Genomic DNA, 115,542 nt, shown 5'->3' with positions numbered 1-115,542 from the left:
AAAAGTCCATAAGAGGTTTTCAGCAAGAGCAATAAGTGTTGATTTTATCTTTTCTCTAATCAAACAAATCAATTTGGGCATCTCAGCAAGTTCCGTCTTCAGCAATCATTCCTCCATAGGTATTCCCAAAACTTTCCACCTTTGTGCCTATTGCACAAAGTAATCGTGCTGAAGTTACAATATACAAAAATAAAGTTCCATGACTTTTTTAAAGAACTGTTTGCCCATCAGTCCCAAGAGGAACACTTCTGGTCTCAAAATACTTAATTAAATCTGCTGAAAGGGAAAAGGATTAAATTAGAGGAAATCTCAGCACCTGGATACTTTCAAGTTCTCTATGGCAGAGACTTCTTCATTCTCTTGCAAATGTTCCAAGGTAGTGGAGCTTTGTGCTGCACCACTCAACACTTCCTTTGAGCATGTTGTGAACTCTGTACTATACGTTCAACCAGTTTTGTATCCATATAAGCAGGGGTGGGATTCAAAATTTTTAACAACCGGTTCTGTGGTCATGGCTTAGGTGGTGGGCGTGGCTTGGTGGTTATGTGACTGGGTGGACATGGCTTGGTGGTCATGTTATTGGCTGGGCGTGGCCAACTCAATATCACTCACATCGAGGCACGCATCTCCTCACCTGGCCTCTAATGACTGTGGGGATGCTGCAATAGTCGTAAGTGTGAAAAATGGTCATGTCACTTTTTTCAGTGCCATTGTAACTTTGAATGGTCACTCCACACAAGCAAAGTACCAGCAAAGGAGGGGAAAAAAATTCCAGAGACATTCCTGAGACAGGAAGTCTAGTCCTGCCAAGAATGTAATAAGGGTTAATGGAGAGGCAGTTTCTGTAAGCAACACCAGAATGTTTCCTTCCTGCCTTCCTTACAGGATTAGGCCAGTAATTTCTTCTAACAACCGGTTCTCTGGACTGTTTAGAATGTTAACAACCGGTTCTAGCAAATAGGTGTGAACTGGTAGAATCCCACCCCTGTATATAAGGGAAAGCACTCTATCCTGTATTTTGCCATTTTCTTAGAATCTGATTGGAGACTTTGTCAAAAGTTTTGCTGAAGTCAAAATGTAGTATGTTCCATAGTCAACAAAACAGGTAGTTCTGTTAGAAAAGGACTATCATTCCTCTCCATGTGTCAGTCCTTTTGAGGTAGTCCACACAAGAAGCACCAACTACGAGTACTAACATGATTATTACTGTAAGATTTTAGTAACATCTGAAAGTACCTTTCCTATCTTCTATTTATACTTTTCTCAAACCTAGCAAGGGTCTAGATTTCATTGTCTAAAATTATTCCTGCATCAGAGGTGGGTATTCAGCAGGTTCTGACCAGCTCTGAAGACCCAACAGCAGAAATTTTGAGTAGTTCCGAGAACCGGCAAATACCACCTCTGACTGGAGATTTTACAGTATCTTCCCCTGCCACGCCCACCAAGCTACCCCCATAGAACCGGTAGTAACACTCACACTGTCATATCACAGGCTGTTTCCTGAAGAACCAGCCATCTTCTCTCTCTCTCCTGCTACTCCCCTTCCCCAACCCACCCATTGCCACCAAGAAACTGTAAGGATATGTCCTTGAAGTCATGGTTGCCTATAGGGAAACTTCATATTTTACAATGCAGTCATTTTATGGCCCCATTCAGAATACTCCCCACCCTCCCCATATTCCTGAAGTACTCATGGTGCCAAATGGTTCAAAACATCTAACTCAACTGATGGTGCCAATGACAACACTGTTGGAATCATCCAAGATCTTCTGGTTTGAAGGCCTCCTCTGTTTCAGTGGCTGTTGGGCTTTGTCAGCCCAACCAAAGAATCACCAAGGCCGCTCCCGCCAACACTGACAGGGCAAACCGCTAGTGAGTAGAATATAAAGTAAGAGAAAGCCCCACTCTTTAATGGCACTGTTGATGTTACCTAGTTTGGGTAATGAAATGTCTGCAAAAAAAAAAAAACCCAATGAAGTTCAGAGGGCACCTCGTTGTCAGAGACAATTGAAGGATTGAAGACTCAAAAGAGAGAATTACCTTCTTGCAACTGCTAAGCAGGTTTGATTGCAATGTTTGAACATTATTTCAAAAACCTGCCAATCTTTTTTTGATCCAAAATGAGAATAGAAGAAGTAAACATCTCTTAACTACTCCCCTCAGCATAATCTCTCCCACGCTGTGTTTCTTCTTTGTGCATTTTATAATTCGGCATTGTTACTTAGTCTTCATACAATGTTCGTTTCAAAAGGTGACTCAGCCAGAGGCATGAAAACTACCTTGACCTTTTAAGATATCACATCTACAGTTTATAGATCCATTCTTTATTTAAAAGAAAAACAGAAAAGAAAAGAAAAAGAAAGCCAAACAGGCAGTGTAATATCACTTCTAAGAGTCAGGGACTATTTGACTGTAAGCAATTATTACTGCCTTTCTGGTTAACATCTGGAAAAAGTCCTAAGTAAGAAAATAATAATAAAAAGTGGAGGGTGGGCATGTAAATGTTCTTTTTAGTTGCGGCTCCTGTGACAAGCTGTAATAATAAATGCTGTGCGCTGATATCCATGACATCTGGGCACCTCTGTTCATCTGGTGAGATTTTTTCCATCAAGGCAACAACAGGCCTACTGTGCTGCAAAATAAGCACACGTATGTCTGCTGCAGGAGGATGGCGTGGAGGGAGGGAGAGAGGGAGGGAGGGCAGAAGGGTGGGGGGAAAATCTTTCTCTCCTTTGCCTTGGGCTTTCCAGTCATGCTGCAACACTTCCAATTTTGTCTCCATCGCATTTCTCATTAGCGGCAGCTGGCCTGTCCATTCAAGTGGTCAGTGAATTTCCAGGGATTGTCAATTCAGCCTCTGACAGGGGGATAGGAGGGAGAGAAGGGGACAAATGCCAGGATTTGTAAGCTCCATAAACCTCCCCATTCCAGTTTTATCTCTGTGTCAAGCCAGTGAGGAGAGTAGCTTTTGGTCACCCAGGACCTATTAAATTAGCACCGGGCCCTGCATTCCACAGTATAAATATATGCCATTGTAATGCTCAGGAATGCAAGTGTGTTGGAGTCTAAAATTAAAGAGCCAGGAATAACGCTTCTCGAGTTACCAGAAACAAGGCTCCATTGTGTCCCCCTTGGGCTCTGCTGGCCTGGTACAGGAGCCCTGCCTGTTTGAGTTTAGAGACCCCTTCAGCTTAGAATCAGGATAGGCATCTTTAATTGAAACCCTCTTGAAGCCATGGTTGTGGCTGCTGCTGCTGCTGCTGCTGCAAGAACTGTGTTGCCATTTTGGGAAGCTTGCTCTCAAGCCTGCCATTTCTCAGGGTACATTCATGAACGGCCATGGAAAGGCTCGATCGATGGATGGATGCAGGGAGGGTTAAATAGATAAGGTACCAGTTGTGTTTGTTTTATCTCATGTATCTTATAAGAACCTCAGCCTTCCAGAAGTAGAATCAAGAAAGCTTCACATCCAAATGGTGAAGACTGCTTAGAGCCCGTGGCACGTTCTGAAAGTGATGGGCTAACCTGTTGTGTTTTGCTCTTTTTCTCCATCCTGATGATTATCTCTGGAAGAAGTGAGTGCTTTTCTTCAGTGTACAAAGCTAGCTCAGCTCCATGCTAATTCTGTATCTCATGTTGAAATGGGTCTCCTCCAGTGGCTGGTAGTGAGATGAAATTATGTGATCAGTGGCTACTGAGTAGCAATCATAGGAGACCAGCTCCAAGGATGACAAAGGCATCGGTCAATACCAGCTTCCTCCCTGGTCTATACTATGCAGGCGCTGCTGTCATCAATCTGTGCTAGCCAGAACAGCAGCCAAATGACTGGGTCAGTGGACGTGTAATTTTGCAGCTTCCTGCCTGAGACCATCCAGTGTCTGAAGGATGGTATGAAGATAAAAGAAATCCTTAATCCATAAATTCTGTTCCTTGACTCTTCCCATTTTCAACCTATTTGTATTTGTAGTTCAACCCCCTCATTGTAGCTTTATAAGGACAGTAATTCAGAGGATGGGGGTACTGACACAAGAGGTTACTGATTCTTCTGTTGCAAACGGTTGAAGATTAAATACCCACTTATAAACACCATGGCACTTGACCCTGCAAGCATCCTTAACTCTAAGTGTGTGTGGGGGGGTGTCCATGTGTGCACTATGTGGATCACTAATTGTTGAATCCACTCACTTAATAATTGCTTAGGTTAACGAATTAGCTTAAGCAGAATGCTTTTGTAGGGGTCAAGGACCATCTCCTTAATTAATACACTCTGCCCATTAATGAAGAAGGATTCTTTGCATGCTTCTCCATAATTCTCTCCCTTGGTTCAGTTTGGGCAAAGGCAGGCAGTGTGCGTTCCTAACTTTCCCTCACGTGGCCCATTCAGGGCCCACATAAATCCTTATTTAAATGCCCATGGGTGTTTCTGCAACTATCTGGAGAACCATCCTGGTTGTCTGGATGTTTGCTGCCCAGATTTGATAGTCCTAGCACTCTGTTAGAAAGAGCTCATCCGTAAAAGCTGCTGGGGATTCCAGTGCTCCATCCTGAACATTTACGGCATGCAGTCCCAGCACTTTGATAGTCCTAGCTTGTTTCTTCGCACCTGAAGATACCAGGGAATTTTGTTGCAGGTTTACTAATGGTGTAAATCAAATGCCGTTTGGCTGCAATCCCATGTAATTCAGTGGAAATGACTTCTAGACTTGACTCAGGCTGGACTGTTAATACAGGTTGTCCTCAACTTAGGACCACAATTGAGCCCAAAATTTTTGTCGCTACGTGAGAAATTTGTTAAGTGAGTTTTGCCCCATTTTGCAACTTTTCTTGCCACAGTTGTTAAGTGAATCACTGCAGTTGTTAAGTTAGTAACATGGTTGTGAAGTGAATCTGACTTCCCCATAGAGTTTGCTTGTGAGATGGTCGCAAAAGGGGATCACATCAACCTGGCACACTGCAACCGCCATAAATATGAGTCAGTTGACAGGCATCTGAATTTTGATCACGTGACTGTGGGAATCCTGCAACGGTTGTTAAGTATGAAAAACGGTCATAGGTCACTTTTTTGAGTGCCGTTGTAACTTTGGTCACTCAACAAGCGCTTGCAAGTTGAGGACTACCTGTAATGGCTCTTAGGGGGGTATGTGACAGACATACCATATATAGGTAAAGGTAAAGGTTCCCCTTCCACATACGTGCTAGTCGCTTCCGGCTCTAGGGGGCGGTGCTCACCTCCGTTACAAAGCCGAAGAGCCAGCGCTGTCCAAAGACAACTCTGTGGTCATGTGGCCGGCATGACTAAATGCTGTTACCTTCCCACCAAAGGTGATCCCTATTTTTCTACTTGCATTTTTAATTGCTTTTGAACTGCTAGATTGGCAGAAGCTGGACAATTAACGGGAGCTCACTCTGTTACGCGGTGCTAGGGATTCAAACTGCCAAACTGTTGACCTTTCTGATCGACAAGCTCAGCATCTTAGCCACTGAGCTACCACGTCTCTCCCAGAGGTGGTATTCAGCAGGTTCTGACCAGTTCTGGAGAACCGCGAGTGGAAATTTTGAGTAGTTTGAGAACCGGCAAATACCACCTCTGCCTGGAGATTTTACAGTATTCTTCCCCTGCCATGCCCACCAAGCCACGCCCACAGAACTGGTAGTAAAAAAAATTTTTGAATCCCACCAATGGTCCTTCCATACCATATATACCCACAGATATATGCATACACATTATAAATATATACTATACAATTAGCAAGCTCTGATTTTGATCCTTTCATGAATTCTTCAGATATTGGAGACAAATATGTAGATGAATCATTAGTAAATGAACCATTTGAAATACATGAAATCAGATCAGGCCAGCCTGCTTCTTTCTTCTGGCAGTTGTATTTTAAGATTAACACATAAGATTTTTATTCTTTTTTAAAAAAAACAAACCAAATTTTATTAATTTTGCAAAACAATATACAGACAAACAAAGCATAGGGTATAATAACATAAGAGATCTTTTTCTGAAAAAACCAATAAGACATCTTATTTAAAGACAGAATAATTCCAAATTATCACATTTCCACATGAACACAATTTAATATATATATTTACCTTATCTGTTCAACTTCATATCTTATCCCAACTTCTCTTTATTACTCCCTTTCCTTCTATTTATTCAAATTATATTTCTTTTACTTTAGATTGTATACATTTTTTATATCCGTCTTATTTACAATTTCATTATTCTCTTCCAACATTCTTCTTACATTCTTCTAAAATTTTATTAATTCAAACGTAGACGTACAAAACACAAAACATAAATACCTAAAACTTCTTTTGGAAAGCGGCTTACCCCGGGTTACTTCTTTTTATGCAGACATAAATCAAATTCATACTCACTTAATATACTGTTTCATATCTTAATTAACATTCTGTATTTTCCATATATTTTCTCTCCTCTATTCACTCTCATAATTCTATTATATTTATTTCAGATTTTTGTTCTTAAAGTCATTAAACACAAGTTGGTCATGTGCAATCTGGAAAAATTCTTGGGTTCTACCAACGTTGTGGTTTTTTTTTTTAATCGTTTGTCCATTTTCCAAAGCCTGCTACTTCTCGGGGATGCGTCTGTTCTTCCAGGGCCTCTGGCTTCAGCATACTGCTTTATCAGTGTACTGAGGGGTTTATTTCCCTCCTCTCCCCCCTCCCCTCCTTATCTGCAAGGCAGCGCATCCTCCTCCCCCATGAGCTACATGCATTTTAAACACAACCAGATGTGTGAGGTGAGGCCAATGAACCCCACCACTTTCTTGCCTGCTCTCTAAGGAGATTCTTATGGGAGAGTTACAGTCTCAAAATTCTTCTTCTTTTACTTTTTTTTTTCTGGGGAGGTGGAGGTGTTTAAAATCAGAAACTTTATTTATTCCAGAAGGCAATGAAGCCGGTGTATATATTGTCCTGACAGGAACAGAATTGGTTCAGGATGTTTTAAAAACGGCTGTGGGAAAAGGGATGGTTTTGGAAAATGCAATAGATACGTTTTTTAAACGAGTTGAAAAGCTCAAACCAAAATACATTTGTTTTACGTACATATTAGAATTTTTTCACCAGAGTGAAAGAAGACCAAACCAAACAAAAATCAAAATAGAAAGTAAGAAAAAGAAAAGAATGAAAAGAGAAGAAAACATATAGACATACCTTCTGCCCTTCTTTCTATCAAATAATTATTGTAGTCTTTTCCCCTATCATCTTTGGTTGTTTTAAATGCCTAAATCCGGACAGCATTAATTCAGAATACCATGCATTGGTAACCCAGGGGATTTGTTCACAACCCTTTGCTTTGCCTTCCTTATTTCAAACTCAACAGCATGTTTTTATTAATGGAAATTCCTTATAATGGGAGGACTACCGAATTATTGTTTAAAAAGAAATCCCCTTTGAAAGCTAGCATATATTAGTGGATTGAAATCACACTTATAAAACCACTCTGTATATAGGGTTATTTTTAATCACGATTACACATTTATCCCTTTTTTCATGTTTTACATTATTCCCTCATTGGATTTATACAACCATGGCAAGCACTGCAAAAATCCAGATGACCACTAACTGCTACCATCTAGTATTTGCCCAGAATTTTGCCACCCAGCATGACAGGTCTACACATTATACTCATTGGGTTTTGGCTAGCATGTGGTATAGACTTAGCTACTGTGATCCTATTTATTATCTCACAGATTATGGCTTATTTAACAAATCATGGTTAGAATAAATCCTGCTAAAGGTTGTATCAAGGTATGCAATGGGTGTTGTCTACTTCCTGCTTGATTGTTTGGGTTGTCCTCAAGAAGCCAAGTTAAGTAGCTCTATCTTCTGGTCTCTGGAGATTGTGAATATGTTCCTTCCATGCTTAATCAAAGAATGACTAAGTATTAATTTTAAAAAAAACACCCGTCACAACTTTCTCCGTTTCTGAAAATCAAAATGATATTTTGGGAGCTGTGTCTATGGAAGAAACTGAAATAACGATGTAGCTTTGTTGAGAATTAATAAAGAGTGGCACTGCATTGGGATAATTGTTAAAAATATGCAACTCTACTTTTGCCTAAGTCTAAAATCCACAGCAGCTTTGTTTATATGAGATCAGTAAGAAGAAACAGAAAGCTAGTTTGGTGTAGTATGGTTAAGGTACTAGGCTAGAAACCAGGAGACTGTGAGTTCTAGTCCTACCTTACGAACAAAAGCCAGCTGGGTGATCCTGGGCTAGTCCCTCTCTTTCAGCCCTAGGAAGGAGTCAATGGCAAGCCCCTTCTGAAAAAGCTTGCCAAGAAAACTGGCAGTCACTAAAAGCCAGCACACTGACTTGAAATTGTGTGTATCTACACACATACACACAAAACTTCAGTGTGTTGACTCCGGGTAACTGCCACACAAAAGAACAAGGGAGATTGTTTTCAGTCACCAATATACCTCAAAACAACTGTGCTCTTTAGTATGCTTCAGAAACCAGCTCTAATGTTTAATATTGGAATAAAGTAGGAAAATGTTTAATGTATCAATATTGTAGTAATATGATATTAGTATATTCCTTATAAAATACTAATTATATTTATAAATTATAATTATATAAAGGTAAAGGTTTCCTCTGTCCAGTCATGTCTGATTCTAGCGGGCAGTGCTCATCTCTGTTTCTTAGCAGCGGGGAGCCAGGGTTGTCTCAAGAAATGTCCATGGTCATGTGGCTGGCATGACTATACACCAAGGGGCACAGAACACTGTTATCTTCCCATTGAAGTGGTCCCTATTTATCTACTTTCATTTGCATGCTTTCAAACTGCTAGGTGGGCAGGAGCTGGGGCAAGTAATGGGAGCTCAGCCTGTCTCATGGTGCTCAGGTCTCGGACCCGGGCTGTCAGCTTTCCAACTGACAAGCTCAGCATCTTTAACTACTAAGCCATCATGCCCAACTTATAATTATACATCTATTTTCATATCAACCTCAGTATAATTAATTAGGATGTATTAATACAAATGTTTTGCTTCATTTTTCTAACCTAACCAGCATCATTTAACCATCCCCTAATCCAAGGGGAACTTCCCTCAAATCTTTCATGAAATGTAGCACCCTTTAAAGATTTGCACAGTTCTATCAGGTTTTTTTCCCCCATTCCCTGTATTATTTATGCCACTTCCATTCTAGGCTTTAAGCAGCCTACACATGCAACAATCGTGGGATAATAGCAATTACCTTCCTCTCGTTAGAATATGTTTCATCTTTAGAGGTTGTCCAAAATGTACAGGACAAAATATTTCCACTTCTAAAATCGGGGGCTGCATTTAGTAGTTAAAATTACTGCATTTAGAATGGTGGGCTTTGCACCTCATACATAACAGTGTCATTTATTTACCTTTGTCTTATGAAGTCCAGCTGCTTATGCTTAATTCAATAAAAGATGGTTAAATACTGCTGTGATGTGTAATTCAGCCCAAATGTGCTGTCCATGTCGTTTCACCCTCTGCAGTCAGACTGACCAGATATACAAGTATGGTATCCGCAGTTCACTGGTGGATATAGGAAACAGGCAGCCCATTGCAACCTCCACATTGAAATAACATTCCTCCCCCTCCACCCGGCTTCCAAAGGCAAATTATTTTTCTTGCAATTGTAATGTTGCATTTTACAGGGTGCACAATTGACGAACCTCCTTGCATCATTTAAGCATCTTCTGAAGTTTGGACATCATCCCAGCTTGGCTTTAATCAAGCACAAAAGCTGAGCTTGCTGTCAGTTTGCACTGGAATGACAGCTGAGTTTCATTTGATCTAGAGAGAGAGAGGTAATATGAACTTCTTTGCCTGTGAAATGTAGAAGAGTATTGAAATGTGCTTTAAAAAGGGTGAAGGGAAGAGCACATAGTTAGAACCAATACTTTAATTTCATACTCTTTGAAGCAGGAGCTCAGCTTCATTTAAAAAAAAAAATCAGGCCCATATGTTAACTTTTGCCACTGTTGTCAAAAACAAACAAATGCATCAAATCAAATTTGAATGGAGGCAAGATTAACTGGAGGAAGATTAACTACTAGACCTTACCCAACCAACCAAACTCTTCTTCCATTCTTTCCTTTTTAGAGTCCCATATGCTTGCTCCCACCTCCTTGCCTCTCTAGGTTTACTGCTAAATGATGTGGAAGGTATGGGAAGGAACGAGAAGCTGAGACTGAGGAAAATGGATTTGCTTTCATAACATGTTCCTGCAGGGATAATCCTTTGGCCCTTCAGGATTTATTCCTGTGCATTAAGCCCCAAGTGGCATTCCACAGCATCGTACCTACGGAGGCTGCCGTAGGGTCAACAGCAATATAATATAATCCCAGCTAGTACAGAAACAACTCCTTTTCATCTTTGCTTTCGGACAGAATTCCAGAATGAAAGACCAAGCCCTCTCGGAGATGCTGACTGGGTTTTTAAAATGGGAGTTTCCCTTTAAGGCCTTGTTGGGCTGACTAGTATGACAAAACAGGAATAAAACATGTGGTTTTTAATTTTCCTACTTCAGTTGTTTGTAAACTATTTTAACTCAGACCTCCTTTCCAAACCGTCATTTCTCCATCACACAGTACTCTATTGTGATTTTTGCATTAGTGCCCAAACTGATAGGCACTCTCTTTAGCATGTATTTGATGGTGCGATGTATCATCAAACTGGGCAGGTGCAGGTTGGTGGCCCTTCAAATGTTGGTGAACTATAGCTCCCAGCACCCATCATTACTGGCCATGCTGGCTTGAGCTACTGAAGGTTGTGGAGCCCTAATAGCTGGGCCTTAAGGGAGCTTCCTCTTCCCTGCCTTTCTTTTTCCTTTTGGAGCATTTAGGAAAGTTAGATATTTGCTGGAAACTATCTACATCTCTCCCACCACTGCCAAAGGTTTTTTTTTTTTAAAAAAAAATCCCATATAACTCTAAAGATAACCAATTCAGCCTGGACAGATCTATTTGTCTTTCAAGGAACATGAGCAAGTTATCACCTTTTGTTTGTTCCCTTAAAGTGACAGTTTGTAAACTAGATGTCTGACAGCTAATTTGATGTGAAAAGGTGAGGAAGTCTTGGCGAATTAACATAAAACCTACAAAGCTTGAAAAAGGTGATGTTGCTTTAAGGAATCTATTTGTCAAAGATGATCAAATTCTTAAAGCTGCAATCTCTCTTTTTTTTTTCAAGCTTGGGTATAAGCTGAGAAAAATCAAGCTGCTATAATGAACAGCAGAGAGGTGCTATATTTACATATAAATGACACCAAAAGGCATTTCTTATGAACAATTTTTTTTAAGTAGGCACAGCCTTACTAACCACCTATGTGACATACTGCTGCTGCTGCTACTACTGTATTACCACTACTATTAATAATAGTAAAGGCAGCCTGGGTGAACAATAGTTCTAAAACAGCAACCTTTCCTACAGGGAGGAGATGTTTCTTAGAGTTGGTACCTACAATTCCTTTCTTTTTTTTTGCAAATGCTTGTTAATGAAAACAAATGTTTCAAATCTGCTATCCATTATGTAGAGGTAGCTTGTAAGTTAACTAGGCGATTAAATCTGTTAATAGATCAAACTGAGCATTCCTGATGTACAGAAATGGAACAGCCTTGGATTCTTCCAAAGGACCTTGACAGTGGCATCTGTTACCAATCCCAAGGCTGCCCCCTTGAACTCCGATTCCCAGGATTCCATAACGGGCACATCTGAACTGCTTTGAGTTTCATCTTCTCATCTCACCTCACCCCCCCAAAACAACATCTAAATAAAAATCAACCTGCAGAAAAGTAATGGTGACAGGTTGGATTCTCACATCGTCATAACCCAAGGTAAATCTATGCATTTTGGGCTTGGTGGAAATATGCAAATGGTGTCGATTGTGTCTCATAAAATAAGGATGTAGTGTGATCTGTGAATCAAATTGCAAGGAATCCTAATCTAGTCTTCCAAATTGCAAGCATCTGGACAGTGGGGCATCTAACCTATGAAAATCAGTAGAAAGCTTTGGAAGGGCGAAGTGCCTTATGATTACCAAACATCACTCCTGTCTGTAGAACAGAGTAATGGGGAAAGGGTAGTAGCACAACACGCTGAATCGGAACTGGAAATGTCAAACAGGAACCTGATTGTGTGTTCTATGGATTTTATCTCTATCTCCCACCTTTATTATTTTTTATAAACAACTTAAGGTGTTGAACATATCTAATACTCCTACTTCCTTCTCTTTTCCCCATAACAACAACCTTGTGTGGTAAGTTGGGCTGAGAGAGAGGAGGGGGGACTGGCCCAAGGCCACCTGGCAGGCTTTCATGGCTAAGTCAGGATTAGAACTCAAACCTTCCCTGTTTCTAGCTGGCGCCTTAACCAATAGATCAAAATGGCACTCTATATATGAAGCCTGGTAGAATAGCAATGCTTTATGTCCAAAATAATTATATTTGGATGGATGAAATTAAGAACTACTGTCAGCTTCTGCTTAATTCTGCCAGCAGCGTTGTTGAAGCCCGATAACTACAATGGATAATCCTAAGAGTTTCTGGATCTTGAATTTTGTAAAAAAAAAATTTAATCAGAAATTAAGCTTGCTTTAGGATTTACAATGCAGTTTTGATCTGTTGCCTATCACAAAATATTAGGAAAATGTTAATACCATTTTTCAATAAGAATGAGTATAGACGGGGCTCTTGGGTCAGCAAAATAAGGGGGCTAGTTGGAGAAGCAGGCTACTCATATGCTTACTCAGGCTGTGAGGTGTCGATCAGCCCTCATTGAATCTCCATGAACAGAGAAGTCCAAGAGTGGAATGGACAGATTTGAGCATATCCAGTTCTTCTAACAAAGAATTCCTGATTTCTCTTAAAAGACTATGATGGAACACGATGGTGACCATGATCTCTTTGGCAGGATGCGGATTGTTTAAAACCTTCTGGGACAAACACTTTTGGTTTATTGGAATAATGAGCTCAATGGTTTTTTTTTTTTTTTGTAAACTATAAGCAGTGACTCAAGGCCTGTTCTCTGAATAGCTGCACGGCTATAAAGCAGGTCTTAATAGGCCCATCAATTAGAAGAAATGAGTGTTAAGTGTGACCGTTCTTTGACCAACATGTTAGGAACCTCCGGAGCTAAAAGCACTAATGTTTGCAGTTCGAACAGAGGAGTCAGAGGCTGTGAGAATCAAAATGATATGTCATCCTCTTTCAAGCCCTTGTTGTCACTGATTCGATGCCCTCTAGATGAAAAAAGGGACCCATACTTGTACATGATGCTGTACAAGCAAGGAAAAAGGGATTCTTGACAACTGAGGCCTCATTTTGCAGGGCAGCTTGGTGCTTTGTCATGTTTTTACACCCTAAGGAGCAAAGCTGCTCTTGTTATATACCCACTGCTTGCAGAAATGTAATTTAAGTTGTTGACTGGACAATCCCAGGTAAATCAACATGCAGAAAAAAGAACTGGTAGTGAGGGGAATTATTGTATGTTTTACTTTTTTTTCAAAAAGTAAAAAAAAAAGCCATATTTTTAAAACCCTGGGTCTAAGGTTGTCATAATTTTGGTGTTAAACCACTAATGAGTTTAGAGGAATGTCAGCTTCCCCCTGGGATTAACTGAGGGTACTCTAACAGGAAGGTGTCAGCCAGATTTCTGCTGATGGTGTCTATCCCTTATCCCAGTAGAGAGTAATTAACCAGGAGAGGTATTTTGACCATGGTGTTGCTTTTGAAGCAGATCAGGGAGAGGAGAGAGCTTTTGCAAATACAGAGACACTTCATCCCCTGTGCTATAAAGAATATTTAAGGGAATTGGCCTTAGTTTAGTCTTACATTGTTATATAGCTACTGACTGTTACCCTCATTTGCAACATTAAGAACAATATTCCATTCACATGTAACAATCAAAATGCTAATTTTTGAACCAGATCATATTTTAATGCTGTTTTACCATCTTTATGAAATGTTCTGTCCTGCTCTTTGCAAATGTCACTTTGCAGTCATTTAGGAGTCCAGGATGAGAAATCCATGGCCTTCCTGGGACTCCTGCTAAATTCAAGATCCCAGTATCCTCGACCATATTTACAATTAATGCATTCTTTTATTTCATCCACTCTTAAGTGGCCAACTATCCCATTTCCTGGGAGCTGAGACCAGCAACTGCCAAGGGCCAGTTAAAACATTTGATTCTTTTTATGGGAAGAAGCACCGAAGTTTTGATCCAATACATAATAGTCAAGCAATGATTCATGTTTTAATTGTTTGGGAGAGGATTTCAACAGATCATAAAAGTGACTATGCAAACCTCTGCTTCTTTATGAGTCCTTTCTGGGATATCCTGCTTTTGTACTTTGTCCTCTTGCCAGTAATTCCCCATCTTCCACTTCCAGACTATTTTAGACATGCTGTATGCTGTGTCTTTGTCAAACCTCTAGCCGAAGTTTACTAAGATGCAGATAAAATGGGGAAGATTTGGGCTGTGGGGTGAAGGGCTGGCACAAGGTAAGATGGGAGCCTGAAGATGGTGGGGTTGGCTACATCAGAGGAATCGTCTAGCTTGTGCTCTCCTGCATTTTGGTTGGCTTGGGATTTTTTTTTACTGTTCAGGTGGATGTCTAATAAAATAATAAAACAAAATAAAATACATAATTAAAAAAACTAAACTAAAAATCTTCATTTGCAGCTAGAGGTCAGAAATCTCCCGAATAGAAACAGTCCTTCAGGAAATCACTCCAATGGCTCTGTTCTATGGCTTCTTCACAACATGTAAAACTCCTGTACTTTCTGATCATTAACGGACATGCCACCCTTGGTCTTAATGTGCTCTCAGATTAGAAAGACCCTAACTTGATTAAGGGCCCCAATAACAACTCTTTGCGAATTGTTTGATACTGGTATAGTTCTTTTGCAACTGCTCATGAAACAAGCCCCCTTTTCCACCTTATCATCATCTGTGCCACTTCGTGGACATCTTCCTGTTTTGTCATATTTTGCTCCTTGCTGCTATTATGTAGTTATTCTGATGATTTCCCCCTTGCACTCTCCCCTGCCTCTCCTTCTGGGGATCCACTCCCGTTTCTATGGAGACAACCCATAAATATGAAGTCTTATCCTTCATTCATTGAGGCCAGAGGCAAAGCTGCTTCTAATTTTGACTGCAGCAGCATATTGCAATCTTTACTGGTATCCTTCCATGAATGTAAAGATGGTTTCCATAAAACACAACACTGATGATTTTCATGAGCATCATGTACAGTTCACAATAAACAGATGGATTCAAAGTGTTGTTTCAGTCTACATTCCTCCAATTTTTTAATTGCTCTTTTCTAGGATAGCACAGTAATAATATTTAGTCCCATTCCTCTTAAACCTATCTATTTTTAACATGATTGGTGAACATGCTAAATGAAACCAGTTTTGTTTTTTAAATCCCCCGAGGGATCAGTAGATATCCACTTCTTTTATTGCTGTGGAGGATGGTTAAAAGAGGGATTTGCTGTGTTTCAGAGGTTACTTTTTCAATCCTTATTCATTAGGCTTCTAAACATGCGGGATGTGTGTGCAGTGCAAGCTATAGCCAGCAATGGGGGAGGGGAACTGGAATTGGGGAAAGAGAAAGGAAATAGCACAAGCTTAAACAGGCATCAGTTAAATACTGTATGTTTAAGCAAGCCTAGTTAATATGTTACAGGATAATCAGCATTCTAATAAAATTTTTAAAATTAGGCAAATGCCATTGGGTTTTGTTGTTGTTTTTGTCTGGAATATTGCAGGTGGGTTTAAAGTTTGTTAGGGCATTGCGGCACCAAATATTGTCCACGTTCCTTGTAAAATCTCTGTTAAAGAAAAGGCAATTTATAAAATGAACATTTAAAACCAGGGGTTGGAACAAGGCTATCCCAACACTGGCTACCCTGGGAATTAGCAGAACAAAATGGAGCCAAAGGTAATACTGCAATTAATTTCAACCGCAAGTGAGGTATACTTTTATATCCCAGTGTTTTATTCCACCGGGGATACTTAATAGAGACCTTTTCATCTGCCTAGCAGATGCTCTGCTAAATGCCATCCATGGCAAGGAATTTTGTCTGATGCAAAGAAAGAAGACAGGACTCCATTCCTCCATCACCCTCAATTCCACTTGATCAGGTATTGTCTGTGATGATAGCTGGCCTGACTCCCTTCTGGAAGCACAACGGCTGGAATATTACTGAAGGGGGTACAGAAACCCTTTAACACTCACTAACTACCTGAGTAAATATGAAATCACCTTTAGCCCTGTGGCTTTGACCCCTCTTGAATAGCTTGGTTAGTCCATAGGAAGCTGTCTGGATCATGGACTGTCCTGAAGAGGAAGCTTAAAAAAAGTTAAATTATTTTTTTTTAAAAAGAGGAAAGGCATGGATGGTTGGATGGATGGACACAGGGAAAAATAAAAATAAAACATATTGCTGACAATATAGTTTTATTAATTATCAATGTTTCTCAGGGTAAGCCCTTTGATCTCCCAGAGGGCCATGCCATATTTCTAGGGGAACACGTAAAAACTTTCAAAGAAGGCTACCTACATTTAACTGCCAGGCATACGATCAATTTGCTGTAATCCTCACATCTCATTCTCTGTGCTAACTTCAGCAGCATAAAACATTGAAAATTACCTCAGTTCATAATAAATAACATTGCCTATGCCAGAGGTCTCCAAACTTGGCAATTGTAAGATTTGCGGCCTATAGCTGGCTGGAGAATTCTGGGAGTTGAAGTCCACAAGTCTTAAAGTTGCCTTAAAGTTTGGGGACCCCTGGCCTATGCTGAGGTCACAGAAAGTAATAAGGCTCAGAAGCGGGCCATGAGAAAAGAAACAGCAAAGACCCTGGTCTGTAGGGCAGAGCTACAAGATGCAAAAAGTAAAGCATCCTTGAATCTAGGGCTGTTTCTGCAATCAGAAGGAATCCATCATCCTGTGTGTTAACTCAGAATGTATTTATATTGAAACTGTCTTGTTTAAGAGGCAGATGAACAGTATGCACACCTTAAAAAAAGAGCATGCGCCAGGGCTGTGGTCACAGTATGTTTGTCAGTCTGCATCTCCAATCTGAAGGAGCGTGGTGGTTATTTCTTACTAACTGCTTAAGTTGTAAACTTAACTTCCCCCACAACCCCCCAAACTGGAAATGGGAATTTAAGAACAAGAGTGAATTCTTTCTTGGTTCCCAAATGGAGATGTAACAAAGCTGAAAGAATTAAAGGCAGCATCGTGCAAGGAAAGGCTCTTTTCGGTGGGTCACCCGTGCTCTCTCTGGTTTTAAAGCCTTGACTCAAAAATAGCCAGAAGTTTAGAAGGATTTTTTTTTTTTTTGCATCGCTTCTGCACACCCTGGAACAATCGCGGCGGTGGATTCAAACGCGCGCATTGTTTCCCACTCTCGGGGCTGCTCGGGAAAAACCAGCATTCCCCGAGGCGGCCATCCGGCCTTCGGAGGCTTGGACTCAGTTCCGCGCGGGATTGTGAATTTGTGCTTTCCCACTTCGGCCCGGCCAAGCCCCTTCAGCTTAGGAGGGACTGACTTTAACTCAGTTCCCCCTCGGCAGATGATTTCCAGAAGGCTTTCTTCTTCCCTAATGGACCTGGGACACATTTTGAGGGGAATTCCAGAACCCACCTCTTCGCCTGCAACTGCGATGAGATGAACCAGCGCCTCCAGGGAGCGGGGCCGGTGCAAAGGCTTAACTCGTAGAAGGCGGGGAAGGTCAGCGCGGCAGCACTGAGGACCCGAGAGCAGAGCCGGAGGGAAGGGGAGGGACGTGGGCAGGGCGCTGGAGACCGGGGGAGGATCTGGGGCGGGAGGGAAGGGGAGGCAGCGAGGGGCGGCGCGCAGCCTGGAACTGCTCGCTTGACTGGCCGAGGGAGCAGCAATCGCGGCGGCTCGGGCGCTGCGTTGTCCCAACCGGGTGGCAAAGAGGATGCGGAGTCCCGCGGCCGCCCACAGCGCCTCAGCGCCCGGCTCCGAAGCTGAAGCGCCCCGGCCACGCGGACCAGGTGGCTGCGCCGGGTTCCGCTAGGGACAGGCAGGGATGAGTAGGTGAGTGGCAGCGGGGGTCGCTGTCAGGGGCCCGCGGGGACGAGGAGCGGGGCTGGGTTGCGGACCGGACGCCAGCTCGGAGGCCGTGCGACGCGGGGATGAGCGATGGGATGAGGAGGCCCCTCCGTGGGACGGGACCTGAAGCCTTTGGGCATTTTCCTAGGGGAACGACGGTGCGGGGTTGGTTTTGACTTGGCAAAAATCAACGGGTGGGAGAGGATGGTTGCGATGTCTGGAGGCGGCTGCCCGAGACGCTGCTCCCGCGAGGACCCAACCCTCCCTACGGGCAGTTGGGAGGCTTCATTGAAGTGGAAAGGAGCCGGTTGCGGTGGAGGATCGGGCGCCGCGTGAGAAAGTGGGGATAGACACGCGCGGGAGGGGGAGGGAGAGGGAGGAAAGCGACGGTCCGGCTGCCAAAGGCCCACGGGACTGATGCCTTCGGGCTGGGGAGGGGCTGAGATCAGCGTTGAGGAATGCAAGGAGGGTAGAGAAACAAGAGCGGAGGTATTGTCTGTGTGTGTGGGGAAGGAAGCTCGTACGCGTCCGTAGCGCAGGGCCGGTGCGCGTCGAAAGCGGGCTGGGCAAACCTCACACTCGCCTCCCGCCCCCACAAACCCCCCGCAAGCACAACCGTTATTCGGTAGGATGGGTGCGTGTCTCAAAGCATCCCACCCCTCCGGAAGCCCACGGGATCCCCATTGTGCTCCGCGGAGCCTCAGTTTGTTTCCTCGGAGGCTTTTTCTTCGGCGCTGGCACGGGCGGGCCTGGAGGGAGGGGCCTGCCTGCCGCTGGGGCGTAAATCCTGCCCCCACGAGAGCAAAGGTCGCGATTCCCCTGCCTGCTGGTCCTTTGAAAGGCAGTGCGTGTATCTTCGGGGTGGGTTAGGTGCCTGCCGTGGGGTGGGGGGTGGGGAGGGGAAAGGAGGTGGAGTGGGAAGCCGATCCCACCCTCTGGAAAAAAAAAAAAGTTTCCCTTGCGGGGGGAGTTGCCCAAGGCAGGCAGAGGGGCTGCTTGGGCGCGCCAAGCGGCGAGAAAAGCTTGCAGCGTTGCGGCCCGCGCTTGAAGAGAGAAAGGGAGCTAAAGGCGGGTTCTACATCGGGGGGTAACCCGAAAGCGGTGCCCCTTTGTTTGATGCGGTGACCCCTGGGGGCTCGAGGAGCAGCGTCTCTTGCGGAATTTTGATCCGGCGTGGCTCTTGCCTTTTCTATGGCCTGCCCGGGGTCTCTATTTTGCAGGCACAGGGGAGGGAGGGGCGTTTAAAAGTGGTAGCGCCCTCTCTGCACATACGTTTCCTATTGATTGCCTCCCTCCCCCCAACCAAAAAGAAAGAAAGAAAATCCCCTCAGGTTGTCGGTTTAGTGAGCTGTCAATTAGCCAAACTTGCGGGCGGCAGGCAGAGCGGCTTCCAACCTTGTCAGTTTGAGGCAGCGTCTGCCTCATCATCCGTGACGTTTATTTTGCACGCTCCAGAAATGCAACTCCCGGGGCAAGGGACGGGTGGAAGGAAGATCCTTGCTGGACTCTCTGCCCAGGAATGGGGCTCCTTTGCCCATTACTCCTCCCATGCATAAAACCCATTGCTCCTCCCATGCATAAGTTGATCCTCGCGCGTTTGTAGCCTTCGAGATCAGACTACCAAAGCACACGAGAGGAAGCTCAAAACTTCAGGGCTTGCAAGAAGAATCCTCTCCCCAAAACTTGGCTTGTTTCAGTGCCTGTAATAGCTTGGCAGGGTGTCCTGGCGTTAAGCAAAAATCTCCTAACTTGGCTGTGAACGGAAGGACAGCCAGTTCCTCAAATTCTTATCCTCTTTTAACTGCAGACTAACATTACTGGCGTTTCTAAGCACACCTGTATTCCTCTTAGCAATTTTTGTCTGACACCCCCTGGGTGCCTTGAAGTACTAGGACTTCTCCCCTCATCTTTTAGTGACAGGATGGCTAGAGAGGCGGAGTTGTTGCAGTGCAGCTCAGTTTGGCAAGCGCTTTGTTGGGGAGGGCTACTAAATGGTATCCACTCAGATTTCTAATTCCTTTCTTGGTCAGGCAAGAAAAAGAAACAGCATGAAAGCCAACCTTTGACATCAAAATGTCTTCTCAAAACAGTGACATTGCTTGGGCCAAGCTATTTAACATGGGTGTTCCCTGCCACTTGTCTTAGCGGTGCCTTCATGTTTCTCTCCAAAAGGATGGGGAGTATTGAATAATTGAGGGGTGTTGTTTTTTGAGTAAATTCACCCACCTTGTATTAGGTTACAGGTAGTCCTTGACTTAAAACCTCAAGTGAGCCCACATTTTTTATTGCTAAGCGAGATGTTTGTTAAGTGAATTTTGCCCCATTTTATGACCTTCCTTGCCACAGTTGTTAAGTGAATTACCACAGCTGTTAAGTGAAGTTAGTAACACAGTTGTTTCAGTGAATTTGGCTTCCTCATTGACTTCACTTGTCAGAAGGCTGCAAAAGGTGATCACATGACTTTGAGACACTGCAACCATCATAAATATGAGTCAGTTGCCAAACATTCTGGTTGTAAGTGTGAAAAACGGTCATAAGTCACTTTTTCAGTGCCGTGACTTTGAATGGTCACTGAAGAAACTGTTGTAAGTTGAGGACTACCTATATAAAGTCTGTTCTGAAATCAAGGAAGATTGGACAGTAGGCTCAGTCAGAGATTCCTCTCTTTTTGCTGCCAGCATCCTTAAAGCACATAATTCCAGAGCAATTTCTCCCTTTGTTTCTGGGAAGGGTAATTATGACTCCAGTCAACACCAATATCCAGGTTTTCTTCCTGTTTACTGGACATGAATTCTCCAAAGCAAAGGAACACTTACCCTTTTGGTATTTTGCTCATTTTCTTAAGGTCAGCCCTAAGCAAAATGAATAAAAGTGATACAATAAAGCTCTAGTGATATAATATAAAATAACAATGATCATGAAGCCAATCAAATAAGATTAATTTTATAGAAAGTCTAGTATTGGAGCTTTGTAAATGCCTGGGTGAACAAAACATTATGATTCAGATCACTATTTGGATTTATTTTCAAAATGGATAATGGATAAAAATTTAGATGATATGTCACTGCAATAGTTACTTAGTTTTCAGTGCCTCTATTTGCAAATTGCTCCTTTTTGTTTGTTTGGAGAGTTGCTGTCTAATATGGTTGTAACAGCAACCACATGGAAATTTATGCCTTGGATTGTTAAATTATGGAACCATTCAGCAAGTAGACTGATTGAGATTCCACTGATGGAATCTGTTTTGATTGCTTTCTATGTGACTCATGAATGCTGAATATTTAAAATTTAGGCTGCAAGTGTTTAATCAGTAGATTGATCCATAAAAGTGTTTTAGTTGATTTATTGGTGGGACCAATTGTAATCCGTGAGACTCTGGGTTAAGGTCACAAATACCCATTTTTTTGAAGTGGCTTGCTTCTGATGCATTATGATGGTGTAATATAAAATTAGTAAAGATGAATGAAATCATCTCCTGTATGTATTAAATTGAAATGTATTAAGTATGCCCCAGTCCCAAACTTTAAACATATGGCAACTATATTTAAAATCAAGTTGTTGAAAAGAAGATAAAATATTCAGCTAAAACACTCTTAAATTGACAGGCACTTTTTCATTGAAAACAGAAGTAACTGTGGGCACTTTTACTTGGAAATACATTCCATTGTTCAGAGTAGGATTTATGGTTGAATAAGCATCCTTAAAATTTGTGTTATGAAGGGTTTTTTTCCCCTTTTCTTCTAAGGACACTAACACAAACATTTTCTGGAGATAGAGGTGAAAGGAATTCTAAAGGACTAGTAAAAAAAAATAGACTAAAGATTTACGTTTTGAAAAACATATATCCCAGAGTTTTCGCAGAAAGGATTTCCTGTAATTGGCCCTTTGTTTTTTCAATCCATAACATTTTTGGGAAAGCCTAAATGGAGGCATTTCCCCAATTTTCACATAGCTCTGAATTCAGCAGTGATCAGTAAAGTGATACATAGAATACAGACTACCCTTTCAACTGAATTTAGCTTGCATTTTATTCAGCAGCAAAAAATATTCATCCTTTCTTGTGGTGGCTCTTTGCTTGCAAGTAGCGACAAATAGTAGGCTTTGCATCTTTTGAAAAGATGTGTAGGCCCCATCTTTCTCCTCACATAAACACGCACGCCTGTGTGCTTATGCGTGCACATCCTTGAGGGCAGAAGGAGGGCAAACATTCCTCTCACAGTGTGGATATTTTAAAACTGTAGTCACGCAATCAAAAGTTGCTCAGTTTGTACTCATTTTTGCTTGGTTTGTACTCATTTCGTAAAAACTCACTTCAAGATTTCCTGAAGTGTTCAGTGATATTTTTATATAGGGAGAAATATTTGGGAGGGGTGTGTGTTCACCCTGGGACGTTCCATTGAGTGTGGGGTGGGGCGACAGATGCTGTTTGTGCAGCATAAACTGCAAAGAAACAGAATAGAGCAGCTCCTCCTGTGTGACTTCTAACTCCACTCTACAGAATTTTTTTACTAGCAGTCTTTGTCCTGACTCCCATTCTCTGTTGGGAACCCCAGCCACTGTCCAGCTCCCTCCCCTCCCCTTCCATTTTCCCCCCTTCCCATTATCATTTTGGTTAAACAGACAGGCAACTTGTGTACCATATGGATCATGTTAACAACGGCTTATCTGGGAGCCTTCGGGTTTTCTGCCCCTCCCTGGCAGTTCCTTACAGCCTGTCCTTTTTCGAAGAGCATCTTCGGTTGTTGCCTGCAGAGCCAGTTTGGCCAACTCCTGGAAAGAGACAGAAGAGGTGCACAGGCTTAACTGCTTTCTTCCTGTCTGTGTTTTCTGCCCCTTTCTAGTTGGAGAGATTTGTTTTCTGTTCCTCTGCTTGGTTCTCCATGTGGATCTGGTTAGCAAAGAGTCATCAGTCTGTTAAAGCGTTAAATTCATCTGGAAGAGAATAAGTGCAGCCTAGCATTTCCTTTACTTAGCGCTACACTTTCAGCTCAGAAAACAGCACAGAACTCTGTAAGTGCAAAGCTTAAAAAGAAAGTTTAGATTTACAAATATCACCCTCACTTCCTGGAAAGAGATAGACTTGGCGGCTCCTGGTGGCCTTCTACTTTTTTTATTTTTTTTATTTTTATTTATTTGGTTTGTCAATCGCTTACAGGATAATAGGTATAAGTAAAAACATAGTTATTAATACATAACTATAATACATTTATAATTTATAATAAAGTTTATAATATAATATAATAAGTTCTACTTGTGTTACCAAGATAGACAATATGTGAGGGATGCCCTATGCAAGGAAGCAAACCGTGCCCCAGTTTTGCAAAAAAACAAAAACTAACAGGCAGGGATTATTTAGTAGGGTAGTGTCTCCTAGGAGAAAGGATCTGGAAAAACTCCCCGAAAACTGTAGCTCACTCCGCTGTTGAGTGTGAAAGTATTGAAGAACAAGGCATGAGAATTGAGCATCAGATGTCGTGATTGGACACAACATGATTGTATTTAGAGCATTTTATTGCTAATCTCTGCTTGCAAAAAAAAAAGGGAAAAAAAGAACTCTAGTGTTAAAAGAGAAAAGAAATATAAGAAATGCAACTACAATATCATAACCCTGGAATTAAAAGGGAAAGAAACGGCAACAACAAAAATGCAACAACAAAAATGCACCTGCTTGTTTTTCTTCTTTAAGAAAGAGAATTTGGGAGGGTTGCCTGCTATCTCGCCAAAGAATGCTTTTGACAGATGACCAAGTCCCATGCTTTCCTCTGCCCCACTCCTAGTTTTTTCCAGCTTGCTATTCTCCCCAGTGATGACGTAGGCTTCACATGCTCCATAGGCCAGTGTCCTTGCAGCTTTTTTCTAGGACCTTCCTCCCATTGTGATGCTCCCTCCTTATTCCACAGAACACGTGTTCCTGTCTCCTTCGGCCAACGATCTGTTGTGCAACTGACATCTATTTTGCCCAGATGTTTGACAAAAATAGGAATCCTGGAGAATCTTACTGCCCAGCGTAATCGGGAGGGCTGGCATAGATGTGATACCTGATACAACAGCAACTGCCTTGAAGTAGGATCTGATTAAGAGATGCTAAGGTTCGTTTGCTTAAACTGTGTAGCTAAAGAGAATGCAAAGCTGACTGAAGACAACTTATCCTCAAATTGTCCCGTCCTTCTTGCTCTCTTCTCTGACTGCAGCACTATTGCAGACATCCTTGGTTTAACCAGGATGCTGCTTCACTGATGCAAGTAGGTTAATGAATGGGCAAGCCTTGTTTGTTGCGCAGTTCATCCTCAAACAGACTGAGCTGTGGCCGCAGCTGCAAAGGGAGCTTTGTTCTTCCCTTGCCGTGATGTCTGCAAAGTGTCACCATCTGAAGTTATTCTGGGTGGCAAAGGGCCTGGAAAATCTGGGCTGCCCCTCTTCTCCCTCCCCCACCCAGCCAGAGATAAGTCCTGTCTCCTGTGATGGATTTCTTCTTAGATGAAGCTTCTCTTTGAGGATGACTCAGATTAATTGTAAAGGTTTTGCTCATGATCTGTGTCTTCACTATCCTCATCTGAGGGTTGGGGGCTATAGATACCCCTCCTGGGGTGATAGGGGCTTCAACTTTTCCTAGATGGCAAAAAGTCAGTTCAGAAGAACCAGTCTCCTCTACTTGTGGTGGCAATCAGGACTCTCAAAGGAAGGGAGGACCCACTATCTATCCAGATTCCTATGAGACATGCTGGCTGGGGAATTCTGGGAGTTGGTCCATCCATCTTAAAGTAGTCAAAGTTGAGAAACACTGGTCCAGACAATGGAAGTCCTATGGCACGACCATTTCAAAGCAGCGTTTGGCTTCCTGCCTCCCAGCTATTCTCAATTTGCTTCCCGCCCTCTAGCTATTTAAATTGATGCCTTAAAGATAGGTTGGACTTCAACTCCCACAATTCACAGCCAGCAAGGCCAAAGGGGCATGTTGGCTTTGTTGGGCTCCTCCTTGCTTTTCCAAATAGTATTCAACTTTCTAGCCATGGTGGAGGTAAAATCCTGGAATTCAGGTTTGGGGAAAGTAGATATAGTCTTCCTTTCGGTCCTAAGTCTTCCTGCTCATTTCCCAAAAGCTGCTCTTCATCCGGTGGATGAAACATGGAGGTACCCAACTCTTCCCCAGCTCCAGGCCCCTGGTGGGATTCTCCTTTCCTGCTTTTACATTTCAACCTCCGGGCAGGAAATCTGATAGTGGGTTTCCTGCCATTGGCCCTGAGTTTGTCCAGTAAAAATGCCTCTTGTGTGCAGCTAAAAGTCTCTATCCTGTGACTCTTCCCATTTTCTTTCTATTCTGCCATCCCGTGGATGATGCATTCTGCATTTGTTTCATTTCCACTCTCTGGGCCAGCATTGTTTTTTTTAATGACATCAGATTTACTAGCCTAGTTGTTGCTTTATTTACTTCAATTCTCTCATTCTGCGTATTTCCCCCACTTTATCCAATGGCAAGCATCCTTAGAGGGGATTACAAAAAGAGCAAAGTGGCAGTAAAATCTAAAGTAAAAGCCATGCTGATTTCATCAGTAATCAATGGGCAATGGGTTCGTGTGAGCCCATTTAATTAGCTACGCTACTTTAGATTGGGATCTCTTGGTCAGGAATTCCAGGACCAATCTGAATGCTCACTCATATTTGTTTATGATTTTTCTTTTTTTTAGTCAGAAGAAACAACATGTTGTAATAGTTATAATCTTGGGGCAGGTTCAGTGGCAGGATTCTATTTTTTTTTTACTACCGGTTCTGTGGGCATGGCTTGGTGGGCATGGCAGGGGAAGGATACTATAAAATCTCCAGTCAAAGCTGGTATTTTCCGGTTCTCTGAACTACTCAAAATTTCCACTGCCGGTTCTCCAGAACTGGTCAGAACCTGCTGGATACCACCTCTGGGCGGGTTGATTAGATGGAAATCAAGTCAGCCATGCAAGGTCACTGGATGATTTTGGCCAATTGGTCTCTCTTAGCTCAGCCTACTGCACTGGGTTATGGTAGAAGGGAAAATAACAGGGAGTGCTCACTTTGTCACCATGGGCTCCTTGAAGAAAGGCAGAGTATAAACTGAATTCTTTTGTAATGTATATAAGATTTCTGGGTTCTTCCAGAATTAGAGGATTATAGGGGGGTCTTCTTTTCCTTAAACAACTGTGTGACTGAGTCTGGTTCTTTCTCTGAGAATTAATGAAGGAACACAGGCGATCACTATATGATTGCAATGGGAGGAAGAGATACGATGCTAAGGTGGGCATAGTCAAAAATACAAAAACTCCCTTGACTTCCCCAAGATGCCCTCTACTGATCTGGAGACCACATTCTCAAACAACATTCTGGCCGTTGCACAGACCGAGTGTGTTTTTAAAGAGTGCCCCAGTGCCCAGAAAGGACCTGGTAGAAAGAAGTCTGATGCTTGATCACTGCTTTGTGGCAGTCTCTTAAAACCAAGGGTCCCTTCAGCTCATCAACACCTTCATGAAGTTTTAAAATTATTCATTGACACATACCCCCCCGCAACATTTATTTATTAACAATTTGACATTTGACTAGCACTGGTGATGTTACCTAGTTAGGGTGATGAAATGTCTGCAAAAAAACCCCCAGGAAACTCAAAGAGCACCAAGGACTCCTCATTTCAACTCTGAGCTACAAATATTTTCCTTTATTGGTAATATTTATTGTATGAAAATAATTTAATGACTACTATTTTAACCATTACAATTAACAATAAAAACAACAACAACCCCTTGGATAGCCCCATCAAACCCTCGAAGGTCAACATTGATCACTTTGGAGAACCCTGCTCCAAAAGGACACTTGAAGTCAAGAGATATGCCTTGGCTGTAGACTCTCATCTATGTCTGATGGAAAGAAGACTGTCGGTGTGGCACTCACTGCAGCTCGGAGGGCCATGGGTGTTGGAGCTGAGAACCTGCCTCTCTGCTTCAGAGGTTATTGGATGCAGTAAAGTGGTTTGGTTTCAGAGTGCTGCTTCCTGCACTGTTGTGTGAATGCTTGCTGTGGATTTCTTCTTTCAATCAGGGCACGAACAGAACCTGCCCTCGTATAGAAACCCAAGGATGGACAAATGTGTGCCTTTGCCTTAGAGTCAGTATGCTGACTCCTGATGACTGCCTGGATAAGTCCTTGAAAGTTTCTTGGCAAGATTTTGAAAGTGGTTTGCCATAGCCTGTTTTCCTGGGGCTAAGAGAGAGAGAGAGAGAGAATAATGGTTCCAAGGTCACCCAGCTGGCTTTCATGGATGTGGTGGGACTAGAGCTCACAGTCTTCCAGATTCTAGCCTAGTTCCTTAACCACTACACCATGTTGGCTTGCCCCGCTAATTAAGCCTGCCCAATTCCCAAGCAGTTAAAGAGGGATGGGATTCTACCGGTTTGGACTGGTTCTATAGAACCACTTGTTATGATTTTGCGCAGTTTGCAGAACCGACAAATCGTGCCCCTGGCTGTCCCCACCCCTGCCCAATCAGTCCTTATCGCACATGTGCGACATCGCACGCATGACTGCTGACTACATTCTCTCCTACCCAGTCACTCCTTAAGGTATTTCTTTTTTTCCCTTCTGACGATCAGCTGTTCTGATGATCAGCTGTGCCAGGATCCCCCTCTCTGTCTTACTGCTTTGCCCAGGAGGCTTCCCTGAGGCCCAGGAGGCAAAAAGGGGCATGCGGGGGGGAGGAGCCCTCTAGGAGCAAAAACACCCCCCCCAGGGGGCTTCCCTGAGGCCCAAGAGGCTCAAAAACGGAGTGCAGGGGAGTGCTGCTCCCCCCGCGCACTCTGTTTTTTGCCTTCCTGGGCCCCAGGGAAGCTCTCTGGGAGCAAAAAGCCCCCCCGGAGGTTTCCCTGTGGCCCAGGAGGCAACAAAAGGGGGTGTGTGAGATGCTGCCAAAAAAAGGGAAGCCATGCCTACCCAGTCACATGGCCACGCCCTCCTAGTCACGCCCACAGAACTGGTTGTTAAAAAAATTGAATCCCTCCCCTGAGTTAAAGCAGAGCAAAGGTCATAATTAGAGACTTTGCATAGGTAAAGTTTAGGATCATGGATTTTAGTGCTTCTGGTGCAAGCCAAAATGAAAGCAACGTTTGACAGATTGTTAAACCTGGGCTCTCTTAAGCAAAGGAAGAGCACAGGTTTAGCCATTGAACAAAACTTGCTCCTTTTGGCCTATGCTAGCTATGTTTTGTAGGCTTTTGCTAGGTGCTCAAAGCTTTTAGTTTAAATGTCTGCAAACGAGATGTGCAAAAATCAAACGGACGAGGAGCAAAATAAGTGAAATGAGAGAGTGCCCAAGTGGATAAATGAAATATCGAGTTTTGCAGTGCAGCACAGAGTGACATTTGATCATCAGATGAAAAGAGTCTCTGGAGTATCTTTTTGGGTTGCTTTGTGCTGAGTATTTCTGAGTATTTTTCACAAGTATTCCTTGTGAATGTGTGTCCTGAGTATTTCCCTCTCATTAGAATTTAACCCCAATAACAATATCTTTTTTTTTTTTGCTTACTTTCAAGGTCAGGGAGAGAATGTTTCATTCTATTTCGTTTCAATTTATATCCTCAGAATTCTCTTAGCAACCTGAATAATTCAAGGCTTGACTTAAGATAGTCATTCTGAATTTCATGTATTAGATTAGTTGAAAGCTGTGCACTTTTGTTGAGAAGGCCAGAATCAGAGGTGGCATTCAGCAGGTTCTGACCAGTTCTGGAGAAACAGTAGAGGAAATTTTAAGTAGTTCGGAGAACCGTCAAATACCACCTCTGACTGGAGATTTTACAGTTTACTTCCCCTGCCATGCCCACTAAGCCATGCCCCCAGAACCAGTAGGAAAAAAATTTGAATCCCACTACTGGCCAAAATTCTCTGCTGGATCAAATCTCCAGGTCCCCAAATTTAACATCTTGTTTCTGACTGTGGCCAACTAGAAACCATTGGGAATTGGACAATCACGATGTGAAGGTGATAATTCTCCCCTGTTGTATATCCTTAACACCTGTAATATTAGTGGTAGACTGCAGCTGGATATGGTGATTGGATTTTGCTATCGTAGTTAATATCTATTCATCGTATTGTGTCACACCATACCATCTTTTAGCTCCCAATTTTACTCTTCTGCTTCTAAGTGGCTTGCAGAGCCTGAGACTAAACCCGTAGGACCAATATGCAATAAACCTAACTGTTGAAATAACTAAATGAGCCCATAGCTGCTGCCTAACAGGTCTAAATGCTTCTTTTAAAGAAGGTTGTTTTCATCAGGGGGCAACCAGGATGAGTTTGCTTCTAGAGCAACTTCCCCCGAACAGCATAAAACCTGGTTTCCTCTTATCAGGAGACACTGACTGATCTTTATTGTCGGTCTTACACACACACACACACACACACATACACACACCCTCTCTACATAGACATAGGCTGAATACTTTTTTTTCCAGTCCCCAAACGATAAATGTTGCCTTTCCTCCTCTTTAAAAAGGCAGCGGTTTCCTCATGCAGTCTAGCCCTCTTTTCTTTATTAATCCAGTTCACCTTCCCTTTTGCATGCTTTCTTTCCCTTTTGCTCTCTGCTCTTCGGGAGACATTGCTTCTCTCCTTTACTGTGTTTTGACGGCAAAGTCACTTAATGACATTACAATCCTCCTCATTATTTACTCCAAAGTAAGGCATGTTAGGTTCAACAGGGGCCTAATACTGCAGCGCTGGTCTGCAAAAACATCCAAGGGCTTGCAAGGTAAGTGGGCCTTACATCTCGGTAAACATGTCCATCTCTGTCTCAACAGGACATATACTATGAGTAAACCTGGTCCATCCTGCAGCGGGTCTAGGTGTATATGTTTTTTTTTCTCCCCTTCCTCCCCCCTCTCTAACTTTTGAGTCTTTTTTTGGTCCCACTGACAATTTTCATTAGTGTTGTTCTTGATGTTTGATCAGTCCCAGAACATGCCTCTGTTTTTTTTTTCCTGTGAGGGCCATTTTCTTTTCTTTTTTTTTACTGTTTGTTTACATGCTTAGCAGAAGGAAAGCAAACATTAAATGGCCTTCTGGCCTGTTTGGGGGGGGGTAGGGTAGGAACTCTTTAACCATGCCCCCCCCCCCCCTTTCTCTTGGGACAAAGGCCATTTTCTGCAAAGATCATTGCGCCAGTAATCTGGGTAAATCTGGAAGGCCTGGCTATGAAAGGCCTGGCCCTACTTTGGATCGGTAAAGGAATTGCTGAGAGAAAATTCTCCTTTGAAAAATAGTGGGATTCCTTCCTCCCCTAGGAAATCTCTTGAAAATAAGCCTTTGCTCTTTTTAATAATGCAGCATAAGAAACAAGCAGAAGGAAAACCATATTTGTGCCTGATCGGGCTGAATAAGTCATGTCTCTTTCTCTTTAAATTGAAAATACAGTAGGTTTCGTTTCTTTATCGATGCATGAATTGAATCTATAGATGCTGGATTTAAAATTTTTGAAATAGGTTTTTTTTTTCCATCAATAGGGAAATAAATTTAAGCAGCAGCTACTCTTAACACATACAGTGTAGTTGTTAAAATGTGTCCATATTGATTCTGCCCAAATGTTTTTTCCTCCCTGACGAATCATGAAAGCTAGAAATGGTCTTGTTTAAATTAAAAAGAATGGAATTGTCTGGACACGTGGTTCAAATATTTATTTATTCAATTTCCATAGCTGCCCATATCAATAACTGGGTGGCTGACGATGTGAAAATATGCTATGTTTAAAACGATAAAACTAAAAACAATTTAAAAATCTATAATGGACACAACAGAACTAGGACGTATTCTTGGATCTTCAGGGTTTGTGGAGAATCATTTTGCTGTGCAGTACAACAAGGGTTTAATTCACAATCCCAGGACCTCATTCGTTTCCCCCAAACTCTGGGGAAATACCCAGAGCCATCAATGATCTCAAATGAATTCCTGTTATTTCTGTCCAAATCAAGCCAGGTTTCTCCTTGGCATGGTTGCACTTGTAGATACACTCTGCTCCCTGAATGCAGTAAGAAAACCCAGAGCCAGCCCAGTGGTTTGGAAGGTTTTCTCTCTCCTGAGTGAAGGATGAGATGGATGGATGGCAGTGGTGGGATTCAATATTTTTTACTACCGGTTCTGTGGGCATGGCTTGGTGGGTGTGGTGTGGCTTGATGGGCATGGCAGGGGAAGGATACTGCAAAATCCCGATTCCCTCCCCACCCCACTAACCTGCTTTCCAGTTCCGTTCTCCTGTGCAGAAAGAAGAAGAAGTCCCAGCCAATCAGCTGGGACTCTGGAGGCTGAGAATAGATAAGGGCAGGGCCAATCAGAGGTGATATTTGCTGGTTCTCCGAACTACTCAAAATTTCCACTACCGGTTCTCCAGAACTGGTCAGAATCTGCTCAATATCACCTCTGATGGACGCTCATTGCTGACCGCTGATTCTGTACTAGTTCAAGAGCAGCCATCCAGAAGAGACTAAAGAGATAGACATGGAAGCTGGAGAGAAGGAAGTTCATACAGATAGGTCACATTCAGGTTGTGTGTCAAAAAGTTGGAATTTGCCAAGCCATTTCTTGCAATGGGTTCCTTAACATGGCATGTGACCATGTGATAGCAGCCCGCTAGGAACAAGTTTGGGTAGTTTGTTTGCATGAAAAGCCTTATCTTCTCAATGAAGGATAGATACTGTGTTAATTTAATTTGAATGCATGAGGATTGGACCACCCCTGTATTTGTTTCTAAGTGTATTCAGTCCTTTCATTCAAACAAAAAAAAGTTTTCTTAGAATATTTATGTCCAGCCATATGTTTTAAATTCCACCCTTGCTTTTGTTTTTCTTCAAAAACACATCAATCACTCTTCGGAAGACTTTTTTTTAAAAAAAATCAGGGATATTAAAACATTCCTACCTAGAAATCTCCGCTAAAACCAGTGGCATGATACAGATCTTTAAAACATCTTTGGAAATAGATCAAAGTAATATATTTGTGGGATTTGTTAAAACAAATAGTACTGAAAGATTTAGTTGGAGAATAATAATGGAATGAGCCAAGGTTGGTATACTTCTCTGGGAGATTTTAAGTCCTGTTATCATCAGTAAGTCACATAGGGTGAAGATCTGCCCAACTCTCTTCACATGACAGGTAAAGGAGAGAAGGCTTAAGTACCTCATTGCTTACTAGCCTCCTAAAGCCTTTTATTTTTCTGCACTCTCCCTCCCTCTTTGAGGGAATAGGATAAAGCTCCAGTAATTGATGGCAGCAGGATTAATGGTTGCAAAGATGTGTAATTAAAGGGCCAGGGGTGATGCACTGCTAACCCGATCAGTGCAAAGGAGGTTATGGAGGTTGAGTGTTTCAAGGATGATGTGTCTTCTCTAGAGTCGTAGCTTCGATGGGACATGGGGGGTGGGGGGGGCTTGTTCCAATTCCCTGCTTCTGTTGAGTGCTGGTTGATGTGCTTAAATATACAGCTGCAAAATAGCTGAGTTGGAAAAGTGAAATAACTGATTCTCTATGGTCCTTTTGTAAAGGCGGGCTTTATGCCAAAGGTGGTGTTTTTTTTTTCCCAATTTAATCATTACATAAAAAGCCGGCTCCTGGTTTTCTTGCTGAGTTACCATATTTGGGAGCGGGAATTTAGAAGTGAGTGTTCTTATCAGAATGGCTTGGAGGGTCTGGGTGTGTGTGTGTCAACTTTGCATAAGGAGAAGAATCTGCGCAGACTCGATGTATGGACTGGGTGTTAACAGGTCTCCCATCAGGTGGATTAGGCTTCCAGATAGAAAAGTGAGGAACCTGTGCAGTATTTAGACCTCAAGGCATTTTTCTAAGATAACATTACAGCCAGTAAAGAAGAATATTTGTAGCTCAGGGTTGAAATGAGGGGTCCTTGGTGCTCTTAGAGCTTGCTTGTTTTCTTGAAGATGTTTCACTGCCCAAACTAGGTAACATCATCAGTGCTAGCGACTAACACTGATGATGTTACCTCGTTAGGGCAATGAAATGTCTGCAAAAAAAATAAGCAAGCTCAGAGAGCACCAAGGGTCCATCATAACATGACAGCATATGATTCTCACTGAATAGCATTCATGATTTTTCTATGTAAACTGCTCTGGATCTTTTTAAACTATCCTTTCAGTCTACACTGCATGCATATTTTTTGTCTGGAAGCCCAAGATGGTCTATATAGCTGTGGTGGCACAGTGGTGAGAATACAGTACTACAGGCTACTTCTGCAGATTGCTAGTATTTCGGCAGTTCGACTCTCACCAGGCTCAAGGTTGACTCATCCTTCCATCCTTCCGAGGTCCATAAAAGGAGGACCCAGAGAATTGGGGGCAATAGGCTGACTCTGTAAACAGCTTAGAGAGGACTGTAAAGCACTGTGAAGCGGTATATAAGTCTAAGTGCTATTTCTATATCAGGTGCTTTGCTGATTTAGTCCTCACAGAAGCTAACTGTGAAGGAGGTCGGGCTGAATGTGACCGGCCCACAATGTAGTGAGCTCACTGATCAACTGAATCTGGGTCTCCTTGATCCAGGCCCAACACTGCTTTAAAATGGATGTGATACCTAGATCTAGCCCACCTCTTCTTTTGCTCTCTGCTGTTCTGCTGTTTTATTGATTTGTTAGATTGATGTCTCACTTTTCCTTCAGGAATTGAAGGCAGCCCACTCCCTCCTCCAAATAGTATTCTCCATAACAAAAGTTCAGGTAGGCAGGTAGGCCTGATCAAGAGTTATTGACAAAAGTCACACCGTGAATTTCTGTGGCTAATGGGTGGCTGTGAACTTGTTTCTTTCTGGCCTCAGGAGTAAGAAGACACTTTTTCTGCTACCCATTCTCAGCAGCATCTGCAGAATCACACAATTGGAATATATTAAAACAACAACAACAACAACTATCCGGCCAAGATCTGTGTTAGTGCTGGATCTTCTACCATATGTCGTTATAATACACACATATGAACAGACACAGAAAAAAATTCATAAGGAAATAATACTGTTTCTAAATAAGAATAACCTTATTGGCGGGTGGAATCCTTGGCGTTCGAAACTATACTTCTGCTCAGGGTGTGCAACTCCCAACAATTCACCAGCTTCAGTTTTCAAGGCAGCTCCAACTTGTCTGATTAGCGTGGACAGTGATCCTGATTTTTTTCTTCTGCCTAGTGAATTTACTTTTTTATTTTGTTCAGTAGCCTGGCACAGATGTTACATAGAGGTGGGGGAAACAGTTTAGATAACAGCTACGTATTTCTTGACAGATTGCATACAACAGGACACTTATTTGAATGCATATTCTAACCCACTATCAGGTATCCAACCACACATGGTTTCGTGCATTCTGGACTTGAAGCATACACAGAAGCAAAATATGCCTCTGTAAGCAAGCAAAACAGTCATTGTTTTGTTTCAGTAGCCGCCTTTTTCATAATAGCCTTAGAATTTCTGTCCTCGAATGGTCCAGATGCTTGAACATCAAGGCAAGCAGCAACACTGATTTGAAACTGTTATAATGTTTATGAATGTATGTAAAGAAACCCTGCTTTTTTCAGGGAAAACTAATCGAGGAATCCTTATGTATAGAAATTCTTCAGAATAAGAACATAAAGCATGTTAACTTCTCCACAGATATTTGAGAGCACAGGAAGCAAAAGAGAAAATTTTATAGAGTCCTGCAGAAGGATGTTACCAGAATACTTGCTATATTTGAACATGTCTTTGATTCACTGGTAATATAACTAGAAAAGTGATTATGAAGCTCTCGATATCATAGTTTCTATAAAACGCTACTATGCTTGTCTAACAAATGATTTCATTAATCAGAATCCCCATTTTATTCCTCTAAAATCTGATTTTTTGAAAGTTCATTTATGTAGATTATTTGTTTTGTAATAACCTAGTCTTCCCCAGGTATGTTGTACTACAACTCTCATAATCTCAAGTCAGTATAGAATAAGGAAAATCTAATCTGGGCTTAGAGGAAAACAGAATGGGATAGGTAATGATAGCCAAAATATTCAGAGAGATGTACATACACACACAAATACGATACAGTCAATAAAATACAATTGAACAACAGCAATAAACTTCTGCTTATTAAATAGAGAATAATTATCAAACTACAAAATGTTTATAAAGCACCTTTGGAAGAAAGGAAATTCTAGAACAAAAATTGGAAGTATAACTAAGGTCACTAGATCTGGGCTGCAAAATTCAGACAACACTTAGATGCTAACAAAATGATGAAACAACTTGAGATTCTCTGGGTTTCTACAGCCCAGATCTGGTAGCTCTAATATAGGTAAAGGTAAAGGTTTTCCTCGCACATACATGCTAGTCATTTCCAGCTCTAGGGGCCAGCGCTGTCTGAAGATGTCTCTGTGGTCATGTGGCCAGCATGACTAAATGCCGAAGGTGCACAGAATGCTGTTACCTTCCCACCAAAGAGGTCCCTATTTTTCTACTTGCATTTTTACATGCTCTCCAACTGCTAGGTTGGCAGAAGCTGGGACAAGTAATGGGAGCTCACTCAGTTACTTGGCGCTAGGGATTCGAACCACCGAACTGCTGATCTTTCTGATCGACAAGCTCAGCATCTTAGCCACTGAGCCACCGTGTCCCGTATAGCTCTAATATAAGTGGATATTAAAACACCGAGGAAGTTAAGAGCGTTGGGAGAATAAAAAAGATCTCATTATGGTCTTGAAAGGTCAACAATGAAGAATCCAATTGGTTTTTATAAGGCGGGTGTATGTATGCAGTTGAGAAGTCAGTGGAAGGAGTGGTAAATAATTAAAAATAAAGCCTGCAGAATCTGAAGACTATTGACATCACAAAAGCTCTTGGCTGAAATGATACAAGTAAACCACTTTAGGCAAATTAAATCTTGCAAGGTGGCAGGTCTTTAATGAGCAGCTGCTGAAATAGATGAAATGCATGTAAATATATTAGTTCTGGAGAGTTTAAGCAGGGAGGGAGGGAAAGGAAAGGAAAGAAGGAAAGGAAAAAGGAAAGGAAGGAAAGAAGGAAAGGAAAAAGGAAAGGAAGGAAAGATTGGGGGAAAGCTGAATTTTGCAACTAGAACTTCATCCTAGAAATCTTTTATGGTCCTTTAAAATCACTGTGTGCCTGTAAGGAAAGAATCACAATTTATTGACTGCAGTATGTATTTTATAGTTGGTGTCTATTGCCACAAATAAATGTATGTGGTTACAGAAGGAATAATTAATTACTTTGTAGTCTCTCCAGGACTTTCTTCTGAATGATGTTAATTTTAGTTGGAAATATAATGTAATAAACAGTAGGTTCTGTGCAGTACATTGGATTTAGGCTCCAAAAAGTGCTTTCTAGTATATAGGATCATGAATGTAGCACTTGTCTGCAACACATGAAGCAGCTGCCTTAGGCAATGCAGATAGATGTTCAATTTCTGCTCCAAAATGTTGTTCAGAGATTGAATCGAAAGCACTGCACTGCACCTACCAAACAGACTTGGCTAAGTCAGATTAAATTGCAACCCAAATAACCTAAGTGATTATAATTGCTAATAAAGCATACATTGTGGAAAGTTTGCAATTATTTTTTGGACAGGGACTATAAGGGCTTGTGGTGCCAGATAATGAGCAGAGGACTGGATAAGTAAGCCTGTATCCAAAACTACATTGACTGGTTGATTGATTGATTGTGTTTACATGTCACTGCAATCAATTTGACTCTCTATTTGTAACAAAGTATATTATTCTGCCTTTCTGTGAAGCCTAGACACAATGTGGCAAACACTTAACAAAATAAAACAGTGTATCAACAAGATAATTGCAAATGCAATTAACATTTAGTCAAAGATTGTATAGTGAGACAATAAAAAGAGAAGTACTATACCTCTTTGGCCTGGGCAAGAACATCCATTGAAATAGCATCTTAAACACACATTTAAAAGCAGGAAATTGGACCCAAAGTAGTATCTCTGGGGTGGTCAGTAATCTGGATAACACACACACACACACACACACACACACACACACACACACACAGAGAGAGAGAGAGAGAGAGAGAGAGAGAGATCCCTCCTTTGTTCCCACTAAGCAAATCTCTGTACCAGCCATGAACCATGAAGCTCAAACTTAAATTCTGCTAACCTGGGATGATGACATCTGGGCTGCCAAAATCTGGATGACCAAGAGAGATGTGTTGTGTTTGTGTTTTTGCTACCATCTAGTGGCTTTCTGGGTTTTTGCAGCCCAGATGAATTTGCCTTACCTAATACTGTATTTAAAATAAAAAGAAGGCGAAAATGCATCCAGTGTAACATATATTGGTGCCAAGGCGGAAATAAGTGTAATTCACTGGAAGAAGGGAAGTTGGAGAAAGGACATCCTGCCGAATTCTTTGCAAAATCTTAAGCCAATTCTATGTTGGACCAAAGGAAGGCAGCAGGCGCAGACAGTAAGACTGACCTGCTAACGGAGCTAAGAAAGAAAAAGTCAGGGCTTTTCTGGAGAAAAACATCAACAAATGGAGCAGAGCAGCACTGAGGGCCTTTCAGCTCATAGAGGTGGCATTTAGAAAGGAGCTGTCAGTCAAGGAACAAAGGCAGCCTGGCGAGGCCTAAACAGCCCTAACATGAGCCAGATTGAACACGTTATGCTGGGAGGCACTCTGAAGGGGTGGCGGCACTGGAGGCTGAAAGCTTTCCCCCTCTTCAAGGGGAAGTCCTGGAGCTTTGGGAATATGAGATTGCTTTTGAACTCCTCCTTCTGCGGAAAGACTGGTCTGAGGGGTGGGTGAGGGGCATCATCTTTGCAGGGGCTGGTCCCTGAGGCAGGCAGTATCCCCAAGCCGTTAGCAATGGATGTTTTGGGTTGGTGGTTCTTAGGACTAAGATGGCAAAGTTGATCTATTGCAACCGTAGGGAGGTCCTGCATCTGCTTCGTTCATGAATGAGAATGTTTTTCAGCTCGGTGCTCTTTTGCTCCAGGGGGGAGGGAAGCACATTCGTATCATGTTTTAATCGTACCATAACTTTTTTTTTATTAAGGCAGCATTTTTAAGGTGTACATTTTGAATTGTTTTTGGAGTGAAGCTGCAAATCCCAGCTCCTTTGAAATTATAGGGGGCCGGCTAAAAAAAATGCTGATTGGCAATTGTTGGAAGAAATATCTTTCTGGGTTCAGTTCCAAGTGGAGAAAAAGACACTGGAAACATGGAGGCGGTTTGGAAAGATGGTTTAATGGGGGACAGGACCACGTGGCTTGGAGCTCCAAAGCGAAAAGGATGATCATATGCTTCAAGGTGAAAAGAGAAAAGGGCAAGCCAAGATGCTGAGAGACCCTTATATACCCTCTGTTGGGCCCCACCTTAGTGTTTTCTGTTCCTGTGCAAGAAATGTATCCCATTGGCTATCAGACTCCCAGGCGCGGGTGGGAGAGGGTCTTAACTAACTTTGTAGGCTTTGTCTGGACCACATGGCTTCTTCACCTGAGTCTTGGCTGATACAATCTTCCCAGGCCAGGTGGTGAGATGGGTAGAGGCCTTTGTTATGTAGAATACTCTGGCCTAGGCCTTAATGGCCCATTAGCAAAGGTGTGGGGGGAGCTGAGTTTCTGCTTCTCTGGGTTTCTACTTTATTCTTTTTAGGGGAAATATTCTGCCTTTTTAATATTTCCTAGGATATTTCATTTTTCTAGGAGAGAGGGGTGGGTGCTAACTTAACTGTACACTTAGCTGTAGTTACTTGTGGGAGCAGGATGAGAAGGACTGAGGAGACCAGCAGCCAAAATGGTCTCTGGGCCAGATCATTAGAGAAATATATAGTTCTTTCCTTATAATCAATAAATGAATAAGGATAGTTCAACACAATTATTCCAGGCTTTCCCCTTGCAGATGGTGGTTTCAAAGCCAAGGAAGGCATACCGCAAACAAACACACACCACTTTCAATGGAGGTTTGAAACAAATAGTGGCTTAAAATATTATGCCCCCACCTGCAAGGTTGCAATGCTTCTGAGATCATCTGACTGCAGTGTTAAGCTTCCAAAACTCAATAATTTGCATCTTTCTCTCTATGCTGGTTTCTCTTGTCTGTCCATTCCCATTACACCATTGGTTATCATCTCCATAGCTTTTGACCTGTAGGCTGCTGCTGCTGTTTTCCCTTGATAAAATGTGATGCTGTAGCAAAACCAGGACAAAGGAATGATGCGTGATGTCCTAAGTTGACAAACAGACAACTGCAATGGGTCTTCCTCTCAACTGCTGTTATAGAGAGGGAAAGATGTGCTGCAGAGTGCAACAACCCTCTCAGTGAACACTTACCTACTTTCTTTGCCCAGCCTGTCAAGTTTCCTGATGTAGATGAAGCCCATTTTTGCTTCTTAGTACCTCCTAGAACTCAGTAGCCCTTTCCATATATCCCTTGGATGCAAGTTAACCACTGGTGCCAAAGGAGCAGAATCCTGTTATTTCAGATGACTACGTGCCCTTCGTTAGGCTCCCTTCTTGTACCATCCACGCCCCAGCATGTATCGTTCCTCTCTCTAACTTCTTTGCTATAGTCTCATTGCTCTCTCAGTTGAGTTGGCAAGTTCCTTAGGGCGAAGCTCTCATTTTCTTCTTAAGTGCAACTATTCTCAGAGAGAGGGGGAAAAAGGGAAAAAGAAACCTTCAGAAGAAGGCAGTGGAAAACAACAGCTGTCCTATTCAGTGGTGGGATTCAATTTTTTTTTTTACTACCGGTTCTGTGGTGGGCATGGCTTGGTGGGCATGGCAGGGGAAGGTTCCTGCAAAATCCCCATTCGCTGTCCTGCTAACCTGCTTTCCAGCTCTGTTCTCCTGTGCAGGGCAACAAAAGAAGACCCAGCCGATCAACTGAGACTCGGGAGGCAGAGAATAGATGGGGGCAGAGCCAGTCAGAGGTGGTATTTGCCAGTTCTCCGAACTACTCAAAATTTCCACTACCGGTTCTCCAGAACTGGTCAGAACCTGCTGAATACCACCTCTGGTCCTATTGCCAAGAAAATTACACACGCCCATCTCGCCACCATCATAGACAATGTCAAGTTCAATTCTAGAACGTCTCTACCTTTTCTCTCCCACCTCCTCAAATGCTGAATCTCAGGCAGAGTTCTGCAATGGCTTTTGCATCCCACTTTGTGAACAGTGGTGTGAGCAGCCAAAGTTTCGTGGTTCTTCCCTTTTTGTACCCCAGTCTCCCATATAGATGAGAAGAAGTGACTGATAGCAATAGCACTCAGACTTATATACCACTTCACAGTGCTCTAAGCAATTTACAGAATCAGCACATTGCCCCCAACAATCTGGGTTCTCATTTTACCCACCTCGGAAGGATGGAAAGCTGAGTCAACCTTGAGCCGCTCAGAATCGAACTCTTGGAGTGAGCAGTGAGTTATCCCTGCAGTACTGCATTCTAACCACTGAGCCATCATGGCCCTTAGTTTTCTAAGGTTAGTCTCTGGCCACAAATAAAGAATTAATTCTGTTCATCTGCATGCTGGGAAGAAGAAAGTAGAAGGCCTTGTCACTCAGGGCAGCTGTAGTTCAAAGCTTCAGAATAATGAAGCCCTTCCAGCAAATTGTATTGGTGGAGTTCCTACATCTGTTCCTTAATTTGGCACCCTCCAGTGCTGTTTGGTCCACATCTTCTGATTCTCAGCCTGCCAAAAACCTGCTGGGGGTGATTTCTGTAAGTTGCAGTCCCAACCCCCCTGGACAGCACCAAATTTGGAAAGGTTATTTTTAAACATTCTCGAAACAAAACGGTAAAGTTACAATTTAAAGCTTCTTTCTGGACCTGCCACTACTTTAGATGGCACAGTATTCTATAAACTCTCTTAAATCATCTCTTTAGGGGAGTATATAATAAAATGGTCTTAATATCTGCTTCGGTGTTTATTGATTTCCTCTGGCCTAGTTAAACTGGTTTACTAAACTGGATTGTTGAAGAAGGACTAGTGGCTGAATTCACACTAGCCAATAACCTATGATATATAAAATATAATGACTGAAGCCAAAAATCAAATAAACCACATTATTATCTGGTTCCATTTCTGAGTCCAGCTGTTTCCCCCTTCGTTTTTTTAAACACATGTACTACCACATTGCCTGTATTCCAACATTTGTTTGTGTCTGAAGGTCCTATTGGAGAATATATGTACGTCAAGCATAGTTGTACATTCAAGACTTGGAGCTTCTTCACAAATATATGTGTTCTCCCCCTCCCCCCCCTTCAGATTTTGTTGTTTCAGGTGCTAAAATGTATTAATTCTTTCTCTTAGAATCAATGTAGTATGCAGTAAGTTTTCTAAAGCCCAGCTCTTGTGCTATTTGTGTGTGTGTGTGTGCGTGCACGCATCTACACTGAGCACAAAGAGCTGCTTAGCTTCTTGGTGAACATACCCACAGTGATCGTTAATTCATTTCAGTCACATGAACTTCAGTCACATGAAGAAGTGTTTTTCTTTCTTTGATCCACTTGAACACTCCTGGGTTAATTTACTCACTATCGGCTCCTATTGGGAGATAGGCTGTCGATATTTGATGTGATTTGTGACTTTCTGCTGGAATTTTACTCAGACCCAGGCAGTTCAACAGAAGACAAATTTCAATATTGGCATTTGCCTTTCATTGTTTTATGAGCAATGCTCTATGTGCCATCATTCACTGCGGTTTCGAGTTTTCTCAATTTTCCCTGGTTGATTGACTTCATGTTGCTTTTAAACCTTGCCTTTTGTCTTGAGAACTCCGTGCCATTCACAGAGGGAGTGGTCTTCCATAATTTTATTCTCACATTAGTCCCATAAAATAGTTGTTTGTGAGAGAGTATGACTGGCTCAGAAATACCTGGTGAATTCTGGTCAAGTGCTTGCCAGTCCTACATTTCAGGAGGGTCTGTATGCCTCCTTGGGCGGAATTCTATTGTTTCCTCATTTTCAGACTGAAATTTGGTGTGGCAAGAGTTGTTTTTTTCCTTCTTTTTCTAGCGTATCAGTTGTGAGAGTGCACAGTGGGGTGTAAAAGAGTCATCTGCTTAATGAAGAATGCCTATTGTAGCATTAGCAATGGATGGGTGTGGAGGGGATCTACATAAACCATAGAACTGTGATACGTAGGTATGTTAAACATGCCCTTTGGAGAAAGTTTAGATTTGAGAGAATTATTGGAAAGCTGGAATTTCCAGTGTAAAGGGATGAAAACATGAAATAACACATGTTTCCACTGGTTGAGAACACTTTCTTTTTCAATCTATCGACTGGCTTAACAATATTTGTAGGCCTCCCCAAGTCTGTACAGATTCTGGGCAGCAAAATAGCAACAAACTTAAAACAATAATATTCATAATAAGCTAATCATAATAGTCACACAAAAATCACTAAGGTTGCTACAGAACTAATTTTACTTGTTTTCACAAAGCAAGGAGGGTAGGGCATCCTCTACCTCCAGGTGTTGCATTGAGTGGGGGCTTTTCCCTATTGTGCAAGGAAATGGGTTTCTGAACAGGTGCTCTCAAGAAATCTGGATAAAGAGATGCTGCTTTGGCAAAGTATTGCCCAATATAATCCAGTGCTTGGTGTGATGGCTTCTGACTTGTTTAGCACTAAACCTTTATTTGCTTTAATCCTAGTTTGTTGAATAAACCCAGTTGGAAGATTTCTGCATTTATTTTTTCCAAATAATGTTTATGTAGATAATTATGTAATCCATAAAGCATGGCTTAACATTTACAGTACCTAGGTTCTTACAGCCTCCTGGTCCAAAAACAAGCTCATCACATTATGGGATTAGTGCAATGTATGGATCTAGTGATGATGATTTAGCATCACTTTATTTATGGAGGACCAAGTAGTGCCGAGCTGGAAATGAACAGGGGGAATATGACTAAATCTTGGGAGTAGCTTTTCATAAAAAAGAGCTTTTAACTCCAACCGATGATGGAGACATTTGTTGAAATGGTTGAAATGTTTGCATGATAAATTCTTCAGATTTGCTTGAGGTTTTTAGTTTTATGGTTTGAAAATGTAAACAATGATATAGGACCAAAAAGTACATAATAGAATAATAGCTTGAGATATATAACTAGTGCGAGATGATACAAGACACAAAACAAATATTGCTCACTGCCCAAACTACTTTCTTAGTTTGGCCCAGAGTAGCTTCAGTGAGATTGATCTAAAAGTATTCCTTGCACATCCATCTAGATTCAGGAGAGAAAAGGTTAATTCTTACTGAAAGCTAGCACAGGCTGCAAGTCAGGTTTTACAGGTAGGATGGGTCTGTCAAATTATCCACCTTTTCTTCAAAAGGAGCTGCCAATGCCCTGAGGTAGAGTTGCCAGATGTCCTTGTTTTTAAATGTTGTCAATTATTTTGGAAGATTTATTTGTTTTACTCCAGAGTATAAACCCTTCATAGAAGCCTGTTCAATGTTTATAGCAAGTTGCTTCTAATTGTGAAGCTCTGAGCTTCCTATTGGCTGAATTGCTGGAACTGTCATGGAATGTTCCTGCCTGTTCTGACCAGAAGGGCAAAGCGACATTCCAAGAATTGGAGCCTCTTATGAGTTCTGAAAGTTAGGAAGAACTTCAAGAGGTACTACCCCAGAGGTGGTATTCAGCAGGTTCTGACCAGTTCTGGAGAACCGTTAGTGGAAATTTTGAGTAGTTCGGAGGACTGGCAAATACCAGCTCTGACTGGCCCCTCCCTCATCTATTCTCTGCCTCCTGAGTCCCAGCTGGTTGCCTGGGTCTTCTTTTGTTGCCCTACACAGGAGAAAAGAGCTGGAAAGCAGGTTAGTGGGGTGGGGAAGGAATGGAGATTTTACAGTATATCTTTCCCCTGCCATGCCCACCCAGCCACACCCACCAAGCCATACCCTCAGAACTGGTAGTAAAAATTTTTGAATACCACCACTGTGCTATGCCAAAGGATATATACAGTATTCAGTCTAGTAGTGAGGAACAGAGAGTATATGGAGTCAGCTGTAAAATTTGTTGAATAAGATAGTAGAAATTATGAATTAACAAAGTTTGCCTAGCTACTTGGGTCTTGCGTTAAAAGGTTCACATTGAAACTCTTTTTAAAATTCAGAGAGCTATACATTTTAGAGCAGGGGTGTCAAACTCGATTTCATTGAGGGCCGCACTAGGGTTGTGTTTGACTTCGGGGGAGCCAAGGTAGGTGTGGCCAGGGTGGGTGTGGCCAGCTTGATGTCCCTCATGTCGGAGGCGCCTGTAGTGGCCTGAGTGGTCTGCCAGCAAAAACAGGCTCCCGAGCTCCATTTTCGGCTATAACAGTCTCCTGCAACCCTCTGCCAACGAAAACGGAGCTCGGGTGGGCCCTATTTTCACTGGCAGAGGCACTGTGAGCCAGTCCTTCACTGTTTCCAGGGCGGTCCTATGGGCCAGATCTAAGCACTCCACAGGTCGGATCTGGCCCCTGGGCCTTAAGTTTGACACTCCTGTTTTAGAGGCACCCCACTCTGCTTCCTGTAAAATCCACGTATATTTCTTTTTCCATTTCATATGTGTTTTGTCCTGACTTACAAAGCTATTTTAGAAGGGAGCTGCAGCTGTAACTAGATACCCAGAGCAGAAGACCTGAATGGCTTAGGACCTCAACTATGTACGCCCTTATAAATCTGCCTATTCATGAAAGTCCATAGAAGACATCTTCCTCAGGATGCCTTTGCATTCAGAAGTCCACTGATCAGGCAAGCAAGGCTTCTCTTGCATCACTTCCCAGGTATGCAGTGCCCAGCTTTGGGAGCAGTATTTGCATTTGCTGCTCATTGAACTCTCAAGAAAAAAGCAAAGTCCTTTCTTTTTAGCCAGGTTTTTTTAGGGAGGAATAAAGTAAGGTTGAAATAATCAGTCAAAGAAAGCAGAGCTCCCCAACCCCCAAGTACAACCCAGTACCGTAATGCAGCTCATTGGGAATCAGGACATGCAAGTGGCGGGCGAGTGGGCAAGTGCTAAAAACTTCATTTGCACAAGCAGCAGGCACACACGCTTGTGCACGAAGCTCCATTTGCACTGAACCATCCCCCCTTTCCCTCACCACCATCATCACCACCGGCAGTCTGCAGAGCCAAAAAGATTGGGAACTACTGAATTAAAGGATATTGGAAGCAGTCAGTGCGGGACAGTCTTTTGTGGGTACAGTTACAGTTTACATCCAACTGTTTCCCAGAAAGCGTCTCCATCATAGCATCATGGTGGTGTTGGTATATAAGATTGGTAAGAATCTTCTTATTGTTCTGAGGTCCTTGAAGAAGGGGACAGGTCTTTGAAAATACATACCAGAGTTTAAATAAACTGTGTTAGGAATATAAGTCACCTAACAGGTATTTGGGTTAGAAATATATAAACCAGGACAAACATTTTAGTACTATATCTTTAGGGGAATGAAAGAGCATACAATTGGGTGTGGTTTCTCAAACAACCATAAGATGGAGCCAGAAACCTGGGTTGTTTAGTCTTAGTCTTAATCTCAGAAGAGAGTGTGTCTCCATCTCTGTTTCCTTCTGTTGGAAAGTATTGCCATTGCTCCATTTCTTCTAATTGACTGATATTACTGGATTTGATGTAAGTCTGATACTGAACTGTTTTTTGACACTGGACTTAGATATTTGGATTATCCCTGGATTGAAAAACTGACTGATTTACCTGTGAATGACTTTTGGACTGCTTATTTTGGACTTTGCTTAAACCTTTCTGGAAGTAAAAACCTACATTTAATGTACAGTGTATTTGTGTGCTGTATGTGTATTATTCAAACACTCCTCTCAAATACGTCTCCATGTATGCGCTCATTCTCCTAACGGGGAATTACCTCAACAAACTGGACTAAATTATTAATCTAAAGGTAAGCTTGTGATGGGAGGGAGGGAATTTTTATGACTTGCCCATCACCTTTGTCCTGTGCCTCTCTCACTCAGACCCCACCAGCACGTTACCCTTGAAGCAGAAAATTGACACTAAGGAACCCCAATTTCTTTAAGATAAAGGTTCCCCTCGCACATGCGTGCTAATTGTTTCCAGCTCTAGGGGACGGTGCTCATCTCCGTTACAAAGCCGAAGAGCCAGCACTGTCCGAAGACGTCTCCGTGGTCATGTGGCATGACTAAATGCTGAAGGCGCATGGAACTCTGTTTCCTTCCCACCAAAGTGCTCCCTATTTTTCTACTTGCATTTTTTACATGCTTTCGAATTACTAGGTTGGCAGAAGCTGGGACAGATAACGGGAGCTCACTCCGTTACACGGTGCTAGAGATGCAAACCACCAAACGGTCGACCTTTCTGATCGACAAGCTCAGCATCTTAGCCACTGAGCCACTGCATCCCTATCAACTTCAATTAATGAGGGGCTATAAAGAGGAGACCCAACTGACTTGGCTGCAGTTTCCTTCTTCATCAATATCTTTGACTCCCACCCTTATAACATAAGTGTTCCTGGAACACTGAGGAGAATTTTCTTTATAGTACTAGACTTTTTTTAAAAAAAAATCCAAAGTTCACAGAGGAAAAGACAACTTCAGTTGCAATAGGAACTCATTGCCTCATTGTGGCAGCACCTCCTAGCTGACTTTGGCTGATGTCTCCCCACTCCAGAGGTAGTATTCAGCAGGTTCTGACCAGTTCTGGAGAACCAGTAGTGGAAATTTTGAGTAGTTCGGAGAACTGGCAATGCCACCTCTGACTGGCCCTGCCCTCATCTATTCTCTGCTTCCCGAGTCCCAGCTGATCGGCTGGGTCTTCTTTGGTTGCCCTGCACAGGAGAACAGAGCTGAAAAGCAGGTTAGTGGGATGGGGAGGGAATGAGATTTTGCAGTAACCTTCTCCTGCCATGGCCACCAAGCAATGCCACACCCACCAAGCCACGCCCACAGAATTGGTAGTAAAAAAAAATGAATCCCACCACTGCTACACTCCCAAGCTAAGCAGAGTTGAAAGTGGTATTGGAAAGCAACAAATCCTAGGGTTATATAGCAGTGGTGGGATTCAAATTTTTTTACTACTGGGTGTGGCTTGGTGGGCGTGGCATTGCTTGGTGGCCATGGCGGGGGAAGGTTACTGCAAAATCTCATTCCCTCCCCACCCCACTAACCTGCTTTCCAGCTCTGTTCTCCTGTGCAGGGCAACAAAAGAAGACTCATCTGATCAGCTGGGACTCGGGAGGCAGAGAATAGATGGGGGCGGGGCCAGTCAGAGGTGATATTTGCCGGTTTTCCAAACTACTTAAAATTTCCACTACCGGTTCTCCAGAACTGGTCAGAACCTGCTGAATACCACCTCTGCTATATAGGTTAGACCAGATGATCAAAAAGCAGACGAACAAGGCAATGGCAAAGCACGCCTGATCGAGAAAATGGTGAACATATTGACACCCTGTCAAAGAGCTTTGCTCAAATGGAAGGAGTTTTGACATTTATTAAGTCCCATCTCAAAATAACCTAAAATGAAGAAGTTAGGTTGGTCCAGAAAGTTTGTGTTTCTTGAATTAGAAGTGTTGGAGTAAGAAAATGATCTATGAGCTAATTATGAAGAAAAGTCTTTGTGGTTTTAGCTTCATAATTCTTCTTCAGCCCTCCCCAATATATTAACTTGCATGAATAAACCAACTTTTAATAATGGAAGTCATATACTTTATTTCATATTGTGTTTGCAAATCCTGGTGATTTAAGATACTACTTCAAGATTTACCACAGCTCTAAAGAAGATAATTCTGTCTGTTTAACTTAGCACCAGTTTTAACTGTGATTTTTTTTAAAAAAACTACTTGTATAAAAATGACAGCATTTCAGCTTTGATGGCAGAAAGATGTTACTGGTAGATATGGAATTATTGGGTAATCTCAGGAGAAGCTCCAGTTTCTATAAGAAGTTGCAAACAGCTTCATGTCGTTTAGTGCTTTTTCCCCTTTAACTCTGAATTATTTTTCAGGCCTAAGAAATAGCTCCTTATTATAGGACTCTATAAACTCACTATTACTTTCTCCCAAATGTTATGCAGGCACCTGATTTTAAAATACGCCATTCTGTCCTTTTGGATTAAGAGTCATAAGCAGGCAGTCTTGATGGGAAATCCATTAAATTGATAGTGTGGAGGTCTGCAGTTCTTGATAGTTAGCATTTTTCTCATTCTTTGTCATTCTTTCTGTTGCACATCAGCAAAGTTAACTGCAGCTCTCTCCCATCTGACATTCTTCAATTCTAGGTCTGGATTGTTCTTTAAGTTTTTCTGATGCTCTATATTCTTGGTTCATTTGTTCTGGAAGCATTATATTCTTTATTCTTTCTTAGGTTGTGAGGTGCTTTTCCTTGACTACAAGTATTTTCCATTATTTCCTCTTGGACATAAAGATGCTTTTCCTTCTGCAAGTCGGGGGAAAAAGGTTGACTAGGCTTAAGAAAGACTGAGTGGCTTGCTTTGCATATTGCAGTAAATCGTAATGTGGGAATCCTTGGTTTTGGTGTAATGTATTGATAACCAACAATACATTAAACTAGAGAAGTGCTATATAAATGTTTTGCTGGAAAACAGCCTACAATCTACAAGCTTTCCAGTGTTATACTATACCATTTGAACTGTCATGGCCTTGTGAACCCACTGTGGAATGAGCAGGAATCAACATGTGTGCCTTTCATTTTGCATTTTTGGAAAGCTTTATTTTGAAATATCAATACTGACAAATCCACATTAGTTATTATTTGTATAACAGGAATACATGATGTAACCCTGCAGATAGTTGATTGCTACTTGCACCATGTCTGTTTTTGTTGTAATTACTCACGTGAAGGAAAGGAAAGGCTAACGTCCATAAATATAGGAGTTTGTTAACACCTTGAATAGCATTTATATGTTAAAAAACATGATATTCTTTTACATTGCTATAAATTATGAGCTCTGCTTCAGAAAAAATGTAATATTTGACCATAATATAAGGAGTTCAACGAACGGCTGTTTATCAGATTTGGAGAGAAGAATAATTTTATCCCTACATGCTTACTTCACTGGGATTCCCCCCACCTCATGTAAGAAGGGCCACTTACTTGTAATTTAAGAATAAGCCTCATTCTTTTGATACATAAATACGATCATTAAGTTCAGGGGAAGGATACTGTAAAATCTCCAGTCAGAGGTGGTGTTTGCCGGTTCTCTGGACTACTCAAAATTTCCGCTACCGGTTCTCCAGAACTGGTCAGAACCTGCTGAATATCACCTATGCCCTATTCCCCGGGATACATTTTGTGAGTTTTCCATTTATTTTGTTGAAGTGGATTCAAAAATTGTTACTACTGATTCTGTGGGTGTAACTTGGTGGGCGTGGCAGGGGAAGGAAATCTCATTCCCTCCCCACCCCATTAATTTCCTTTTCAGCTCTGTTCTCCTGTGCTGTGTTGATGAATTCAACCTTTATTTTGTCTACAAAGGGAGGTTATTTCTAAGCATTCTACATGCCCATGTTTCAACATTTTTCTTTATACATCTCTCCCTGGAAAAATGCCTAAAATTCAAATTCTTATTTTCAGAAGCATAGCACAATTTCCTGGCCTCCTACAGAAACACAGTTTATTACCTAAATACCAGATGAGAATTCAGTCCCGTATCTCGTAAATCTATACCTCTTCGGAGGCAAGTTAAAGGAAGTTTCATGGCTGCATGGAATTTTTTAAAGACTTGCACATAGGAAATATATATATGCAAGAATGTGAAAACTGGTGTCCAAAGGATGTTATCCTGAAATAGATTTACTATTTTTCTGCTATTTAGAGCAAACTGGTTAAGCTTTTAATAAACAAGTTTGTTTCTCATGTCAAGCTAAGGATCTACTGGTTTTGTTAGTCATCTGTACAGATGGCTCCTATTACAGATATTTCCCAACTTAACTACAGATCTTTTAGTGACCGTTTGAAGTTACAACAGCCCTGAAAAAAGTAACTTATAACGATTTTTCATACTTATGACCGTTGCAGCATTCCCCATGGTCACATCATTAAAATTCAGGCGGTTGGCAACTGATTCATATCTATGAGGGTTGCATGTCCTGGAGTCATATGATCATCTTTTGCAATCTTACAAATACTAAGAGAACACTTGTCTGATCTTGATGAACACAAATCACTGGGGCCTGATGGATTACATCCCAGAGTTTTAAAGGAGCTGGCAGAGGTCACCATATCTTTCAAAAATCCTGTAGCACCGGGGAGCTACAAGAGGACTGGAAAAGAGCTGATGTGGTTCCCATCTTCAAAATAGGAAAAAAAACAGACTCAGGTGTTAGGAATGTAAGTCACCTAACAGTTGGGTTGGAAAATATATAAACCAGGATAGACCTTTTAATATTGTTACTTTAAGGGAATGCTAAAATTGTAATTGGGTGTGGTTCCTCAAGCAGTCATAAGATGGAGCCAGAAACCTGGGTTGTTCTGTTCTCCTGTTGTTGAGAGCGTTGCCGTTCCTGCATTTCCCTATTGACCGTTACTGAACATCGTTATTCTTGGATTTGATGTGAGTCTATTTACTGAACTGTTTATGATACTGGACTTTGATATTGGATTATCCCTGGACTGAAAACTGACTGCTTTAACCGTGAATGACTTGGACTGTTTGTTAAACTTTGCTTAACCATTTTACTGGAAGTAAAAACCTACATTTTACTATACAGTGTATCTGTGTGCTGGTTGTATGTTATTCTTCACTACTCTCACTTCGTCTCCCTGTGTGCGCTTATTCTCCTAACAGGGAATTACCTCAACACTAGGAAACTATAGACCAATCAGCCTAACATCAATACTCAGGAAGATACTGGAAAAGATAATAAAAAAAACAGATCTGCCAACATCTAGAAACAAGTAAAGTAATAACTAGCAGTCAGCACGGGTTTGTTAAGAACGGATCATGCCAAACCAATCTTATTTCATTCTTCAACACAGTGACTAAATTAGTAGACCAGCAAAATACTGTGGACATAATATATTTAGATTTCATCAAGGCATTCGACAAAGTAGACCACAACCTACTACTTAGTAAGCTAGAAAAAGTTGGAATAGATAGCACCACCACTAGATGGATTCGCAACTGGCTGGCAAACCATACTCAACGAGTAGTCTTTAATGGGTCTAAGTCTACATGGAGGGAAGTAAGCAGTGGGGTGCCACAAGGTTCCATCTTAGGTCAAGTACTCTTCAATATCTTCATTAACGACTTAGATGAGGGAATAAAAGGGGAACTTACCCAATTTGCAGGTGATACTAAGCTGGCAGGAATAGCTAACACCCAAGAAGATAGGCTCAAGAGCCAGATGGATCTTGACAGACTAGAACACTGAGCCATATCTAACAAAATGAAATTCAATCTAGAGAAAAGTAAAGTCCTACACTTAGGCAAGAAAAACCAAAAAGTATACATGTAGACTGGGTGAAACCAGGCTCAATAGCAGTAACTGTGAGAGGGATCTTGGAGTCTTAGTGGACAACCAGCTAAATATGAGCCAGCAGTATGCAGCAGTAGCCAAAAAAGCTAATGCAATCCTAAATTGTATTAACAGAGGGATACAGTCAAGATCAAGTGAAGTAGTAATACCACTCTATAAAGCCTTAGTAAGACCACACCTAGAGTACTGCATCCAGTTTTGTTCACCACATTACAATAAAGATGTTGAGACTCTAGAAAAAGTACAGAGAAGAGCAACCAGGATGATTAGGGGACTGGAGGCTAAAATATACAACGAATGGTTACAGGAACTGGGCTTGGTTAGTCTAGTAAAGAGAAGGACTAGGGGAGACATGATAGCAGTCTTCCAATATTTGAGGGCTGCCACAGGGAGGAAGGGATCAAGCTATTTTCTAAAGCGCCTGTAGGCCAGACAAGGAATAATGGATGGAAACTGAACAAGGAGAGATTTAACCTGGAAATAAGGAGAAACTTTCTGACAATGAGAACAATCAACCAATGGAACAACTTGCCCTCTGAAGTTGTGGCAGTGCCATCACTTGAGACTTTCAAGAAGAGATTGGACTGCCATTTGTCAGAAATGGTGTAGGGTCTCCCGCTTGGGTGGGGGGTTGGACTAGATGATCTACAAGGTCCCTTCCAATTCTGATTATCTGTTATCTGATCTTCTGACAAAGCCAATGGAGAAGCTATATTCACTTAACAACCGTATTCCTAACTTAACAACTGCACTGATTCACTTAACAAATGTGACAAGAAAGGTCATGAAGTGGGGCAAAACTCACTTAACAAATGTCTCAGCGACAGAAATGTTGGGTAAAGGTTGCTCTTTTTTAAATAAAAAATTCAATATTTACATACAAGCCATGCCCACCCAGTCACATGACCACCAGACCACACCCACAAATTAGGCCATGCCCACAGAACCGGTTGTTAAGAAATTTGAATCCCATCCTGGTTGGACAATATGAAAACCGGAGCTTTGAATGGCGTAGAGTGTATATGTGTTACTTCTTGCTTTAAGTACCTTCTAAGAAGATCTCGAGATAGCTGTAGATTCCAAGGTCGTCTTCCTGGCCATGCCAGAATCTTTCTCACAGAAAAAAAAAAAGGCAGTTCTCCTCTTTATAGATCTGTAGAAACTCCCCAAGTGTATCATCCATTGATAAAACGAGAGGGAATCTGAGCTGCGGGAGTGGCTTTTCTCTTCCCCCTTGATCTGTCCCTTGCTTGACAGCGATTCCTTCCCAAAGCCTTCATTTTAGCTTACTAAATAGCTGCTTGTCATCTGATCTTTGGCAGGCAAAGCTTTAAGCTTTCATCCAAGTCACAGATTATCTGCATATCAGGATTTACCCTTAGTTACACGCTGTCTTGCAAAGAGCGAAAAATTGGTTTTAACATTTTTTGCAGAGTTATGAGATGCCCTGAAAGCAGAAATTGCTGCTGCTGAGGTTGTTTTAAAGGGCTAATCTATGTGCTACTTAGGTCTTCTTCCATGTGTTTATGGATGAGATTAAGCTTTTCTATCAGTCTCGATAAAAGACAAGTTTCTCTTGGATCTTCCTGACCCCAAACAATTTTCAGCTACTTACTGTAAGAAACTACGCTTGACCTTTCCCCCACTTTTTTCCTTCCATATTATTTTTTTCTGATTGTAATTCATCATTTTTTTTTGAATATTCCAATAAAATGTATTCAAAAGCCATCTGATTGTCATGAATGTAAACCACTCTGGGATATCTAGGTGGGGGATGCTGGCTACAACAGTATTGTGTGGTGGAAGAAGAAAATAATTAAGAACAGGAGCTGTTGTTTATAAATACTTTTAATTTTAAAAAAGCAAGCATAGCTTTGTCCTGGTTCTGTTCTTCAAATCAAATCTTTTTTACGATCATAGACCAGGATAAGAAGGGTGGGAAATACAACTAATAATTTTAAAAGCTAAATGTGGAAATTGCAACCAACAACCCCCTGAATTGTTGTGTATATCTGCTTTAATCTGAAGAGTAGTATAAAGAGGTTATAAATAAACATTGCCAAAGGTACCCATGTTAGCAGCGTCTGCAGGCTGTATATCTGTGTGTGCGTGCGTGCGTGTGTCAAAAAAAGATAAGATAGTGAATGCAATGTCACAATTCAAGCCCGCTACATGCATGTAAAAAGGAGTGTCCACTCTTTTATACATGCATGTGATATTGGATAACAGAATTGGAAGGGATCTTGGAGGTCTTCTAGTCCAACCCCCTACCCCAAGCGGGAAACTCTATAGAGTCTATACCATTTCAGATAAATGGTTGTCCAATCTCTTCTTCAAAACCTCCAGTGTTGGAGTATTCACAACGTCTGGAGGCCAATTGTTCCACTGATTAATTGTTCTACCTGTCAGGAAATTTCTCCTTAGTTCTAATTTGGTTCTCTCCTTGATTAGTTTCCACCCATGGCTTCTTGTACTTCCTTCAGGTATTTTGTCAATGTATACACAAAAGGAGTAGAGCTTGGATCTTGATGCTGTGTCTATTATCTTGCATCCTTTAGTTCTGTCCATTTGTAGATGTTTTGGGGCTTACATACAGTAGAGACAATTCTTAATGATGGCCGTAGCTAAATTTTATTTTAGTGCACAATATTAATATTAATGGTATTCACCTGTGCCACTGCTATGGATTTCAACATTTCTACTTTCAGTGATTGCTTTCCACATTCATTCATCTGCCCTGCAATCTTGTAGATTCCACAAGTGAAGTAGCTTGTGCAGGTGTTTGAGAATTATCTTGTCTGCCCCCAAAAATATACATTAGAAAAACAAGGAAGATTTCTCTCTGCCCATTCATCTGTTGCTAGGAGTGGCTGGTATTGTATGCCAGCTTCACTGCTGATCCTGATCTCACAGAAGAGCAACTCTGATAAAACCTTTAAGGCCCTGATGGCGAACCTATGTTATGCGTGCCAGAAGTGGCATGCAGGAGCCATCTCTGCAGGCACATGAGCCGTCGCCCCAGCTCAGTTCCACTGTGCATGTGTGCATGCTTCCTGCCAGCCAGCTGATTTTCGGGTATCTGCTGCACATGCGTGTGGGGGAGGCGCATGCGTGAGATGCATGTGCATGCGCAGGGGATGGGGAAGCACGGGTTGCGCACGCATACACGGGGGCATGGGAAACGTGGGGGAGCATGCACAGATTGCATTATGGGTGCAGGAATGCACACGCATGCTCATGTGCATTTTTGGCATGCAACAACAAAAAGGTTAGCCATCACTGCTCTAAGGGATGTCAGAGCTTTGTGAATTTCCTTAAAAACGATTCTCTGCTTGCCTAACTGTAAAGGAATAAGAAGGGTGGAGAAATACAATGTACTTTAATAGGCAACACGTAGCCTGCACTAGACCTGTGGAACCTGTCCAGTTGGTCTGTGGGGCTTTGTCCCTTCACCCCCTGCCCTCATGGAGTTAGTATTTCTAGGGGTTGATATTTATGGCAGTTGCTAGAGCCCTCTGCTAGGCCACAGTGACCTTAGAATTAGGCATTTATAAAAAAAAACAGGACAACAGATCTATGGGACAAGGTGTTGAATGTCAGGTCAAAACTGGACTGAGCTCCCCTGCAGCAGCATGCAATAATGTAATAATGCTGGAAAAATGTCATGGTTCCCTCTTCTTGCAGTAGAAAGATTCCTTGGGAGCTGTGATAGGGAATGTGACATAGATAGGACCCCCCAATATGGCAACTTTCAGTACCCTATAGATACCATCCTAGAGTCCTGCCAGGCTCCTTGTTTTTCCCTTTTAATGAGGAAAAAAAATAAAAAAGGGAAGCTAGCATAGTGCAAAACAAAGAACCAGTCCCTCCTGGGGTCCCTTTTTTATTATTTTCCAGATTGTATCTATGCTCTAAACAAGTTCATTTTTCTCAAAAAATACAACATGTATCCTAACCCTAATACAACATGTTTGTACAAAAGTAGATAGATTTGTCCAGAAAAAGGACATTGCAGAAGAAGAAGACAACTTTCAGTGTGGTAAACCAATATTACAGCTTGTGAAGCGGCCATTTTGTGAATAAATATCCCCCTAGCAGCCATTTTGCAAGAATTGCCCCAATGCATTTTCAAAATTTGAAGTGCATTCTCACAAAATGACCTCTGTTATTTTACTTTAGATATACTGTATTATGTTTTTAGATGATATTGCAAGCTAAAAATGTCTTGTTTCTGATAGTGCATTTGTCCCTTCAGCGAAAAGAGTTCCACGACCAATTTATCAGCCTTCTCTTATGTGCCCTTTGTAAAAAAATTCTCTTTCCATTTCAGCCAGTGATTTCTAGTTAGTCAGAAGCAGCCCTGATGATGTTGCCTAGTTTGGTAATGAAATATCGGCAAGAAAACAATCCAACTCAGAGCATCAAGAACAAGGATCCCCCTCCCCCCCAGGGATTGGCCCTGGATGTGGCAGGATGATGGGTAGTGGGGTGGTAGGTGGTATTTCATGCAGAAATTTGCAGAATGGAAACTGACAGCAGGATCAGTTTCATAATAGCAGGATTGTAACCGTTTCCTTTGTCCATGCTTGTTTAAAAAGTGTACAATCCCCACTTTTCCCTCCATGGGTTCCTACTTTCATGTCCATATTGTCTCTTAGGTCAGCAGTGATGGACAAGCATTCCTGAAGTATTTAGTTATTTATTTATTTATTTATTTGATTTGTCAATTGTTTACAAGATAATAAGTATAAGTGTATACATAGTTATGAATACATGAAATGTATTTATAACTATGTATACACTTATACTTTATACACTTTATACAGCTAACTTTCTTATCATGTGCTGCTATGAGGACTGCTTCTCAATTCACGCTGAATGCTTTCCCTACGCCCAGTGGCCGTAGTTTATTACAGCCCTTAGAATTGTAGGAGTTCAGACACACACACGCAGATACCAAGAATGCTGAGTCCTGCCACATCTATTCTCCGGCAATGAAGCCTTGTGTTTAGTCAGGGACTGTTAATCTTGAATTCATGACCACTCATAAAATATGCAATCTTATCCAGTGTCTCCCATCCCAAGATTTATTAGAAAAAGTGCATTTTATATAAGCTATTTTACTTTAGAATAGAGATTTCTTTCGACTAGCATAGTTGGACTTCTTTGGCTGTCAGACGTTACTGCAGATGGGAAGACTGAACTGTCTGATTAAAACCTTGAGCCCCCATTTACCGTCAATGGCCTACATAACTCTTAAAGAGTTATAGATTTCCTTCAGAAAATTTAAATGGCCTCAAATAAGAATCATTTACTGGATTTCTGGATGTCACACATCGGGTTGAACTACCGTACAGTTTATTTAGTTTTGGTTCCATGCACAAAGCTAGACCCTGAAGTTTGTAAACCACGCTTTGTGGCTTAGTCATGCAGACATCTAGCCAATTTTAGTTCCTCCAAGGGATAAGCCAAAGTAAATGTTTGATGTGGAGTGTGAACTTTTTTTTTTTTTAATGTGCTACATTGGGAGTGTCCAGGTTGATCCTGCAAGGCAAATATTTTGCTCAGCATAGTCTTTCTCTTGCTCACTCTCTCTTGCTTGTGTTTGGCCAAGATTATCTGCTGTCAGGCTGACAGATGGGTAATGCTCAGCTGGTGGCCACATATAAATGGATACATATTAATTTTTTAGTTGCCGGACAGATACAAAAACGGCACAGATGGGGAATGGCCTACTGGTCACTCAAGTGCCCAGCTGCTGTACCCTTGTTATATGAGTGGACAGGGAGTGGACACGAGAGAGCCACGGAGCTCACAGAAGCAAAACACAAAAGGAAAAGAATTGAAATCTGATTCCAGGCAGGGGTGACTCCAGCGGGTGGACATGGAATATGGGCTCCATTGAAGTTAGCCTCAATCCTTTTAGCATATGTACATTGACCCTGCTTTGATTGCAAAACCATCCTTCCTTTTGTCAACAAGAATCACGAGGATGTGCATTGTACAATGCACCAGTTGGACAAAGCAAGCACCGTTTGTTTGTTTTTCGCCTCCAACTCCCACAGTATGAGACTTGGGAGGTTTTAATTTTAAAATATTGCCTTCCTGCCCAGCAATGATCACCATGACTTGGGGGATGGAAGAACTGAAGAGGCTATACACGCATGTGCTTGCGTGTCCCTGGTTCAAGCTGGTGAGGTGGTGGGGAGGGACAGTCTGGGGGTTTTAGGGCATGTCTGCAGCTACCTATGCTACTGTTTGGACAATACAGTGCACAGCTAAAAGTGGAGAAAATTTCCTTGGAAAGGCAAGCGTGAAATATGTCTTCATTCTGAGAGCAGAAAGATGATTTTCTAAGATCTAGGATGGTCAGCAATGTGCCCAGTCCTTCTTTCTGGTATTCTTTATCTATAAGAATAGAACAAACTTGTTTGGGTGCAAAACACATTGCATTCCAAACACTTGGTTTGTTTTGAATGCAATATATAGATGCATCCACCTTTACAAATCAGAACAATGTTAGATGTACTGTAATATAATTCTTATCAGGGCTGAGCTTAGGGTCAAATTCAGAGTGCAAGCATTCTGTATGCTCAAAGGTTCCTAAAATATTATTTGCTGCACTGTTCCATTATTACAAACAAGGCTGTGTGATTAAATAGGTAAAAAAGGAGATTGGCAGCTGAAAGCAAAGTGGCTACTTAAATACAGGTAGTCCTCAATTTATGACCACAATTGGGATTAGAATTTCCATTGCTAAGCAACATTGTTATTAAATGAGTCGTGCCTGATTTTACAACCTTTTTTGCCATGGTTGTTAAGCGGCTCACTGCAGTCGTTAAGTGAATCATACTGTCAATAAAGGAACCTGACTTCCTCCATCGACTTTGCCAGCTGGGAGAGTCGCAAATGCCAAATCACATAACCCCAGGACATTTTAAATTTTAAACGTGATCTTGCTGTGTTGGTCATGAGGACTTATCATAAGTGACTACCGTGTTTCTCATATAATAAGGCTGTGTCTTATTTTTTTTTGAGCCCCGAAAAAATGGCTAGGCTGTCTTTTCAGGGGTGACTTAATTGCCCCCCCTTGCATCTTCGGGCGGGCGGCGACGGCTTGGATGTTGACCTCGGAGTTGGTGGGGCACTTCGTATTGGGGTCAACGCAGGCAGCACCATATCCGGGTGTGCAACAAAAGTACTTCCTAATGGCAAGCCCCTGTTCCCATTCCCCCCATTTTGCATGTTTTAATATAGGTCTTAATTTGGGGGGGACAGGCTTAATTTCATTTCATGCCTATAAAACATGCTGGGACTTCCTATTGGGGAAGGCCGTATTGTTGGAGAAACAGGGTATTTTAAGTGCTGTTGTAACTTTGAATAGTCGCTAAATGAATGGCTGTAAATTGAGGACTACCTGGGAAAATGGGAGAGTAAAGAAGGGAGTTTTTTTTTTTTACAACTGTCTACATAAGTATAGGAATGCATAAAATACAGAAATGCAACACATCTCGTCATCCCACCGTCTGTCTCGACTTGCCTGTGGCCATGAAGGGGTAGGTGGCCTTGTGGTGTGTCCAGCAGGCCAGATCACATGCCTCACACTCTGCGTCTCTGCCTCCAGGCCAGCCTGGGGGTTGCAGCACTCGGACTTACCTGTGCTGCACGGCCTGCACAGCCTCAGAGTATGCTGTCCAAGAGGCTAGTGGGCCACAGCTGCTGCCTGACATCATCAGCCCCCACGTGCTTCCCGCCTCTTGTTTGCATGCCGGGGGTGGGGCACCTGGCTGGGCTGATCACCCTGATACCATGTTTCCCCCAAAATAAGCCCTAACGTGTCTTTTGGAGCAAAAATAAATAAAATAAGACCGGATCTTATTTTCAGGGAAACATGGTAAGGAGTACATATATTGGGAAGCCCCTCAGCTAGTTCTCTGAAAGCCTTTCTAGGACAGAAGAATCAAACTTTCCTCCTGAAGGGCATAACTTTGATGCCAGCTGACTGAAACGGCATATAAAAGGAGCAATGTCACTGTGGCTGTAAGATGGTTGCTAGACACTTCATATATATACACAGTGTCTTGACCTGCCAGTTTCTCACCAGGCAAAATTAGTCACTGGTCTTGAAACTCAATAAGCCTGGCTCCAGGGATGAGTTAGAGCAAAGGATGAAACCCATGACAAGGCGTGCTTTTATGAAGACAAGTACAAATAAAGCCTTGCTCATGAAAAATGCAATTTACTTGATGGAAAATTTATTGCTGAAACCGAGCAAGGTTCATTGTTAAATCCCCACATGCTACTTGACATCTCTTTTCCAGTTATAATACTATCTCAGTGGACTTTCTGAAGATTCATAGTTTTAAACCCATATAATTTTTAAAATCTGACTTAAAATATGAGACTAGGGCTTACATTTAAACTGCCTCTGTTTTTTTAAATTAAAAATGGACACACATCCCTTTAATATCTCAAGTAGACAACTTCAACATAAAATATATTGGATAGAGTTTCTAACATCCCTATTTGCTATAGAAGAAGGGAGACCCCTTTTAAACATGGAAAAATCTCTAGGTAGCATATGTGGCCTAGAGCCTTGCTTCTTGAGGGACTGCCTGCCTGGCTGATTCAGTCTGGCAAAATTGGCATGCTCTGGGTTTTTGGTTAAATAATGCCCAGAAATGCGCCTTCTCTGTAGCAATATCTGCCCTCTGGAATGAAGTTTCCCCTCAGATCCAAATAGCCCTATTCCTGTTGATATTTCATAGGATATACCCAAAGAATAATTGACTGTCACATTCCTAAAATGACACTGATGATTTTTATCCAGATATAGATAACACGTGACAATAATATTAGCAATTATATTAGAATTTTCATAATAAACTTTGTAGAACCCCAACTTTTCATACTAAGTTTCGTACTAAGTTTCAATTCATGCTGAATTGTTTATAAGAGTTAGTAAAAAGACCCAATCATTTCATTTATTTACGAAAGGCTTAAATGCTAAACTGACAAGGTAAGCTGAATTTTTATATTATCATAGCTGGGTCTAGTGATTAAGGCACCTGGCTAGAAGGCACCTGGCTGGAGTTCTAGTCCAGCTTTAGCCATGAAAACCAGCTGGGTGGCTTTGGGCCAGTTATTTTCTCTCAGCCCAGCCCACCTCACAGGGTTGCTGTTGTGGGGGAAATCAGTAGAGGAAGTAATATAGTGTGTGTTCAACCACCTTAAGTTATTTATACAAACAATAGATGTGGGATATAAATAAATAAAAATCATCATCATCCTTCCATATGGACCTTAGTATCCTTCCTTGCTAGGAACTGTAATTAGCTGCTTCTGTTACTTCATTTTAAACTTTGCTCCTATTTAAGAGTGACGATGGGGAGACATTCAGTTTTGAAAAACAGTAATTTGGTGAGGCTGGCATACCCCTCAAATCCAGGAACAGGGTCCCCCTGAACTCAGACTGAAGTCCACTTCAGTTGTTCCTCCAAATATTATTCATTTAAGCAGCATTAATTTGGGTGATGCAGTGATGGAGAAGAAAATCGTATCACTGCTATTGTCAAAGTTTTGCTCTTCCTTTGGTGGATCATCTACTAGATAGATTCTATTTTTTGCTTCCCACATGATGCCTTTTGGTACAGCAGGCAACAAGAGATAAAACTTTCCAGACTAGGTATTTGTAGCTGAGGTCCACCCTTACATGATCTCCTACTATGGTCCATGTTTGGGAACATTGTCACTCATTTCCAGCTCAGCTGTGATCTGTCTGGAATTGCAACAGAGCTCTGCAGGGTTTCTAGGGTATCCTCCCAGCTCCTGGACTCAGACCAGCTTCTCCACTTCCCGACAGAGGTTCAACAAACACAAGAGAGTGAAAGTACCTTGGCTGTTTTTCATTTCCCCCTCTAGCAACCACTCACTTTTGGAGAGTTTGTGGGAGGGCTTTCATTGAGTGCTTTTTATGTTGCCTCTTATTGGACAATTGGATAAAAGATCTGATGAGCTCATAGAATTTAAGACTTCTTATCTTGGTGAGGTGGGTGGCAAAAATCAATCAATCAATCAATCAATCAATAAACCTTGGTATTCTGGATACTCCATACCAACAGACTAGCAACATCTCAAGCATCACTTGAACACCATTGGCATTGAGAAAAATCACCCTTGGTCAATTGCAAAAGGCAGCTTTACTAGGAACAGCTTACATCCTGTATCTTATATCTTTTAACACCATCAAACAACATCTGCTTATCCCAGGTCCTTGGAAAGGATGCAATAGGTGGATAAAAATGCCGAATATAGTCTAAACATCTGGTTGATTGTATGACCAACAATAATAATGTATTAATAAATGTATAAATGTATGTGCCACTTGGCTCCCAGTAACTCTGGGCAGTTTACAATTGTTAAAATATCTAAAGACAAAGAACAATAGAAAAATAACGCCACAAAAATAGAATAAGACAAAGGAGCAATAATGACCAAAAAGAAACAAGTCCAGAAAGGAAGAAAGGGGCATCAGTCATTAAAAAATATGGTATATAGTTGAGTTTATTATGCCACTTAGGTTACAATTTAAGGAATAAATTTTATTGGATTAAGGGAATCTTGACTTATTAACTACATATTAGTGTTTCCATTTCTATATTGTGTGTGGTTAATCTTCTAACAGATTAAATGGTAAACCAGCCTGTGAAATAAATAAAGCTATTATCCTTTTCCAGTCTCAGTGTTTTAAAGTTGATGGCTGGAGGGATTTCACATTGGGACACAAATGAAGAGGCTTAGGGGTCTTCAGGTGTGCCCAAAATAAACAATAACACCTATATGTTGTACGCTATATACAAAGAAGCAGATATCACTTAATGAGAAAAAAGTATTCATTCTTTTAAAAAAAGTATGGGGGTGGGAGAGAGAGATAACATTAAGGCTATGAGGAGGAGCATTTTTAAGCCATTAACAGCAATAAAGAAAAGCACATGGTTTATACTGAACTAAAGGGGGTGTTGGATGAACCAGCTAGGGATTTCATGCATTTGTACAGCTTCCCCTTTTTCCTTGTCCGTGGTAGTTCTGGGGCAGCCCTAGCGCAGAATGGTTTTAGGAAGATAAGCTAGTCTCCTAGCTGTAAGCGAGATGCCCCTATTGTTAAGCATCCAAGCAACAAAAGAGGCAGCACTGGTCAGGCAGTAACATTTTGCATCCTCACCCCCACACATCTGACTTCCTGGGGTGCCTTCCTCATTCTGTGAGTGTGTTTGTTGTAGGCGCACAGGCTGATCTTCCTGTGTGTCTGTTCCTCCAGAGCACGGTGCAAGAGCATCTCATAACATTTATGCGCGCAGATTTAAAGGGGACAATGGGCACATATGCCTGTGTGGTGCCTGTGAACTGCAGAATGTGGGTTGCCTGCAGAATACAATGGCCCTTGTGGGGGTTGGGGGTGAAATGATCATAATGCCTGACTGTTGACATCAGAGGACGTTGAAGGCAGCTGATGACTCGGTTTGGAATTGAGGACCAGGTCTTGTTTTTAAAAAGGTGGCAGGAGGAATAAGAGAAAAGAGTGTGTGTGTGTGTGTGTTTGTTTTTACTGTGGAAGAAGAGACAGCCAGGATCTGGGGAACAGCAGGGGTGTGGGCTGGGGGAGAGGGCATCTGCTTAAAACTCTGAATAGTTGGAAACCTTTTCTGCAAGCTTTGGCCAAAAGAGTCTCCATCACCACCACCACTCCCCAGCAGCAAACCCAGTCCAGTCCATAGTTGCTCCTGAATAGATTAACCAGATTTCCATAATTAGAGTGCAAGGGGACAATGGGATTCTCTCCTCAGTGCCCCCCCACCCTTCCTTTTGTCTTGGGCTTTAGATAATGGGCCAGCCAAGAGGGTGGGAAACTGACAGGCTATTTGGTCACTGGACAGTAATTTTCTCACACTGCCAAGGGGGCGCATTGAAACATCTGCCTTCTTTGGGAATGCTCATTCACGTTCCATTTCAAATGCCTGACAACTTCTCTCTCTCTTCCCCTCCCCCCCTCCAATTTCTTTTCCTTTTTTTTTTTAAACGAAAGGTAAGAAATTGGTTTAGATATGTTGCCTTTTGTCCCTAGCATTTATCCACCCTAAATACAGCTAGGTAGTTTTTTGTTACTTTGAGATAGGGGTCCCTTTCCTTAAATTTAATTTAATGGAGAGCCAAATACCATTTATAGCCTGAATATCTAGCAAAGGCCCTATGGCTAGATTGAAAATAAACTCCAAAGATTTGTGTTTAATCTAAAAGCAAAGCAATAAGCCATGCTGTATTTGGAACAGTGTAGATGATTCAGAATTTACCCTGCAGGGATCTTGATTAATAATTCTCACTGTTAAATATTGATATTTGAGTTCCTGCTTTGATTATTCTCTTTGTTACTTAAATGCTTGACCTAAATTTGGGGGAGATTTTTTCAAAAGTCCTGCTCAGTTCAATGCATGTGGATATGGCATTCAGTGGGATGCATTCTCTGACAATGTCCATAAGATTGAATTCTGCTTTAATATTCATTGCTGGTTGGGGAATTCCAGGAGTTGAAGTCCATACATCTTAAAGTTGCCAAGGTTGAGAAACACTAGGAAATTAAGTAATTTCCACATTTAAAATAACTTAAGCTCTGGGGGTACAATAGACAGCCCCAAAAGCCTTAGCCATAGCCCCTGGAGTAAGGGCACATGCAGTCAAAGAGAGTAAAAGGAGTAAAGATGGTAGCCTTTGCTGTGCAACTGAAGCCCCGCCCCTTTCATGTGCCTCTTATGATGGATGTAAAAAGAGACGTGGTTCCAATCCTTTCCCCACAATGTCCGCTTTGAGCATTTTGAACTTCGTCTCAAGACAGCTTTGCTGCAGAGCCCTTCCAAAACTCTCATGAAATTGAAGCAAAAGGAGAAAATTGTGAAATATGTTGCGAAATAATTTGATTCACTAAACATCGAATTTAATTGAAATCCATTTTTGTCTTGACCTCACTGATATTTTTCATCCCAGTAAAACTGCTCAGAGATTTTGAAGTTTAGGATTTTAACTGGGTGGAATGTTCACAAGCAGGATTCAGTTCGTTAGATGTCATAATTTCTTTCTTCTTTAATATTTTTAGTTTTGTAATTCTGTTTTTCAAGATCTGGCTTAGACACTCTGGAATTTATTTAGAAAAACTGGATAGTCAGGCCTTAATCCATCTAAATGAAACTCTCATGGTTGGTTCTTACTAAAGCTATAAAAAAATTAAATGTTAATTTTGCTGTACTTTCAATGGAACTGACCACAACTTTTTCTTGGTTTAAGACCCCTGTGTTGGGAATAAAAATTTTCTGTGGAATCTTTTGCAGCTGAGACTACAACTGAGCTACATTTTGTTAAACCCACAAGACATTAGTCATTGGCAATATACCAAGATAAATAAATAAAAACCAAAGTCAATTATAATTTTCCAAAACACTTATGCCACATCCTTCCACTGGAGACTATCTTCCTAGTTGATTTTTTTTAAAAAATAATTCTTTTAGTTATTGCTGTCTCTTGAAATCTTAAAAATTAAAAATCATACAAAAATAATGCTTTGGGGAGTTACTTAAATTGTATTGTAATAGCAATAGCACTTAAGACTTATATACTGCTTTAGACCCCTCTCTAAGCGGTTTACAGAGTCAGCAGATTGCCCCCAACAATCTGGCTTCTCATTTTATCCACCTTGGAAGGATGAAAGGCTGAGTTGCTCTTGCAGAAGTTAGGATGTATTTATTTGATTCACATTCTGCCTTTCATTTAATTCTGCGAGCTGTCAAGAAATTTCACGTGTTGAATTTCCAGCAAAAAAAAAATCAAAGTCACAAAAACTGTAAAATAAATAAATAAATGAGACTGGTAGAGTGTAATTGTTAAAAATTAGCTTAGACCTTTATGGTAGGAAAGATACATGTCTGATGTTGTTTTCAGAACATTTGGATGGACATAAATACCAGGTATTTCTCAGTTAGTCTACAGTAGACTATTTATTCCATTTCACCATTTTAGAATGGTTTAACTCGTGCTTTTCTTCATAATGCCTTATAAGAAGAAAGTAGCTGTAGCTTGTTAAATTGTTCAGGCAATATTTGGACAGTGGCAGCACAAAACACAAAAGATCTGTTTTCTTCCCACCCAGCCATCTCTTTCATATGTATTTATTTTGGTATCTCTCATGTTTTCTCTGTGATTTCCCCTCCTCCTCACATCATTTGGTAAAGTGCTGAGGTAATCACTCTAAGAATCATCAGTTGTTTGACAGCCTAATAGGTATAGGAAAAATATCATCTGCATAATTTATGTTTGTGTGCTCTGTGGCCTTTAGGATAACATTTAGCCAGATGCAGAGGTGGATGGAAGGAGATTGCAGTCTCTAGATATATCTCTAGGTGAAATATATTGCAATTGTTTAACAGAAACAGCAAAATAGCTCACCAACTAAACAAACAAAGTGAAGAATACTGAAATGTGAAAGAAAGTTAGAAAAGGAATTTTGCCTATGTCACTGTGGGAGCATTATTCAGTTTGGCAACACAGAAAATATTCCCAATTTTAGAATTTGTTCATTGTAAGTGGCATTAGTTTTTTTTAAAATGTGACTTTAGTTTACGGACACACAAAATACTGTATATCCCAAAGCTGAAAGTTTCTCCTCTGAAAAAGCATGATGATTTCAGTGAGATGCTATGGCTATGCTCTAAGTATAGTACGTTCACTCTGAGACTGGAAAATTCAAATTACTAAAAATTTATTGAGTACAACTAGGCAAGTGGGTGCCCATATAAACTGAATAAAGGTTATAAGAAAATGTAAGCTTCAGATCATCTGTTTCCTTCCTTCCTTCCTTCCTTCCTTCCTTCCTTCCTTCCTTCCTTCCTTCCTTCCTTCCTTCCTTCCTTCCTCCCTCCCTCCCTCCCTCCCTTCCTTCCTTCCTTCCTTTTGAGAAAAGGCAGAAAAGAGAGCAGTTTCTTCTTTTTAAGGCTAATTACCCCATCTCGTTCTTTGAATTTGGCAAAAGAAAGCTACTTGATGTCTTTCTTGTGCCAAATAATTGTGCCAGGACGAGGGAGGGAAGGAAAGAAGGAAGGAAGGAAGGAAGGAGGGAAGGAGGGAGACTTGCTTTCTGAAAAACACATTTTTAGTCATTAAAAAGCCAAATGTTAATATTTTTTATCAATCTGAAGCTTATTTTTTCTTATTTTCTTTATTCAGTTTACATGGGGGCCCACTTGCCAAGTTGTGCCCAGTAAATTTTAATTATTTGAATTTTCCAGTCCCAGAGTGAACTCATTAATACTTGGGGCATAGCCACCCTGAACTGAAGCATCATATGCTGAATTCCCTTTACTGATTGAAAACAACAACCACATTTTTCCTGATACTCCTGAGATACCCTTTCCTTTAATAATTTACTGCTGCTGTTAATGCAGGGCAGAAGTCTCTGCTGCTATTTCAGCAAGTGATATCATTCACTCCCCCTCCCCACAAAATATCCCACCCCACATATAACTTGGAACCGAGTGTTTGAAGGGAGTGTTTCCTGGGAGGTTTTTCTTCTTTTGTCTTCCTTTTTCCAAAGCTCTCCCTGTGGAGGGCCTTCTTTTAATTCTTTATCATCCCTTTATTCATTCATTCATTTGTTCATTCGTTCGTTCATTCATTCGTTTGTTTGTTTGGCTGGGCGTTATGGATGGGATATGGTGACGAAGGTATTTGTGGCAAGAATACCCCTCCGTGGACTTTGCCTTCTTGTGCTTTTTAATATAAGAGTGAGCAAATGCAGGCAGGATGCTGAAGAAAGCCCGGTTAAACCTGCCATTTAAATCCTCTTGTGTAAGTTTGATATCCAAAGTGGAAGGACAAATGCCATATAAGTCAATTAAAGCATTAGGTAATCTAATTGTGCTGTGGTCACCAAGTGGCTTAAAGGCTGAATGGAGGACGCGCTCCCCCCGCCACCCCCTCCCCACCTCAGCCTTCCCCTGAGGCCCTTGCAAATGAGGAGAGGAGGAGAAACTCGGCCCAAGGAAGAGGGAGCAAGAACACACACACACACACACAGCCACACAGCCACAGACCAACAATAGAAATGAAAAGACCCAGCGCTGGAAAGCTAGGCTTGCAACCACAAAGCCACCCCTAGAGAGTTGGGATAGGTTATAAATATTACAAAATACATCAGTTAAAAAGAGAGTAGCAGGAAAAGAGGTATTTGGCTGGATAATGTGGAAAATGTTGGGGGCCTCAGCCTCTCAGCCCAGCACTCCTGTTTTTTTTCCCACCTTCTGGAGCCTGGAAGGTTTTTGGAATTTGCTTAGCCCCTCAGCAAGGCTTCTGAAATGTCTGTGCTCATTACGCTAGGAGGATGAGAAACCCACAGGCCCGTAGTAAAAAAACCCAACAAGAACAACAACAAAAACGTGCCTACCGTCCATGTCCTATTGTTTATTTTTATTTTTCTTATATGTATCAATTTCATGTATTCATAACTATGTTTATACTTATACCTGTTATAATCACTTGACAAATAACTAAATAAATAAAATATAATTATAGAGCCAAAAAAATGGGTGAGGGGGCGTGGGGGAAGAAAAGAACGCCAAAACCAGCCCAGAGCAATTAAAATTACTTAAGTCAGGTCGAATGATGTGCTGCTAGCATTCCTCCAGCTTGGCGCTTGATTGCTTCATTGTGTGCATTCCTCTGCCGAGTTGTGATGGAGCAGCTGAGCCCAGAGGAGGAGGGAAGGGCCGGGGTGGGCTTCTTGGCGTCACTCTGCCAGGTTGTTAAAAGAGCTCTGGCTGGCTTGCCTGCAGACTTTCTCCACCAGGAAGCTTCCAGATGGGTGCCCAAAAGGATGGTGTGCTAGATGATGAAATAGGAATCCAATCTAATTAGTAGTCATTGGTTAAAGAAAAGGCTGCCCAGTGGGAAAAAAAATAGTATGAAAAGCAGCTCTTTTAGGCAGGGACAATCCTGTTAAGTGGGCTAGGCTGTGCTTTTATCTTTCTCATAATTTAAGGTAGGCATACATGCTTCAGGAAATACATACTGGTAGTCATTAGGTTCCAACCACAGTTGGAGCCTGGATTTCCATGGCTAAGAGACTTGGTCATTAAATAAGTCACTTCCAATTTTATTGCCTTTTTTGCATGGTCGTTAACCAAATTTGGCTTACCCTGTTGACTTGGCTTGTCGGAAGCTCCCTGGGAAGGTCATAAAAGGTGATCACATGACCCTGGGATGCTGCAACCATTGCAAATGTATGCTAAGTTGACAAGAATTTGGTTTTGATCATGTGACTGTGGGAATGTTGGAAGTGTAAGGACCAGTTGTGAGTTACTTCCCCCCCCCATTGTATCTTCAAACTTCGATGGTTAAACAAATAGTCAGAAATCAGGGTCTACCTATACATACATATGCTGACTTTGTAAAACTGCTTCAAGAGAGCTGTAAAGTATTGTGAAGCGGTATATAAGTCTTAAGTGCTATGGCTATTTCTATCTACATGACTATGTAGATGGCTACAATAGCTATGGTTATTTCTATCTACATTCATACATAAAGAGAGTAAAGAGTAAGAATGGTGCTCCTTCCTTGCTTGATGCTCCATGATTGGTATCTGAATCACTTCTGGATGGAAATCGTGCCAGGGACTCTTCTGGGAATCAGTTCAGGAACTGCCCTGAATACTTACTGCTGCCTCAAGCTAATTCTGAAACAACTTGGCCTCTTTTATCATGTATCTGAATTACTTCAAGATGCTGAATTTCACATTAAAAACATACAATAATTTGACCTTCCAAATGACTCTAGCTTCCATATCAACCAGGGGTAGAATTCTACCGGTTCGGTCCGGTTCTCTAGAACCGGTAGCTCTGAAGAGCAGATGACACCGAACTGGGTCGCTCCAAAGATCTTCTTTTCTTCGATTGAGCCTACCTGCCCACCTGGGCTCTAGGCTGCCTTTTATTCCCTGCTAAAGCAACCTTAGTTGCTTTGTGCGGCACAGCTGAGTGCTGCGTGTCAGCAGGAGATGGTTATAGCTTGCAGGAGAGGTTGTTTTAAAAGTACTGTGCATGCGCACTCAGCAAACCGGTTGTTATGCCGGTAGGATCCCACCCCTGTTATCAACCCTGCCCCCCCTTCTTTAACTCAGAGTTCCCCAATGTTTTCGGCTTTGCGGACGAGCAGAGGGGGGGAGGGGATGATTCTGTGCTTGGCGGGCAAGCGTGTATGCACACAGCTTGCTCACTGCTCCCATAAGTGGGGATGCGTACGCTCACCTGCCACTTCCATGGCCAGGTTCTGATAGGCTCAACGCCCAATAGTGGGCCACAGCCCGGGGGCTGGGGACCCCCTCCTTTAAATGACCCTCCAAGACCAGTTTTCATTTCGCAGGTATATATTTTCTATCAGTAGTTTAGCAAGAAGGTTTCCTTAGCAGTGGGAATTTCCCTTCCCATAACATTTTGCACGGAGGATAATGTTACTGTAATTTACAGTATTTTAATTTACTCAAATTCTACTAAGAGTATAATTTTTGCTATAATTTTAATAGGCAATTGGTAGTTGCTGTTGCTAGCCTTGTACTACACCCTCAAGCAGATGTTCTTGTATTCTCGTTGCCAGAACCCTGGCCAGCATTTTCAAAGATATTGGAAGCTGAAATTTAGCAAAATCTAAAGTGCTGTGAATTGCTCTCCAGATACCCAGGGTAATACAGTCCCTGAATCTTGAAAGGGATACATCAAGTTTTAATCTAAAATAAATACTTTGTTGAGCATTTATAAATTATGTTCTATTCTTGACAGAAAATACTGCCTCCATATTAATTATTGTAAGCCATGATATTGTAAGCTTTGAATATGAATACTCTGAATAAATGACAAATCCTTGCAAAAGAAAACATCTCATATATATGAGATAATAATACTACTTTATAATGCTTTTGTAAGGCCACACTTGGAATATTGCATACAATTTTGGCCGCCATGATGTAAAAAAGATGTTGAGACTCTAGAAAGAATGCAGAGAAGAGCAACAAAAATGATTGGGGGACTGGAGGCCAAAACATAAAGAACTATTGCTGGAACTGGATATGTCTGGTCTTACGAAAAGAAGGACTAGGCGTGATATGATAACAGAGTTGCAATATCTCAGAGGCTGCCACTATGATGAGGGAGTCAAGCTTTTCTCCAAAGCACCTGAGGGTAGAACAAGAAACAGTGGGTGGAAACTAATCAAGGAGAGAACCAGACTAGAACTAAGGAGAAATTTCCTGACAGTTAGAACAATTATTAAGTGGAACAACTTGCCTCCAGAAGTTGTAAATGCTCCAACACTGAAAGTTTTTAAGAAGAGATTAGATAACCTTTTGTCTGAAGTGGTGTAGGGTTTCCTGCCAAAGCAGGGGGTTGGACTAGAAGACCTCCAAGGTCCCTTCCAACTCTGTTATTCTACTCTACTCTACTCTACTCTACTCTACTCTACTCTACTCTACTCTACTCTACTCCACTCCACTCCACTCCACTCCACTCCACTCCACTCCACTCTGTATTTAGATCACTCTATGTATAAATCTTTAAAGCAAGAATCCTGGGCTGCAAGAATCCTAGGTTGCAAGCTATTAGGGATTGGAAACATCTTTAGGTACTAGGTGCCATCACCTGATCCTGTGCACAGCGTAGAAATCAAGATGCCCTATAAAAATAACACCCAGAATTTGAATGAGGATGATTACAAGTATATGGGCATCCTTCCTACTGATGACATCAAGTGCACTAAAGTCAAGAAGAAGATTAAAAGCGAATACATCAAAAGAATGAAGATCTTAACATTCAAACTCAGTGGAGGAAATACCATCAAGGCAATTAACACTTGAGCAATTCCAGTCATTAGACACATAGCTGCTATAGTGGATTGCACTCAAGCAGAATTTAAAGCCATGGATAGGAAGCCAGGTAAGTTGGCAGGGATATATCATGCCCTTCATCCACACACCAGTGTTTACAGACTGTTATTTCCATAGAACATCTTGATTTCTTCAGTTTTCATCATTTCCCCCCTCTTTTTGGTAAGGGTGGCTTGTTGTCGAGTGCAAACTCCATATAAGTATCTTGGCTATATATAAGGACAGTGTTGAGCAATGATTCTATTTGAAATGGTGTTTTTCCATACAATCAGATCACCCACATAAAGGAGGTGAGATAGTGTGGTAGATATTTTTGCTGTTTGATAGCCGTGGCCTGAATTATTCAGCATTGTTGATAGAGGAATCAGTGCAACGACAAATAGAAGTGGTGATAGTGAGTTTCCTTGAAAGATAGAACATAGATTTCTGTCTTGATCTTAACTCCTCTTAGTCTATCATAATTGACCAACAATTGTCTCTTCATAGTGCCATTAATCATGGCACAAAGCTTCTGACTTCTAGGCATTTGATTATCCAATCATGTGGCAGAGTGTCAAACACCTTTTTGTCACCAATCCATGCTACATTCAAATTGGTCTTCTTTCTCTTGCAGTTTTCCAAAATCATTTTGTCAATTAGGGGCTGATCTTTGTTCCTCTGCTGTTTCAGAGGTTTCCTTTCTGCTCAGGTGGAAGGAGCTTGTTTTCAACTAGATGCTATTGGACTGGGTCAGCTACCACATCAGTTAGCAATTGAAAGTTGTTGGTAAGCAGGTAATTGGCCTGTGATTGCCAGATGCTGCCTCTTCTGTTGGAACTTTCATTATCAGGTAGGTTTTGCCAAATCTTAACCAATCTTCACTTTTGCCTTCTTGTTGTTAAACTATTTGGCAAAGAATAGGTGTAGCCTCTCTTCTGTTATTTCAGATTCTGGATGTTCTTTCTAGAACTGGTGCATTCTTTTCGGATATTCTCTTCTCGTTGGGCTTATTCTTCTCTATTATTGCAGTCTAATTTTGAGCCACACTTCAGCTGAATGAAGGTTCAGCTCAGTGGTGGGATTCAGGTTTTTTTTACTATGGGTTCTATGGGTGTAGCTTAGTGGGCGTGGCAGGGGAAGGATACTGTAAAAACTCCAGTCAGAGGGGGTATTTGCCGGTTCTCTGAACGACTCAAAATTTCCGCTACTGGTTCTCCAAAACTGGTTAGAACCTGCTGAATACCATGTCTGGTTCAGCTACTGTATGTTGTGGCTTTTCTTCCTATTGTCACATGGGGTGCCTGATTTAGTTTTCAGAGTTCCACGATACATGTATATTTATCTATTATCAATTTGATCAAAATATATTTGAAATAAAAATTGCTTAGACAGGTGAAGATGCTGATTTATGCAGAACCACCTCAATTAGGCGCATAGAGTTGTTGGTTCTGTGGCCGGAGTGCCTAGAATTATTTAGGAACATTAATAAATATACTATATTCAGGATGTACATTACGTTAAGTACATGATGTTTCAAAAGGCGATTGATCAATTCATTACCGAAGGCTTCCAAGAAAACTCCTTTCCTGGATTGGATAACTGTCTAAAATTTAGGAAATACAGTGAATGCATGGTTATTTTTGACAATATATCAAAATAAGCAAGGTGGATCCAAATGAAGCACTATTGCAACTAATATTGGTTAATATTCATATAGGATCTGGAGTTCAAACACCTGATGTTTTATAAATGAAGGAGAATATATGTGTCCCAGGATAATGTTGCAGGATCCAATCTGGGCTGGTCACAGGGACCAGAGGTTTTGTCTTCTGAGCTGCTTTTGGACTCATGCTGGAGCCCATCTTGTCACTTCTGAAGAGAGGCTACCAGTGAGAAGTTCTCTGGAGAGAAAGTTCCCTCAGGATGGGCTCCAGCATGAGTCCAAAAGCTCAGAAGGCATAACCTCTGGCCCCAGTGACCAGCCCAGATTGGATCCTGCAACCTGATGTATCCTTTGGGAATGTCATCAAACTGTTCAGATAGTATAATTTTAACCCAATGGCAAAGAGGTTCAAAAAGAATCTTTCATGGAAGGAAGAGCAAATAAGATTCTGTGAAGTCAGAGTAAAATTGCAGAGGAAAATTCTCCATATGTCCTATGTTCAGTTATGTTTTGTTGCCTTAAGAATAGCCAAGTTTGACTGGCTGTCGACACACTGTGGGGCTGCTCCAGGACTTCACATAGGAAGCTCAGAGGATGTTCTTAGTTTAGACACGCCCATCTTTTTCATTTTTTTCCCAATCTTAGCTTATTTGCTTTTCCTAGATGTTATGAAAATATATATCATTGTCTCTGTATTTTGTGCAGTAATTGTAGTAGGTAATTATCAAACGAGCCACTGATTTGTTTTAGGATACATTTCCTTTTAAACCTAAAGCTGATTCTGGTTCCTTTGTTCTTTCCTTCCAGCTCTGTCAAAGATGCACTGGACACCAGAGCATGCTCAGCCCCTGAATCAGTGGCCAGAGCAGCACCTCGATGTCTCCTCTACCACCTCTTCACCTGCCCACAAATCTGATCTCTACCACAGCAGTCGGCAGCGCTTCAACTATGCTTGGGCCAATGATGACATCTCTGCTCTGACTGCTTCCAACCTGCTGAAGAGGTATGCGGAGAAGTACTCAGGAGTCCTCGACTCCCCTTATGACCGGCCATCAGCACTCAACACCTATGGGGATGGTGCCTTTGGACCCCTCAATGGACAGAAGGGGGAGGTTGAGCCTTGGTCAATGGCCCACAGCGCTGAAGGAGTTTACCCTCTGACCCCAATGCATGATGGACTGTCCAGCTCCAAGGGGATTGTTCCTCCTCCTGTCACACCGGGTAATAGTCTTGGTACCTCCCCCGTGGTTTCCACTAACCTGTCTGACTCGATTTATCCCAGTAACACTTGTGGGGGACCCACCACGTCTGGCAGCCTCGGGGCATCTCAGGAGTATCCGTCGGGCTACAGTGGAACCTACCTGCCCTCAGGCTATTGCAGCCAGCCCACTTCGGCACTTCCCCCTCCACACCCATCCACCCACCTGCATAGCTCTGGCCTCCTGCAGCCCAGCCATCCTTCCACCACCCTTGTCCCTGGATATACTTCTTCAGGACCCATGTATAATTACGCTTCAGGGAGCTACCCAGCTCAGCCCACTTATGGTGCCATCCACCCTCCCCATCCTTCAGCTTCATATTTGCCCTCAGGCATTGCTGCCCCCACACCCATTCCCCCTTCCTCCCGCCCTCCTGTGGTCCCTGGTTACAGCTATCAGAGTCCTCTCTCTGTAGCACCCTTGAGTGGCGAACCAGGGAGCTCTTTGAAAAGAAAGGCCTTTGATATCGCTGGCGGGGAGGAAGATGGCGAAGACAGGTATCGCAAATACAGCTATGAGCAACCAAAGTCCCCATATCAGATGTCCGACAATGGTGAATGTAGAGGGAATGGATTCAACCGGAGCTCAGAGGTGCCTTTCAAAGGTGGGAAAAGGCCAAGTGGAGCAGGAGTGGTGGCAACCACAGTGGCTTCCGATGAGCCCATTGGGAAGTTCAACACCCAGGCTATGAAAGGATTGGTCTCTCCAGCTTACAGTGTTAGTGAAGCCCCACTGAGGGCTAGTGAGAGCTTTGAGAAATTCACTCCTCCGGCTGCCAATGGGGAGCATGAGGGAGACTCCTTTGCTCTAAGGATGCAGCCCAAAACGACAGCATTCAGTGGTGACAACAGCAGCCAGCCAGTAGAAGAACAGCTGAAAACCATGGACCCTTTCATTCTGGAATTGGTGAACAACAAAGTAATTGACTGCGGCCCTCCAGTCCAGTGGACGGACATTGCAGGACAAGTCTCTGTCAAAGCTGCCATTGAAGAAGAGCTCGTGTGGCCCATCCTGAGGCCTGGTGCATATACTGGTGCAAACCAACCACCCAGAACCATCCTGCTCTTTGGGCCTCGTGGTGTAGGGAAGACCCTGCTGAGCAGGTGCATTTCTACCCAGCTGGGATCTACCCTGTTGAAGCTCAGTGGCACAGCCTTGGTCTCCAAGTGGAAGGCTGAGGCAGAGAAAATCCTACAGACCACTTTCTTCATATCCAGCTGTCGGCAGCCTGCTGTCATTCTCCTCACCGATGTGGAATCTGTTTTAGAAGACGCTGCCATCTCGAAGTCCCAGTTGCTCACCTACCTGGACAAGCTTGCTACCTCCACTGAGCAGAATGTGGTTGTCATAGCAACCACCACCAGGCCTGGTAATCTGGATGAAGCCACCCAAAGAAGGTTTGCCAAACGTTTTTACATCTCCCCGCCAGACAGCATTGCAAGGCGGCAGATTCTGCACCATGCTTTAGCTCAGCAAAACTACTGTCTCAGCGAGAGGGAGATGGCCTCCATTGTCCAACTTACTGAAAGCTACTCGGGCAGTGAGCTCCTCCAGCTCTGTCAGCAGGCAGGGACCAATAAACTGCATAGCCTGCCAGGCCAACTTCAACCCACCTCCTACAAGGATTTTGAAAGCGTTTTCTGCAAAATCCACCCTGCTGTTTCTCAGAAGGAGCTGGACTTGTATGTGGAATGGGATAAAATGTATGGCTCTCACAATTAGTGGGGAAGCTCCTGTTCCTCTTTCCAAATAATCTTTAATCTGTTTGAGAGGAAGCCACTGGAAGCATTGAATTCTTGGTTTGCTCTTAAAGGTCTTGGGGCGCTGCAGGTTCCAGTTTCTGAGAGTCTCATTCCTCTTTCCGTATGAAAATGGGGGAAAGGATGAGATGTAGTTTTCATCTCTTAAAAAAAAAAGCCACACCAATTGGATGCAAGTCCTCCCCTAGACTGACTGACATGCAGCTTGTTTTTTTAAAAAAAATGTCTGAAAGTTTATGTGGTGGTTGTCAGGTCTCTATGTTAATGAAAAGTAGTTGCTCAATGAACTCAGGATAACCTATTTATTATTGATCTGTTCTTCTAATCAACCCTTTCCAGCCAGCATTGTAAAATATTCTGCCAGGTATTACCCCTTTCCCAGCTCCTTTGTAATGCTGCACACCTCAAACACTTCTGTCTGACTCTTCTATTGCAGCCTCTTTCCATCTTTTTACCCTGAAGAAACCCTTGAAATAATGTTCAGGTCTCAGGGAAGCCCTGCATAAAAATAGCAAAAAAAAACCCGAAACCCCCAAATACCTCACAGTTCAATTCACTTTTAACCTACACCATACACATTTTACAATATTTACAACAATCGCAAAATGGCAGGCTGGCAACTACATTGGGGTGTATAAACATTCCAACCACTGTCAGTGCTGGCATTGCCTGGCCCACAAAGTTCCCAAAAAACAATATTTGAGTTTTTTTTGAATGATGTCTGTCAGAATTTCATGGTTCTGTCAAACTAATTAGGGAAGGTTGTCCTATAGGTCCCTATAGGGAACAACCTATGGATCATTCATTTAATATTTCTTAACAGACTCATTTTCAGAGGCATATCTTACAATAAAGCAGATGGAATCAGTACGTTTTGAGAGAAGGGGGTTGGGATTTTTTAAAATGTAGATTATTGAATAAGCTAGGCTCTTTTTTATTTTTCTAATGTATGTAGTAGTGGTTTTTTCCCTTTTTTTAACTACTCAGGAAAAATAATTTACCTCAAAAAATAAAGAATGTTTGCATTTTTTTTAATTCAAGGAAAATAAAAATGATTTGGAGGGATTACAAATGTGCTTTATAAGGTGCACAGGAGAAAAAAAAGCAAGAATAAACTTGAAGTTGTTACAAAGATGAAAGTTGAATGTATTTCAGGAGTGTTTCACAATATATAATGCCATAACTTTCTTCTTTTTATTTAAAGAAAACATTTTTGCCATAGCATTTAGGTGGAGTAATGTGTCTTCAAAGAATAAGAAGTATTAATATTGACGTTTCAAAGCCATGGCTAGTACCACTTTTTAAAGGAATCTTTCTATTATATTTCCAAATGCCAAATAGCCATGTCATGTTTCCTTGTCCTATGCTTTTTATAGGACCTTCTATAGTAAGACTTCTGTAATCAAAGAAAATGTCCATTCCCAAAGTATTTTGAGGCAAAACAAAACAAAACACCGACCCGTGATCCCTGTCAAGGTATCCCAAGGGCCACGGCATCTTCCCCAACATGGTTGCCCTCAAATTCCTGGTTGAACCGCCCAGAATTCTCCAGCCAAAATGGCCACTTCTGAGAATTCTAGGAGCCAAATTGGGGAAACTTGGCCTGTAGGATTCAATGAGCGTCTGCATGCGGAGAAGGAAGTTAGTAGATGAATAAATGGTGCCCTTTTAGCTCTTCATTCAAGATTGAGAAGCCTCTACTAAATCTAGTCCTCCGATCCATCCTAGAGCAGGGGATAGGTACATCAGCCATAGAGCTGGAACATTTGTTTCCAACCATCCGTGCACAATTTGTTTTTTTTCCTGTCTCTTGCATTTTTGTCCCCTGACCTGGGAGTCACAATTCAAGAGGTATATCTATGTAGGTTTGTACTCTGTACTGTTCCATTTATAGATGCGTGTGTAGGTAAAAGGAGAGCATGTCTTATAAATGTTTGTGTAAGTGAATGATGTTTCCCTCTGTGTAAGCATATAAGAAATCCTGCATTTATGAAAATACGGTTGAAAATGGAGTCATGTGCACTTAGGAGAGACTTGTACCCTCTCAAGCAGGAGATACACATCATGAGGCTATCATGTGCCTACTTTGCATTGTCTTTTTGTTGTTGCTATATTGTTGCAGTATGTTGCCATTCTGAGCAATTCTAGTGTTTTTTTCTCAACTTCAGCAGCTTTAAGATGTGTAGACTTCAACTCCCATAATTCCCCAGCAAGCATGCAACTAAAGATGCTGAGCAGTGGTGGGATTCAAATTTTTTTACTACCGGTTCTGTGGACATGGCTTGGTGGGCGTGGCAGGGGAAAGATACTACAAAATCCCGATTCCCTCCCCACCCCACTGACCTGCTTTCCAGCTCCGTTCTCCTGTGCAGGGCAACAAAAGAAGATCCAGCCAATCAGCTGGGACTCAGGAGGCAGAGAATAGATGGGGGCGGGGCCAGTCAGGGATGGTATTTGCCAGTTCTCTGAACTATTCAAAATTTCCGCTACTGGTTCTCCAGAACTGGTCAGGAGCTGTTGAATACCACCTCTGGTGCTGAGGTTAAGAAACATTGTGATAGAACTTGCTAGTTGAATGTATACATCCCAGACCGAGCATAATATGAGGCCTCAATCTATACACATGCAGAGTTAAGTCATCTTTTGTCTGCATCTCCCCCTCAAAATTCTTCCAACTCCAAGGTTAATTTTGGAGAAGAAACTGACAATTCTTGCATCTGAATATTCCCATTTTGTGAAAGTTTACAAAAAGACTTCTTGGAATATGGACAGAAATTGATCAAAGGTAAACCTCCAAATATTAAACTTACTATGGTAGATAGGAGCCATCTGACTACTGTGTGCGGGATAAGAAATTATTTTAAAAAGTTTATAAAGATGAATTCCCTGTTCAGGAGTAGATGCACCCAATCCCTTTCTATAATCCATAGAATTCTGCTTTCCCCTCAAGACTGCCTTGCCAAAATGCAATGGCAAATGAGTAATTTATTTTCATTTTCCACAAATAGAGAGTAAAAATACAGTAAAGCTGTTAAGTTCTAGCAGATACGACACCTGTTTAACCAGGAGAACTGAAGTTCTCCAAAAGGAAGAGGCTTCATTCTCAGGTGAGATACACTTTTGCCAAAGTTCTGGTTTATAAACCACAATGCCTTAGAGCAGTACCAAACATTATGGCTTAATGCCAATTCTGATGCCAGCAGGTGTCTTGCTTGGGATATATTAATATCTACTCTATTTCAAATATAGCACACTCTGGATCCAACACAAATCCATGCAGACAGAATCAGAGAAATGTATTTGGATAAGAAATGTTAGGGAAATGGGTGATACCTTTAAATAGGTACTTTTGAGATAATTCTATATTCTACAGTTACAAGAATATCTGAATAAGGTCAATATAATTTGCATGAAAAGCATAGCAATAAAGTAGGAGACAGAACAAGCACACCTGCATTTAGCAGTCAGTGACAAGCCCCTTTGCAATGTCATAGTGGTGACTTCACACCTCTTCATGATTACTACAAATTAATTAGCCAAAGTAAATAATAATCCCATATGGTTTAGAACAGTGGTGGGGAACTATGGCCTCTTTATGACTCGTGGACTTCAACTTCCATGCTGGTTCAGGAATTCTAAGAGTTGAAGTTGATAGGTCATAAAAGGGCCATAGTTCCCCACCCGTTTAGCTTAGAAGAAACCAGAATTTCTGCTTAACATCTCTAAAGATCATCTCTTCTTTAATCAAGAGATGGACTCTTCTGCAAGTCTAGGCATCAGATTAGGAATTTAAATTATATAAGGGATCTGGATTTTATTAGCTGCTTAAAGATCAGAGGTGAGATGATGCAGATACCAGAAACCAAAGCAAAGATTAACTACACGATTCTGTTTAGGGTTTTTTTCTCCCGTCCATTTTGAAATGAAAACAAACATTGTTGAATTAAAAAGCTGGCTGAAAGTTGTAAACGCTACTTAGTTGTGGCTCAAGCAGTCAATTGTCATTTAAATCAAAGCACTTAATATCAGAAAAAGAGAGCTGATTCAGAAAACTCCCAATTCAGGGTGTCTTTGGATAGGTCACAATCTTCCAATCTCATTTTCCCATTTATGATGTAGACTTGTCTCTCACAGGCTTTTAAGAGGATTTCATTAAGCACTTTGCATACAATAAATACTATATTTTAAAAAGACCAACCTAAATACCTCTTCCTCCATTGATCACTGAAAATGGAACCATTCAATAAAAGTCCTCTCTAAATGTTGATTTAAGAGTTGATGCTCACCCTTCCATCTAAGTCAGTCCTTGATACTATATAACTGGACAGTGTAATCATCTGCTTGGAAAATATTGCATTTGGAAGAATTTGTGTAACAAAAAAGTTAAACTTCCAGTCTTTCCCATTTGTTTTTTTCTTTCCAACTTTTAGCCTCTTGGCTCCTTCCCATGAAAACCAAAAAGGTGGAGAATAAAGAGGATCACAGAAGTGATCCTTGATCCTTTTATTAGGTGAAGATCTTTCATTAGGTGTATGTGTGTTAATAGTCTATCATACTTAGCTTGCGAATCTGAAATGGTAAAACCCACAAAGAGAGCTTGTATGATAAATTCAGGACAATCAAGCCTATGGTACACATTCTGATTAAATTTGATATTTTAACAAATGTATTTACAGCAGCTATGGATCTTGTTGATTCATAGACATCTTTTGCCCTATCTTCTCTTAATGCCTAATAATAAATGAAATAAATTGCCATCAATGTTAAAACCTGCCAGATATTTAATAGTAAAGGGAGATGGTTTATTTTCTCAGTAAGAAAATTCCATTTGATCAGTTAGCACTTTATTTTGGAATTAATGGAACATTATTGTGACCGAGGTTTATTTTTTTTCTTATATTTATATTTTCCTGCCATTATTATTTCTTGGTGAAAACCTATCTCTCTTTTGCATATTCAGTCTCTTTCTTATTCATTATGATGTCTGTTAATTCTTCCTTTCTGATTCACATGCTCCTATTTTTAATTGTATTCTGAAGATCACCTAGCAATTTGTAAGTCATTGTGAGCTTAGTGATTGATAAATATTTGTAGGGAATTTTCTGATTCTTTTTCTAACTGAGGAAGCAACCTGAAAATGTTGCATTCCCCAAAATCAGAGATCAGCTGCACATTTACTTGGCAGTCATTTTTCCTGAAGATTTTTTTTAAATGAAGGATGGGAAGAACTAATAAGTGGAGCTGTTCTTCCTTCTGTCTGCCCTAGCTCGACCCTGGAACTACTTCCACAAGCTGAATCGTATGACTGGAGGGGGCGGGGGGGAGAAGCTGCCAGGAAACTAAAGGAAATAGCTGGAATGGAAGGTTTCTAGGGAATAACAAACTGGAAGAAGAGTTGAGTACTTCTGTTCTGTGGTTTTCTGCTATAAGTAGTCCTCAACTTACAACCATTCATTTAGCGAATATTTTAAATTGCGGTCGCACTTACAACCATTGCAGCATCCCTATGGTCATGTGATCAAAATTTGGGCACTTGGCAGCCGGCATGGTTTACAGTGGTTGCAGCATCCCAGGGCCATGTGATCATCATTTGCAACCTTCCCTGCCAGCTTCCAACAAGCAAATCAATGGAAGAAGCCTGATTTGCTTAATGACTGCATGTCTCACTTAACAACAGCAGCAATTCGTTAACGACGTGGTAAAAAAAGGCTCATAAAATCTGGCACAACTCACTTAACTGCTTAGCCATGAAAATTCTGGTCCCAGATTCTGGTCATAAGTTGTAAAGCAAAGTGAAGGTCATAAGTTGAGGACCACCTGAACATCCCCAGGATAACAGGCATTTGCTTCCTTGTTTCTTATTCTATTGAAAAATCACTGGCTTCTGAATGACTGTGAAGGACATTGTCATGTTTTGGTCGAAGGGTGGTCTTTATTATCTGCTTTCCTTAAGATTGTATATTCCTGTACATATACAGACCCCTCTTTTTCCTGCTTCAGAAGAATGGGGAGAGATTTAAGACCTTTCCATGTTGATCATGGTCAAATGATCTCCTCTCCCCACGTGGAACACCTTAAATTCTCAATTTCTTTTCTGGCTCTTTGTTTTTTTCTTTCCACCTTCATTATGCGAGATTGTGGCTTTTCTCCGTTCCGGGTCATCTTTGCTTCTCCTGTCATTTGTAGGTGTGACATCAGCTATTTTTTTTAAAAAAATTAACAGGAGCTGAAGGGTAAGGGGAAAACACTGGAAAGCCCAGTTTGATTTCACACACACCCCCCTTGCATTTCATTTGCCTGAGGATGATCTTTTCCTGTCTCTTGGCTAGCATGGGGAAAACCAACAATAAAAAGTATCCTCGGAGTTCAGAAATTAAACTAGCACTTTCTTAAGGCTTGAATAGAAGCTTCCAACAAAGCAGCATTCATCTCATATGCTATCATACTTGTATACCCCAAGACAGAAATAAACACCAGGAAAGAATCATATACACACAAGATCTGACCTTATTTGAAGATGAAGGTCCTCCCAATGTAACACTGTCCAAGGCTTGCAGCGTTGCCATGGAACAGTACATTTTTTTTTGTTTCAGTTATATAAAATGAACAATTTGCCAATGCATTCTATATTACAACATTAAGCAAGTTTTCTCACTTAGCTAAAGTTTGCTGCAATGTATCTTTTCTACACCACCAAAGTAATACATAATATGATACATTTTTTCTGAAAATGATAACATTTTGTGATAAAAATTTTTTTTAACTCTTCAAGGTTGTGCGTTTGGAGATGAAACAGGAAATAAAAGTAGAGAGAGCCTGCTTTTATTTTGCTGATGCATACTGGGTTCCCCGCCTTTTCTTTTTCTCTCTTCACACTAGATGAATCTGTTTCAAGATAAAATTGTGGCAAATGCATTTAGGAAACCATGCACAACTATACAGTTGAGCACTGAATTCAAATTCCTTTGCACGGAATACAGATTGTGTAAATAGTGTTTGAATCCACTATAGAATGTTCTCTGTTAGACATTCAACGGAATTTCTGCTAGAGATATAATGTGTGACAGTGATTCTGTTCAGGCTCAAGGACTACTTAGACACCAAAGATTTAATAACCCCCTTGACCTTTGACTGTCTAGTGTGAGGAGAGTCATTCACAGGCCTCTTCCCCTTGAAGATGTTTCGTGGTGGTAGATTGTACAGTTATTATGCTAAGATGTAGCGGGGGAGACTTTTCACTTGGTGCATTGTACATTGTATCCTCATAAGAGTGTTGTATTATTCTTTTTGCCAATAAATTAATTCTAAAGAGAGGATCATATAAGATGAGGTTTGTAGGAGCTGCACCTCGTCTAGTCCTAGCTATTGGGCTGGGATGTTGTCTGAATGTGTATACTTTGGGGGCATGGATCAAGGAAGGTGGGAAGAGGCTGTCTTATAATTGGCAAGTATTGGCTAGCTTTCCAGATTATTTTCTTTTGAAACAAAGAAATTTTTCTTTGGATTTCTTGAAGAAGCTTGGGGAAACAGGCAAGATATGAGATTAGATTACCTGGGAAGTAAAGCTGATCTAGTCTACTTCATTAGCATGAATGAGGGGGGAAATCATGTTTATTGTTTATTTTTGCCTTTTCTGAGGTGAAGCAGGAAACCCTTAATGACAGGTTTTTTTGGGGGGGGGGAACTTTTGAGATTCTGAGTTTAGAAAATTAATTTGTAGGAATTAACCAAAAAAATATTTGGAGTGGCTGATGTTTGAAGTTCAGGACTCACTTCAATGGGTGTCTAGCTTTTGGTCTTGGAGATGTTACCTTTCTGTTAATCTCATTGGTTTGCCTTGCAAGAAAGTAAGCACAGGGTTTCAAATGTGAAAATAAATCAGACGTCTAGTTTGGAGTTTGGAATTCAGATCCCGGATTTGAGCTTATACATAAGTTCTAGTTCTAGGCCAATTATTCATCTATATGTTTACTCACTCAGTGACAATATCCAACTATACATCTTCAGAAACTATATATATATATATATATACTTCATTGTTTCCTAGTTGTTTCTCGTCAGCACACTGGTGTACAGAGATAAGCTGCCTCTGACATTTAGTCTTCATTAGCTGTTCCCTTTGATACATGCACCAAAACAAAATCAGAACCGGTGAAATTGAGATAAAGTGTAGGGGTCAACAGTGATTTGTCAGATTGAAGAGGGTTTACTTTATTTCCCTTTTGCTTTATTATCATTAATAACATCATTTCTATTTATCTAAGCTTCTGATGTAGCTAGGTAGAATTATGGAAAGCTGGAGTATGTCTGTGCAGGCTCCAGTGATAACAGCTCTTTGTTCATTGCAGCTAAATGCTTTCAATGATACTACAATGTGTGTGTTTGCACATATATGTACATGTGCATGCATGCATATATGTGGCTGCAATTTACACTCATTGTAAACAGAACTCCCCCTAGCTTTCGACAGCTATGGAACCCATTGGTGACCAAATGAAAATAATTCATGTTTGTTGATTAATGTTTGGGTTTAAATCAGGGGTCTCCAACCTTGGCCGCTTTAAGACCTGTGGACTTGAACTCCCAGAATTCCTCAGCCAGCAAAGCTTGGCTTAAATGTTAGCCTCTAAAAACACTACTTTCAATCTTTTGAAGCAGCTGTCTTTTTTCTCATTTTCATCCCCTTTCCTTTCCTCCACCCAGGGATAAAATTTTATCAGGTTGATCAAACCACTCTTGATAAGCAGCATGCATTTGGGAATTGGTTCGCAAACTGGGATTCGGCCATGAATTGTAAACCTGCTATCAAAAGATGCCACTTTAAATGTTTACTTTTGTACATCTGGTAGAGAGCACAAAACATCAAAAAGGCACAATCCAAACCCACCACCAGCCCACCACCCCCCAGTCTGCTGCTAGAGAAGGGTTCCTGATCTCGCAGAACATTCCCTGAGCAAAATGAAGTGTTTCATCAACCTTCTTCTTCTTCTGGAGAATCACCTTCTGCAAGAGATGGTGGCAATTGGGGTCTGGGGGTGGGAAAGCCCCTTTCTTCACCCCAGCTTTTGAATGGGAATTCTGCTTGGGGGATTCAATTCAGCATTCAATTAGCTTCATGCAATGAGGACTCTTATTAATTAATTCTCCTAGACTATATGTCTTTAACCTACTTTAAAAGATGCAAGGTTTTTTTTTCTTCCAATAGACCACTGGCTTTCCAAATGCTTGGGAAGAACTCCATAGACTATAAAACTTAACCGATCTTCTCTTAAAGTCAAAGCTCAGGCTTTGCTGTACAGGTAGTCCTCGACTTAAAACAGTTCCTTTACTGAATGTTCACAGTTACTACAGCACTGAAAACAGTGACTTACAATGGTTTTTCAGTTACAACCTTTGCCACATCCCCGTGGTCATGTGATCAAAATTCAGATGCTTGGCAACTGGTTCATATTTATGATGGTTGCAGTGTCCCAAGGTCACACGATCCCCTTTTGTGACCTTCTGACAAAGTCAATGGGGAAGCTAGATTCACTTAACAAGCGTGTTATTGACTTAACTGCAGTGATTCACTTAACAACTGTGGCCAGAAAGATTGTAAAATGGGGCAAAACTCACTTAACAAATGTCTCACTTAACAATGTCAATTCTGGGCTCAGTTGTGGTCGTAAGTCAAGGACTACCTGTAATGTAAAAGATAAGCTTGTTCACAACTTTCCATGCTCCTTGGCAAAACCCAGCTAGGGAAAAACCTGAGCTGTGTCCTTAGATTATTATTTTTTTCCCCTCATTAATGCAGGAGAGTTAAGAAAGCCCAACAGGATTGGGCAGAATTCTGTGCGAATGAACAATGTGGTTTTAGAACTTGGATTCTCCTGATCCAGACACGTCTTCCATTAAATGCACCACTAGAAATAGAATCTGGTGGCAATAGTCTATAAAAGCCATTTTAGGAGATAAGGGAAGCCGATAGTTAGTAAATCAGGATAAGTGTCCAGACAGGCGTCATCAACGTCATCAGACAGCAACTTCTAATGGCCCTGGAAATACAAAGTTCTACAGTGTTGGTAAAGATTGTTCAGTTTTTATAACAGGAATTGGTCATAAGCAGCAGGCACAGTCTCTTCATATCATTTTAGTGCCTTCACTGCAAACGTATCTCATAGATAGCAATGCAATATACCTCAGGAAGATTGCTTATTTTGTCCCTTTTTTTTTTGTTTCCTCCAAAAAGTGGTACTGGAATTTTGAAGAGGTTTTTGTTTTTTCTAAATTGTCTTTGACTTTGTACATCCTCTGTAACCATTTCTACCTCATTTTGCAACATATTGTACATGAAAGTATTTAATTCATGTCTTATTAATGTCTGAAAAGAAATGCGTTTGAACTGTAATGGTCTACCTCAGAAAATACTGTTATTTTAAAAAGAAAAGTATTTCACAGTATTAAAGAGATTACAAGGAATGAAAAGGTGTTATTTTTGTTTTTAATGAAAATCATTCTGGGAGCCATTATCTTCTCAATAATAGAACTGAGCATGATAACAGATTTTGTCATCAGAAGAACTGATGTGGTTCCCATCCTCAAAAAAGAAAAAAAATGGATCCAGGAATCTACAGACCAATCAGCCTGACATCAATGCTGGGAAAATCCTGAAAAAGATAACCAACAGATCTGAGAACACCTAGAAGTAACAAAGCTATTACTTAGAGGTAAAAATTGGTTTATCACAAACAGATCATGCCACACAAAACTTTTTGTATTCTTTGATATAGTGACTAAATGAGTGGACCAGTGAAATGCTGTGGAAATAGTATACTTGGACTTCAGTAAGGCATTTGACAAAGTAGACTACAACATACTTCTTGGTAAGATAGAAAAATGTGGGATAGACAGCATCACCATCAGATGGATTTGTAACTGTCTGACAAGCCATACTCAACATGTGGTCCTCAATGGAACTGCATCCACTTGTAAGGAAGTATGCAATGGGGTACCCTAAGGTTCTGCCTAAGGTGCAGTACTCAACAACTTTTAAAATGGTTTATGAGGGGATAGATGGGGGACTCATCAAATTTGCAGATGGCACCAAGCCAGGGGAAAAAGCGAACACTTTAAGAAGATAGGCCTAAGATCAAGAAAGATCTTAACTGACTTGAATGCTGGATCCTATCCAACAAAATGCAAATCAGTGGTGAGAAAAGTAAGGTTTTACACTTAGGCAAGAAAAACTAAATACAGTTATAGAATAAGTGGTACTTAGTTCAACAGCAGTAACTGTGAAAGGGATGTAGTAGAGTCCTAGCAGACAATCACTTAAGTATGAGCTAGCAGTGTGTTGCAGCTGCCAAAAAAGCCAATGCAGTCTTCAGTTGCATCAACAGAGGAATATCAAGTTCACATGAATTATAGTACTGCTATATACTGCTTTGGTAAGAGAACACTTGGAATATTGCATCCAGTTCTGGTCATCACAATACATAACAGAAGCTGAGACCCCTAAGAAAGAGTGCAGAGAAGAGCAACAAAGATGTTCAGGGGTCTGAAAGCTAAAACTTATGATGAACAGTTGCAGGAACTGGATATGTCTAGTCTAATGAAGACAAAGCCTAGGGGTGACTTAATAGCAGCCTTCCAATATTTTAGAGGCTGTCATAAGAGAGGGGCAATCTAGTCTCCAAAGCACTTGAAGGCAGGACAAGAAGTAGCAGATGGGAACATATCAAAGAGAGACCCATCCTAGAACTAAGGAGATGTTTCCCGACAGAACCATTAATGGCTTGTTTTCAGAAGCTGTGGGTACTCCAACATTGGAGGTTTTTAAGAAGAGGTTGGACAGCCATTTGGAATGGTATAGGGTTTCCTGCTTGCGCAGGGAGTTGGACTAGACCTCCAAACTCCCTTCCAATTCTTGTTATTCTGTTCTTTTTTATAGCCTCTTCAGATGTATTCTGACCTGATGGGACAACCAGGACTTGGCATTCATTGCTGACTGAATTGTCAGAGAAAGAGAGGAGATAGGATAATGCTGCTAATGCTGCCCCCTGATGGCATTTCCTCTCATGGTGATTTAAACAAACCTTCCTGAATTCAAGACCTGGTCAGCGAGACCACCCTTTCATTGGAAACACTTGCTTTCCTTGAAAACGTTGTGCAGTGGGTCCTGATCCTAATCTCACAATGAAAAAGTAGTTTTTGAACAAGATCGGGGAATTTATCATTCCAAGCAGTGGGATCATGAGGCTCTTAGCCCTACTTGTCTTCCAGTGCTTCTTCCCAGTGAGCCTCTGCTGTAAAGTGCTTCATGTCTCCTGGTCCCTTGACAATAACCTCCAGTGGATTGGCATGAGGGCAAGAAAATGTCATTTAATTAGGTGCTATGGGAAAGACTTCGCTCTTTGAAGGCAGCAGCCATGGATTTCCTTATAATAGTACATTCTGCTTTCTTGGCTGATCCTGAAAGTGCAATTCCCTTGATTTTTGTTTTAACATTGTTTGAACCCAGCTGCTATAGTTTATAAACCATGAACAGCCAGCCTGCTCTTTGCACCGTGTTTTAACAAGCTTCAGTTTAGCCAGATGTTGTCTTGATTACATCGAATGAGGTGACGGAATTCTGAAGCCAACACAATTGCAGCAGCAGGCAGAATAGGATAGCATTTCTGAGTGTATGGCAGGCATGCCTCGTTTTATGTGGAGAGGGTTTTAAAACCACATCATCCCTACCTCCAATCTGAAGCAGTGTAGCCTCCACTTGGCTGCTGTCTTGGACCTAGTGTAGTGAATAGCTGTTTCTGCTTTCTTCCCATGGCATGCATCTCTATGCCATTCAGATATCTGGTCCTGCAGGAATGCATTCTCTCGGACCACAAACTAGGTCCCCATTTCTGAATTGCTGGGCATCTCCTAGCATGGGAATTAAGATAATTCAAAAGGTGGATCTCTGGAGAGCTTTTGACAGCTAAAAACTATTTGCCACTTTGGGGAGAGCTGCAAAATCTGGATCCAACCACTAATGATAAAACCTGTTGTCAATTTGCCCCATTATTTATCCATTCTTGAGCAAAGACCGTCCCACTGTGAAAGAACAGGGCTGGAATGAAGGTGTACACTGTTTGCTACGGTAAGATTTCTGTTCTCACTACCACACACGTTATTCAGTTTTCCAACAACCACACACGTTATTCAGTTTTCCAACACAGAGATCTCTGTTTGGCACCCAAAAACTGTTTTAAGGCCTCTATCAATAGGCAATGATTGTGTACTTCTTGCACAACCTCAGTTTCATTCTTTTCTACACCCTGCAGTATTTGCCATCATCTATCCAACTCTGAGATATGTATGTGTGTATTCCAGTATATCTGACAAGCAAACTACAATTCACAAAAGCTACCATCTTAATACATACATTGGCCTTTACTTTATTGTCATTGCACCTCGTACAACGAAATTAAATTCCATCTTCAGTGTACATTATGACTATGAAAATAAACACAAACATCCTTCACATTCTATACATTGAATTGAAAACACCTGATATTGCATTAATATTGCACTATACAGTAGAATTCAATAGAGTTACTGCCCTGGGATAGAAGCTGTTTTTCAGCTTATTTGTCCATGTTTTTATTATCCTGTACTGTCTGCCAGATAGTAATACTTCAAAAAAAATTTAAATTTAATTTAAGATGCTATACCCAATTATTTCTCTGGAAATTATCCACACTGCTTGCAGAAGAACAGGGGGAAACTAGAGAATTTGCTATAGCCATTTCCAAAAGTGGGTGAGTCAAGACGAAGGATCTCCTTCGCTAACTGTAGCTGAGGACAGAGCATGCTTTCTTGGTCCAGAAAGTTGGAGAAGCAGCTTCAGAAATGGTCTTTTCGCCCCTTTGGAATCAATGAATGTAAGAACGAGGAATGCCCTTTTTGGGCCTCCTGCTCAGTCACCAATTGTGGATGATTTGTTTTCATTCCACAGCTAGGCCATAGCTTCTTTCTTTCTTTTTTTTTTAAAGGGGAGTTTGGGAGGGATGGTGGGTTAGGGGTATTCCTAACAGGGAACAATGAAACCACTGTGCATTTCTCATGGGCCTGTGGGAGGTTTTAGGGGAGAAGGTGTTTCCTTCTAGCTAGTTATTCACCAGCCTTTTCCAGAAGCAGTTGTCCCAAGGCACAATTAGGGAAAGGAGGCAAATCTGAATTTTCAAAAACTGCAGGACAGAGATGAAAAACCAAGCATTTTTGGAGCAGGCTGTGTGCTTATTATATAGATTCAGGAACCGGCGATCCCCTCTTTTTCCTAGGGAGGTTATTCCAATCTGTAGCAAGTACATAAAGAGGGTTAGCTAGTCTCTTAGGGGCTGGCCAGTGACTATAATGCCCATCACCCCAGAAAACAAATCCATGTTGCCTGATTGATGAGGGGAACTGTAGTCCAATGCATCTGGAAAGCTCCATTTTGAAGAAGGTCACTGTGCTCCTACACATTCAAGGGGACCGATCATACACAGAAGCAAAGAAGAACCAGTGGGGTGGTTAGAAGCAGGAAGAATTCCTTTTCATCTTATCTCACATGGTTATTTATTTATTTCAGAGTCATAAATCCCTTACTCTAAACAGGCCCTTGTCATCTAATATTATCAGGTGATATATCTCCCAGCATATATATATGTTATGCACCACATCTGGATGCCATTATATTAGTGAAAGTTGTTTTAAACATTGACATTATTGTTAAAAGCACTGAACTGGACTTACGTTGCCAGCACAAATCTTTTTGCTTAAAAAAAATGGATTGTGATAGTTTCTCCTAGAACCTACTTTTTTTAAATTAATCAACAGAAAAAAGCAGTGGCTTTTAGCCAACCTTTAAATACTGCTTAAAAATAGTAATAGGCAATTTATAGGTTTCTAATTTAATAAATAGATCCACTGCATAAAAATAACACTTAAACATGTCCATAGGAAATCCTAGCTACTTGCCGAAAGGCAAGCAACAATGGGACCAAATCAAGTATAGTTTTATTGGAAAGAACGATGCATCCTTACAAACAGCAAGTCCATAATTTAGCCCAGTTGACTCTGAAGAAAATAAAACACATAATAAAAAAAAATCTTATGAGATATTCAACACTTTATATTTTACTTTAAAACAATCCCATTTCTGTGCCTTTCATAACAACTTGACATACAGAAGTTCATTTGTTTCTTAAAACAGCCAGGTTGAACAATGCTAATTTTAAAAGTAGGAACATTAATTTTAGCCTAATCCTAGTTTGGAAAGCATGGAATTGCCACTACTTTTTAGCTATTGCAGGAGTCTCCAAACTTGGCAACTTTAAGACTTGTGGACTTCAACTCCCAGAATTACCCAGCCAGCATGACTGGCTGAGGAATTCTGGGAATTGAAGTCCACATATCTTAAAGTTGCCAAGTTTGGAGACTCCTGTATTAAGGCTTGCTCTGAAGACCATCGTGTACCAGTTCTGTATTAAAAGGGGGATATCTCTTTAGAAAGAGCACTCATTCAGGGCCAGAAGCAAAGTTTTTGGATGTCCCTGAGTGAAAGTGAAGGCTATTGATCAATCACTTTATAGTTTTAATTTTTTGGGTTATGCTGCCATCTGCTGATCCAGAGCTACAAGATGCAGAAGAAAGCTATCTTTTTCTTCACTTAATCACATCACGAACAAGCCTTAGCAATCTCTTTTGTTCTTGTCATGTCCTCATGAGGCTGCCTTCCACTTGTCCCCAACTCATCCCTCAGGCATATTAAAGTCAACCTTAGCCATTTAGGTGTGGAGATTTAAGTGTGAAGATTTAAGCAGAGAAGCCAGGACTGTGGGTATATTACTTGATTCTCCCTGCAGTTTGTATCACAGTCAGGTGACTCAGAGGATAGTACTCTACTGGCTAATTTGGGCTCCACCTTGGTTTGCAGGGCCATTTTGCTTTGGGCCCTGGAAAAAACAATGTTTGCTGAATCCTTTGGGAGAATCCACAGCCTGAAGCAATGACCAACAGGAAGGAGGGATGGTTGTGGCCAAAAATGGGAAAAGCTGAAGGGAGGGGTGGAGCTAATAATTGATGGGTGTGTAAAAATCTCTTTACCACGCAATTCCTCTGTACTCAATACTGGTATTGGTTCCTCTTTTTCCTGTCACCACTCCCCTCTTTAAACTGGGTAGCCACCTTTACTACCCCATAGCAATAAGGATTGCTCAATGGAGCAGGGGCCCTCTTGTTATTCACCCAGTGGCCCCTGCCAACTCATGGATCCCATGTTGGGGGAAAGCTGATCAGTGAATCTGGAGAGCTGCTTCATATACATTACAGGATCCCATGAACTGGAGCTTCTCCAGAGAAGGGGAATGGAAGCAGAACCTTTTGCTGGCTCTTTCTATGACATCATACACACAAGGAGGTTTTAAAATTCCCCAGAAAAAAAAGCTCTACACTATTTCAAGGAATGCCTCTTGTTCTAGAAGTCACTTCAGGTAACTGGCAATATTTGTTCCTACTTTTAGGGCATCTTTTCCCAACCTGAAGCCCTCCAACGGTTTTGGAAATGAACTCCCAACATTTTCAGCCTTCAAATCATGCAGACTGGTTTAGATTATTATTTTAGTTTCTGGTATTTTTGTTGCTTTGGAGCAGGGGTGTCAAACCTGCGGCCCAGGGGCTGGATGCATCTTGTGCTGGCCCTGCCCCCACCCGGTTTAGTGAAGAACATTTCCCCTGATCTAAATAGGTTGTAAAATCTGTACATTATTAAATTGGTGGATACCTCAGGCAGTTATTATAGGCAATTTTAGAAAATTAGGGAGACCCAGTAGTTGTAGTTCACATTCCATGTAGCTCTATAGTTATCTGTACTATGATTTCTTCAATTAAATCTATAAGATAGTCCTCAACTTACAACAGCTCATTTAGTCACTACAATTACAATGGCACTGAAAAAAGTGACTTATGACCCTTTTTCATGCTTATGACCACTGCAGCATCCCTATGGTCACATGATCAAAAGTCAGATGCTTGGCAACTAGTTCCTATTTATGACAGTTGCGGTATCCTGGGGTCATATGATCCGCTTCTGTGACCTTCTGATAAAGTTCAATGGGGAATACATATTCACTTAAGCGTGCAATGATTCCCTTAACAATTGTGGCAAGAAAGGTCATAAACTGGGGCAAACTCACTTAACAAATGTTTCACTTAGCAACATAAATTTTGGACTCAATTGTCGTCATAACTCAAGGACTACCTGTATCTGGGTTAGCACAATACATCAAACCATCAGCTAACTGCAGATTAGGTTTGTAGGACACAAGGACTCTCAAATTAGGCCCAGCACATTATAGCCTACTGGTGGGTGAGAATACAGCCAGGGAACCTGAAATTTACAAGCAAAAGAGGATATTACAGACCAAAGATTCCTGTTTAGTCTTGCATTTCCTCAGTTTAGGATACTTCTTTCCTCTGGCCATGAACAGAGGGCCATTCTTTTGTCACCAAGCTGCCCTCAATTATTCCACACTTGTTGTATAGTGTGGATAGTGTGTAGTTTCCAGATAGATTTGGCTATATTTGTATTTTTTCCACCTTGTATTACTACATACTTTGGAACCAGCAAGGATAGGAAATAGATGTTTTACATCTCTTCCTTGAGTCAACATATCCAATCTGGCTTTAATAAGCACAGATAAATATAGGTGCAACTTCCCAACAAGTTTAACAAAAGTCAGCTAAATGCTGTCACCCACCAATAACCTGTATTCCTATGTAAATATGGTAGGGTGGAAATATCTCATTAAATATAATGGATTTCTGAAAGATTATGCCCGAAAGAGAAAAGCAAATTAATGGGTTACCTTCTCATTACAATAAATACACGTATAGCCAATAAGGAATAATTCTTTAATTGAAAAAGACAAGTCAGATAAATGGCTACACACCTGAGAGAACTTCATAAACACTCTCCTCATTCTGTATTACATTGTATTGCATTATATGATAGGTAGCTGGGTGTCTGTCAAATATCAGCTCAAGCTACCCTTTTAACATATATGCTAGAAATGGCAGTCTGTGTAGACTCAGAGGCACTCTTCTCTCTTGTTGCTTTAAATATGTTGAGGCTCTGGGTGCTTTGACAGTTAAGGCCTGAGTGTCAGGCCAAGGCCGCTCTCTACTGGGAGAAAGATCAGTCCCTGCAGGTAAACTGAAGGCTTTTCTCCCATTTTCAACCTTCCTCTTTTCAGGGCCTTCTGAATGAGGCCTCTGCTCGGCCTAGCTCTTTCCTTGCTAGCTCTGCCCGCCTTATGCGATGACACAGTGGCCGACGACATCGGGACCCACATGATGGCTCGCATCTCGGAGCTCCTGTCCCCGGAGGAATGCCAGGCCTTCCTCCTCAAACTCCTGGGCCCCGAGGAGAACGTGAAGGACGAGCTGGAGCGCCTCTCCGAGAAGAACAACCCCATCGGCCGTCGACGAAAACGAAGAAGGCGCCGCGACATCCTCACCACCGCTCAGTGCAAAGAGACCCTGCAGCAGTGGCTGGAGACGGAAGGAGACACCATGTACTGGGATCGCTTGTCCCGGGCTCTCCAGCTGATCGGCCGCGCCGACGTCTCGCTAGAACTGGGCAAGAACCTCAACCAGGACAAGAACCTGGAGATCAAGGAGAACGTGGAGGAGTACCACGAGACGGTGAAGCACCTGACCTCCTCGCTGCTCCTGGACGAGGGTCCGCAAGGGAGCGCGCAAAGCCGGCAGCGGCGCCAAGGCCAGGGCTCCGCGGCGGCGGCGGCGCCGCTCGAGCAAGGCGAGTGGGACGGGCTGGAGCTGATCGTGGAGCGGAAAGCGCTGCCGCCTTACAACCGGAGCCTCTTTGAATGGGCTACGCCTCTGGCGACGGGCGTCCTCACCGGCTTTCTGACCTCCTTCATCCTGGCGGCGCTAGCGCTCTACTCTTTCGTCTGGATCCTGAACGAAGGCAGCAGCCCCAGCTCCACGCCGTTTCCGAGCGACCCCTTGCCCGCCATGATCTTACCCCCACCTCCCACCAGCCGCGGAGGCATCTACTACTCGTTTGAGCACCTCGAAACCTACGGCAGGGAGTCGGGGGACGAGGAAGACGAGGCCGAAGAAACCTTACGCTAAGCCGCAGCCGGGCGAAGCCGGCCTCTGTTCTGAAAAGGGGAGACAATAAAGGCGGCTCATTTATTTTGCCTGATCTGAAGGCTCCTTGGGCACCAAGCGGGGCCGTTCCTTCCTCCGCTAGAGGGGTTTCCCACTTCTCCTTTCTTACTTCCTCATCACTGCAGCATGGAGAGCAGTGGAGTGAAAAGTCTCCTTGGCTTTGATCCTAACTTGCCTGTACCAGTCTCCGGGTTGTTGTTTTTTGCCTCAGATGCAAAGATGGCCAGGACACCAGTAGACCTAGAGGCTTTAGACTGGGGAGTGGGGGTTGTTTAGCAGATGCAAGTAGAATCCTTTTTAGGGTGCATCAAGCTAACATTCCTGTGCTGGTCCCTCCATTAAGGCAAAACTGCTCTCTCACTCTTCTATACCAATGATTTTCAACCTTAGCAACTTTAAAAAGTGTGGACTTCCACTCCCAGAATTCCCCAACCAGCTGGGGATTTTAGTCCGCCCCCACCTCATCACCAGGTTGCTATAAAAAGCAGCCACTGCAAATATACAGTGAAGAGATTTCCCACTACATTATAATCCTGTTTTTAGGTTAATGTCTCAAGTACTTTAGCCAAATATTCATGTAAGATCTCTGATGGTCTGAGAAAAAAAGAAATTGTTTCAAGCAGTTTTTTTTTCTCCAGGAACATACTCCACACTAGCAGCAAAACCCTGACATAATTGGATTCCTTTGGATCTCATGCTGCCATATTGGTCAAGGAGGGTTCCATCTGTCCCTCTGACAGTTTGTTCTGCTACAATAATTGTGCTTAGTATGCAATCCTCTTTGAAGTGCCAGAACTACTGGCTGAAACTTCCTAAGCATATGACATTTTGGTAGGCTTTCTCAGCTCCAAACTAACCTTTAAATCCCTCTCTTGAATACCTTCTACTACCCTGTGGCTTTTAACAGGCCGTTAAGGAGATTCCTTTGCAGTTCTCTCATTTTTGAGCCAGCAGATTTGAAATTTTAAAAACAGGTTGTGGGCATGCTCACAACATCAGTTGGCAATTACACACCAGAAGATACGTGGAGAAATCACCCCTCCTTCCTGTCCCATAGACACTTTTAATTCCCTGGCTTTTTTGTGGCATTTGGGCTCACTTCCCAACCAAACACTCGGAGGCTGCTAACTTCTAGTTTTATTTTCTAAGCATGTTTGCTTTTTGGGTCTAAGTGGAATGAGTGGCACTGTTGGGTTTAAGGTCTGTTAATTAAAATATTTTTTAAGACATTTAATCAGATGAGGCATGGAAAATAAAGGCAAAGAAAATAAACCCAGAGAAGAACAAAAAAAGAAATGGGCATCAGTTTTTCTTGCCAAAGGCCTGTGGGAAAAGCCAGGTCTTTAGGGACCTTTGAAATACTAGTAGGTTAGAAGCACTTTGTATTTTGGGGAAAACCTCATTCCAGAGGGCAGGCCCTACTCCAGAGAAGGCATGCTTTTGGGGTCCTCTCTAAAGATGGCAAATTTTAATCAGTTGGATATTCCTACGTCATTGTTTTCTGGGACAGATGAAGTTTCAGGGTTGTCTTCAAGGGGACCCCATATAGAGCATGTTCCAGTAGTCAAATCCTAAGATCATCAGGGCTTGAATGACTGACTATCTGAAGAGCACCTGTTTTAGTAAGAGGAGACTTAGCATACCAGTTGAAGCTGGGCAAAGCCTTTCTGACCACATGCTCATCAGGCAATAGATGTGAGTCCAGGAACACCCCCAAATTACACACCATCTTTGAATGGGGAAGTCCAACCTCGTCCAAGGTCCAAGCTGGAATATCTTCAGACCTGGGCAGGCCCAGCACCCAAACCACTCATTCTTGGTAGGATTGGGATGGGCTTTTCCCCATCCAAACCTGCGCAGCCTCCAGGGCCTGGGCCAGAATCTCAACAGCCTCACTTGGCCAACCCAGAGTCAAAATCTATAATTGGGTTTTATCCGGGTGCTGATTATACAGAATCTCAAACTGATAGATGACCACTCTCCTGGGTCTAAGGCAACACTTGGGGCAACTCATTGCGGCCATCTATTGACCCATTCTGCTCTCCCTACCAATGAACACTGAATGGAACTGGCCCCAGAGAAAGGAAAGAAACCATCATAAAATAGTGTCCTCAATCTCCAACTCATAGAACCAGTTCTGGAGGATACTATGGTCAATGGAATCAAAAGTGATTGAGACAGTGTGGAGGGATTCAATTTTTTTTACTACCGGTTCTGTGGGTGTGGTTTGGTGGGCGTGGCAGGGGAAGGATACTGTAAAATCTCCAGTCAGAGGTGGTATTTGCCAGTTCTCTGAACTACTCAAAATTTCCACTACCAGTTCTCCAAAACTGGTCAGAACCTGCTGAATTCCACCTCTGGGTTGAGAGGTCAAGAAGCACAAGGATGATTGGACTGTGACCATTGACAAACAGAGCAGTCTCAGTACTAAATCTTGGCCTGAACCTTGACTGAAATGGGGCTCAATAATCCTGCTTCCTTCAGGATTCTCAGGAGCTGCAGAGTGACCCCCCTCCCAACATTTCACCCCAAAGTACTAGTTAGTAGCACATCTAAAATGATTGGGTTCTTCATGTTCTCTGAACTTGGTCCTTTTGCTGCAGACATTTCATTACCAGACAGGGTAACATCAGTGCATGGGAGAATGATCTTCTGCTGTGTTAACTGTTCAATCCTGGAATTAAATTCTTCTAACTACTGGAATATCCAAAATCTCTGTCAGACTGAAATGCCTCTCCATTTTTTAACAGCCACTTTGGATATCCACTCAAGCCAAGGGCAGTCCAGAAATCTGTAGATTAAAATTTAAATAATCAGTAATTTAAATCACAGGGCATCCATACCCATGGAGGTATGTTGATGAATTATAGTAGATTACTCAAGGAAGAACAGGCTGAATATTATTTGTTTATAAGCTGGCATACTGTTTCACCACTTTCCATTACTTGGATATAATTTTTTTTTCAAAGCAAACAGGGAAACTCTGGTACACCTGGGCTTGGTAAAACAAATACAATTGTTGATTCTTCTATCTTTCAGCACATAATTCAGTCTGCAAACTATGCAGCTTAAAGCCACCACTGACTGTTTAAATAGGGTGGTTGCAATTTATTCAAGAGGTTTTAATTTTTTTTTTTCAGGCTGCTGAACTTATTAGTTTAAAAAAAAATCTCACAACCCCTGATCAAGAACTTTAGAGATAGAAAATTGGCTGTGTTCAAGTGAACATTTTTTCCCCTGTAATCGCTCATAGAACTCTAGGGTTCTGCAAACAGTTAAAAAAATCCCTGCTTTATTCATTCCTCTTGTGTAAGTGCTATGGCTGGGATCTTAATTGGCCAAATACAGATTTCAAGCTTTTTCCCATTGTGTAACCTCTCAGGAATGGATCTGCCCCAACAATAACAAAAAAAGAGGAAAAATGTTTGCCTGTGATGTGTGCAGCTATAACCCAGGAGGTCTATCATTTTAACATTCCAGGGGGGAAAAGAAACAGTAGAAAGTGGTTTGGGGATGGAATCACAAACTGAACATTTTTTGCACTTCATTGCTCCTCTGTTTTTACATAATTATTCTCAACCACCTAACCAGATACTGTGGCCTCAAATTTAGATGAGAGATGGAAAGCCATAATAAAGTGAAGTTTTTGAAACTTTTTGTTTTCTAATACTCTATTTCAGAAACGGGGATCTTACACTCTTAATTTCTAAAGGATCTAGAACATTAGAGTGCTTCTCCATTAGCTAAGCGGGTCAGAGCTACTAGAAATTTTAATTCATTAACTATTAAAGAGAGAGCTATTAACATTAATTCATTTAATTACCATTTGAAGTTACAATACTACTGAAAAAAGTGACATGACCATTTTTCACACTTATGACCATTGCAGCACCACCACCACCACCCTTGTCACACGATCAAAATTCAGGTGCTTGGCAACTGACTCAGATTTATGACGGTTTCACTGTCCTGGGGTCATATGACCGACCTGCTGACAAGCAAAATCAATGGGGAAGCCAGATTCAGTTAATAACCATGTTACTAGCTTAACAACTGGAATGATTCACTTAACTGTGCCAAGAAAGGTTGTAAAATGAAGCAAAAATCATTTAACAAAGGTCTCACTTAGCAATGGAAATTTTCAGCTCAGTGGTGGTCATAAACTGAGGACTACCTGTACTAAGTTGCAATTGATCAACTACTTTAAAAAAAACCCATAAATGTAGTTTATACTATGCCCCACATGTATTTGGGTAAGTTTCCAAGACCCCTTAAAGCAGAAGTCTTCAAGCCCAGGGCCGTGGAGTGGTACTAAGATGTGGCCCATTGGGAACCAGGCTGCGCAAGTGGTGAGCAGGAGTGCAAAGATTCATTTGTGCATGCATGGGATTTGGTTGTGTGCGCAAAGCCATTCTCTCCACTCTGCTCCACTGCTGCCAATACCATTGCTGCCCCTGCCAGTCCGTGGAGCCAGAAAGGCTGAGCACCACAACCTTAAAAGTATGAGCTGGCAGATATTTACAAAATATAAAAAAAACAGAGGAAAGTATTATTTAGCATGCAAAAATAAGACAACGGAAAGATATCAGTCCCCTTGCCCATTGGGATTGGTATGCTAACAACATCATCTGGCATAAATCAAAACAGAGGCAGTAGAGCAGGGGTTCCCAACCCGCTGGCTGCTGCCCAGTACCGTGCTATGGGACATTCAGAACTGGGCCATGGAAATGGCAAGTGAGTGTGTATGTATGCACAGCTCCGTTTGCGAGCTTGCTCACCCCCCATCCCCTCTCCCTTCCCCCCATCCACAAAACCAGAAATGTTGGGGATTGTTGCATAGATGCTGGGAGGAGGAAACAAGTGGGCAATTGTCCCTTTAATTCATAATGGCAAAAGTCCTAAAAGATCAGGGGATCAACAGTTGCAAAGTAGTCCACTCTCTGCTGAGCGAGAAGGAGGTGAGGATTCAAACAAGACTTGGGGCTTCTTCCTCATGAATCAGGGTGTGAATTTGCAAAGTTATTAAAAGGGGATGATGAGGCATCACGACCCAAAAGACTGACAAAGGAAGTGCTTCAGTTTTCGTTTGCGCTACATCCTAGGGCTGCACAGTCCTTTGGATCTGAAGGCAAAGAGTGGATTTTAGAGGACATGAAGGCACTCAGGCAGCACCTGTGTACAATTCCTTAAGCCAAATATATTAAATTTCCACCCTCCATCTATGGAGGCCACCACATGATTCTAGAAAAAGATACAGCTGCTTTAAGGAGTTGCAACCCAGGGTCTGCAAAAACACCCCAACACGCTCTGAAGCAGTCTTTCGTGTTTGAATCCTTTGTGGCAAAGCTCCGGTATATATACTAAAATCTTCTATGACACAATTTACTACTGCTGTTTTGGGAGTGCTGGATTTGGCTACCAGCTATGAACCTGAATGCTTTCTTACTAATAATAAATGTTAAATTATCCATCTTAATTGTCAAAAGCGAGGTAATATGCCAGTGATAAAACATCCTATACTAATGTTCTCTGAATATTGTGCTCAGACTAGTTTTAATGTTCTTCCATAGAAATTCTCACTGCGGCGTCTCTGTTACTGTATTCAAACTCTGCTTCCATTTAATCATACAGTCCTTGACCCATTTGCTTTCTGAGTCATACTTCACCAGGAGTCTATAAATACATCCTAACAAATGTTCTGAGTCACCTACAAGATTTTCAAATTCAGTCAAATGTCTCCATATTCCCCTTTGTTTCTGTAATTCTTTTGATGCAATGCCATGTATTTGAAGATAGTGAAATCCATCAAGGAAACCGCACCATCGTGAAGAAAGACTTTCAAAGGATTGCTACGCCAGTGATGAGGCAGTAAGGCATTTCCTTACTAAGTAGGAAAAAAAAACCCACCTATGAATCATTAATCACTCCACCTTGAAATCTCCCCAAACAACACGAGAAGGAAGGCTTCTTTAATTGCACTGAATACATTTCCTGAATTTTCTTTTCTGACCCATTTATCAGGAGATCAACTTAATCTATTCCTTTCCAACAACCTCCATATTCTTTAGTCTGACTGGCCCTAGCATTCCATAGTTCTTGATGTGTGCCCTTCCTTTAATTTATAATCCGATCTCCTATATATAATACAGTTAGTCCTCAATTTACAACCACAACTGAGTCCAAAATTTCAATTGCTAAGCAAGACAGTTGTTAAACGAGTTTTGCCCAGTGATGGAATTCAAAAATTTAACAACCGGTTCTCTACCCTAATGACCAGCTGGGTAGGCGTAGCTGGGCGGTCATGTGACAGGGTGGTCATGTGACTGGGTGGTGTGTGGCCAACTCAATATCAATCATGTCGAGGGGCACCTCACCTCACCTGGCCCCTCGCCTGGCCTCCCAGCCACTCACCTGAACTTTCGGCCTCCCGGCTGCTTGCTGGCTGGGAGGGGAGGGAGAGGCGAAGCGGGGTCAAGTGTGGTGAAGCACGCTATTCAGCTGGTTTGCCGAACTCCACAAAAAATTAGCTATCGTTTCTGCCGAATCCCACCACTGGCTTTGCCCCATTTTACAACCTTTTTTTTTGGTGCCAAAGTTGTTAAGTGAATCATTGCAAATGTTAAGTTCGTAACATGATTGTAAATTGAGTCTGGCTTCCCCACTGGCTTTGCTTCTCAGAAGTTTGCAAAAGTGATCACATGTCTCTGGGACACTGCAATTGTCAGAAATATAGGCCAGTTGCCAAGCATCCAAATTTTGAACATGTGACCATGGAGATGCTGCAATGGTTGTCAGAGTGAAAAAAAAGGTCATAAGTCACATTTTTTCAGTGCCGTTGTAACTTCAAACAGTCACTAAACGAATGGTTGTAAGTCAAGGACTACCTGAATGCCGAAACCACAATCTTCGAAGTTGTTTTATGCTACTACAAATAAATAGCTTCAAGTGTGAAAAAAATTGGTTCCTGTTCAACTGAATAATATTGTCTTTCCCAAGGTAGGACCTCTCTGATGTGCTGGACTTCATTTCCCACTTTATTCTAGATTACATAAGTGACTATTTCCTAATTGTTAAAACAAGATTGGATAGCAGCACTTTACAAGTGGTCCTTAAAGGATAGCCCCAATCCTAAAATTCACAGATTGAAAAGAGGAGGAGGGAAGCGGAAACAAGCATCAATTTTTAAAAGGAAATATTAATTCTGAAATCATGACTGGATGGGTACAATTTTTGGGTAAGGAACACTCTATGGAGCTGTATTCTTCCCTTCTATGCAAACTGATAGGAGGAGAGGGTAGAAATGAAGACAAATGCAGTTGTAATCATACTACAGTACAAACACTGATGAAACAAAATAAAACAAATTAAATCATTACACCTTTTTGATCTTGTGATATTCTGCATTCGCCTTATTAAATATGATAGCATGAACACAAGCCGGCAGTTCAGATGAGGAGATTTGAACTCATTGGTAGCCTCACATTGCAAGGAACAAGGACATACATTCAATTTTGCAGCTACGAAGATTGTTGGAAAAGCAGGCACAAAAACAGCCAGGGAAGTGATGAAAGCCTGGGAAACAGGCCCCTTGTCAGTCAAGAGGAGTGCTGATTTACTACCCGCTTATCAAGTAAGTAGGAAGTGAGGGCTTGGCAGCATAAGCAAACAACATCCAATGACTTAATAGCCAGCCATCAACACCCCAATCAACATCTAAAAAGCCACCTACAACAGGCACCCTATTAATACAACACACAGAACATCCCAAAGCACACACTCTGCTTGACAGAAGTTCCCTGAGGATGGGCTCTAGCAACAATCCAAAAGTTCAGAAGATTCAAACTCTTGTCCCAGGGATTGACCCTGATTGGATCCTGCAACATTATCCTGGGACCCCTATATTCACTTTCATTCGTGATAGCATGAATCTACATGGCTACTGGGCTATAAACGATCCTCCAAATTCCAAAAGTAATGCAATAAGAGGGCAAAATATATGGGAAAGAATCATATTAACTGCAGTATATTCATTTAATTTTAATTATGTTTAAACATGAATCAAACTTAGTTCTTTTTCCAGCTCCAAAATTTCCCGCCAATGTTTTGGAGTGCAGCCTAGAACATAAAAAAAAAATAACAAAAGTACCTAAAACAAGAACTTGTAATGGGCTCTTTGAAAGATTGTATTATCTTGTAAAACCATCTTGTAAATGCACCCACCATCTTGTAAAAAAAATCCTATACGCAAAGAAAAAGCACAGATACATATCCCTTTATGCAGGATTTATGATACTCTGAGTTTGCCCTATTATACAGTATAAATAATGTATAGTATCAAGTTCTGCCAGTGGTTTCTGAAAAAACAAGAAACTGCTAGCTTGATTGGAATCAGGCGGTGCGTTAGAAGCATAAGCTGGTTTTCTCAGAAGTTTTAAGTCCTATGAGATCAATTAAATTTACTCTTTTAATGACTTGGAAGAATAGTTAGGATTGCAAAAGTTGTACCAGAGGGAGTATTTTTCAAGTTTGATGAGGTAGATACAACTTCAGAATTATTTTTTTTCTTTTTGTAATACAATTGGGAAAAAAACCAATACAAATTATGTTGCTAACAAAATGTTTTCCATGTAAAATGATGTCATATAATGGTTTAAAGATTAAAGGAACATATGACAGTATATGCATTTATGAAATGTTGATAGAACTGAAAACAAAAAGTAATATATTAAAAATACAGCAAGAGATCTTAAAAACAGTTTCTCATATTAAACATTGGCAATCTGCTTGTCAAACAGGTTAATGGATGTACTGAATATTGCATTTTTAAAAGAGAAAAAAATCAGTAGAAATCTCACAGGGATACTGCATACCAGCAAAACTGAATAAATTTTTACAGATATAGAAATAATATACAGTATGTTGAGGACATTAAAAAGTTATGAATTGGATTGTAAGACTGTACATAGTCAATACAGAGCCGGTTGGTGCAGGCAAAGTTGCTAGGCTAGAAACCAGGAAATCATGAGTTCTAGTCCTGCTTCAGGCATTAAGCTGACTGATGATTTTGTGCCAGTCACTCTCCTTCAGCCGTAGAAAGCAGGCAAGGGCAAATCACTTCCAAAAACCATGATGCCAAGAAAATTGCAGAGGAAACGGAAGTCAAGATTGACCAAAGGCATAGAAAAAGGAAAGAAAAAAGAAAAGAAAAGAAAAGAGCAGGTTAGAATGAAACAGAACAGAAGAGAAAGATTGGAGATATCCTCACCAAATGGAAAAATATTTTCCAAACTGGAATGAGCCTGGTCATTTCTCAGACTCAATAACTTTAAGAAGTGTGGACTTCAACTCGCAGAATCCCATAGACAGCATCTGACTAGATCAATTATTCAAACAAACAAGCAATTGCATTTAGTAAATGAAGATACTTTACCATATATTATGTTGCAAACAGTGGCGGGATTCAAAAATTTTTAACTACCGGTTCTGTGGGCATGGCTTGGTGGGTGTGGCAGGGGAAGGATACTATAAAATCTCCAGTCAGAGGTGGTATTTGCCAGTTCTCCGAACTACTCAAAATTTCCACTACCGGTTCTCCAGAACTGGTCAGAACCTGCTGAATACCACCACTGGTTGCAAACTGGTTTACAATTTTCATTTTTCTTTCTTTCATCAGGTTATTCAGAATTGGCTTGGGAATTTGAGATCTACAGCAACTGAGGGCAGAATAAAAGGGTAGATTATTTCTCAGCAGCTGGACCTGTTGCTGATCTTTCCTTTATCTCTTTATTTTATGTTAACAACTCTGCAAACAGTAACATTTCACAAAATTTATTCATTGATTAATCACATTTATATGGCTGCTCATCTCACAGAAAGTGAGTTTGGGCAGCATACAACACATTTTAATCAATGGATCTTTAAAATCTTGCAAAGCAAGGGCATTATTAATATTAATATATGACATATATATTCAGCTCACAGTACTTAAAATTTTAATGGTCTCTCATAATGTGATGTAGGTGGTTGATTACAATTTTCATTATTTGAATAGTTTATACAATAATATATAATATGTACACTGTATATTCTTTAAAAGGTTTCAATTTATATGTTAATTTATCCATTAAGGCAATAGACCATAGTTTGTCATACCAATTTTTCTTTGATGGCCCAGTTAGCTAATTCCAGAATTTTGTGATGACTAATCTAGTAGCCATTAATAACAACTTTAATAGTGTTTTACTTTTCTTCCCCCAAAATGCTGACAAAAGACCTATTTTTGTTATTCTTTGATTAGTAATTAGCACACATTCCTAAAATAACACTACAAAGGAGGAATAACTGCATAAATAAAACTGTCCCTTTATCCTTTAATCCAAAAGAATTTATTTGTACTTTTTTTCTCTGTTTATGAAATATTAGCTGGGATGCCCATTTAGTTATGCAACAACATGAAGTCTATTTCTGTAAAAGGGCAGTATAGGAATTTGTTTTTCCATACTTATTTCCTTTCCAGTATTCTCTTTCAAAGGACTTCCCTTATTTTTAAAATAATTTTTATTAAAAATTTTGATTAAAAGGAAAGGAAGGAAGGAAGGAAAGGAAAGGAAAGGAAAGAAGGAAGGAAAAGATGCAAGAAAGAAAAAGAAAAAAAGACAAAGAGGAAAGTAAGATAAAGAAAAATATGTAAAAAGTGGTTTCAGATCTTCATCACAGTTATAAACAAGCTCTTCATCCTTATAAAATCAAATACACATCTCTTCTTCCCATAACCCATTCCTTATCAGACCTTCCCTTATCTCCTTCCAAGATTTGTTATCTCCAATTTTTATTGCATTTTTATTGCAGTACAAATCTTGAACTTTTTATTTTGGTGCAAAGTAACCTTGATTTCTTTAAAAAAAAGAAACTGCAAATTTACATTTTAATGAGAGGGGATGGCATTCCAAATTTGAAATAATATCCTTGGGCATTTTGACTGAAATACATGCTGTCTTTAATAAAGAAAAATCCAGAGAGATGCTGGATAAAGTTAGAAAATAATAATTTTAAGGGGTATATTAATTTTAAGGGGTATATTAATTTTAAGGGGTATATTTTCAAGAAAGCAATAGCTTTAAGGAAAACTTTGCAACTGGTATAACAGATATGAATGTATTTCTTCTTACTACCATTTTCCTATCTCCTCTGTTCAGTGGCGGGCTACCGGTTCTTCGCGCACAGCACTCTAGAGTGCGCGGGCAGCACTCAAACATTGCCCTGGGTGAGGTGAGCAGTTTTTTAGCCCAGCTGAGATGTGGCAATCCATTCTGCCACGCAAATCAGCTGAGCTAGAAATCAGTGGAATAAAGGATGGGAAAGAACAGGGGCAGGTGGGCAGGGTCAGCCAGTGGTGGTATTTGCCGGTTCTCCAAACTGGTCAAAATTTCTGCTACTGGCACAAACCGGCTGAATGGCACCTCTGCCTCTTGTTTTTAAAAGAAGCAGAATAGACAGCATCTTGCCTAGAAAGAGAAAGGGCTGAGAAAATAGATTATCTATCTAGAGCAGGGGTGTCAAACTCAAGGCCTCAGGACTGAATCCGGTCCGTGGGGTGCTTAGATCTGGCTTGCAAGACTGCCCTGGAAACAGCAAAGGACCAGCCTGTGATGCCTGTGCCAGAGAAAACGGAGTTTGGGAGGGCTGCAGGCAGATGGTTGCAAGAGGCCATCTCAGGCACCGCCAACATGAGTGACGTTGAGCAGGCCATGCCCATCCTGGCCACGCCCCCCCCAAGGTCAAACACAATACTGATGCGGCCCTCAATGAAATTGAGTTGGACACCCCTGATCTAGAGATTTTAGGCCTTTAGCTATGATTATAACTTGTGGCATAGTAAGGAGACAACACCAATAACACTTGCAGATGACCTGTGCTGGAGCCAGGATCGGCAGATGCAATCATCTGGGTTCTTTGTGATCTCTTGGTGGCTTTCAGTACCATCCGTCCCTCGTTTCAGGGAGCGAGAATGGGAGACACACCATGCCAAGGCCGTTCTTCTCCTCTCTTTAGGCAGAAGGAGAGAGATACAAGTCGAAGCCCCTGGTTTGCAGGATAACTTAAGGCTTGATGCTCTCACCCCCTCCTATTTAAAATCTGCATCAGACCCTCTGTCACTTTGGATTCTGGAGTTATCAGTGCCAGTGATACATCTCATCCCCAAGACAGCTCAGCAATGCTGTTGAAGTCAGGCCAGAAGGATGTGAATGGGGAGAAGCAAACTCAGACTGAATCTTAAAAGGGTGGAGTCCTATGGGAGCTTGCCCCCTCCCCCCAGGTGCTGGGGAGATTTTGTTTTTGGCTCTGAGCGGGGTTGCAATTCCTCATTCAGTGCTGGGGTACAATCTGGGGCTTACTCTGGATCAGGGGTCTTCAAACTTGACAGCTTTAAGATTTATGGACTTCAACTCCCAGAATTCCTCCTCCAGTCTTGTTAGCTCAGGAATTCTGGGAGTTGAAGTCCACAAGTCTTAAACTTGCCCAGTTTGAAGACCCTTGCTCTGGATTCACAGCCCTTGCTTAAGGAGCAGATGGCAAATCTGACCAAGGTGGATGGCCTTTGCACAGCTTCACTTTGTGCACCAGTAGTGCCATTTCCTGAAACAGGAGGCCCTTACAACCCCGGACTAACCAAGTGGGGCATGGTTTTAAGAAGCAGGTAACTAAGCTCATTACTGTCCACTTGCTCAGGCCCAACAGCTTTGAACTATTATCAGATGGTCAGACAAGACTGGCATTCAGGCATCTACATTGGACCTGTACCAAAGCTATTGTTTATGTGGGAACAAATTTGAGCAATTTGTTCAACAGGTGCTTTGCAAATTTTTCAGCACAGCCCTGTAGATGACTATCTGTGCATGCAATAAAGATAGAGAAGTACAGGTAGTCCTCAATTTATGACCACAGTTGAGCCCAAAATTTATGTTGCTAAGTGAGAAATTTGTTAAGTGAATTTTGCCCCAGTTTATGACTTTTCTCCCCACATTTGTGAAGGGAATCACTACAGTTCTTAAAATAGTAACGTGGAATCTGGTTTCCTCTTTGACCTTTCTTGTCAGAAGATCACAAAGGATGATCACATGTCTCTGGGACATTGCAACCGTCATAAATGTGAGTCTGATGTCAAACATCCAAATGTAAATTACGTGACCATGGGGGATGCTGTAATGTTCATAAGTGTGGGAAATGGTCAAAAGTCACTTTTTTCAGTGCTGTTGTAACTTTGAACGGTCACTAAATGAACTGTTGTAAGCCAAGGACTACCTGTATTGTCACTTTGCTGCTTTAGTGATACCAGATAGGCCTTAATAGTGGCTTCCACTGCATTTGTCCTTCATCGATCTCCAGCAAAGCTCCAGACGTTGCTTCTCCTGTTTCATCTGCCTCCGCTTCTGCAAATCATGGACAACAGTGAGTTACACAAAAGGAAGTGGCTGCATGGGTGTGACCCAATCCAAAGCCACAGCTGCCCTCTGGTTCCAAGCAATGATCAAGGCCTCAGCTGGATTGTGGAACAGACCATCAGGAATAACCCCTAATTCTCTCTGGAACATATCAGGGTTCATTAGTCACCGAGGCTGGCAAACCTAATATCTATTAGGGCCTAGTTATTTTGGGGGATTGTCTTGTCTCCTATAATTTCTCAATACGATCTGACAAAATTGGTTTCTCCTAGTTTTGCCTCATCTGGATGACACTATTTTGAGGGTGCTGGTTATGTTTGATTTTTACTATTTGTATTTGTTAACTCTGAAAGACTGAGACGACCTAGAAATATCAAATACAAATAAATTTATTTATATTCCTGTGATCCATGGATGTTGGCGGGAGAGGAATTCTTGAAGAAAAGAGGCTTTGATTTTTATCGAGGTGCTAATGGGCTGTGCAAGAAGCTCAAATCTGTCATTTTGACTCAGTAACTTTGAAAAGAATTTCAAAAGGGGAAAAAAAAAAAACATTGGCAGTTTTAACTCTGAGGTAATCTAACCTGAGGGATTTACAGTATTTTACTGGATCGAATCAGGAAATGTAATCTCGTATTTCTTTCTCTCTCTTTTTTAAATAAGTAAACAAGTACTTTTAATGACATTTTGAGTTCTCAGCTATCAAATTAAAGTGGCAATAAATGGTACTGACAGACAACATAAAAATTAACAGATAACAGATAATCAGAGTTGGAAGGGACCTTGTAGGTCATCTAGTTCAACCCCCCTCCCCAAGCAGGAGATCCCACACCATTTCTGACAGATGGCAGTCCAATCTCTTCTTGAAAGTCTCAAGTGATGGTGGTCCCACAACTTCTGAGGGCAAGCTGTTCCATTGGTTGATTTTTCTCACTGTCAGAAAGTTTCTCCTTATTTCCAGGTTAAATCTCTCTTTGTTCAGTTTCCATCCATTATTCCTTGTCTGGCCTTTAGGCGCTTTAGAAAATAGCTTGACCCCTTCCTCTCTATGGCAGCCCCTCAAATATTGGAAGACTGCTCTCCTGTCTCCCCTGGTCCTTCTCTTTACTAGACTAGCCAAGCCCAGTTCCTGCAACCGTTCCTTGTATGTTTTAGCCTCCAGTCCCCTAATCATCCTGGTTGCTCTTCTCTGTACTTTTTCTAGAGTCTCAATATCTTTTTTTATAATGTGGTGAACAAAACTGGATGCAGTACTCTAACTGTATTAGCCAAAGAAAAGCACAGAATTTGGCTGTGTGGGTCCACAACCATATTATTTTCCCTGAGAATAAATTCCCCAAAATATAAATTGGACTCAGCTGGACATGTTCCTTGGACATGATGATCTTTCCAGAACAAAAGCTTCTTGTTGATAACATAGTTAGCTAAAAAAACCTATTATGGGGCTGGTTTTACAACTTTCTAACAACTTAATGTAGCTTCTAGGGCTCTCTGTGTGATTCTTGTGCTATGGTTTTTAAAAACTCAGTTCTTACATAATCCCTGATAGGATTGTCACCTTCTTACTGATTTGCTTTGTGTTGTGTGCCCTTAGCCTTATTAACGCATGCTTCACACTGGCATTTGCAAAGTTAAGCTTAGCTTCTGTGGCTGATAAATGCACTTTGCTGGAATTGTCAGACTGCCATCAAAAGCAAGTCAATTGCCCCAATTAAATAACTAAAATTTTAGTGCTTCTATGTCATGGTCAGAGCAACTGTCTCCGTAGATAAGCCAGCCTGTTGCATCAGTAATAATTTTTGGCCCAATTCCTTTAAACTGCTACTGGAAATCAAGCTCAGGTAAACAACTGAGAGCACCACACCCCAAGCAACAGAGTACAATTGTGAGATTACATTAAGACTGCATTGTGACTTTCCTCAAGTGCTATTGTTGGTGTATTCCTGTGTCTTACTTTACCAGGGATAAAGGATTGCTTCTAGGTGAGGGTGTAATTTTGCATGCGATGTGCCCCATTCTGGGAACTATATGGAGGCAACACTTTCCATATAAAACTCTTCTCTGTTCTCCCACACACGGCTCTTTCTTCTTAGCAAGAAAGAAAATGCCAAGAAGGAAAAAAGAAACCATGGCTCAGTGTCTTTTCACTGGGAGTGCCAGAAGCCTCCATTTGAAAACCCCTCAAAAGACGTAAAAGAACGAAAGTTTGAAAACCAGGGCAAAAGAACCCATATGAAGAACCTGTATAGGGACCAGCAAGCTTTTTAAGCCAGTACGCACATTGGAAATTTTTAAACACAGGTTGTAGGCGTTTTCACAAAATGCCCCCCCATAGAGAGTTTGCCTGTTATATAATGGTTGCTATGGTGGGCATAGCCAGTTACAAAAGTGCCAGTTTTACAAAATGCTATTTTTGGTTCATCTACTCGGTTCCTGTCCTGGGAAAAGAGGTTACAGGCAGCAGCTCCTTTCCAAAGGACCAGCGCAAATCTTTAGGGGTATAGCTGTACAGGTAATCCTTGACAGATGACCACAATTGACCACAATTTTTGTTGCTAAGGGAGACAGTTGTTAAGTGAGTTTTGCTCCATTTTTTAAACTTTCGTGCTGCAGTTGTAATGTGAATAACTGCATTGTTAAATTAGTGACATGGTTGTTAAGGAATCTGGCTTCCCTATTGACTTTGCTGCCTTAGAAGTGATCACAAAATGTGATCACATGATTCCCTGGGCATTGCAACCATCATAAATATAAACCAGTTGACACCTGAATTTTGATCATGTGCCCATGGGGATGCTGCAATGGTCATAAGTGAAAAACGGTCATAAGTCCATTTTTTCAGTGCCATTGTAATTTTTTAAAAATAAATTTTATTAATTTTCTATTAATTACATTTCTTAGTGCTTAATAAATATCGTGTTGTCTGGGTATTTAATTTGCTTAACAATACAGATTCCATTCTTACTCTCCACCCCCTTTTTTATTTTATTTATTTTATTTGGTTTGTCAATTGCTTACAAGCTGGTAAAATAAGTTCCATGTTTGATAATATTCTGTGTCTTGTTTCTGTTTGATTTTCAGTGTAAGCCTATCCATTTCTGCACAGTCTAGTATCTACTTAATTATCTTTTCATTTTGCAGTGTTTCTTCATCTTTCCAATATTATGCGAAGATAATCCTTGCTGCTGTTAAGACACGTAATACTAAATACATACTTTTCTTATCAACATTTTCTGGTATCATCCTTAATAAAACAATTCAGGTTTAAAATCTACATGTTTCCTCTATTATCTTTTCTAGCCATCTGTATATTTTTGCCCTAAATTTTTTTTCTTTTAGCACAAGTCCACCACATATGATAAAATATGCCTATCTTTTGATTACATTTCAAACATTTGCTAGACATATTTTTTAAACATTTTAGCTAACCTCACAGGTGGTAAAAGCCATCCATAAAACATTTTGTATACATTTTCTTTATAAAAAGTTGCCATTGTTAATCTATAGTTCCTTTCCCATAACTTTTGCCATTGTAAATTGTAAGTACATTGTAAGGACCATTGTAAATTTGAATGATCACTAAATGAATGGTTGTAAGCAGAGGTGGTATTCAGCCAGTTCTGACAGGTTCTGGAGAACTGGTAGCAAAAATTTTGAATAGTTTGGAGAACCATCAAATACCACCTCTGGCTGGCCCTGCCCCCATCTATTCTCTGCCTCCCGAGTCCCAGCTGATTGGCTGGATCTTCTTTTGTTGTCCTGCACAGGAGAACGGAGCTGGAAAGCAGGTTAGTGGGCTGGGGAGGGAATGGGGATTTTATAGTATCCTTCCCGTGGAGTGGGGAGGGAATGGGATTTGCAGTAATCTTCCCCCTGGAGTTGAAAGGGAATGGAGATTTGGAGTATCCTTCCCCTGCCACGCCTACCAAGCCACGCCTACAGAACTGGTAGTAAAAAAATTTGAATCCCACCACTAGTTGTAAGTTGAGGACTACCTATAGCAAGGGCCCCAACTTTCTTAACATGAAATTGTTGTTGGCCAAACAGTGGATTGGCCCAGGCAAATGCTGGATTCGTTTTTTCTTTCCTGTTGCAAAGTCGCCAATTATCATACCAGGTGAGAAATTGTTGCCAGTTTATTCTGCAGAGCAACAGAGAAGTGTGCCCGAGGGGTAAAACCACAAATTGAGAGCACCAGTACACAAATTAGCATAGTTCTTAAACACTTCTAGAAACAGTCAGGCATGGTCCTTGACAAGCAATAGGTAACAAGCTGTCAATTATTCACACTTCTGGTGGAACAGAGCCATGGCAGAAGGTGGATTTCCTACTAAAGTGTTAGAGTTAATATGTTTACAACAGATAAAGGGCAGTTAACCTTAAACCTATTATGTCTATTGGACAGGATGGTATGAGTTTTTTCATTAGACTACCATAGGATCATTCTTCCAGGAATTGGGGGTCCTCAAATTTGTAAGGACCCCCCCAAAAGGGATACAGAGACCAAAAAAGGAGTTTCAACATTTCAACACAAAAATGTTGAAACTCCATTTCTGGTTAAATCTAGTTATAAACAGCTCATCAATTCCATCTTCCTTTTATATGGACAATTAAGGTCGTACAGATACACTAAATTCAACTGTCTCCAACCTTGAACCTATACAAGACCTACGCCCGTGGCATTTCCTACCCCTCTGTACCTAAACAGCACATCTCTTCCAAGACGTCTTGACATTTAATGGGATTTTTTTTCTTCTCAAATTTGCAGTCCAATTTTTCATCCCACATAATTTACTTTTAGAATGTGTCATTTCATCCTGTCAAGCAAAAGTTATTGTGTTTATACATAAATAGCTGCTTTGGGCACTTTTTTGCAGTGGCAGAATAAAGATACAATACCAATAAAGAGAGACTTCAATGTGTTTTATATACACATTGGCATGGGATTTTCTTCTGCCCTCTGGTTGTGCTTGGGTAAATGCTATTCTAGCCAAAGGTTTCACCCTCTTGTCTTTTATATAGGGTTCCAAAGTTCAACTTTCCGTTAGCTTTCTTCCACATTAATAAGGGATAACTATGAAGAAATGTCTGCCCATATTCCTCCCGTGATAAAAACAAAATGTATAGGAAAGCAAACTGGCCAGAGTGCAAATATAAAGATCCCTGGCATTTTGGTCAGCAAATGCAAGGATGGGATATCTATTGATATTTAAATTATTTCTTCCTTTGTGTAAAGTGTTGTAGGAAGTTAGCACTCTTCCAACAGTGTATTTTTCTATATCTCTGTCAGCATCAACAATATAGTAGCATCAAATATAATTCATTACACAGAGGGAAGCTGATGTTTTAGAGCAAGAAAATGAGCCTTCTTTAAATCAGAATGCAAAAATGTGGTGGAAAGCTCCTCTCTTCAAGATAGGAACAAGGAAACAACACTTGCTATCAACAATAAAAATCCATTATTTTAGTACAGTTGATTACAGAATATTCTACAAAGCATGGAAGCACCATGAAACCTACTAAATTGTCCAGTTATATGGAAATTCCTGCCCATTTAGGCCCTTAGGGTTACTAACCCTTGTACTTTAATTTGGCATCTTTTAAGGTAGCCAATAGTGAGGCAGAAGAATGAAGCAATCCCCAAACCTTCTTTTCTATGATTAGAATAGATTTTGCATTTATATCACTTGCATGTCTATGCACTAGTAGTGCTATTATATCCAGGTTGAAAAATCCAGGCAGCCAATAGGTGGCAGCAAAGAGCTAGTATTTTGTATTTATACTGCAGTCATCTCATGGATTTCTCTAGCCCAGATACAGTAGTCCTAATGTACAGTATATTTTCAAAAATCAAATGCTATGGTGATTTCTGTACTAGGAACAAATATACTGTCACAACAAAAGGAGAAAAAAAAGCTTGGAGAAAGATGGTGATAAATACCTTTGGAAGATACCCAGATATTAACCCAGATAATATTCAAGGTATTACTAAACATGCTATTTCACCATTAGTGCTTCGTTGAATACTGAATATATTTTTGAAGGCAACATAATGACTTTATAACTTACATAGAACTGCAAGAAGAAAAACCATGTTATGAAATATTCTATAAATCAGGAGTCAGGTGGTGTCTTTTTAAATGCACTAATGTATTCAAATGCATAAGCTTCTGTGAATTACAGCTTCCTTCAGCAGATCAGTGGTGGGATTCAAATTTTTTTTACTTCCGGTTCTGTGGGTGTAGCTTGGTGGGCGTGGCAGGGAAAGGATACTGTAAAATCTCCAGTCAGAGGTGGTATTTGCCAGTTGTCCGAACTACTCAAAATTTCTGCTACTGGTTCTCCAGAACTGGTCAGAACCTGCTGAATACCACCTCTGCAGCAGATGCCTGGTGTAGCTAAACCCACGGAGCAGGGGTGTCAAACTCGATTTCATTGAGGGTCGCTCACAATTGTGATTGACCTCGAGGGACTGGGGGCATGGCTGGGATGGGCATGGCCAGCTCAACGTCACTCATCGAGGCCCCATTTTCAGCTGCAATGACCTCCTGCAGCCCTCATGTGGCCCCCAGGCTCTGTTTTTGCTGGCAGAGGGCTGCAGGAGGTTGTTGCAGCCAAACTGGAGCCTTTGAAGGCTATGTGCAGCCCTACCAAGCTCCGTTTTTGCTGGCAGAGTCCTTCATTGTTTCCAGGGCAACCCT

At 41.4% G+C, this 115,542-nt stretch overlaps 2 protein-coding genes across 2 annotated transcripts; both read left to right on the top strand.

The window, feature by feature from the left end:
- The first annotated feature begins 17,899 nt into the window (after positions 1-17,899).
- Positions 17,900-76,486, top strand: FIGNL2 (fidgetin like 2). Its single transcript, XM_087925183.1, has 2 exons — positions 17,900-18,097; positions 73,988-76,486. The coding sequence occupies exon 2, from the start codon at positions 73,999-74,001 to the stop codon at positions 76,159-76,161; it is 2,163 nt and encodes a 720-aa protein (XP_087781309.1). The 5' UTR covers positions 17,900-18,097; positions 73,988-73,998; the 3' UTR covers positions 76,162-76,486.
- Positions 76,487-94,102: 17,616 nt separating this feature from the next.
- LOC113447349 (transmembrane and death domain protein 1-like) lies at positions 94,103-98,139 on the top strand. The gene has a single exon (XM_087925182.1). It carries the CDS (start codon positions 94,467-94,469, stop codon positions 95,358-95,360), a length of 894 nt encoding a protein of 297 aa, XP_087781308.1. The 5' UTR covers positions 94,103-94,466; the 3' UTR covers positions 95,361-98,139.
- Positions 98,140-115,542: the final 17,403 nt, after the last annotated feature.

Source organism: Pseudonaja textilis, chromosome 2 (genome assembly GCF_049901715.1).
Source record: "Pseudonaja textilis isolate UNSWEBS1 chromosome 2, rPseTex1.2, whole genome shotgun sequence".
Taxonomy (NCBI): Eukaryota; Metazoa; Chordata; class Lepidosauria; order Squamata; family Elapidae; genus Pseudonaja; species Pseudonaja textilis.
Note: the sequence above shows the minus strand (reverse complement) of the source record. Positions and strands in the feature narration are given on the sequence as shown.

Coding starts and splice junctions, on each gene's coding strand:
- FIGNL2 (XM_087925183.1), top strand. CDS start 73,999: ATGCACTGGACACCAGAGCATGCTCAGCCCCTGAATCAGTGGCCAGAG.
- LOC113447349 (XM_087925182.1), top strand. CDS start 94,467: ATGAGGCCTCTGCTCGGCCTAGCTCTTTCCTTGCTAGCTCTGCCCGCC.